This window comes from Notolepis coatsorum (genome assembly GCF_963971535.1).
Source record: "Notolepis coatsorum genome assembly, chromosome: 8".
Lineage (NCBI taxonomy): Eukaryota > Metazoa > Chordata > Actinopteri > Aulopiformes > Paralepididae > Notolepis > Notolepis coatsorum.
This window is the reverse complement of record NC_140172.1, coordinates 47,306,217-47,432,615: the sequence shown is the minus strand read 5'-3', so window position 1 is coordinate 47,432,615 and position 126,399 is coordinate 47,306,217. Positions and strand designations below refer to the sequence as shown.

At 42.5% G+C, this 126,399-nt stretch overlaps 1 protein-coding gene across 1 annotated transcript; it reads left to right on the top strand.

Moving 5' to 3' along the window:
• The first annotated feature begins 6,436 nt into the window (after positions 1-6,436).
• ubl3a (ubiquitin-like 3a) lies at positions 6,437-88,560 on the top strand. The gene is made up of 5 exons (XM_084320711.1): positions 6,437-7,112; positions 71,889-71,997; positions 78,575-78,661; positions 80,880-80,957; positions 86,619-88,560. The coding sequence occupies exons 1-5, from the start codon at positions 7,086-7,088 to the stop codon at positions 86,669-86,671; spliced, it is 354 nt and encodes a 117-aa protein (XP_084176837.1). The 5' UTR covers positions 6,437-7,085; the 3' UTR covers positions 86,672-88,560.
• Positions 88,561-126,399: the final 37,839 nt, after the last annotated feature.

Here is a 126,399-nt window from a genome sequence, read left to right as displayed (position 1 = left end):
AAACTCTGGATTGATCACCAGACCGACAGGTCAGACCTGCCATTGATAAACATATGGAGTCTAGACCTCTGGCTGTGACAATCCCCCCATACATAGAGAGTGAGAGAGAGAGAGAGAGAGAGAGAGAGAGAGAGAGAGAGTAGAGAGAGAGAGAGAGAGAGTGAGAGAGAGAGAGAGAGAGAGAGTGAGGTAGAGAGAGAGAGAGAGAGAGAGAGGAGAGAGAGAGAGAGAGAGAGAGAGAGAGAGATTGATTGAATACTTTATTTTGACACAATCGTATAGGACAAACATTTGGAAAACAAACAATAACAGTGTCAACACGTTGGTCAAAAATGCATAAAACACAATAAAGCCAAGGCTTGTTTCCATTGTGGTCCATACATGGAACATAAAAAGGCACAAAAACATGAATGCACATGTACAACACGAATGGACATGTACAGAGAGAGAAAGAGAGAGAGAGAGAGAGAGGGGGGGGGGGTGAAAGAGAAAGAAAGAGATATGAAAGCATTTATCTAATATTGTACAATATCACACACACACACACACACACACACACACACACACACACACACACACAAACACACACGCACGCACACACACATACTGTACACCTCTTTACTCCACTCTACTCGTATGACCTCAAAGAGCTCCTTTGCTCCCTAACATCAGCCAAGAATCACTCCATATTTTTTTTTACAAAAAAAAAACCATAGTCTTTGAGAATCAGGGAATGAGTGAATGAGGAATGAGAATGAGTGTAGCAACATTTATAAAAAAAAAAAAGAAAAAAAAGAAAAAAAAAAAAAACACCAACGCACATCTTGAATATTTCCTTCCTATTCTTTTGGCTGTCATGATTGAGGTCAACCACCAAAATAAAGTCACACAGTTTCAAATGATTGCTATAGATTCCTTAAATAAAAAAAATGCACATCTCCTCATCACAGTTTTCTAGACAGAGCTTGAAGAGGAACAAGGAAACACAGTGTAAATAAATTCAAAGCATTCTTGCATTATATTGAACTGGTTTTACACAAAGTCCTGTGCATGTGAGCATGTGAGCTAGGGGCGGAGTGGCGAAGTGAGTGACTGCATGAATGAATGAGCAAGCAGGTGAGGTAGTGACATTGACAGTCACAGAGGTTCTTGCAACTAGAAATGACCTAAATGACCACTTCACACAACACATGCTGATACATGTGACAGGATCATATAACCCCACAATGCTGAGAAACCATATACAGACAAGCCCCCCCTTCACACTGTTCTTGAATTACAGTGTACATGAGTCTAACTTGTTTTGTTTTGAGAAGAAAATATCATGTTTCTATATATGTATATCCTCTTCTCTCTCTACACACAAAATATCTGGGCGATACTATCAAATCCCATGTCTTCTCATACTTCTACTAAGCTGATGATACTCAACTCTTCCTCTCCTTTCCTCCCTCAGATGCCGAGTCTCTGAAGGGATCTCAGCTGCCTGTCTGACATCTCCACCTGGGTGATGATGAACAACCACCTCAAACTGAACCTGAGCTAAAATAAAGCTACTTCACCTACTGGCTGAATCCATCCCCAATGACGGTCCGTTCAATCACTGCCTGATCTCCAACCTACTGGAGCCAGACAATGTTACCCAATCCTTAAAAGAGCTGCACGGGCTACTCATTGCTCGAATCCAAGGCTCTAGGCCAGGCATTTCATGCACCAATGGGACCAGCACCCTCCTACCTCTAATCAATGAACTACACACCCTCCAGAATCCTACGCTCTGCCTCCTCTGAGCAGCCACACCACTTCACACCCTGCACTCCACTTCGGGCACCTGGGGGGTCATCACAACCAAGCAGGCCTTTCTGTCTTGGCTCTGCAGTGTTTAAACAAACTTTCCACCACAGTCACAGTGCTTAATCTTCTGCTGCAGACTAAACCACACATATTGAATTGATATCTCAGGTAAAGGCAGCGATGCAGTGGTGGGCATACGCGGTCAAACGACGTTTAGGCTACGGCACTGAGGCAGAAGTGCGCGCATCCTATTATTATGCGCGCATCCTATTATTATGTGTGTGTGTGTGTGTGTGAGTGCGTGTGTGTGTGTGCGTGTGTGTGGAGTGTTGGGTGTGTGTTATGTGACAAAAGACCGCCCGTCTCGTCCCCAGCTCCGACTCATGAAAGAGGAGAGACATGTATGCACGTGCGCGCGGGAGCGCGCGTGCACGTGGCGTTTGGCCTTGGCCCATATTACGACTGCACCACTGGGTAAAGGTCTACATTTTCTTATTGTCTATGCTGGCATATCCACTCCAAGTGAAGCACTTGAGTTTGGCACTTTTATATGAGTGTATCCCTTACTGAATGAATGAATGAATGTTTACAGACAAATCAAACACACCCGTGTGGACTTACAAAAAAAAATTATAATAAAATAAAATATTCAAGGCAAGCTCACACACAAAATCCAAAATCAATTACAGAAAAAAAGGAATAGGCTGAAGTACATGCTTATTTTTGCCTATCCTTTACAAATTCTTAAAAACTAAATATATTTTAACTTAAGAAAGAAAAACTTAAAATATGCTGCAAGATATAATTCTTTTAAAGAAAAAACGAATGTTTGATGTTTTTACTCAAAACTGTACTCCTGAAATTAGATGTTAATCTAATTTAATAGGTAATGGTATAGGAGACAAAGAGTTAGGCACTGAGGACACTATTGAGAACTAAATGGCTTCTCACATTATTGTCAAATTACACAAAGTGAAGAAATTAATTGTTTTTGAAATGTCAATCCAACAAATAAAAGTATTGGAATAGTTTGACTGTGTCATTTCTTAAAACAAATTTCTTAAAGAAAATATTGCATGCAGCATAGACTATTTAAATATTTCATAGTTACTGGGTTTAGTGTGTGTGTTTCACTGCAGTTGAGGTAGATATCTAAAGGATCTTGTGGGCAGGGACCCTGTAGTGTGCACCCCGTCTGCAACAAGTGTTGAAAGCCAGGCTCTACTAGTGTTAAGAGTGGCATTCCTTCCTTTTCTTAGATAATTTCAAGGCAGGGGTGGATTATACATGTTTTGGGTATTGTTAATTGCCTTGTCAACCTCATCTGAATTAATGAATTAATGAAAACTGTATTTAACAGATTGCAGAATGGGTACAATACAGTACGGCTCAATACATACAATTGTTAAGGGGATGCAGACCAGAGAAAGATGTTTGTCTTGTTTACATCAGGGTCCCCCATTTTCAATTCATAGTGACATTTATGACATACACAACATACATGACATCATGCCATTTATGGCATAGGGACATACATGACATACAGGTATATAGTACTGTTACATTTGTGACATATATGATATGCAAATATACAGTACTGTTACCCATAGATCCTGACAGAGAATATATACATACGGTGGGGAGGAGACTGTACATTAGGAGGGGGTGGGTGGGAGAGAAATATACATACGGTGGGGAGAGAATATATACATACGGTGGGGAGGAGACTGTCTATTAGGAGGCGGTGGGGGGGTTTGGACATTTACGGTGGCCAGTTTAGAATTGCAGCCTCCCGTAGGTGCTCTTTTAGACCGGTTTTGAATGTGGGTAGGGATTCACATTCCTTTACAGCTTTGGGTAGGGCGTTCCACATTGATGTGGCATAATTGCGAAACGTGTTTAGTCCCTTGTTTGAGCCGAATCTGGGTTTAACATGATTTGTGGAGCTCCCTCTGGTGTTGTGGTCGTGGTATTCACTGACCTTTGGGAAGTATTTTGACATGTACATGGGTACCTTAGTGGTGTAGTGTAACTTGTAGACCAGGCCCATTGCAAGTTGCTGTACTCTGTCGTCTACTCTAAGCCATCCTAGGTTGTCAAAGTGGGCAGGGGTGAGGTGGGTTCTAGGAGTAAGGTCAAGCAGTAGTCTGACCAGTTTGTTTTGTGATATTTGTAATCTTGTTTTTAGCGCCTTTGAGGTGATTTGGTACCATGAGGTGCAAGCATAGTCGTAGTACCCTTGAATGAGTGCTGCTGCCAGAGTCTTCAGGGTATTCTTGTTTACCAGAGAGGAGATCCGGTACAAGAATCTAGTTTCGGTGAAACTGATGACTCTGTTTTTCGTGATAGAACAGATTCTAGGTTGTGTGATTTCACAGGATGTCCTGCTTCGTTGCAACGTGAGTCCCAATTTCTATAGTCAGTCAGTATCCCAAAGGTCAGTGAATACCACATCCCACAACCACAACACCAGAGGGAGCTCCACAAATCATGTTAAACCCAGATTCGGCTCAAACACGGGACTAAACACGTTTCGCAATTATGCCACATCAATGTGGAACGCCCTACCCACAGCCGTAAAATAATGTGAATCCCTACCCACATTCAAAACCGCTCTTAAAGAGCACCTGCGGGAGGCTGCAATTCGAAACTGGCCACCGTAAATGTCCAAACCCCCACCACCTCCTAATAGACAGTCTCCTCCCCACCGCATGTATATATTCTCTCCCACCGCCGTATGTATATTTCTCTCCCAACCACCCACCCCCTCCTAATGTACAGTCCCCTCCCCATCATATGTATATACTCTCTGTCAGGATCTATGGGTAACAGTACTGTATATTTGAATATCGTATATGTCACAAATGTATCAGTCAGTACTAAATACCTGTATGTCCCTATGCCATAAATGTCATGTATGTTGAGTATGTATGGCATAAAGGTCAATATGAAATGAAAATGGGGGACCCTGATGTAAACAAGACAAACGTCTTTCTTGGGTCTGCATCCCCTTAACAATTGTGTGTATTGAGCCGTACTGTATTGTACCCATTCTGCAATCTGTTAAATAAAGTTTTCATTCATTCATTCATTCATTCATTCATTCATTCATTCATTCATTCATTCATTCATTCATTCATTCATTCATTCATTCATTCATGTTTTTTATCCTTAGCCCAGGGAAAGCCAATATCACCTCAACCCACCTTAGCTGTAGTTTACCCTTTTCTGTTCCATTAAAGGGGAACTATTTTACTATTTCTTTCACTATTTGGGCACTTTTACACAATTCCTGTGAGTCTATGAAACACCTCTGTAATTTTTTTTAATTCATTGTTTTGTATTTCTAATCAAGTCCTCAAAAACAGCATTTTTCTACCTCAAGATCTTAGGCCGTTTTGAGCCTGGGAGGCCACGGCGGGGCCTGATGATTATCATGCAGCGGAGTCTCTCTGACATCACAAATCAGAACATTTTCAGATGACTCAGTTCAGTGAGGGTGACTATTGTGAGAGGAGAATTGGAAGAATATGCCAATATGAGAATTAGAGACATAGATCCTATTAATATAAGTCCACATAGCTATGAAACAATGCTAAACACTGAAAAAGGCCATTTATAAGATAGTTCCCCTTTAATGGTGAGATTTCCATTGGTAGGCCCATATCCTCCTGTCTTTCTCCTAATCGCTCCTTTATTCTATTGCTTTGTTTTCTACAGTTTGTGCTACTAGTGAAAGTCTTGAATTGATTCATAAATAACTTTGTTATTCTCACTTTTATTGGCAACCACCCCACCCAGCACCCACACAGGCACAAACATTAATCTATGGGACAAACGTTGGGCTCAGCTTTAATCCGGTACTGGTTCCATTCCATTCTGTAGCAAACTATTATTTGTACTTACACCACAAACAATAATATTGAATCATCTTGGGTGTTGTTGACTGATTAACAGCCTACAGATGGATGAGTTGCCTAACTTGCCTGTATGTCACCAGCCTCTAGGACTGACTGAAAGACTAATCTCTTTGAGTGTGGTGTTGTAAACCACAACTATCCTCCATAACATCCAATGTACAGTTTCTTCCCCCTCAAATATACTCTCTTTTTAGACTCTTTTTTTGTACTCATAAACAGTACTGTATTTGTAGATCTGGTATGTCATAAATGTCTAGATGCAACAGTACTGTCTACATGTCATGTATGTCATATGATGATGAATTGAAAATGGGGGACCCTGATGTAAATAAGACTAAAGTCTTTCTCTGGTCTGCATTACCATTCTGCAATATGTTAATAAAATTTTCAATCAATCAAACGAATAGTTAAACAGTTAATTGCAATGATGAGGTCTGAAGTCCAAATTGTATGGATAGAGGCCATACTGAAGCCAAGGCATTGCATTTAAGGATAGGGGTCTGCCATTGATAATAACATTCCTGAAATGACTTCATTTTGCCCAGAGTAATCCGAAAGAGTATCATAATAACATACCCCCTCCTTCCCTCTGTCTCTCTGCATTCATAGGGCTAGGAAAGACCCCCCCCCTCCCTCCTCATTCTCTGTGGAGGCGTGTGCGGTCATCTCTCCACCGAACTACAAGCTCCCTAGTACGGTCTCCCCCTCACACTCCACCTCAGTCCGTCAGCTCAGCGCTATTCCTCCCTGTCTGTGTGGACTGTCTGCCGCCATGTTCCCACTGTGAGGCAGCAGGATGACAGTTGAACGGCTCGCAAAAGGACAGGGACACGATCTGTGACACACCGACGACTGGACTCCGGGTTAAAGAATATGACCGACGGATTGTAATAACGCCGCCGAACAAACCATTGGAGGGTTTTGCGTGTAAACAGAAGACATAATAACCTTGCGGATTTATTACCAAGAGAGATCCGTATCCGGATGTGCCAGCAATATTTGGTTTTCATATGGCGTAGGCACCCTTTCTGAGGAGGCAAATAGTATTTTTTATACTTGGAGGGTCAGGGGACCCTCCGGTCGATCGTGTTTTATTTTAAAAGACTGGTTCATATGGAATATAATCAACCAAATGATTGTGCAATAGAAAAGAAACACTATAACAGATCGCCTGACTACCTGGGTGTGTTGTGACTGTGGAAAGAGCCATACCAAATCTGGAAAAGTTCTGTTTTTTACAGCCTGTTATAATAAGGTGAACATCGACGTGTAATAAGAGATTATTGTGAGAACGATTATTATAAGGGAGACGAACAGGGGAATATTTCTGTCCTCTCTTGTGTGAAACCACACCGAAGACCTACCGACACAATGACGGGCAGCACCCCAGCGGACATGGTGAGAGAATGTGCCAATGTTTATTATTGTAACCAGTGCTGTTTTTCACAACAGCCAACATCAAGGCAACTACTTTAGGATATTATTTAATGATATATTATTATACAGTAGTTATCTCTACTGTTCACAATGTCGTAGCTTATTAATAGGCCGAATATTACAGTGACATAGACGTGGGCTGGATATTGAAAGGCTACCGTAATAAATAGACATACGAGCAAGAACATGTATTCAAATGGAAACGTGCATTAAAAAGGTAACTGCCACATAATTAGTGGCAGCTTTTGACGTTTTGCATTGGCCCTTTATAACCCCATTATGTCATATCAGGCTCAAATGCCATTTCAACCCCTGGTCATTCACTATCACGTAGTAGTATATGTGTCCCCTCTACCCAGGGAGATCCCAGCTGCCTCTGTATTTCAGTAGGCTGCTATATGGATGTCCAAGCTGAACGGATCCCCGGGACAGCAGGTCCATTATGCTGTTATGATATTGGGATAATGATGTGATGAGGAGGTTTGAGGTAAACCGTCCTCTCAGAGGTTCAGCCACCACAGGATCTTATAGGACATGGTGTGGAATCTCCTTGGATTATTGACATAGCCTACACATCATGCCATTTCCCATACTCTGGGCTTGAGATAGCTAAATCCTGAAGAGCCACCAGATACACGGAAATTAATAGAAATTCACTGACGTGAGTGGATGTGGGACTTCAGTTCAAGTGATAATAGTCAGTTATGAGTTATGACTCAGTTATGTCATGACCAAACTAAAGAGTGTGTGTTGGCCTGAAAATATACATTTTCCTCCTCCTTTTAATATGACATTTAAAGACAAAAGATTCATATCTCTCATAGTGGCACGGTATGTGAGGATAAGCTTTGTATTGCAGTAAGGTATGTGACTACACGTTTCATGGGCCTGTCACACACACAGAGAGCAAAACATGAACCCTTTCACTACCACACTACCAAAGGGTTAACCCTTTCACTGAGACAATACAGAAGGTTAACCCTTTCACTGCCACACAACAGAGGGTTAACCCTTTCACAACAACACCACATAATGTTAACCCTTTCACTACCACACTACAGACGGTTACCATCTGTAGTGTGGTAGTGAAAGGGGTAAGGATCATTAAATCACAGACAGTACATAAATCATGGTCCTAGAGTAAAACGTTCCTAGTAGTGGAAATCATAAAATGAGTGTAATTTCTTCATGCTCATGAAAGCAGCTCGGTGTGTTTTAATTTGAGTAGTTTATGAAGAAACAGTAGTTACCATGTATCTGTACTTGGCTCAAAATATGTGCTTGAGTTCCAGCAGTTGACACACACGCGCGGCGCACACACACACACACACACACACACACACACACACACACACACACACACACACACACACACACACACACACACACACACACACACACACACACACACACACACACACACACACACTCCTCTCACTTCCTCCCTCTCTTATTTCTCGGACTCTCGCCCTCTCTCTCTCCCTTAGCCTGTGGAAAGAGAGAAAGAGAGTGTGTGTGTTAAAGAGACAGAGATGTATGTGGACACTTATAAAGGCTGCATAGTGTGGGAGTGAGAGTAGGAGGAGGAGGGAGGAATAGTGAAGCCCAACACTACGTGGATGAATGAATCTGAGATAATAGGGGAGGAGGGAGGGGGGGGGGGCTCTAGATGCCTCTGAAGTAGGGCTGGGTGGTGATATGTTCAAATGATCATATCACAATATTTATCACAGTATAAATTACAGTCTCATGTGACATTTTTTCTTTTATGCAATATGGTGCTATTTCACTCAAAAAGGGCAATACTGTTATAATACTGCTGCAAGGTACAATTTTGAGATTCAATTCAAGAAATGTATTTAGCCTATTGTAACGACATGTAGGCCTTTATATCATTGATGATGGTTTTGTAAAAAGAAATCATGGATACAAGGCGTATACCTCAAAATGTGAATGGGCTACACTTCCCAGCCAACCCTACTCTAAGTGACTGGAGGGGGTGCATGGACAGGAAGAATGAAGGAGAGACAGGGGGACAGAGGAGGGAGGCATGGAAAGGGCAAATTACCTCCCTCCAGGCAGGAGGACTCAGAAACGCTGACAGGGTCAAAACTGGTCCCCATGGCAACACTGGGACGCTTGGCTTCTAGATATGCCTGTGTGTGTGAATTCATGTACGATGGGGGTGGGGTGTAGAAGTGTGTGTGTGTGTGTGTGTGTGTGTACAGGGCCGGCCCAAGCCTTTATGGGGACCTAAACATAATTTTATTTGGGGGCCCCTACTTGGCACCAGGCAAAATTCTGGGGAGACACACAAAATTACGGACAGCAAATTCTTTTTGGGTGTGTTTTGCTGTGCTGTCTGGCACTTTACCTCTTAATCAGCCCCTCTCTCCCTTACTCTCCGTTGCAATTTCTCATACATTCCTTTGCATACATTTGCATAAAAAGACTATCCACAATGAAAATGTATTTAGACTTTAGAGAACATAGATAATAAAGCCACAGATGAAAAGAACCTGCCAACATGGTAAAAGCTGTATCTTCAAACACAATGCACAGGAAGCATCATCCGCACACCTACAGCTCCTGAGCTCCTTTGTATTGTTTTGTGTGCCTTGTTTTGCTTATAATTGTATTGATTTTTATCGAATGAAAAAAATATATATTTGGGGCCCTCTGGTGGCTACAGGGAACCTAAGCAGGCTCTCAGTTCGCTTATAATGCGTCGGTCCGGCCCTGTGCGCGCACGCACATGTGTGTCAATATATATTAGAACTCTTTGATGTGTGTGTGTGTGATGACTGGTGAAATGGAGAGAGAGAGGCAGCGCAGAGGGAGGAGGAGTGAAGACTAAACATTGTAGAAGAATAAAGCGCCTCTGTTCAGATAAGCCCTGGTGAATAAACCCACTGCAGGAAAGACTGAGAGTCACATGGAACAGAGTGAGGATTTCAAACATCACCATTTTCAACACTACCTAGCACACTCACGCACGTATGTGCACACACACACACACACACACACACACAGTGCGCATGCACACACGCACACGTCACACACACACACACACACACACACACACACACACACACACACACACACACACACACACACACACACACACATGTTGTGTGTATGCGTGTGTGCACTTATTTGAGTGTGTACCTATTTGAGTGAACATTTTAGTTTCTGTTTTGATTTGTCTTTGCCTTATTTCTTAACATTTTGTATTTACTCCAAAACGTGCCTCGTATACAGTGCAAACACACAAAGACACACATCTCTGCTCACTTTTGATGGGCTGGACTCAGACCCTAATCGAGACAACTGTGCTGCTATTGATAATTTTGGAGGGACGCTTACACAGTTGTCTCTACGCCGCCGTTATTGTTTTGTGGAGAGCGTGCTAAACCGAATCTCATCTGCAGTCTTTCCCCCACTCCTTCCTCGCAATAGTGGCACTTGAAAGGCACCTCAACGTTTTTTTTGTTTTACACTGCGTTACCGTCTCCGTTGTCAGCTATATCTGCTAGCATTCAGAGCCTTGGACGTCATTCTCGTTTCAACTGGGAGGATTGAGAATAAGTTGCTGCAGATGCTAGCAGTTAGCTGGCAACAGAGATGGTAAAGCAGGGTAAAGCATTAACATTTTAAAACTGTTGGCATTTCTTACAATACAGAGTGGATTGTACAACAAGGAAGGAGCGCGGGAAAGACCGCTGATAACATTCGGTTTAGCACGCTCTCCACAAAACAATGATGGCGGCGTAGCGACAGCTGTGTAAGCATCCAAATCCAAATTCACCACCGTCTCACTGTGCAACCGATGCGAATGTCTCGACCTTTCAAGCAAACTCACAGGTGGTTATCTGTATGGTGTTATCTGGTTATCTGTATGGTGTTATCTGGTTATCTGTATGGTGTTATCTGGTTATCTGTATGGTGTTATCTGGTTATCTGTATGGTGTTATCTGTATGGTGTTATCTGTATGGTGTTATCTAGGGATGCACCGAATGGGAAATTCTTGGCCGAAACCGTTACCGAAAATAGGAAACAGTTGGCCGAAAACCGAATGCCGAAAGGCAGAAAATGATATAAATATATATATAATGTATTTCATTTTTTTTCTTCAGCTTCCTGATTATGGCAAAAGACATGATTATGGCAAAACTTTACTTAAATAATATTAATAATCACTATTATGGGCCCATAAAACATTTATTCAGCACTTTTGAATGCATACATTAATTCCAGACTGACTGCTGAAAGATTGTACAATTAAAAAATGTTCTCTTTGCATACAACAAAATGTGCATTAAAGTCAAGTGCATTTTCTTTTCTCTGTAGGATAACTACAACAAAGTGCATTCAGAACAAAGCCAAGGTGCTTTAAAACTGCATAAAGATCTGCATAAAGACACACACACGAGAGGGATAATAGCTTATAGCAGACGTAATGATGTTACTGTAGTGGCTACTGTCATAATTCATGGAATTATGGAAGGACTGTTGTATTTACTACATCTCCCGTGACTCTTAGCGGGGGATGACGTAGCTTACGAGAGACGAGTGAAAGAGGACCGGAAGCATTGTTAGCTAGCTTAACGCTAACGTTAGTTTAAAAGGTTTCAACCGCGACGGGCATATAGTAATGGCGAGGATATAAAGCATGTTAACACTTTGGCTGCCATGGGTTAAATTCATTATCAACCGTAGGTTGCCGGCTCTATTTGTCTATAGAGAAAGTCCCCTTCTTTGCACGGCTATAACTTTTTAAATTCTATTGCTACATTGCCATTATTAGGGCCCATTCAAAGTCCTATATGTATTGTTCATTGTGTAGCAACGTTAAACTTTTTCATTCACATATTCATAGTAAAGTATGGTCTAATGTATAAGTATGTTTTCATCGCTTTCTGCAGTTTTCTCCAGAACGTGATCTATAGCCCCAAATACATTATATTGATGATGCAATACAGTTTTATGGCAATCAGCGCGATATAAAAAATTCCAACTAGACGTACTTCTAGAAGTTACTACACGTCATCTGATGTTGACCGGATGGGCTAGGGGGTGTTTATAATTCCGTGGGCAGCGTTATACCAATCATCTAATGTGGGTCAAATGTTGATAATAGCAGTTAGTATCGAAGACGGTAATTTTACACGCTAAAACTCACCCCAGTCTCCGCGCGCCGTTGGGCGATCATCGTAGAGTAGAAATTTTACCATTATGGGATGTCGATTTACCCGGTCCATCTCCAGCTTGTATAATGGTATATAAGTCCAAATCATGTTGTTTATCGAGTTATTGGCAATCGATCGCTATGTAGTGTGTCGAGATCGAGTCCCGGGACCTATAGCCAGTGCCCGGAAGTAATACGGCCGACCAGCACAACCTCTACGGCACTTCCTGTTAAGCGATTGCGCCGACCGGCCACCAGATGGCGCTCCTGAACCGCCAGAGAGCTCAGTGGGTCCTCCTGGTGGATCTCAGGCCAGCGGAGGGGAAATATGAATCCGATCCCAGATTTTTGAAATATTGATATTAAAGACGCTGTAAAGCGTCTTCGGCAACTTGAGCATGGCCGGGAATGACGTGTTTAGGCGTTTTCCGGCAGCCAAAGTGTTAAAGACGCATTTATTGGATGCGTTGCTTGCGGAGTTTACATAGAAACAGCGCGACTCCCAAGAGGAGTTAGTTATGACAGAACGCTGCAGAACGCAGGAAGAGCTGCCAAGCTGCTCACGTTATACGTTGCGCAAAGTCTGTAGCCACGTTTTGATTACGTTATCACAACAACACTTTAGGTTACGAACGTTACGTAACCCTGTTCTTTGACATTCGGTGATATATTTTCGGTGCTAAAACCCTTTCGGCCGAAAGCCGAATTTTTTTTTAAACCATTTTCGGCCGATAATTTTCGGTGGCCGAATATTCGGTGCATCCCTAGTGTTATCTGTATGGTGTTATCTGGTTATCTGTATTGTTCGTGATGATAACCCTATTGGAGGAGAACCCAGTATTTAGCCTTCAGTGGTACCTGACTTCATCTTTCAGTTTGTCACTCAGCTCAGGCTGTGTTTCTCTCACTGCATCCTATTTGACTATCAAGTGAATTATTGCTAATTTATCATACCTGCTCTGAAATCAAAACAGGAAATTATTTATTTTGCGCAAGAGAAGTGAAAGCTGCGGTAGGGAGTGATGCTGAGATATGTTTTGTGTGTTGCATGCATGTGTGCGTGCGTGTGTATGGATCCTAGAATTTCTAATCTTACAAACTCCTGTGGGTGAATAATTAATTGAAACTTAATAATATATATTTATTTATAATTGCAAATCATTATTTGAATACATTTTTACATTAACACTTTCTCTGCCACGCTTATATCCATCAATGTTTGATCACTGCCAGCACTGTAAGTCTATGGAGATGTTTACCTTCTTTGCAGGGCTATAACTTTTTAAATTGTATTGCTAAATTGACATTACTATGGCCCATTCAACATCGATTATCTATCGTTCAGGATGTAGGAACGTTTGACTTTTTCATTCACACATTCATACGAAAATACCGTCTAAAAAATATGTTTTTATCGTTTTCTGCAGTAATTCCTAGAACGTGAGATATAGGGTCGTTTATAGGGTTGTTTATAATTCCGTGATCGTCGTTAAATGCTTCATGTAGTATGGGTGATATATAGATCAGAGCAGTTTGTATGGTTAATAATGAACAAAAATGGCAGCTTCCTCTTAGCGTTGGGCGATGATACTGGAGCAAACAGATCCCAGTTATGTGATGGGGATCGAGGTGATCCATTTCCGGTTTGTATAATACTAATATACGCCCAAATCATGTCGACTATTGAGTTATGGCAACGATCCATATCCACGGTGTGTGTCTTGAGTCCCGCGACGATAAACGAGTGGCCGGACGGATTTAGGGGATGGACCGAGCTCCAACGAGCATATCCGGTTTGGCAACTCGCCGATCAGCCACCAGGTGGCAGTATTGAAGCGTTGCAGAGTTGTTCTGGCTCAGACAGCATCAGACAAGGCTCCGTGAGTGAAATATGAATACCATGACGAAAATATGAAATATGATCAGAATAACGTCGTACGCCATGATCTGGCAGAATTCGCATGAACTTGAAACACGTCGTAAGCCGTTTCCGGCGGAGAAAGTGTTAAAAGAAACAGCCAGCACTCACGGAAATGTCCTTTAGGTACTTTTATTGAGCACGGGCAGCGATCCAACACAAAGTACGAGTTTCAGCAATAAACCTTCCTCAGTGTGGAAGCCTGAACGCTGAGGAAGGCTTATTGCTGAAACACGTACGTTGTGTTGGATCGCTGCCCACGCTCAATAAAAGTACCTAAAGGACATTTCCATCAGTGCCTTTTACTGTATAAGAGCCTGTTTGTACCATGCACCCGGTAGGAAACTTGAAGAAGTTTGAGTTGTGCTGCACCCTCTTTAAATTCATTTCACATACCTACTCTGAAATCAAAGCCGTGGAAATTATTGGTTTTGCGCAAGGCAAGTGAGAGATGTTTTGTGTGTGCTCCAGTAATCACCAATAATCTTGGACCAGTTTAGCCTAGAATTGCTAATCTTACAAACTCTTGGGTGAATAACTAATTGTAATCTAATATATGTCATTTAAAAAAGTGTAAAAGATTAATCCATAATCAACCAATATCCATAAATGATGCCTCCTTACCTAATTGTTCAATTGAAACAAATAGCCTTCTGTGTATTAATTGAAGCACCAGTTCATTTAAAATAACATATTGAACTGGTATGCATGAATTGAATAGATATTCAACAAACAACAAAACACAACAAAATGACCAGGAAAATGTACCTTTTTTAGCCCTTATTATGTCTGGCCCACGAGATCATCTGTATATAATTTCGGCCCCCTTGGTGAATGAGTGCACCACTGCCCTACTCAACTCAACTCACAACTCATTTTCGACTTGACGAGACCAGGAGTGGTGACAGAGACTCTTTAACCCTAAAAAGAATAGCAGGCAAACCTGAGAAATAGGGTTGGGCACCGAGAACCGGTTCTAATAGGAACCGGTTCCTAACTTCCGGTTCTGGAACCGGAAGTAACATTTTTGCATTTCGATTCTTAATTTCGATTCTAAGTACAGCAACCAAATTAAACTGTATCAAGTCAACTGACAATGTGAATAGTATGAAAAAAATTTAAGATTTTTCAAAAAAAAAGAAAAAATCTCTTGCGAAATAAGCTGTGACCTGTTTTGACCTGCACCTCAAAGAATCGGAAGCGAGAATCGTTTAGAACAGGAATCGAAATGGAGAATCGGAATCGGAACCGGAATTGTTCAAATCCAAACGATGCTCAACCCTACTGAGAAACCATGTGAATCTTAGCAAACAAAATTTACTTTTAATTTACCATGTTTGTCTAATGATGTAAATTGCTTGGTTAAAGCTGTTTCAACAAGCACATGTTCTCCATACTAATTAATTCTGAAAGGGACTATACTACCCCCTCTACCACACACACACACACACACACACACACACACACACACACACACACACACACACACACACACACACACACACACACACACACACACACACACACACACACACACACACACACACACACACACACACACACACACACACACAGGGGTGAACGTTCAGGGTCAGAGGTGAGGGGTGTGTGTGGACCAGGGGATGAAAGGGAGGGGATGCCTTGCTGTTGAAAAAGCCCACCCTGCCTGTCCTCCTACTCTAGCTTACTCCAGCAGTTATTATGCGGCTTAGTTACAGCAGAGGGGATTGCAGTCGTTCCTTAGCTGCAGGGGAGGGACATTAACAGGGGTTCCATTGACGCACGCAGAGAGAAAGAGGCAAACAGACAGAGCACTATTGAACATGGAGAGTCAGAGCAAGTGGCATTTGGATGGAGCACGTTAGTGACCGTGTGCATGTCACTAATGTGCTGGGCTGAGTCACAGAGTGAGGTCATAACGCCTGGCGACAGCCACGCATGTATCCACTCTGACATTGTCACATGGATGAGAACTTGGTGTGCCATGGAAACCTCTGATGCTTGTAGAGTTGCGGCTCAATTCACTTTGCTGAAGTTCAAACTTCAAATGTTGCATTTTCTGTTTGCCTTACAAAGGAGATACCTATTCTATAAGACGTGAGCTGACAATAATTGTGGAAGACTGATATACAGTATTTCTTGGTTCTAGACTAGAATCATAGAAAGGGGAGGGGACGTGGCCCCAGAACAGAATGAATAGCCTCATTGGCTGTAATGGGGTGTTCAGACTACAAATCGGCCAAGCGTGGCCAGCTACACTGCCGCTGAGTCGCCCTTCAGGTGTTGCTTGAGATTTGCCTGTGTGCATGACTCTAAAGTCAATATTGTCATGGGATTGTTTGCCATAAAATAATAGCCATAACATCAATTAGGCCTATGTTTAACGTTAAACATATATTTTAATTTTCTTTAATTTTCTTTATAGCATTTTCAGCTTTTTCTGGCCACGCAGGACCTTTTGGCCACGCAGGACCGACAGAGGAGAGAGGGTGAAATGGGAGGAGAAGAGGGGAAGACATGTGGCATATGGCCACCGGGTCTGGGCAACAAACCCGGGGCGACCGCTTCGCGACTCAGCGCGCTACGTGGTGTGCTACTGGAGCGCCCAACGTTAAACATATTTCTAACCTGAGATCCTTTTACAGTCAAATGTAACAATGACAGCCAGCTGTCAGTGATATTCAAATTGAGTTGTAGTTGAAAGGTACAGGAATCTGTCCGTTTCTTCTCTATTTCACAATGGAAACATTTCAGCAGAAACATCCTTTCTCTATGATTCGTTGATGTTTCACAGTGTCATTAGAGAGCGAGAGGAGCTCAGCTCAATTTCTAAATGAAGCTGAGCTCGTCCATCATGCTAGGATCTGTAGCCCTCTGTGGCCACCGCGGAGCAATGTGTGCACTGCTGGGTGGGCGTGTGCACGCTTGGCTTCACGCCGCAGACATCGATTGGAAATGAATGATTTCCTGTTGATTTGTAGCTTGTAGTGTGTACGTCCAGTAAGAGCACAATTCCTTTTTATTTACCATATGAAAGATTGTCAGTGTTATGTATTGGTGTGTTAGCTTAAATGTTGTTGATCTTACTATGTCTCTGTCTTTGATTGTGAGAATAATTATGTCCAGGCATGAAGCAATGAATGGTCAGCCAAGAACCTGCACTATTGAATACGTCTTTTAACTGGTCAAAGACCAGAGATCATGGTCAACGTTTGTTTCTTACTTTAGTACTATACCTTTTCAGGTAGATCTCATATGTGAGATAGAAGTTTACTGATGTTTACTGACGTTTACTGATGATGTAACAGTGGATGCTGGTTATTGAAAACTATGGAGTTGTAGCGTGGGTGTAGCACCTCTCTGAGTGAGGTATTGATACCATCGGAATGAGATAATAATTAAGAGTTATTGATACATTCCAGTGATGCATAGAGGCAGATGGTGAACCTTGAATCCATTGATTGATTGCTTATGTAACTTATGTTACTGTGTGTGTGTGTGTGTGTCTGTGTTGTCCACTAAATGTGTCATTGGCGTAATTGCCACATGTGGTTTCGATGTACCTCACTTCTCCTTTCTGAAAATGTATTTCCCACTTTTTAGGCATCTTTCTTTCTCAGTTCCTCTTTAGTGTTTTGGCCAGAATTTGGTGTGAATGTTCTAAATACAAATTGGGACACCACATATCTTGCTGTGATTGTTCCAAACCACCTTGTCCTTGAGTAATAAACCATTATGTGATACATACATGCATGATGCATCGTTGACAAACATACTGTTTTGTCCAATACTTCATGTTCACCATGTGCACCAAATTGTATAGACACGTTTAAGAGTACAAATGTTTGACTTGAACTCTTTGGTAGATACAAAAATACCCACATTCCCATCTGCCCAAATCTCCAACAACAGGAACAATCTAATTTGCTACGGAAACAAATCCTGAATCAGTTTAAAATTCAACATTACCATCCTATCTTATCTTCATTTCAGGACACCCTAACTGCTGCAGGGACATTTGCTCCACAATTTACAGTGTCTGTTGCCAGGGGTTACCAAACACACAAGTTGTTTCTGACCAAAGACTGAAGGGCAAAGTCCATGCTTTTTATGCTTCAGTAAAGTTAACAACCATGTTGACATGTCATCTCTTGACCCAATTCTAGTGTTGATTGAAATGATTTGTTGCTGTGGTGATTATTTATTTATAGTCCATGGTTAACACTTTGTATGCCACTCACGGCTTTTCTCGGGTTTACCCCCCGACCGTTGAATGCCACGTCACGAGTATTCTCGTTTTATTATCATATTTCATCAAGCGAGCCTACCGTTGGAGATCCAGGCACCGCCGGCGCTCAGATGTGAAAAAAGCGCCCCCTATCGTCTCCCAGATGGTAAATCACCCTTTTGGATTGGACTCAATGAAAGTGAATGGGAGAACGGATTTCTGACTCCACATTTTACTTCTCACTGATGTAACCAGGGTCTACCAGAGTTCATTCTGGAACCTTGGTGCCACAGCGAATATGTGTTCTACTGTACACACGGTGGATCAATACAATTATCGATTTTTCCGAATGGCGATCGGAAATTGGAATAAACCATTTGGATACCATCTGACCTCAGGTAAGGAATCTATGTTATCAGTCTTAGGATAATCAGACTCGTTTTCACGGAGATATACGCGTTTCCACTATATGTGATATAGCTGTTTTGACTGTAAAAGCCATCAGGAAATAAGAGCAGCGATTATCAGCGCGCGGCACGAGCGTGCGTGCGCACACATATACTATCGATCATCTAGCGTTTATTTGAAAACGATTCATAAATAGGCAGACAAATGACAACGTTCTGGAATATTCCAGTAAAAGACGATTATCATAGAATGTGTTGTTTTTTACGCGAAAACGAGTGATTTTCAAAATGCTATCAAACTGAAATGAAGCGATAAAAATACAATCTACTTCGACAATGTTGACTGGAAAATGAGTCTTTGATAAGCGACGGGCAGATTAGACACATAGCCATAATTTAAAACATAGATTAGGCGATATTAACGTTAACATTGGAGCGGATTGTGGCATTCAAGGGGGTAAAAAGGAAAACACGGCTGGCAATCAAAGTGTTAACCAGCTAGCTAAAATACAACTCTGAAATGAAATTAAAATAAACTTTTCTGTTGTGGTATCATGCTGGTGTTTAACTTTCTAAGTAAAATTGGCAACGTTTGCTAGTTCAGTAGTAGGTTTTTAGGTCAACTTTTATTTAATTGTGAAGTGTAGGTTATGATCAACCTGGTGCTATTAGAACTTTGAAAACGAAATATTCTAATGATGTCACAATGACTGCTGGTCATTGAAAGTGACAGAGTTCAGGGCAGATTAGTTGCAACAACGTTGCTAGCACATATCTGGGCCTCAGATAATGGAATACAATTTCCCTATGCACTTACGGGTTTGCCCATATCTGCTCAAACTCGCAACATATAATCACACACCAAGCACAGCTACTTGATTGTTTTGATATTATAGTCTGGTAAGAAACACGAAAAGGAAAACTCCATTTTAATAGGTGCATCTGTAGTTAAAACATTTACTTCCGTGTTCCTCTGCACATGTTCTATTTTTGTTGTATCAAGCTGCTGTGGAGAATTAGATTCCCTGACAGTGTTTTCTCTATCATCTTCTACTGATGAATCTTCATAAAATGTTGATGAAAATTCATCAGTAGAAGACGATAGAGAAAGTAAACCTTTTAACAACAGATGGAGCTATACAAGTGGATGTTTACAAAGCTGGGGTGAGTTTTCCTGTTCATGTTTCTTACCAGACTATATCTTTCTTTCTTAATTCTTTTTTTTATATATAAAATGTAAACATAAAGCAGGGCATTACAACTATAACACAACAATAACTCACAAGACAAGACCACAACGCCCTAGATATAATTAAAAAACAATCAAGTAGGTGTGTGCTTGATGTGTGATTATTACATGTTACGAGTTTAAGCTATGAGCAAACCCGTAAGTACAATGTCGTACAAAATTGTACGACATTATCTGATGTACATCAAGCTGGGACGTGGTTGCGCCTAAGGGTGGATGAACAAGACACATATGATGTACAGCCATTGACACAGACTCATATGTAAAGGAGCGTCACATGCTGAGTTAGCGTCACACAGGGGCATTGATGAAGCTGACACTCTCTGAACTAGCATATGCTGCCATTGATGAAGCTGACACTCTCTGAACTAGCATAGGCTGCCATTGATGAAGCAGACACTCTCTGAACTAGCATAAGCTGCCATTGATGAAGCAGACACTCTCTGAACTAGCATAGGCTGCCATTGATGAAGCAGACACTCTCTGAACTAGCATAGGCTGCCATTGATGAAGCAGACACTCTCTGAACTAGCATAGGCTGCCATTGATGAAGCAGACACTCTCTGAACTAGCATAGGCTGCCATTGATGAAGCAGACACTCTCTGAACTAGCATAGGCTGCCATTGATGAAGCAGACACTCTCTGAACTAGCATAGGCTGCCATTGATGAAGCAGACACTCTCTGAACTAGCAGAGGCTGCCATTGATGAAGCTGACACTATCTGAACTAGCATAGGCTGCCATTGATGAAGCAGACACTATCTGAACTAGCATAGGCTGCCATTGATGAAGCTGACACTATCTGAACTAGGGGTGGGAATCATCAGTTTCATCACGATACGATACGATATCGATTCTTTGGACAACGATACGATATTTGCCGATATCACAAAGTCTGCCACGATACGATACGATACGATTCAATGCAGGTGTCTGCGATCGATATGAGGCGATATTATGTGCCCATTTAACACAATCAGTCACATTTAGATCAACTAAAAAAAGGCTACGGAAATATCAATTGATGTATTTATTTTTGAGCTCTTCCAGACATTTAAATGAAAAACAATCTATTGTTTTTAATACAAATAGACCTCCTGTTCACTTTTGTTTTTATATATTGAGCTTTAACACACACACAGACACACACAGACACACACACACACAGTCCCCCACAGCCCCCACCCCTCCTCCTTCCAAGTCCCCTTTCCACTCTCCTGTTCTCTCTCACGGTTAGCTGCTTAGCTTTTAGCAGCCAACGCGACGTTCATTTAGATATTTAACGCGACGTTGGCATAAAGGAATGGCGACGATGCAACGCCTGTTATATGCATTTGACCCGTTGCGGGGAAAAAACTGCACAGACTTATATCGGCTCGCAAAATAGACGCTCTGTAGTGCTTTACAGCAGACGCAAACACTGCTGTAATTTCTACACGGAGTTTCACAATACTGGGCGCCGGCGGATATGACTCGCGGGGATTTTCAAAATAAGAGTATCGCAATATGAATCGATCTTTTTACGTTGCGTCGATCCTATTTGATTATTGATAATAGATCGATATATCGATCTGGATCGATGTATTGTCCCACCCCTAATCTGAACTAGCATAGGCTGCCATTGATGAAGCTGACACTATCTGAACTAGCATAGGCTGCCATTGATGAAGCAGACACTCTCTGAACTAGCATAGGCTGCCATTGATGAAGCAGACACTCTCTGAACTAGCATAGGCTGCCACTGGATAATCTCTGTTTTATTCATCAGTCAATTTAAGTCTGGGCGCTATTGGTATCATTCGTGACAGCTGTGTGTGTTTATACTTTTATATGTAAGTATGCGAAACGAAAGCTCAACCTGTTGTTCCTGTTAGCAGTTCTGTGTTGCTGACGACTTTGCCAGTGTCACAGAGTGACGCCCAGCTACTTGCTTCACAATCACCCTACTAGACAATGCAAACCTGAATCAAGGCAAAAGGTGATTGTCTGCATGATGGTATTAAGCAACTACTACAGCACTCCCTTTCCTTCCCTGTATGCACCCATTTAACAAAAAAGTTCCTGACCATGTTTGGCTGTATTGTCAGCTTCCTGATGTTGACTTTAGCTTGTTTTGGCCGGAAGTCTGTATTGTCCCATGGGGTGTGAGCAATCAGCTTCCCTGCAGCACTGCCTCCTCCTGATAACTTGATGAAAAAAGAAGCCACTAAACGCATAAATCATCATATAAATATCTGCTGGCTCTAAAGAAGAATCATGGTATAGAATTATGTATAAAAGCTGTCAAAATAGCTTAAAAAGGAATTTTTTATGTGAGGGGAAAGATAATGTGTATTATTCTCCATAACACCATGTGCACACTTTGTCCCCTATAGAGGTCACTATTGAGAGTATTTAAAGTATAAAATAGAGAGATGGCGTGCCGTGTAGGCTAATAAGCTACGAGACTAAAGACGGGAAGAGAAGCTTTGTTTGAAGCACTACAGAGTTCTGTAAGGAAGAGAAAGAGCCTGAATGTGAATGTTGTTTGGAGAAGCAGAGGTTCTTGTGTATTTCAAAGGGAGAGGCTGTTAATGAGGTATTTGTTCGACTCTATAATTTCCCCACTACTTCAGATACGTCTAGACTGTTGAAGATCTTTAATTCAAAGACACACTGTCTTCTTTTCATCGGATCTCATTCAGCTCCAAAGTAAAGTTACATTTAATAGTATCCCACTGGCGGGCATCCTTGTCAATCCGAAGCAAAGCCATCAAAACAATGTGGGCGGTTTTCAAGTTATTAGTGGAAGTAGCTTCCTTGTTACTGTCAGGCAATAACTTTAGAACTAGCTATGAGTACTCAGATAAGTAGCGTTTGATGAAATTGACGACTGTAAACTTTTATTTTGCACACGTCTGCCAGTGCCAACACTCCTATTTTCCTGGGTTTCTTTCTTCCTCGTGTTAACTATAACTGTGATAAACACAAGTCATCACCACCATGTGACCCACTAGAGAACATTTACTATGTCAATCATTGAGATGCCGGACTGTTTGAAAATGTGACAATTTTTCTCATTTCGCTCTCTCTGTTAGCATGTCTTACAGTTGGCAGTGGCACTAGACACTTCATTAATTTATTGATGCAAAGTCTAAACTACACACCAGAGAACCACCTTGAGAACTCAGTCGGGGCTTCAAAGATATCCAGCAGAGACATTTAAATTCTATTATGATCAAATATAAACAAGGCCAGTCCAGCCATGAAAGACACAGCAGGACCACAAACATTCCACTATTCTGTGAAGAGTATAACGTCGGTAGAGTAGGAAGTCCGACTCCTTGATGTGTATGCATGTGTTTGTGTGTGTGTGTGCGTGTATGTGTGAGTGTGTGTGTGTGTGTGGGGGGGGGGTTGACCTCACAATACTGGTAGGGATGTCCAGATCGAATTGGAGCCAATCACTGCATATTTTAATTGATTGGTATTGGATATATTAAGCCAAATTCCTATCCTTTTTTGTTAAAAATAAAAGGAAACCATTAAGGGAAAGCTCGGCTGCTGCACTGATGGCTCTGAGTGCAGGTGGGTCTAAAGCTCGCCCTGATCTCATTCAGGAAATAATGTTGGTTTTATATAGGATTGCGAAGGCAGGCTGGTCAGTGGAGTTTTGTTGGGTCCCGGGGCACGCTGGGATTGCGGGAAATGAGATAGCTGACTCCCTTGCCAAACAGAGCCTGGGAAGGGAGGAAGAGATAGGCATTTCAATGGGAAGAGTAGAACTCAGAGAGAAGATGAAGAAAGGAGTTGAGGCTGAGTGGCAGGCTGAGTGGGAAAGGGGGACCAAGGGAAGGCACTATTTCTCTCTGCAGCCTCGGGTCAAAATCAAGGTGGATGGATATGGGTCGAGGAGTGATAGGGTGAAGATGTGTAGATTGAGGCTGGGACACTGTGGGTTGAACAGTACCTTGTGCATTGTGGGAAATCATCCAGATGGGGGGTGTGAATGTGGAGAGACTGAAACTGTCGGGCATGTCTTCCTAAAATGTGAAAGGTATAGGAAAGAGAGGGAAATATTTTATAAAAGTCTGGTAGAGTTGGGAGTCTCTTCCTTCTCTCTTAAATCTTTCTTTGGCATGGATAATGAGAACCACCAGCTGATCACAGAGGCAGTGCTGACATTTCTGCATGCTTCAGAGTTGTACCAGAGGATATAGCGTTATTGTATTTATTAGTATTGGACAGGCAAGAGGAGCAGAGAAGAAGGAGATAGTGTGTTTTGAAGATGAGAAGAAGAAGAGGGTAAACAATCAAACGTTGGTTTACCAGAGGCCTAACTATGGCACACCACTAGCGTAGTATAAGAACTGAGGAGGGCAGTAATACGCCTGTGGGAAATTCAAAAGAAGAAAGAAGAAGAAGAAGAAGAAGAGCTCATCAAAATAATTGCGGAGGGCAGTAATATACGCCACGATGCGTCTACACTGCCGGAAATTCTAAAGAAGAAAAAGAAGAAGAAGCTAGCTGTGATTTTCTTTATGCAGAGCTATTCAATTTCCAAACATGTACTTATACTTACCTACATTGTATAGTTCTTTCTAACTTTAATGTACTTGATTGTGTGTACTGTGCAGTTGTATTATCTAGAAAATACAAATATCGGATTTGGCAGATACTAACTCAATATTAAATGACTGATTTGGGATCAAGTCAAAATACCATTCTACATTAAGTATCATGATGCTGTGGAAAAGCCCATTTCCTACAGAGTTCAGAAAACAACTTTGTTTGGTACAGATCCTGTAAAAACCACACCATGATCACTTTAAAGGAGCTGTAAGTGGTATTTATTCTGTTAAAATACGTTTTAAATAGATCTACATTCTGACAGCCATACATTTTCTGGTATCCCTTCCCACTTTATCCAATCAGGAGAGAGAACCCTAGATATGTTTTGCTTACGTATTTCAAGAAATCTTGCCAAGCCAAATTAGCTGGAAGATTATTTAACATTTTACATAAAAATAATTAGTATTTCTTATATTTCAGACCATTTTTGCAGTGTAGGGTTCTCTCTCCTGTTTGTATAAAGTGAGAATGGGATACCAGAAAAAATATTTTCTGTTTACTGCAGAGCAGAGGGACTGGGAGACCCACATTACTGACCAAAACACTCTGTATCAGTGATGGCTGTTGGAATGTAGAACAACACTTATTTTAACAAAGAAAAAAAGCACTTACAGCACATTTAATGGTTTTCAATGAAAAGTAGAATAAATGATGCAGAAGATCATTCCCTCTAAAATGGTATTTCATCTGATTTGAATATCCCGAATCCGAAATAAAATCGCAGTTATATATTTTTTACATGTCGTTCAGCCCTAGGTCTACTGTATATTACCTGTGCTTGTGTGTTCATGTGTGTGCATACTCTATAGCAGGTACTGACAGTCCCTACTGATCCTGTATGTTTGATCTGTTAGTCGATGTCCAAATCAATGTTCAATGTTCAATGTTCAAATCAAACCTGAAACTGCAGCAGCCTGCATCAGTGAAACCCCTCCTGAGCGAACTGTCAGATGGACAGGAAGTAACTGAAGGAATTAGAGCTCAGTGGAGTCTCCTGGGGTCACAGACAAGAGTGACAGTAGTAGCAACAGACTGTTCAGCCAGAGGTCAGGTCTGATCACCAGGCCTCCAATCCGTCTACACAACCCTGACCCCAAACTTTGACCCTGACTCCAACCATCGGGTATCAATCACATTGACAAGTGGGAGTGTGTAGCCTACTAGTTCCTATGGTTTCAGAGTGAAAACAGACGCTCTCAAACAACCTGGTTCAATTTAAGTCCAACATGCCCTACTTGGATTAGGCCAACTGTGGCAGCATAGTGACAGTTCCTAGGCACTGCAGGCTGCCTGACAGCCAGTGCTCCAGAGCAGATTGCCATGTGTTTTTAAAGCATCCAGTATGCCTCCTCACACTAACACTGCCTTCCTTAATCCTCAACGGAGCCACATTTACTATTTTAATATTGAGGATATATTTCAGAGGTAGTGAATGTCTCCATACCAGGAACCACACATTCAGTCAAAGTCTTTTTTCACTCTTTGGCTGAATGCCGAATGTGTTATTAATTGCTATTTTTGGTGACCTGACATGTTGGTGCATCTCTACTGTAAATGGAGATAGTAGAGGAGCAGGAAAGCACTTGGCCTAAAGAAGACGGTATGAAGAGATGTATGAAGAGATTCATTCGTTCAATCTTTATTTTCAACTTGAAAATTGGAGTTGAAGGAGAGATGAAGGGACATGAGAGGAAGAGAGGAGCTGAGGACACAGAGGAGGCCAAGATGGAGCACAAAGAGGAGACAGCCAGAGAGAAGACAAAGGGAGGGGAAAGGGTAGAGAGAGAGAATGTGTGTGTGTGAGAGGGAGAGAGAGAGAATGTGTGTGTGAGAGAGAGAGAGAGAGAGAGAGAGAGAGAGAGAGAGAGAGAGAGAGAGAGAGAGAGAGAGAGAGAGAGAGAGAGAGAGAGAGAGAGAGAGAGAGAGAGAGAGAGAGAGAGAGAGAGAGAGAGAGAGAGAGAGAGAGAGAGAGAGCTCTGTAGAACCCTACATGCAATGACAAATTAGTGCAAGACAGCATGAAGGCCAACTATACCCTCTCTGGCCATCTTTCTCTCTCTCTCTCAATTGAATTGAATTGAGAGAGAGAGACAGAGACAGAGAGAGACAGAGAGACAGAGAGAGAGAGACAGAGACAGAGAGAGACAGAGAGACAGAGAGAGAGAGAGAGAGGAGAGAGAGAGAGAGAGAGAGAGAGAGAGAGAGAGAGAGAGAGAGAGAGAGAGAGAGAGAGAAAGATGGTCAGAGAGGGTATAGTTGGCCTTCATGCTGTCTTGCACTAATTTGTCATTGCGTGTAGGGTTCTACAGAGCTCTCTTGACTGCATAACCCCTAATGGAGTCAACAGCCTGTGTGTGCGGGTGTGTTTAAGTGCATGTTGATGATGCATGTGTGTGTGTGTGTGTCTGTGTGAGTGAGTAGGAATGAAGAATTAGACCTTTGACTAGAATGACTGAGGGGTTCTATGTGATGAGGAAACATGTTTGGTGGTTTATCTCGGGGGAAACAGCATGGACCAGCCTATAGGCAGCAAGGACCAAACAAAGACATCCACTGATATTATTGACTTAGTTGTATTATAGTTGTATTTGACATTTTCTGAAGAGGCTGTTGGACTTTGGTAGAGATGAGTTGACTAAATTATAACAATTACAAGCAATGAACTATTGCCTAAAATAAATTTTGCAACCACAATGATCATAGTTTGCCCAAGTTATAGGTTCTTGTGGCTGATTATTCTATTATTACTATGAACTAATACTCGATTGTTCAGTGTTTAATGACTTTTATCAGTTAGCTTTGTACTATGGGTGTTATGTAGTGTTGTCTAATCTATATAGCAAAAGGTTGGCAACTAAAGTATTTTTTTGTATCCACTTTTTCTCCCATTTTCTATTTTTCTCCCATCCCAATTTTCGTATCATCCAATTCAACCCTCCCCTGTCTTTGAACGCTGTTTCATGCCTCCCACAAGCCGGCTGCAATGTGGACTAAGTCATACATAGCACGAGTCCCCTCCGATACTCGAGGTAACAGCAGTCGCATCTTTCCACCTGCGCAGCTCGATCTTTCAGCGTCAGGGGTCTGGGCTTTGGAGGGGCCCCGCCCCCGTTGCTTCCTGATTCTACTGCACAGGCGCACCAACCGACCTGTAGGAGTCGCTGTCCACAACGCCCGATCCCCACCCATCAGTTTCCCTCCCCCTAATACTGCCAATGTGTATTAGTGCGAACGACCAGCTAAACTGAAAGCAATGTGGAGCGCTGGGCTCGAACAGGGAGGCGTACCTGTTCGAGCCCAGTCTCCAGTATTCGTGGTGAGCGCCTTGCCCACTGCACCACGTAGCCGCCTGCAACTAAAGTTTTATTGAAAACCTTTTAGATTTCTTTACTGCAAACACAATTCTAAAGGTAAAAAGTGTGAATGTTTCAAAAATACAAATGTGAAAGTCAGTCATGAAATGCTATGAATCAAACATTATTCTGACACATTACTAGAGTTTAGGCAATTTTAATGCTCATGGACTAGATTTAGTCCATCTGAATGCTCATCATGGACTAGATTTGAGGCCATCGGAATGCTCATGGACTACATTTTAGGCCACCTGAATGATCATGGACTAGATTTTAGGCCATCTGAATGCTCATGGACTAGATTTTAGGCCACCTGAATGCTCATGGACTAGATTTTAGGCTACCTGAATGCTCATGGACTAGATTTTAGGCCACCTGAATGCTCATGGGAGTTTGGCATCATCTTAGTTCAGTATGCTTTAAAGATATCAAGAGGTAACGTTAGTAATCGCTCACAGGTGACCTACTGCTTCTTCGTGGCTCAGGGTAAAACTGATGTATTATGTCACCCAGGCATGTTTTCATACTGTGCTGGTAGGAACAAACTTGTTAAAGATCTTGATTGTGTCCCTAGCCAGCCTTTTACCCCCCCCCCCCTCATTCCTTCCCGTTGTTGGTTGTGTAACCAGTAGACCTTCTTCCTCTTGCCTCTTTCAAGACAATGCAGCACAAACACACCCTGTTGCACATATCTTCTGGACAACAAAAACACACACTGAGCTGCATGTGACCGTACGACAATTCACAAAACACAGCCTGATTTCCATAATAATTAATGGGGGTGTACTGTACTTTGGTAGAAAATAAATGCATTTAGACACACGCATGTAGGCGCGTGTAGCAGCAGGTAGACACAGGTAGCAGCAGGTAGACACAGGTAGCAGCAGGTAGCAGCAGGTAGACACAGGTAGCAGCAGGTAGACACAGGTAGCAGCAGGTAGCAGCAGGTAGACACATGTAGCAGCAGGTAGACACAAGTAGCAGCAGGTAGCAGCTAGAGATGTTCCGATACCATTTTTTCCTTTCCGATCCGATTCCGATACCTAAGCTTTGGGTATCGGCCGATACCGATACTTATCCGATACCAGTGCATACAAAAAAAAAAAAAAAAAACGATATTATATAATTTTTTTAACAAATACTGTTTTATATATACTGTTTTTTAGTCATAACTAGAAAGTAATGGTATTTATTCAACAACAGGTGATTGTATAGATTTGTATTAGTATCATTAATCAATGAGTATGGGGCTTCAGCACTGCAGATATACCCTACTCCAATGATCCACACGGACATTATACGTTGCTGCACTCGCTACCCACTGGCTCTGCAGATATACCCTACTCAGTCTGTCTACAAGGCTCCGTTCAGTAGCAGTCGTATCTGTTGTGATTTTTGCACAATAAATATTCAACATTCTCTTTGAGACTCCGCCTCAGACTCTTATCATTTGGCACTAAAAGCTAAACATTGTCGCCGATATGGCTGTCCGCAACATGTCATTAATTGTGTACGCGACGTGCAATTGTGCAATGACAACGTTACCGTTAGCTAGCATGAGCTACCGGTATATGGGAAGACCATAGAAGACTGTAACGTTACTGGTGACATTGTGATTTAACTTGGAATACTCCTTTGCCAACTTGCTGTACTTTGCTTGCAGGTCTGCAGCCATTATTGCTGGATTATATGAATAGCCCCAACTTTAGCCAAGGTAATGTTAAAGCTAGCTTTCGGTTAGCTGACGCTAATAACACCAGCCACCAAGCGAACCCATGAGCTCTCCGTCAACACCGCTCTGTCGGGACGATGACATTTAAGAAAGTATCTGCTGTTAAAATGACAAATGGCATTGACACTTTAATCGATTAAGCACACGTTTGTTTTATAATGCTTACTCAACAGACCACAGTGTTGTTGATAAATTACGTCATATGGTATCGGAGCGCAGCATTAGAGGGTACTCGCCGATACCGATACCAGCATTTTAGCCAGTATCGGCGGCTTTTCCGATACCAGTATCGGTATCGGAACAACTCTAGTAGCAGCAGGTAGACACAGGTAGCAGCAGGTAGCAGCAGGTAGACACATGTAGCAGCAGGTAGACACAGGTAGCAGCAGGTAGCAGCAGGTAGACACAGGTAGCAGCAGGTAGCAGCAGGTAGCAGCAGGTAGCAGCAGGTAGACACATGTAGCAGCAGGTAGACACAGGTAGCAGCAGGTAGACACAGGTAGCAGCAGGTAGACACATGTAGCAGCAGGTAGACACAGGTAGCAGCAGGTAGCAGCAGGTAGACACAGGTAGCAGCAGGTAGACACAGGTAGCAGCAGGTAGACACATGTAGCAGCAGGTAGCAGCAGGTAGACACAGGTAGCAGCAGGTAGACACAGGTAGCAGCAGGTAGACACATGTAGCAGCAGGTAGACACAGGTAGCAGCACGTAGCAGCAGGTAGCAGCAGGTAGCAGCAGGTAGCAGCAGGTAGACACATGTAGCAGCAGGTAGACACAGGTAGCAGCAGGTAGCAGCAGGTAGCAGCAGGTAGACACATGTAGCAGCAGGTAGCAGCAGGTAGACACAGGTAGACACAGGTAGCAGCAGGTAGCAGCAGGTAGACACATGTAGCAGCAGGTAGACACATGTAGCAGCAGGTAGACACATGTAGCAGCAGGTAGACACATGTAGCAGCAGGTAGACACAGGTAGCAGCAGGTAGTCACATGTAGCAGCAGGTAGACACATGTAGCAGCAGGTAGACACAGGTAGCAGCAGGTAGACACAGGTAGCAGCAGGTAGACAGAGGTAGCAGCAGGTAGACACAGGTAGCAGCAGGTAGACACAGGTAGCAGCAGGTAGACACAGGTAGCAGCAGGTAGACACAGGTAGCAGCAGGTAGCAGCAGGTAGACACATGTAGCAGCAGGTAGACACAGGTAGCAGCAGGTAGACACAGGTAGCAGCAGGTAGCAGCAGGTAGCAGCAGGTAGACACAGGTAGCAGCAGGTAGACACAGGTAGCAGCAGGTAGACACATGTAGCAGCAGGTAGACACAGGTAGCAGCAGGTAGCAGCAGGTAGCAGCAGGTAGACACAGGTATCAGCAGGTAGACACAGGTAGCAGCAGGTAGACACAGGTAGCAGCAGGTAGCAGCAGGTAGACGCAGGTAGATGTGTAGCAACAGGTAGATAGATGCATGTAGCAACATGTAGCAGCATGTAGCCTACTGTAGCAGCAGGTAGACGCATGTAGACGCAGGTAGCAGAAGGGTTTTTAATGGCTCTTGACCTTTGTTGCCTGCTTCCTGTTAGTCTCCACTGTGTAGTGTCTAATTAATTAATGCCATAAGAAATAATATGAAAAAAAAAGATGATTGGATTTCATTAGATTATCTGGGCCAATTCAATTGTGTAGGGCGACGACTTAACAAGGCTTGTGTGTGTGCGTGTGGGGTGGGGTGCCAGGCTGCCTAGGGCACAGAGGGTGTAGCAGTGACTGGAACCATCCAGGAAGTGTAACATGACTTATTTTAGGTGGATTTATATTTAAACATACAGTACCGCTCTGTTAAAGGTCTGGTCAGCCTGTGTCTAGGCTGAATTGGCATATAAAATGCAGTCTGTGTGTTAGTGTGTGTGTGTGTACACTGTACAGTATGTGTGTGAGTGTGTGTGTGTGACTGTGTGTGTGTCACACTGTGTGTGTGTGTGTGTGTGTGTGTGTGTGTGTGTGTGTGTGTGTGTGTGTGTGTGTGTGTGCGTGTGCGTGCGTGCGTGTGTGTGTGTGTGAGAGTTGTAGTCATGCCCCTGGTGATTTCTCTCCAATGCCATCTGGTAGATTCCAAAACAGAGGGCATTTCAGATTGAACAGCACCCCCCATCCCCACATACACACACCATCTCTATCTTCCTCCAACCCCCCTCCACCCTTCCACACAGAGAGAGCATCACGTGGGCTTTGCCTGCAGGGCAATGCTCTTGTTCTTTTGAAAGACAGAATATACAGTGTAATGAACATGTCTTGTGTTTAGTATTGAAGAATCAGAAAATACAGGAGTCTGCCAGTCTAGTTATGATAAAAAAAAGGTTGAGCTCATAGGAGAGAGCAAATATAAACCACTGTTCAGTGAAGCAGTCTCACTGACAGGCAGGTAGTTCTTCAATTCCCCACATAGTTTGATTTATATGAAAAAATAAGTGAAAATGAAATAGTTTATGTGAAGAACTGAAGAGACGGACTGAAATACATATTTATAAATATCTTTCATATAAATCAAACTCTGGGAGAAAAATAACCTGTGATATTGTGAATAAGTATGTAAGGCCAAAGAACAAGATTAGAATGGATTAGAATAATAGAAATGGTTAGAATAAGGATATAAGGGGTTAGAATAATGATATAAAGGGTTAGAATAAGAATATAATGGGTTAGAATAATGATAGAAAGGGTTAGAATAAGAATAGAATGGATTAAAATAAGGATAGAATGGGTTAGAATTAGGGATGCCCCGATCGATCGGCCACCGATCGTTATCGGCCGATAATCAGTATAAATATGCGATCGGGGAATTCCGATAATTAGTCATATTCGCCGATCGCGGAAACTGATCAAGTGGATATCTCACTCGCTTGTCTCAGACGCACAGGACCTGCAAACTGCTCCTCCTCCCTAGCCCCGCCCGTACCCGTGTAGAGTTTGTAAACACAGAGGAGGCGGACCTCCTCTGCTGAGTCTAGATAGTGCATTCGACCTGAGCTAACGTTAGCTACCTAGCTATCGTTACTGTTTAAACAAAATTACCCAGTCAACTATTCACTTTTAGTAGGCATTGTCTAACGGTATTTAGCCGGCTAGCTACTGATAGCTCCGGATATCAACAAATGCCCCAGGAAGTCTAGTAGCCCATGTTGATATCTCCGTTAGCTTGCGTTAGCTTGCGTTAGCTGACGTTAGTTCACGGTTCAAAACGAAATGTCCGATTGAACTAAATAGTTGTCTTAAAGGATAACTCCACTATTTTGGGAAATTAGCTTATTTAACATCTTCCCTGGAGTTAGACAAGAAGATGCATACCTTTTTTGTCTCTGTGCGTGCATTTTAGCTTTGGGAATAGATGCTCCGTTAGCATAGCTTAGCTTCATCACTGGAAGTGAGGCAGGACAGTAGCCTTACAGTGCCTTACAGTGTATTGCAAGGTCTGACATTGACCAAACTTGATATGCATGACCTTGGTGGGCTCTAGGTCAACTCCTGAAAAGGGGGTCAATGTCAGACTTTGCAATCAAAAGTTAGGGGGCTAATAACCCTTGCCATAATTTCAGTGCGCCCCTAACTTTTGATTGCAAGGTCTGACATTGACCCCCTTTTCAGGAGTTGACCTAGAGCCCACCAAGGTCATGCATATCAAGTTTGGTCAATGTCAGACCTTGCAATACACTGTAAGGCACTGTAAGGCTACTGTCCTGCCTCACTTCCAGTGATGAAGCTAAGCTATGCTAACGGAGCATCTATTCCCAAAGCTAAAATGCACGCACAGAGACAAAAAAGGTATGCATCTTCTTGTCTAACTCCAGGGAAGATGTTAAATAAGCTAATTTCCCAAAATAGTGGAGTTATCCTTTAACGTCATCTAGCCGGCTAGCAGTAGCTACAGATAGCTCCTGATATCAATGTCTTATAACATTGATTGAATGCGTATTCGAGCTGAGGGCTTGCTGAATGTGAAATGACCAAAGCATAACGTTACCAATAGGGTCCCGCTGCAGCGCCGGAGAATCCTTTTTGGAGCTAGGGCTATAGAGTACACACAGACAGTGGAGCTGTTTGCAGATAGCGAGCATTTTGACTTGTTGCGTGGTGGCGATGTCTTGCAGATAATACAAGTACAAGTCTAATTATATAATATATATATTTTATTAAAAAAAAAAAAAAAAAAATTATATAAAATACTTTTTAATTTTTTTTAATCAAAAACGATCGGTATCGGATCGGTATCGGCCGATATGGCTCACGACGATCGGTGATCGGTATCGGTGGCAAAAAACGTGATCGGGGCATCCCTAGTTAGAATAAGGATACATCAGAGAGAATAATAATGAGAAGAGCACTTGGAACACATTACATTATGGAGTATTAACACATTGGGTGCCAGCCATTAGCCTGGGCCTTGTGACTAACGTGCCAGGTTTGGTTTCCATAACATATTTTCACTGTGCGTCACTATGTTTGGAGAGCTATATCTATATTATATATTATAGCTATGGAGACAATACTATGGTAATTTGACAGTGTCTTTCTTCCGTCGAACATGCACAAAAGAAAAAAAATTCTTGCATACGTTTGCGCGTTATCCCGTGGTGAATATAAGTATAGTTTAGGAGTGATCCGAGATAATTCCTGAAAAGCTGAGTTATAGGGCGCTACGTATATTCTACTATAAGCGTTGGTGTTTCTTGCCTGGACATGCTACTATTTCAAAATCAAATGTATATAATAGATGTTATTTTTCATCATGAATGCATGAAAGGGGAATTTTTTTTATGCTTTGATGGCCAGTAACGGCATTCGTGTTGAACACTACACACGGATCGATATGAAAACATTGTTGGATCAAGCTGAAATTGATGTCAGATAGTCCTTACCTTTGATCGGGGTTATTCCAAAAAGAATATTCCAATTGTCTGATCGCGATTTCCAGTATTGGTGTCCATCTGGTCCCGGACATAATTTGGCACAACTTATGGATTGAGTGTGCCAGATGTGTTTCGGAAGTGGTCGGATGAAGCGATTTACTCGGCTCCGTCTAAATTTAGCGCCCGGAGGGATTTAAGTGTAACAGGGTGAGATATAAGGTTTCAAAGGGTGGGCGACACTGCCATCTAGCAGGATGCGGCTGGTATTGCACCTTGGCGATCTCAGAATCCTTTCCTATGGCAACACCGAGGTCAGTGGATGAATAATGAATAAAAATATCGAATAAAAAACCTACCAAAACCCGAGATATCTCGGGTCTGGCACCCAACGCATGGCGAGTTAACTAGCCAAATAATTAGTCTAGCTTAACCACAATGGTCCTCATTCTCGAATGTGTTCGTAAGTGCCTTTGTAAATATCTTGGTAAAAATTTCGTACCAACAGATTTACGGAAATCCTCCTCCGGATTCCTGAACATGTGAAAAAAGTATTCTGTATTTCTGTATGACAACTAATAAAGAAACTTGAAACTTTGTCTCTGTAACTCATCAAAATCTTCGCAACTGGGTTCCCATGAATGAAATACGTCACTCATTCTTAAACTGAAATGCGCATTCTCGTTCATTTAATTTGCATACAGACACGCCCCACCAGCTCCTTATAAGGCTAATGAGGCGTGGGCAAAACAGCAGAGGTTCGGCATTGCACTGCACCATGCTGATCCATTCAACAGGTAATGCGGAAGCGATTTGCGACTGATCTCAAAATGAGATTAAATTCAAATGTATTGTTATTATACAGCACAAGTACAATACACCATCCAACCAGAGTGGATAAATAAATGCTCCATAAATAAATACATGCATAAAGAAATGGCTTAGTGAGGTAGCCTCAGCACGCGAGCACACACACACACACACACACACACACACACACACACACACACACACACACACACACACACACACACACACACACACACACACACACACACACACACACACACACACACACACATACTGTATACGTGCAAAATTAATCGTTCCAGCAACTTATTCTAATTACTTGACTAAATGAGATGTCATGCTAATAGGTCATGTTCTCCAGTAGGATTTACTACTATAATACCTAAACTTTTCTGGAACGATTCATTTCACACATATACAGTACAGTGTGTGTGTGTGTGCCACCCCATGGATTCAAATGTAATTGCACATTTCAAGTGAGGTATTTAGTGTGAAAATATATGATTTTCTATTCAGTCTCAAACAATTAATCAATTTGCAAATTTAAAGTGACATTTCACTAGACGAGTAGGCTTCTCATAGAATTCTCAGGAGTACTTATGCCCATCCCTAATCAATATGCACAAAACAGCTTATAGCTACCCCATTCACCTTGTAACAAAGATATTTATAAAGAAAATGAGCAATGGCCCTGGCATTTTTCTTTCAGAATTGACAGACATTTAAGACTAATATTCCTTGTTGTGCACATAGGGGAAGTGGAAATACAATATCCACAAGCTGGCAGCGTCTAGGATTGGACCTTGTCATCATTATTATTAGGGATGCACCGAATGGGAAATTCTTGGCCGAAACTGATACCAAAAATAGAAAACAGTTGGCCGAAAACCGAAAGCCGAAAGGCCGAAAATGATTCATAGAATAGAATTCTTTTTTACCAATGTTGTGGAACATTATGATTATGGAAAAATATATGATTATGGCTAAACTTAACTTAAATAATAAATAATCACTATTATGGGTCCATAAAACATTTATTCAGCATACAGTACATTAATTCCATCTTTTCTCTGGCTGCGCAGCGGACATCTGTGCTCTACTGAGCGCACCTTTCTAGTCCCCAGCTGAATGTGCTCGCTTGACTCTGCACAGTAGACGCACGACAGCGTCAATGTGAGAAACACAACCCCCCCCCCCCTCTCGCTCTGAATAATATGCATATTAGATCATATAGTAAATAAGGATATAAAGCATGTTAAAGACGCATTTATTGGACGCGTTGCGCGCAGTTTACATAGAAACAGCGCGACTCCCGACAGCGCGACATCATCACAACAACACGCGAGGTTGTTAGGTTGTTTCTGTTTCGGTGACATATTTTCGGTGAAAAAACTCTTTCGGCCGAAAGCCGAAAGGCAATTTTTTGCCATTTTCGTCCGAAAACTTTCTGTGCCGAAATTTCGGTGCATCCCTAATTATTATCATGGCATCTCACCTACAGCATCAGCACTTCTCTGGTGCCGCCCCTTCTGACACTATTTGTCCCTCTCTATCTAACTGGTCTCCAGTGACGGTGACCAATTTCCAACCAAACAGTAACCCCCATTTCTGACAAACCACACTGAAATTGACAATCCACACACTACACACAGCAATGAGGTGAGACAACGTAAACCCTGTAAAATCACACAAACAAAAATATGTTCACGAAACAGATGAAAGGCAATTAACATTACCCAGAACGTCCTGTCCATCCTTATTTTTTTTGTGGCATTTTACTGCTTTATTTCGGACAGGCCTGAGAGGAAGACTTGGGGGAAGACATGCGGCAAAGGTCACAGGTCTGGGAGTTGAACCCGGGACGTCCGCGTTGCACTGCAGCACAGCTACGTGGTGCGCCACCCTGGCACGCATTTCCTGTCCATCCTTGCGTTCAAAGAGGAGGAATTGTGTGGCTCTTGGGTTCAATGTTAATCAACGCACATGGAATTGACTTATTCGATGTATCTGTAATATAGAAACCATGGTCCACTACTAGAGACTTGGGCGCACAGGCACGAGATTATAAGACAGCTGAAAAACTCACAAAATTACTATTCGATAGTCACTGGGAACTATTCGATTCGTTTTCGACCCCCCACGTTAACATAGATACAGCCGCCCCCCCCCCTGGTGAAGAGAGCAGGAGAAGAAGAAAATGTTTTATTTTGATTTTAGACCCCTAAAAATAAACTAAACATGTTTAAAATGAATAATATTTACTCATTTTAAGTATGTTTGTGTTTCAAATGCACAATAACGTTAATATATCAAATATAAATCATTGTTTTGTGATTCACATGACGTCACTGTCTCTCCTGATATAGAGAGTACCTCTAAAGCTGGGCGCATAGACGTAGCGCTGTATCATCGCAGCCAAGTAAATAGGTCAAGCAAATACATTTAGCCTATCAGTGCGTTCAAATATGATGTAATCAGGGCGCGTTTTTCTAGCGCTCGAAGCAAGCTCTGCGCCACTGTACTCCCCACGTCGTCAGACAGAAAAGAATGCGAGGAGGAGCCAGTCAGTCCTATTTTATTTATTCAGTTTATATTCAGTGCGTTAGCTTAGCTAGGCTCGTGGTTCGGTAATAAGATATAAGAAGTGTATTCTCAGGAGTTGGAGAGATCAGCACGAGATACTGTACATTACTGACAGTGTTGGATTTGGATTTATATGGAGTCTGGACAGTGGACACTTTATCAAGCCCTGCCGGACCACAAAAGCTTCTCGAAGGGTTAACGCGACGGCTCAAGGCTCGTTCCAACCTGATGCAACAAAACAACAAGTGAGTCTAACAATATGTACTGTTCTGTAGTTACTGAAACTGATTGAATATGGCAAGTCAAGATTCAAGAGGTTTATTTGTCACATACATGATACACATAAGTGCAGTGAGGTCTGATATGAGTATATATCTCTCTCTTTCTTTCTCTCTCTTTCTTTCTCTCTTTCTTTCTCTCTCTCCCTGTCTCTCATGCTCCCTCTCTCTCTTGCTCTCTCTCTCTCTCTCTCTCTCGCTCTCTCTCTCTCCCTGTCTATCTCTCTCTCTCTCTCTCTCTCTCTCTCTCTGCTCTCTCTCTTCTCTCTCTCTCTCTCTCTCTCTCTTCTTCTCTCTCTCTCTCTCTCTCTCTCTCTCTCTCTCTCTCTCTTTCTCACTGCCTCTCTCTCCCTCTCTCTCTCTCTCTCTCTCTCTCTTCTCTCTCTCTCTCTCTCTCTCTCTCTCACACGCAAGTACGCGTTGACTGGAATAAAAAAAAAAAACGTTACAATTTACATACTGTAGCTGTCCCTTTGTTCATTAATTGTTTAACCTAAATGTAGAACAACTCTCCAAAAGTGACCATTGCAAAAAGCATTTGAAAATCTAGGAAGGGGGTTCTTTTCTGTTCTCCCAGCTGTTAACAGACTGTGTGCTACCTGGCTAGCTAGCGAGTTATACCCAGCATGCCTTTCAGCAGTGTAACAGTTAATAGGGTCAATAGTAAGGGCTGGGCGATATGACCAAAACGTTATCGCGATAAAATTATAAAATTATTTTCATATAATTCGATATCGATAATTATCGTCGATATAATGTCTGTCAAGTTTAATTAACTTCTTATGCTGCTGCGAATGTCTCAAGTCGAGTTGATGTCGTCATCAGTCCGCGCACGTTAGCAGTTAGCCGACAAGCGGAATATCTCATGACAATGTAACAGGGCTCCAGACTAACTTTTTTCACCACCGTCCCAGAACCGTCCCGAAATACAATTTTAACCGTCCCAAAGTGAATGTAACCGTCCCAAAAATCAAATGTAGTTTCTTTACTTTGGTTTTGTTGTCTATAGTTGTTATTGCCATAAGAAACACCTTTCAGAGAAGGGGAGAAATAAATTGATTTAGTCAAAAGGCTCCCATGGTGGAAAGATTCACAAGAATAATTATGATTTAAAAATAAATATAAAAAAAGTGTTTAAACAAGAGTGCTAGTATAGGGATATTTGGTCACGGTGCTGTTATAGTCAACCAATTGGAGCCATGTTGATTATTCCTTCCATAGGAAAATTATATTTAAATGTAGATTATTCCTTCCATAGGAAAATATATTTAAATGTATTTTATTTCGTTTTATTTTTTTTGTTATTACAAATGAGTGTTTATGGTTGAAAATGTTAGAGATAAATAAAGATCAAATCAAGTTTAGCTTTAAACTACATAATGTCATTGCGTCCAGAGATTCCACCTTTGATAACTAAAGTAATGACACTTGACTAGTAATGAAACTGTGTAACGGTACACAAAATCCACGGTTCGGTACGTACCTCGGTTTTGAAGTCACGGTTCGGTATTTTTCCGGTACAGTGTGGGGGGGGGGGGGGGGGCGATACCAGTGCATACATTATTTTTTTTAATTAAATTATATAAATTATACTTTTTTTTTTTTTTTTTTTTTTTTATACAGCTACTGTTTTATATCTACTGTTTTTTAGTAATAACTAGAAAGTAATGGTATTTATTCAACAACAGGTGATTGATTATGATACTAATACAAATCTATACACTGAGTATGGGGCTGCAGCACTGCAGATATACCCTACTCCAACGATCCACACGGACATTACACGGTGTTGCACTCGTTACCAAGTGGCTCTGCAGATATACCCTACTCAGCTACAAGGCTCCGTTGGAGAGGATCTGTTGTGATTTTTGCACAATAAATATTCAACATTCTCTTTTGAGACTCCGCCTCAGACTCTTATCATTTGGCACTAAAAGCTAAACATTGTCACCGATATGGCTGTCCGCAACATGTCATTAATTGTGTACGCGAGGTGGTTCAGTGACGACGCTAACATGAGCTAGGTTAGCTAGCATGTAGCTGCAGATGGAAAGACTAACTTTACTGGTGAAAATGTGATTTACGTTGGAATACTCCTTTGCCAACTTGCTGTACTTTGCTTGCAGGTCTGCAGCCATTATTGCTGGATTATGAATAGTCCCAACTTTAGCCAAGGTAACAGCATTGACACTTTAATTCACGGTCGGTTAAACACATGTTTGTTTTATAATGCTCACAGCAGACCGCAGTGTTGATAAATTACGTGGGGATTTAAGTTCCGCAAAAAAAGGTTCCGCACCGTTGCAATCGTACGGTGCACAGCGCGTACTGTACCGGAGGAGAGGTGGGTAGGAACTTGATGCTGGATGAGCGTATTGCTGCATTGGGAGGCGGAGATAGTCATTGGATTTGGCAAATCACGCTACGTTTAGACTTCAGTGAACTTAGTCAGCACGAGACATTCACCATTTGACAGCAATATATGCTCGCACTGACAGTCGGCCAATTGACATTTCCTGTGAAAAAAAAATCCTCTCCGTCCGGATGCGTCCCAGCAAAGATTTCTGTTCGTCCCAAATCAATATTTGATCGTCCCCGGGACGACGGGACATCGTTAGTCTCGAGCCCTGCAATGTAATAAATATGACACTAAAATACTCTCTTCCACCACAATATATTGAAACGACGTCCACTGTATACCCACACTACTATAAACGTGGCCTCAGAATTCATGCCACACACATACTCGCCACGTAAATATATAAAACATCGCCGTGCAAGCTAGTTATCCTAGCCAGTATTCCATGACAATGTGCTAAATATGACACTAAAATACTCTCTTCCGCCACAATACATTGCAACGACGTCCACTGTATACCCACACTACTATAAACGTGGCCTCAGAATTCACGCCACACACATACTCGCCACGTAAATATATAAAACATCGCCGTGCAAGCTAGTTATCCTAGCCAGCCTGTTGCTTCTAAGCGGTGTATTCCATGACAATGTGCTAAATATGACACTAAAATACTCTCTTCCGCCACAATACATTGCAACGACGTCCACTGTATACCCACACTACTATAAACGTGGCCTCAGAATTCACGCCACACACATACTCGGCACGTAAATATATAAAACATCGCCGTGCAAGCTAGTTATCCTAGCCAGCCTGTTGCTTCTAAGCGGTGTATTCCATGACAATGTGCTAAATATGACACTAAAATACTCTCTTCCGCCACAATATATTGAAACGACGTCCACTGTATACCCACACTACTATAAACGTGGCCTCAGAATTCACGCCACACACATACTCGGCACGTAAATATAGAAAACATCGCCGTGCAAGCTAATTAGCCTAGCAAGCCTTGTTGTTGAGTGAGTCATACCTCTGGGTCTCCTTCCGGGTCTCCTTCGCTCTCGGCCATCTCCTTCACAGATTGGTTGTTAGTGCGTGCTCATATCCAAGCTTGGAAAATCGATATATCGAAACTTTGCGACCACGTTTCATGTTTATTTCGAGGAAATAATTTATCGCGATAGTTATCGTTATCGTTTTATCGCCCAGCCCTAGTCAATAGACAAAATTATATTTTTTAAGTAATCACACATCCATCTTTTACATTTTGAGCGACCCGTAGCTCAGCCCTTCTGGCATTTGCCAATCCTACCAGGTGGCCAGTCTGTCTCTGCTGGTCTCTCACTTTCCTGCTCTTCAATCACCCTTTCTGATGCACCAGTCTCTCCTGTCAGTCTCTTTCTTTCTTCTTCTTTCTTTCTTTCTTTCTTTCTTTCTTTCTTTCTTTCTTTCTTTCTTTCTTTCTTTCTTTCTTTCTTTCTTTCTTTCTTTCTTTCTTTCTTTCTTTCTTTCTTTCTTTCTTTCTTCTTTCTTTCTTTCTTTCTTTCTTTCTTTCTTTCTTTCTTTCTTTCTTTCTTTCTTTCTTTCTTTCTTTCTTTCTTTCTTTCTTTCTTTCTTTCTTTCTTTCTTTCTTTCTTTCTTTCTTTCTTTCTTTCTTTCTTTCTTTCTTTCTTTCTTTCTTTCTTTCTTTCTTTCTTTCTTTCCACCTCTTGTCTTGTCCGTCCATCCTCTTTATTTTATGTCTATTTCGTCTGTGTTCATTCCTCTTTTGACCACCTCTTTCACTTCTTTTGTGGTCCTTTTCTCACTCAGTGAACTACAGATTGTAATTCTATTCTAGTTGCAATTCGTCTTGTACATGCAGAGCCCCTGACCTGGTGAGACGCTGTGTGTATGTGATTGTCCTCAGTCCTTAAACTCTTACAGATGGCATGGTGCGTATGGACCTCAAAAGACTTTACAAGGCAAAGTCCTCTTTCATTTGACACACACTCACTCACACACACACACACACACACACACACACACACACACACACACACACACACACACACACACACACACACACACACACACACACACACACACACACACACACACACACACACACACACACACACACACACACACACACACACACCTCGCTCATTTCCTCCAGTCATTTGTAACGTGTCATCCTCTGGTACAGATCTCATGTCTCATAATGTCATCATTATCCTTCCTTCCTGGGTTCGACTATCTGTAATGATATGAAAAGCTCTGACGTACGTACATCCAACAGACTCCCTGACATGGAAGACCCAGGGTGCTCCCTGTACCGGAGACCATGATCATGGTGGATAGAAAGGCTGATCTGTGATCTGTGTCTCAAGGCGGCATGTGTCCTTCGCACCCCCCAACAACACCGTTGCGCAAACTAGGATTCTACTTTGTAATAACTTTATTAAGAGGATGAATCACGGGGAATTTATTTCTGAAGTATGAATGAGGCCATTGCATTCTTTCTTGAGGTTGAGCTCTGTGAAGTCAGCGAAGATGTGAGTGTCTGTGTGTGGGTGTGTGTGTGTGTGTGTTTGTGAACTGCTTTCTGAATATGACGTCTGTTCGATTTGTGTGGGGCGTGTTTGTTTAGCAGTTAACTGTTGCATGCTAAAGATAAAGAACACGTGATGTGTGATGGAAGTCTTTTTGTCCTCAGGAGTTAAGGGCCCTGCTTATGTTTATGACCTTCATGCTTGGCAACAACCAACATTCAAAGCTGTATAAACCTTTAGTCTACTGTCCCTTTTATAAGATCCCTGTCCCTGGTAGAGGTATACGCTGGTACATTATTAACATCTACCCTAGCCTAGGGCTGGGCGATATGGCCAAAAATGATATCGCGATAACGATATCGATAACAAAAAAAAAAATCGATACAAAAAAAATCGAATATAATTTTTTCTTTTTCTTTTTCTTTTTTTTAAACAACAGATGTATGTTTATTTTGCAGCAATTCTTTGTCGTTGCCGCCATCTTTAGTGTTACATCCCCTCACACTCCAGTTATCAGGCTGCAGCTGGTTTGAAAGCGAAAGTAAATCGGCTTCTCTGCTGGTTGTGGCTCCAGGGGAGTTGAACAGTTCTGGCTCTGCTAGTTTATTTTCTATCTTTTGGCGCTTTTTTGGTGGACAAACCAACAGACGGTTTCAAACTGTATTTTAAATTAGAAAGCAAACAAAATAAAAGAGAAAAATAAATCTCAATTTGGTCAGTATTGTCATTTGGACAAGCAAAGCCATTACTTTAAGTTGCAGGCAAGAAAGACAAGTATGTCCACTGTCTCTGGTTTTAAAACTGCCCTGTTGCAGGTAACAAAAAAATAATAATAATAATAAAAAAATATATATTTAGTTTTTTTTGTTGCAATTTCTTTCTTTCGATATCAATTATTAAAATATATCGCGATAATTATCGTTATCGTTATATCGCCCAGCCCTACCCTAGCCATCTATATATTCAGATGTAGGTTTATTTGCATAAAATGCAATAAAAGAGACACAGAAGACAAACAGCAATCCAATTATGCATAATATTTCAAAACATGAAAACTTCAGTGGTTGGAAACAATCTTGCTATATTTCCAATGATATATGAAACTCTTTTGGCACACGTTCTCTCCTTTAATATGAGTTGTAAGTATGTTAGCATTAGATCCTAGTGTTGTTTTGTTATGTTATAAATGGGTTCATTTTGGGATGCTCTTCTGCTTGTCTATACAGTACTATGACTGCTTCTTAGTTCACATGAAATGCAATTGATCAAAATAAGCCTTTTGCACATTGCACTTCCCTTCTTTACTTTGGTGTAATTATATTTAAGGTTCAGATTGACATGTCTGCTTTTTAGGGATGCCCCGATCACGTTTTTTGCCACCGATACCGATCACCGATCGTCGTGAGCCATATCGGCCGATACCGATCGTTTTTGATTAAAAGAAATTAAAATTTATTTTATATAATTTTTTTTTATAAAATATATATATTATATAATTAGACTTGTACTTGTATTATCTGCGAGACATCGCCACCACGCAACAAGCTCCACTGTCTGAGTGTACTCTAGTAGCCTCCAGCTACGGACAGGATTCTCCGGAGCTGCACCTGGACCCTATACTCGAGTAGCCTCGAGCTACGGCAAGGATTCTCCGGCGCTGCAGCTGGACCCTAGTATTGGTATAACGTTAAATCACATTCACAAGCCCTCAGCTCGAATATGCATCGAATCAGTGTTATAAGACATTGATATCAGGAGCTATCTGTAGCTACTGCTAGCCGGATATATAACGTTAATACAACGCCTCAGTGAATTATTTAGTTCAATGGGACATTTCGTTTTGAACAGTGAACTAGCTTGCGCTAACGTGAGCTAACAGCTAACAGGTATCATACACTCTACTAGACTTTGTGGAGCGTTTGTTTATGTCAGGAGCTATCGGTAGCTGGCCGGCTAGATACCGTTCGGTTAGACAATGCCTCATCATGTATTAAACTAAAAGTGAATAGTTGACTGGGTCATTTTGTAATGGTAGCTAAGCTAACGTTAGCTCATGGAGACGCCGTCCTCCCGTGTCCCGTCCCACTAGAGTAGACCACTACTAGACCCGTGTTTACATGCGTGCTGGAGGGATGAGCAGACGCCGCACCACCCGGTGTTGAGACAGAACTCAGCGACAGCGAGTGAAATCGGTTTTGACGATCGGTGAAAATAAAGCATTATCACCGATCACCGATCGCATATTTATACTGAGTATCGGCCGATAACGATCGGTGGCCGATCGATCGGGGCATCCCTACTGCTTTTCCAAGGGCTTGGATCTGTGCAGGGCACAGCATTCCGGTCAAAGCACATGGAGTATACTCAGGATGGAGGATGGATTATACCTACACACAATAAATGCACCACAAAATACATTATAAATCCAGGTTCATACACTGATGTACTGATGTACATTGAATAGCAGCCTGGTATTTCTCCCATTGATCAGCAATCTCCTTATTCCACCATTATTATTGCTATGAACGCATGTCAATGAGCAGATGACAAATCCACTTCAAAGCACGGGCACTACGTTGGTGACAAATAATCTCGGTCAGGAAAATGTTGTTTCGCCTGTATTTTGGTCCTTATATTGGTATTTCTGTGGTAACGTTTTTTTTTGCACTGAACAGGTGCTTCCACATCTTACCAGACCATTACATTACTCAACCAGTACGTCTGGCAATCTGAATAACATGAATGTTAGCAGTAACCTCTCAAACAGGCTGGACGGGGATGATGGTGCAGAACTCTGCATGCTGTTGGTACACATGTTTTCTATGTGTGCGGGATGCAAATTCACTGGCAGCTCCCACCAAGAATACATTTGAAATCCCTAGGTTACTTTTTTTCTGCCTATGGTGCATGGTGTTTTCCTTTCCTAATGGTGTTTTCCTTTCTTAACCCTTTCACTACCACACTACCAAAGGGTTAACCCTTTCACTGTGACAATACAGAAGGTTAACCCTTTCACTGCCACACGACAAAGGGTTAACCCTTTCAAAACCACACTACATAAGGTTAACCCTTTCACGTGTTTCCTGTTTATCAGTGATTTTGTCCTTCATACTGCATTTGGGGTTAATGAGGAAATAGCAGGTTTTTTTATCCACTTTTTCTCCTTATTTTTCAATTTTTCTCCCATTCCAATTTCGTGTTTCCAATTCTCCCCTCCCCTGTCTTGAACGTTGCTCGCATATGCCCCCCACTGGTCAGTTGTAGGGAGGATAGAAGCCTTGCATCACGTGTCCCCTCCGGTACACGAGGAGGCAGCCTGTCACATCTTTTCACCTGCCAGCGCGGACTCTCATTGGCAAGGTGTAACGTGTGGGAGGCTCACACTACCCACGCTATTTCCTGTCTCTGCTGTGCAGGCGTCCCCCAACCGACCTGTAGGAGTCGCTGTCCACAACGTCCAGATTACCACCCATCGACTTCCACCCCCTGACTTTGCCAATTGAGCCAGTATGACGGCCGGCCGAAGCCGGAGGCAACGCAGACACCCGGATAGGATTCGAGACCGGAGTCTCTTGCATTGGTGACAAGCGCAATCTCCGCTGCACCACCCAGCCGCCCATGCGTTTCACCAAAAGATTTAATGTTTTGTTAACGTTCCAATTTGTAAAAGCCAAATTGCTGACCCTAAATGACAGGATGTTGCAGAGAATGACGGCGGGTGACCTAATCTGCAATGCTAAGCCTACCTCCGGTCAATGGTCTCTAACTACACACCCTCAAGACCCCTACGCTCTGCTTCTTCTGGCCGCCTCAGACCTACTCCTATCCAAGCTCCGGGAGGGTCATCAAAGAGAAGTCGCCTATTCTCAGTCCTTGCCCCACAATGGTGGAATGAACTACCCACCCCAGTTAGGACAGCCGAAACACGTCCAATCTTTCGCCGTCGACTAAAGACGCACTTCTTCAACCATTATCTGAATATAAAAAAAAAAAAAAATTATCTAACCCTAACTAACCATACTGTCATGCACTTGTCCTAATAAACTAACCTACACTGTAGCACTCAACACTTTGACGAACATTGTTACTCAGCTGATAGAGTTGTGCCCTTCCTGATGGCTTGTCGTACAGGACTTGTAAGTCGCTTTGGATAAAAGCGTCAGCTAAATGACTAAATGTAAATGTAAATGTAAGTTTGTCGCTTCGAAACTATAAAGATGGTAACATGTGATACTATAAATATGGCAACATGTGATACTATACAGTATACAGATGGTAACATGTGATACTATAAAGATCGTAACATGTGATATAAAGATGGTAACACGGCTTGGCCGGCCGTCATACTGGCTCAATTGGCAGAGTCAGCGGGAGGGAAGCCGGTGGGGTGGTAATCTGGTCGTTGTAAACAGCGACTCCTACAGGTCGGTCAGGGCGCCTGCACAGCGAGGAAGGGAGATGGTGAGGGTAGTGTGAGCCTCCCACACGTTACACCTCACCAATGAGAGTCCGCGCTGGCAGGTGAAAAGAAGTGGCTGGCTGACTCTGCATGTATCGGAGGGGACATGTGATATTTATCAACCCTCCCTAGACCGACCAGTGGGGGGCACATGCGAGCAACAACCAGGAAGGGGAGGAGGGAATCGGCATGACTAAAATTGGGATGGGAGAAAAACACAGAAAAACAGGAGGAGAAAAAGTGGATACAAAAAAAAAAGATAGTAACATGTGATAGTGGGGCCCAGCCAATGCCTTTTCTCTCTCTTTCATTAATTTCATTAATACCCTGTCATAACACAAGTGCCCTCTTAGAACATCTTAATTGATGTGTTTTTGGGATGCAGATTTTTAGAGATGTTCCGATACCATTTTTTCCTTCCCGATCCGATTCCGATACTTAAGCTTTGGGTATCGGCCGATACCGATACTGATCCGATACCAGTGCATACATAAAAAAAAAAGTAAAAAAAAAAGGATATTATATAAATTATAAAACTTAAAAAAAAAAATGTATACAGCTACTGTTTTATATATACTGTTTTTTAGTAATAACTATGAAGTAATGGTATTTATTCAAGAACAGGTGATTGTATAGATTAGTATTAGTATCAGTAATTGAAAACTATCTCAATGAGTTCACCCACGGAAAGGTTGTTGGCACATTAGTTCCACACGGACATTATTCGTTGCTGCACTTGCTTCCACAAGGCTCAGTTTTTTTTGTGATTTTTGCACAATAAATATTCAACATTATCTTTTGAGACTCCGCCTCAGACTCTTATCATTTGGCACTAAAAGCTAAACATTGTCACCGATATGGTTGTCCGCAACATGTCATTAATTGTGTACGCGAGGTGGTCGATCAGTGACAATGTTAACGTGAGCTAACGTTAGCTTAGCTAGCATGAGCTACCGGTAGATGGAAAGACTGTAACGTTACTGGTGAAAATGTGATTTAACTTGGAATACACCTTTGCCAACTTGCTGTACTTTGCTTGCAGGTCTGCAGCCATTATTGCTGGATTATGAATAGCCCAAACTTTAGCCAAGGTAACGTTAAAGCTAAAACTTTAACGTTAGTTAACGCTAGCTTTCGGTTAGCTGTTCAATGCTAATAACTAGGGGTGCACGATATTGATTTTTTGAACCCGATACCCATAACTTTATGCTCCTCAAGCCGATAACCGATACCGACAACCGATATTTATTGTATTATAATTTTTTTTTAAATGTATATTCCTGTAGTTTTGACCTAACCAGATTTATCATGACATGAGCGTTACTACTATGAACAAAACAAAGCCAAGACAACAGTTTTGACTGATAAAGTGACCATATTTATTTTTCCAAATGAAAATTCACAATCCGTCAATAACTTATAATACATCCAACCTAACAAGTCACCTGCAACATCACCACCGCTACGATGGTGTGTTAAAAGCCTACGACGGCGCGAGCAGCTAAAGCTGCTGTGTATCCAAAGCCAGCTACAAAGGAACCCGCAGCGCTTGTACCTATTGACGAAGCGTTTGCTAAATTAAAGAAGTTTGACAGAAATGACCCAAGGGCTCAAGCCGCTAGCTTTTAAGCAGTGCTTGGTGGTGCAAATTAACCTGGCTACTACAGAGCAATAAGTGACTGCGTATTCAACCAAGGGTTGCATCACAGTCATGAAAGGGGCTAGATTTGCAGCAGCTTTAGCTGCTCGCGCGTCGTCGTAGGCTTTTAACACAATAACACACCATCGTAGCGGTGGTGATGTTGCAGGTGACTTGTTAGGTTGGATGTATTATAAGTTGTTGCCCTTTTCCCTCCTCGTGGAACTTCTGCATTGCATTTGTTACAAATAGCAAGCAAACTTTTTTCCTCTGAAACTATTCCCACACTACCGACGCCATCTTTGTTTACATACGCGCTGCTTCAGAAACTTACGTGGCTACGTCACAGCCAAGAAAGGGAGCGCTGGATTTGTGTAAAACTCCCTCTTCCTAAACCACACGCTATCAGTCGTACCACAGTACTGGCAAAACGGGAGGAGCCTACAGTAAAAACAAGCACCCTTCATCCCAATTCACCCACACCGCATTTTTTGTAACCAAAAAATATATTATATTATCGGAGCTATTAATAACGCTATCGGGTTTATCGGGATGACGTCATAATTGCTGATATCGGCCCGATAATTATCGGCCCGATAATTATCGTGCATCCCTACTAATAACACCACCAAGCGAACCCATCAGAACTCCCCGTCAAAAGTATCTGGAAAGTATCTGCTGTTAAAATGACAAATGGCATTGACACTTTAATTCACGGTCGGTTAAAACACGTTTGTTTTATAATGCTCACTCAGCAGACCGCAGTGTTGTTGATAAATTACGTCATATGGTATCGGAGCGCAGAATTAGAGGGTACCCACCCCAGTTAGGACAGCCGAAACACGTCCAATCTTTCGCCGTCGACTAAAGACGCACTTCTTCAAAAATCTAACCCTAACTAACCATACTGTCATGCACTTGTCCTAATAAACTAACCTACACTGTAGCACTCAACACTTTGATGAACATTGTTACTCAGCTGATAGAGTTGTGCTCTTCCTGATGGCTTGTCGTACAGAACTTGTAAGTCGCTTTGGATAAAAGCGTCAGCTAAATGACTAAATGTAAAATGTAAATGTACTCGCCGATACCGATACCAGCATTTTAGGCAGTATCGGCGGCATTTCCGATACTGGTATCGGTATCGGAACAACTCTATAGATTTTAGTTTACCACCATTCTCTGCACAAAATGCAGCAGACTATCCACTGAAAAAGAGGTATTCTGACATTCCTCTTCAAAACCTTGAGCTTTTGTAGCTTGACTCTCCTGCTCTTCAGTCACTGTACATGTATGTATTGTGGATGTGTTTTTCAGTTCAGTGATGATGTATGGCAGGGGTCGGCAATTAGGTTTGCCCACGGGCCAAATTTTCCCCAAGCCATTGTGTGGCGGGCCAATGATAGTGAAAAATGTTCAACTCTGTAAAAAAAAACGACATATACATGTTTGCACTGTCTTTTTTCTATTATAAAGTGCCTCTCACACAGTGCATAACACATGAACAGATCAGTCATTTGATTTTAATGCAGGTGCTCACATTATAAATCGAATGTATTATTATTAGTATAACACATGAACAGATCAGTAGGGTGCATTTGATTTGAAGCACCACGGCGGGTGTATTATACATCGAATGTATTATTATTATTATTATTATTAGTATAACACATGAACAGATCAGTAGGGTGCATTTGATTTGAAGCACCACGGCGGGTGTATTATACATCGAATGTATTATTATTATTAAAACACAACACTCACCATAATGCAGGCAGCCCTGCCTGTGGGCTTATTATTGTTTTTGCTTCGGTCCTCCAAAATCCATGCTAATGTTTGAAACATGTGTGTCAAATGTCCACTTGTGTTGAATGCCCACCCAATGTCCACCCAACTTGAACACAGTTGCTTGCTTCATTGCCTCGTGTTGCCATGTCAACACGCGAGAGTCACTGGTTGCTTATTATTGTTTCGGTCCTCCAAAAGCCAGTGTTTGAAACGTTCGCTGGCATCCCAAACGCGGAAGTGAAAGTGAAATTCCATTGGTTCTCCCAGTCCACGTGACCATTTCTAGCATTTCAATTGGCTATAGTGACAGCCATAGATATGATGAATAGATATATACAGCTTCACAAAGACACCCTGCGCGTAAAATAAACATCATATTCTCAAAATAACCTGATGGGCCAGAAATTATTGCTGGCGGGCCCATTTCGGCCCGCGGGCCGCCTATTGCCGATCCCTTTGCCCCTGGAGTATTGGACACTTGAAGTGGAAAACTCGTGTGAGAGAGAGAGAGAGAGAGAGAGAGAGAGAGAGAGAGAGAGAGAGAGAGAGAGAGAGAGAGAGAGAGAGAGAGAGAGTCATGTACAGGAAACCTGAGAGGAGAGAGGAAGGGAGAGCATGAACACATGATCAAAGACATCAACCTGGCACCTGTCTGGAGAGAGGAATGTGTGTGTGTGTGTGCGTGTGTGTGTGTGTGTGTGTGTGTGTGTGTGTGTGTGGGTGTGGGTGTGGGTCTGGAGAGAGGAATGTGTGTGTGTGTGTGCGTGTGTGTGTGTGTGTGTGTGTGTGTGTGTGTGTGTGGGTGTGGGTGTGGGTGTGCGTGTGTGTCTATTATAATAAGAGGAAGGTAAAGGGTGAGTTTCTCAGTAGGGAACTGAGAGGGAGATGACAGGATGAAAGGGAGGTGCTCTGCAGGGAAAATAGGAGCAAGAGGAGAGTGGGGAGCTGTCTGTGTGTAGAGGGAGAGGAAGAGTAATGAAGAAGTGAAGAGGAAGAGTAATGAATAAGTGAAAATGAAGAGGAAGAGTAAGGAAGAAATGAAGAGGAAGAGTAATGAAGAAGTGAAGAGGACGAGTAATGAAGAAGTGAAGAGGAAGAGGAATGAAGAAGTGAAGAGGACGAGTAATGAAGAAGTGAAGAGGAAGAGGAATGAAGAAGTGAAGAGGACGAGTAATGAAGAAGTGAAGAGGAAGAGGAATGAAGAAGTGAAGAGGACGAGTAATGAAGAAGTGAAGAGGAAGAGTAATGAAGAAGTGAAGAGGACGAGTAATGGAGAAGTGAAAATGAAGAGAAAGAGTAATGAAGAAGTGAAGAGGAAGAGTGTGGCAGTGCCTATGGCAAGTCAACACACGGTGTTATATATCAAAGTGTTACTTCTTTGCAGAGGTTAACAGGCTGTCAGGGGGACATGTCTCAGCAGCCGTGTTCTTCATCTTGGGACGATTAAAATGGGTTCATATTTTGAAGAATAGCCAAACCTTTCACTCTCTTGTGAAAATGTAGCATTGTGCAAATGAAGTGTGAGACTATTCTAAAATCAGAATGGTGTGTTGCCGTAGCCACTAGCCAGCACCTCTGCTTGGGGCCTGTGTTCTCTTTTTTTTGTCTTTTTACACTGAAAGATTCAAATAGGGTCAACCAACATTTCCTGTATGTATGCTACGTTCTTATATATCTGCTGAACTTCCGCATTGTCCATGTGGTCGCTTTGTCATCTTGTCTAGACATGACTTTCTAGAGACCTTGCTGAAACACAGGAAACAGTGGTCCTCCAAACGCCTGAAGAAGGAAGGAGAATGACAATGAAGGAATTGGTTCTTGCTGAAGAGGAAGCAAACAGATGAACAGACTTATTTTCTTCTGCCGGACCTGTAGGGCAGTGCAGTGCTAGTGCCCGAGGTTGGCCTAGCTATACTAGGAAACCCCATCTCATTTTAAAGGAGAGAGAGTTGGCGCCGGTGTTAACCGTGGCCACGTCACGGTTTCGAGGCAGGCTCACGATCTTCAGCAATAGTTTTGGCGTCTGGTATTATTTTCTCCCTGCGAGCCGCGAGCGCCTCTACATGTGATTGCAGAGGAGCAGAATCTCTTGTTGATTCAGCAACGGAGAAATGGCGCCTTCTGGTGTGAACAGCCAGGCTCCTGCTCGCTCCAGAATTTAAACTTCCGGGCGCTTCCAGCGTCCTGTGTGTTTCTGGCATCAGTCTCACTCCGTTGACGTCTTTCCTCTGACTTTGCATACATTTGCGCCGCCTTTAAATTTCGCTTTGTGTTGTACCTTGAACGGATGTCAAGGCCCGAGAGGGAGACAGAGTTGAGGAGAATCAGGGGAGAAGGTTTCGGGGTGGGATTGCAAACCGAGGCCAGGAATAACGTAGTTACGCGAGCTTGGGATTCAAATGTCAGAGAAGGTTGTGGAACCTTGTGAGGGTTGATGAGTCAGTGGAGTGATGACTGGTTGATGGATAGGGTGAACAGACAGATTATTAATGGTGACAAGAGGGAGGAGAAGAGGGAGGAGCTTTATCTGAGTTCTCTCCTTCTTCCAGTACAATTTAGTTAAATCACAGTGTGTAAAATAGATTTTGCATATCGTTAAATCAAATCAAATTTATCTGTAAGGCCCGACAACACATGTTAATGTCCCCATGGGCCGGACACGTCTTCTTTAAACAAGTCAAGAAGAAACATCACAATAAATCAAGAACAAAACAAGAACACCATAAAGTCCAATTCTTTTTAAATAAATGCAAAATAAATAAATGCAACACTCCCAGACATACCCCACGCAAAGGTAAGGAAAAACTCACAAAAACCTAGCAATAGGGGACCGTCGGATGAAAAACACTTATCTCCAGTTTTCAGAAGTGTGATGTAAAAAGGCTACCAGGCTAGTCTCTCTCGGTTTCATTGATGGTTATTAGAAAATGTAATGCATATGTAAACACACAAGAGTTAAAAAGAGGTCGTTTAGTTAATGATAAAGTGTTTCAGTGTATGTACTAAGCATTCAGAGTAAGCATAGTTTGATTATGTTTTTTTTGTCTGTTTTCATCAATAAACCTGTGGACAAACCTATAACTAGTAATAAGAGTCGTGAGGAATGAAAGGTGTTTAACTTACTGCCAAGTAATATTCAGTACATATATCGAGGGCGGCACAGGGTCATTCCTACTCACACAGTAGAAGCCTGATTAACAGAGCGGCTGCCTCCCCACTTTTCAAGAAAGAATCACACTTAAATTAGTGAACTTTCACCTGGAAATCTGTGAAACAAAAGCAGATTGCAATCTATGATAATTTCCGGGTATTGGTCGGGTCCACCGGTCAAGTCATCCAAATTCTGTTAATTATCATCTGCCCATTCGTTACATCTGACATATGCATCAGATATTATTACATATACAAAATCCAATGAGCAACAACCAGGGTCGTCTAATGTGAGACATGTCTGTTGGACGAGCAGTAGGCTCATGTAGCTGGTTCCAGTAGGTTATTGACTGGCCTCAGCGCGGGCTGAGTGGGATATTGTACTCTATCTATTCCATCTCTGCTGACTATGACTATGGACTAGCATGACTATGGAAAGGCTGCACAATTTTCCAGCAAGTCAAATCCATCGATTGGGGGGGGGGGGGTTTGCAACTGTGCAGACAGATGCCGATTTTATTAATAGCATCATACATCAGGACACTGTGATGCTGTGCCTAAAGAAGGTGCCAGATGGGGGAGCTCCAGTAGCTCACCACGTACCGCGAGTGCTATTTCAGCGCCGTGGACAACCGTGCTCGTCACGGATCTGGGGCTGAGCGCGTTCGAATCCCGGACGGCAGCCGTGCCTTTCCCAGAGTGTCTTCCCCCCCATCTGAACCCTTTCAGCCTGCTTCTGTCGGTCGAACTTGACCAAGTATGAATGCGATGAAAAAGCGATAAACGCTAAAAAGAACCAGCTGACTGGTCAAAGTTTTGAAGAAGGTGCCAGATGGACTGTCCTGACTCCTCGTCAATATCCCCCTCCCCCCTCTGTCTCACAGCCTTTATCAGGTGACCTGTCTTCATCACTGTACTCCATGGTGCATTTAAGTGCTTTTTGTAAGTGGGTCAAAAACACCATAACAAGCCATGGACACGAGGTTCAAGGTGGTTGAAGTTAATGATAGACTATGTCTTGTTAGGTCAAGGTCCTTCTGTGTGGCCTACAGCTACAGTAGGCTTTAACTATAGTGGGAATGATTGTCATATGACCACCGTCTGTTACTGCCAAGCAGCGCCCATGGAAAAGTACTGTACCAACATATTGACTATAAGGATATGGATTCTCTTTTCCCTTCTGCGTCTTACCAGACGAGTCTCCAATTATGTCATTCGGGATCAGAGCTCAAGATAGTAACACCTAGTCTATCACAGGTGACCAATTTTATTATTATTAAACATTTTGGCATTATTTCATTTGGTGCATATATCAGCATATTGTGCCATGTACCAGACCTCAAAGTGTGCTCACAGTACAAAAATTGCCAAAAATGTTGTTCAAATATTCCTTCTAAAAAAGGATGATATTCGACGACATTCGAATATCTATTGTTGGGCATATAATATATATATATATATATATTTCTTTTTATTGTAATATATTTTTTTATTATTGTTTGTTATTTCCGTTGTCTTTATTGTTGTTGTTACTATGTCCTGTGAAGTCCTGTTTATTGTTGTTATTACTGTATTGTGTTGTCTTGTTTAATGTAAATTAAAAAAAACACTTCGAATATCAACTTTTACAATCGAATGTATGTTTTTTTTTTAACAATTCGATTATAAATTTGAATATAGAATATTTGTTGACAGCCCTAGCTCACAGTAGCCTAATTATCGTTTTAAACTGAATATAGAAATTATTTATCAACAGCTATGTCCCTTTATAATATCTTTTAAATTCTTTAGAAAGAAAACAGAAGCAGCTCACAGTTTGCAATATGATGGAATAAAAATGTGACTATTCTCATTCACTCTGTTCTCGTTCACTCTGTTCTCATTCACTCTGTTCTCGTTCACTCTGTTCTCATTCTCTCTGTTATCATTCTCTCTGTTATCATTCACTCTGTTCTCATTCTCTCTGTTCTCATTCTCTCTGTTATCATTCACTCTGTTCTCATTCTCTCTGTTCTCATTCACTCTGTTCTCATTCACTCTGTTCTCATTCATTCGCTCTGTTCTCATTCACTCTGTTCTCATTCACTCTGTTTTCATTGTCTGTTCTCATTCGCTCTGTTCTCATTCACTCTGTTATCATTCACTCTGTTCTCATTCACTCTGTTTTCATTCTCTGTTCTCATTCGCTCTGTTCTCATTCACTCTGTTATCATTCACTCTGTTCTCATTCACTCTGTTTTCATTCTCTGTTCTCATTCACTCTGTTCTCATTCACTCTGTTTTCATTCTCTGTTCTCATTCGCTCTGTTCTCATTCACTCTGTTATCATTCACTCTGTTCTCATTCACTCTGTTCTAGGGGTGTAACGATGCGACCTCACAACGATTAAATTCGATTACGATTCTTCAGGCAACGATTCAATGCATCATGAAATCTCTTCATTTGACCACGATTCGATTAGATTGGATTCGATAAATTCTATTCTATCAGTTAATTCCCCCCCAAATTTTGAATACACAAATGTGGCTGGGGGAACTGATTCACTCAGCATGCTGCATGAATGGACTATAGGTCAATAAAAACAATAACAAATAAATTAAAAACATAATTATATATTTTTTCATTTAGATTATAATCGATTCTAATCGATTCTAACATTTTCAAATCGATGCAGTTGAATCGTCACATTAGGATCGATGCATTTCGATGCATCGTTACACCCCTACTCTGTTCTCATTCTCTGTTCTCATTCTCTCTGTTCTCATTCTCTCTGTTCTCATTCTCTCTGTTCTCATTCTCTCTGTTCTCATTATCTCTGTTCTCATTCTCTCTGTTCTCATTCACTCTGTTCTCATTCTCTCTGTTCTCATTCTCTCTGTTCTCATTCACTCTGTTATGATTTTCTCTGTTCTCATTCTCTGTTCTCATTCACCCTATTCTCATTCATTCTATTCTCATTCACTCTATTCTCATTCACTCTATTCTCATTCACCCTATTCTCATTATCTCTATTCTCATTCACCCTATTCTCATTCTCTCTATTCTCATTCACTCTATTCTCATTCACTCTATTCTCATTCACTCTGTTCTCATTCACTCTATTCTCATTCACTATATCAGTAGTTGAGTCTCTAATAGTGGTCCTGGCAGTCGTATCTAACGGTGGAGTCTGCCCTTGCTATAGGCATTTGGCTTGCAATTATATTACTTGTTGTACAACAAACATGCACTCAGTAGTCAGTGGGAGTTGCAGGAGCATTTCATCTCTCTCTCTCTCTCTCTCTCTCTCTCTCTCTCTCTCTCTCTCTCTCTCTCTCTCTCTCTCTCTCTCTCTCTCTCTCTCTCTCTCTCTCTCTCTCTCTCTCTCTCTCTCTCTCTCTCTCTCTCTCACACACACACACACACACAGGACAAACAAACACACCTATCTATGTGATTTCTGGCCAGTGTAGCCATCTTGTTTAGCCAAATAGTGAACATTATAGTGAAAGAATACTTCATCTATAAGCACAACCCTGCTTAGCTTACACAATGTTGTTGTAACTTAGAGATTTGCAGAAAATAAATATTGTTTTCGTGCATAGATCATTCACTCATCAATGACGCACTCTCCCGGCTTCTGCCTGGTGGAGATAATAATTCTCTACACAGTTAGCTAACATTTCTCCCCAGTTAAACTGATTAGCAAGCTCATGTTAGCTAATAGTTGCAGTAATACTGCATACTAGGCTATTACATTAATACTGTAATGGGTCTCTGTAATTTGTAAACAACATTTTACTTCAATTTAAAAGGAGTTTATCCATTCACATTCACATTCATTCACTTGCATTTTACAAAGTGTGCTCACAAGCTAGCAAGCTGCTGTTTGGCCATTGGTAGGTCACTATCGAATTTAAAAGCACCAGCAAATTTAGATGAAAACACCCACTGATAAATTATTCAAACATTTATTTAGAAAATCCAGCACTCACATTGCACTAATGTTGCTTTTGGACATTTTGAGTTTGCTCTGCGTTGGGTGGGCTTGTCAGAACCAGTGGGCTGCTTGCCGGATCCGGCCCGGTGCCTGGATCTTACCCAAGTGTGTCTTGGATACACTGCAGGCGTCTCTCTATTCACATCCTCTCCTCTCCTAATATTCATTCATAGAGTCAGGCCGCTGTATTCACAGCAGCAGCAGCAGCACATGTACTGTGTGGAGAGTAGACTAACTATGTATGAGGCTGCTCTAATGAATTCCTACAGGAGACTTTCCCACTCCATAGTGTTTACCGGTAAGGAGGGTCTTAACACTTTGAGTGCCACGGACGCGTTTTGTCGTTAGGCCTAACAAAAATAATGGTTGGTTTCAGGTTGCCGACCGACCCTGCAGATTTATGTGCGACCCAATTTATTTTATGGGAGTTTCTATTGGCGGAAAAAAATACGCATTTTGTAGAGCGCCCTTTGTTCCAGTAGAGAGCGCCAGACTCCAGCAAATGGCCGCAAGCTACAGTGACTGTCAACATGGATGTGTGCACGGTAACCATTGTTTGTTTGTGCGGTGTGCCTCCTAAAATAGTCAGACTGGGTGCAAAAACATTTGAAGACGTGCTCCTAGAGGTAAAACAGTGCACTTGTTGCTTTATATCAGCAGCTGGCAAAGTGGATAGAGCGGACAAATGGACAGACATTGCCAACGATGTATTGTCAACCACCACCACCCAGCTTGGGTCCCATGCCGGCGCCGTGTTAAACTTATTTCAATTCAAGTACTTGGCACTGAAGTGCAAGGCTCCAGCGCCAGAACCTGTACCCTCCACAAGCCAGTCTGCCTTCGACTTGCTGTTTCGTGCACAGCAACGTATACATTTGCCTCCGCTGAGAACTGAACAAAATAAAAAAGACGAGTTGATGAATTCCATCATCAAGAGCCTCCAAACCAGGCGAGTGGGGTTTTCTGTCCAGGCGAGCACAAACCAAGGCTCAGAATTGGTGACGGTGAGTTAACTATTTTACTCAAATGGAACGAGTCTGTCTGTATGTACTGTATCGTTCTGTCATACTAATTGTTATGAAGAATGAGGAGGGGTTTATGCTTCTTTGGGGTTGTTTAATTCCATTGATATCGGTTACATACAGGTGAATACCTCGCTCGTCATCACACACAGCTACATGCTTTACATAGATATAGATAGCCACTAGATAGCCCGCGCTGCCGGCCAATGGAGAGCGACGTCATCGTAGGGCGGCCATCTTGCTCCAGGCAGCTCAGCTACCGATAACCCTCACTCAAGGCTGACTGGAGCAAAATGGCGGCGGTTCAGCGACGCTGGTGACTCCGCCTTAAGCTATCTAGTGTTCTATATATCTATGCATGCTTACACGTGTATTCCACGACAACAAACTAACTTCCGGTGCCACCCCCTATCTCTCCCGGTCGGAAACACACACCCAGCTAACAGTGACACACACAACGGCAGAACATTATAGTACGTTTCATTTTCATGCAAGCACTGTTTCTGTAATAGTATGAATTTGAGATAATATTTTTTACAATCAAGTTTAATTAAATAGTAAAAAAGTGCAGTCCTGGCATGTCAAGAATGAGAATATATAAAAAGCAAGTATTTCACAATATTTGCACAGCTCTCTGACGTCGGGATATTTAGTGAGTATATTTAGGGGTGGCATTTTTAGTACTACCTTTGTACATTGTACTTTTGTAGTACAGTGTCTTTGTATTTGAACCTTTAGTACATGTGTGGTATTTAATATAATAAAAGCTTTTTGCTGGGAGCAAAGAAGCACGTTGTCATGTTCTGTTTTAACCCTGCTGCCCAGTTTGTATTGGAGCTGGCAGAAGAAGCACGTTGTCATGTTCTGTTTTAACCCTGCTGCCAAGTTTGTATTGGAGCTGGCAGAAGAAGCACGTTGTCAATGACTGCATTTGGTCTTTCATGCACTGTTTAACATTGAAGACTTCACTTTAAATAAATGTTCTGTTTTAAAAGGAGTTGTCCATGTCTTCAATACTATAAAAGCAACAATATATGGATATTAAACATCCTGGCAGAGTACATGCACCTGTGGTGTCAAAAAAATAAAAAATAAAATAAAATAAATTCCCTACCTACCCATGGCCAAACTGACAGCCAACCTGAAACCAACTATTATTTTTGTTAGGCCTTAGTTCATGCCGCCAGTTGAATGCCAGCAACGCTATATAGCGTTTGTTTGTCGTATCTTTTTTTATTAGCGATTTGAATTCATATTTCATCAATCGAGCCTCAAGCTAGTGCTGCAGACTCTCTCTGAGCTCCATTGGGAAAATACCGCCCCCTATCATCTCTCCCTGTGTAACTGCACCCCATTAGATTAGACTGATGGGGGGGGGGGGGGGGGGGGGGGTCCAGTTTCCTCATTTAACTTTTCCGGCGAGGCATCTGAAGAGACCCAAGTGATCGCCGAGCCGGAAAACGCGTGGAATACATATTTACAGTACCCAACGCTGAATCAATAAACGTGATCGATATTTGGAATGGCGATCAGGAATTGGAATAATCTTTTTGGAGAACATCTGATCTGAGGTAAGCAATTTATTTTACCAGTCTTGGGGTAATCGGATCTGTTTTGACCTATATATCAGCGTGTGCCCCATGTGTGTGTGTGTGTGTGTGTGTGTGTGTGTGTGTGTGTGTGTGTGTGTGTGTGTGTGTGTGCGCTGATCAGGAAATGAGAGAATATATTTTTTCAGATTGCTTCTATAGCGTGCATAAGTACACATATACTATCGATAATCTAGCGTTTATTTGAAAACGATTCATAAATAGGCAGAAAAATGACAACGTTTTTTGTGTATGCCAGAATATTCCAGTAAATGCCGTTTATCACGGAATCTATATATTTTCCTGAAAAACGAGGGCTTTTCAAAATGCTAAAAAACGGAAATGAACCGATTAAAAACAATCCGTTTCGACAATGTTGACTGCAAACAAGTCATTGATAAGCGACGGGCAGATTAGACACATAGCCATAATTTATGACAGAGATTATGCGTTCACAACGCTATCATTGAAGTGGGTGCTGGCATTCAACCACGTTTTACCATGTTAACAAGTGGCACCACTTTATGCACGCACACGCGCACACACACACACACACACACACACACACTAGGGATGCCCCGATCACGTTTTTTTGCCACCAATACCGATCACCGATCGTCTATGAGCCATATCAGCCGATACCGATACCGATCGTTTTTGGTTTTATAAATCTTCTTTTTTTAAATATATAATTTATTTTAATTTTTTATAAAATATATATATTATACAATTATACTTATAGTTGTATTATCTGCGAGACATCGCCACCACGCAACAAGTCAAAATGCTCGCTATCTGCAAACAGCTCCACTGTCTGTGTGTATACTCTGCTTTGGTCAAATCACATTCAGCATGCCCTCAGCTAGCCCCTTTCGTGACTGCGATGCAAGCCAGGGGCTCGAATACGCATCGAATCAATGTTATAAGACATTGATATCAGGAGCTATCTGTAGCTACTGCTAGCCGGCTAGATAACGTTAAGACAACGCCTCAGTGAACTATTTAGTTTACTTGGTCATTTCGTGTAAACAGTGAGCTAACGTGAGCTAACGTTAGCTACCTAGCTAACGGAGGTATCATGCACTACTAGACTATTGCTGGAGCATTTGTTGATATCAGGAGCTATCAGTAGCTAGCCGGCTAGATAACGTTAAGACAACGCCTCAGTGAACTATTTAGTTTACTGGGACATTTCATATAAACAGTGAGCTAACATGAGCTATTACTGGGACATTTCATATAAACAGTGAGCTAACATGAGCTAACGTTAGCTACCTAGCTAACGGAGGTATCATGCACTACTAGACTATTGCTGGAGCATTTGTTGATATCAGGAGCTATCAGTAGCTAGCCAGCTAGATACCGTTAGACAATGCCTCATGTATTAAACTAAAAGTGAATAGTTGACTGGGTCATTTTGTTTAAACAGTAACGTTAGCTAGGTAGCTAACGTTAGCTCACAGAGGTTGCATGCACTAGACTAGAGCAGACTATTGCCGGAGGCAATAGGAGCCTCTGTTGACACGGGTCTGGGAGGGGCAGGGGGAGGAGGAGGGGCAGTGCGCTGCAGCTCTGTGTGCCTGAGAGAGAAGTCAGCGAGTGAGAACTCCGCTAAGAATTGGATCATGTTTTTCGATCGGTTTTCACGATCGGCGAAAATAAAGCATTACGGAATTCACCGATCTCATATTTATACTGAATATCGGCCGATACCGATCGCTGGCCGATTGATCGGGGCATCCCTAACACACACACACACACACACACACACACACACACACACACACACACACACACACACACACACACACACACACACACACACACACACACACACACACACACACACTCCTCTTCACTTGCTATCAAAACATATTCATTAGGAACTACGTTTCAGTAGGACCTTCAATGTACCAAAACATTGTTCTTTATAATTAATGTTTTAATTGCAAGTGAATAAGAGGGGAGTCCTTTGTGTGTGAGAGAGAGATGATAATGCTCAAAGGTGACCCTTATGTTAGCAAGAAGAGATAAAGTAATGGAAAGCAACAGTTGTGATTGGAGGATCAGGAAAGGAGGGTGGGGTAAGGTTTGAGATAGGTCAATTGGAATTGACCTATCACTGTCGGCTCACAGCTGGAATAGAGAGAGAGAGAGAGAGAGAGAGAGAGAGAGAGAGAGAGAGAGAGAGAGAGAGAGAAATGGTAAATGGCTGCTTTTTTATATAGCGCTTTTATCCAAAACGCTTTACAATTTGTTACTCACATTTTACCCATTCACTCACACATTCACTCACACATTCACACACCGATGGCGGAGGCAACCATGCATTCATTGGGAGTAATTAGGGGTTAAGTGTCTTGCTCAAGGACACATCGACATGCTGCCCCGGGAGGAGCGGGAATCGAACCGGGAACCTGCCAGACGACTGCTCTACCTCCTGAGCCACTGTCGCCCCTAAGAGAGAGAGTGAGAGAGAGAGAGAGAGAGAGAGAGAGAGAGGAGAGAGGGAGAGGGAGGGAGAGGGAGAGAGGGAGAGAGGGAGAGAGAGAGAGAGAGAGAGAGAGAGAGAGAGAGAGAGAGAGAGAGAGAGAGAGAGATGAAAGGAAGGAAGGAAGGGTAGAGTGAAGTCTGTTCAGTTCCATACTGTTATCGGGTTAGTCACCAACCTCTGGCTGTTGTCATGGCGATACCATGGAAGAGAGAGAGCAACAATTTACTTTCAGATGTTTCTTTCTCCTTCTCTTGCTCCTTCCTCATGCTCGCACCTTCCTTTTGCTTCTCATTCTGTTTTTGTTTTTCTCTCTTATCACATTCTTTATGCACCTTTGTACAATTTAGACCAAGAAGAACACGAAGGTCTGCGGACGTGACCATTTAAATCTTCCAGTCAGTCAATAAGTTGCTAACGTTCCACAGTCATTCCGAGTCATTGACCCTTTCACTACCACACTACCAAAGGGTTAACCCTTTCACTGCAACAATACAAAAGGTTAACCCTTTCACTGTCACACGACAAAGGGTTAGCCCTTTCACTACCACACTACATAAGGTTAACCCTTTCACTACCACACTACAGACGGTTAACTCTTTCACTACCAGGTTAACCTTCTGTAGTGTGGTAGTGAAAGGGTTAAGTGCCTCGGGACACAGCGCTGACGGTTTGCTGATGTCACTGACTGAAGCACAGGTTGTGACGCTCGTACTACCAGCAGATGGCTCCAGTGATGAATGTTCAACAGTTACAGTTCAAGTAGGCTAATTATCATCACAGCCGGCATATGGCAGTGAGACCTCCAGGCAAGATTTCATGTCTTCTATCAGTTTAGAGAGAGAGAGAGAGAGATAGAGAGAGAGAGCTTAGTCCAGCTTAGTGATAGCTTGTTTGCCACAGAAAGTGAATAAAAGCCTTGCATGGAATGTTTGTGTAGTTCTCAGTCTTAAACAAAAGCACTGCCGTCTTCAGCGTGCCCACGGGTGCCGACCAAAAATCACAAAAAATTTGCAAATTAAGTTGTCATAATTGTGTAATACTTTTAATGATGCACAGCATCACATCAGCCCTAAGCTTTCCCCAGTGTTTCTCTTTGTTCTCTGTCTTCCAACATGGCTGCCTGTAACATAGGAAGTTATGAACCATTGTTTTGTACATGGAAATAGAAGAGGCAACGGTTGTTATGTGTAAAACAACGATTATATATATATATATCAACAAAAATATATCAACAAAAACTTAGTAATTTGGTTGTCTTATTACTGGTTCTTGTAAACAAGTCACAGTGGTTTACCTACTCTACCACTGCACAGAAGTTAGGCATTTTATTTTGCAAAAGGTTACCAATGGTTACAGGCAGCCATACTGGAAGAAAGAGAACTAAACAAACATCCTGTGCAAGGCCTCTATTGAGGCAAACTGGCTCTACTTTAATCATGTCATCTTCACTGCCAGTCACAACAACGTTCAACTTGCTTACACAGCTAAGTCTAATGACATAGAATCATTGGCTAGCGACTGGCTGGATTGAACTGGTTTCATACAAAGTGCCATGCCTGTGAAGCGCCACTAGGGTCAGACTGGCTGTGAGTGAGTGAGTGAGTGAGTGAGTGAGTGAGTGAGTGAGTGAGTGAGTGAGTGAGTGAGTGAGTGAGTGAGTGAGTGAGTGAGTGAGTGAGTGAGTGAGTGAGTGAGTGAGTGAGTGAGTGAGTGAGTGAGTGAGTGAGTGAGTGAGTGAGTGAGTGAGTGAGTGAGTGAGTGAGTGAGTGAGTGAGTGAGTGAGTGAGTGAGTGAGTGAGTGAGTGAGTGAGTGAGTGAGTGAGTGAGTGAGTGAGTGAGTGAGTGAGTGAGTGAGTGAAAGAAATCCTGGGTCCATGAGGTGCTTTGTAATAATACCGTACTTTAGATTCTAGAAAACGGCATCACATATTGCAACTGCAATATATCTGTCAATATAATTGTAATACGATATAGTGTCCAATGTCCATATTGTGCAGCACTTGTCTCCATCAATATCTCTCTCTCTCTCTCTCTCTCTCTCTCTCTCTCTCTCTCTCTCTCTCTCTCTCTCTCTCTCTCTCTCTCTCTCTATCTCTCTCTCTCTCTCTCTCTCTCTCTCTCTCTCTCTCTCTCTCTCTCTCTCTCTCTCTCTCTCTCTCTCTCTCTCTCTCTCTCTCTCTCTCTCTCTCTATATATATTTGTGTGCCTGACTATTTTACATGCCTGCATGCGTTGGCAGGTGTGTTCATGTCTGTATGAGGGGACTGCATAGTGTATGCAAGGTTCTAGTGAAAGTGAAAGGTCAATGCTTCAGAGTATATCTGATCTTTCATGATGTGCTTTGGGTCCATCTACTACGTGGGCTACTGTGAATGAGAGCGGTTGTGTTGTGAGGTAGATGTTGAGGTCAGGATCTGTTGGTTTCTCAATATCACCAGGTGTGTGCGTGTGCACTGGGTCTCTGTCTGTGTGTGTGTATGTGGCTCTCCCATGCTCAGAACTATAAGCTGATTTGATAAAGTGCTTAGAGTGATCTCTGTTTCAATCCGTTGGTGTTAGCTCTGTTACATCACAGCAGCCGTCCGTGTGTGTGTGTGTGTGTGTGTGTGTGTGTGTGTGTGTGTGTGTGTGTGTGTGTGTGTGTGTGTGTGTGTGTGTGTGTGTGTGTGTATGTGTGTGTGTATAGCTCCAGGGACTGGGGGTTGGGGGGGGCTTGGAAGGGAAGGGGGTGGATGTAGAAGGCTAACAGACGCTAGGCACATGAGAACGCACTAGGAACAGTGACACACATGCCTGTGCCTGGGCCAGACACACACATATTGCACACACAAAGCATAAACATAGAGACAGACCTGCGCTCTGGCTTTTAAAGGCGCACCACTGTTAAACCCATGTACCGACAGTTGAACGGATGAACTAAAAATAACTTGTGTTGCTATTGTGTATTGGTGTATTAGGGCTGCCATCTCTCAGTCAGCTTCCAGGGCATAAAAGAAAATATTGTTTGTTTCCTGTTGGTTGTCAGACAGTTAAGGCCATGGGTAGGTAGGGAATTTATTTTATTTCATTTTTTTATTTTATTCTTTCCCACGGCGACTATGGATAGGGAATTTCTTTATTTAATTAAAATGTTCACAACAACATGGATGCATGTACTCTACCAGCATGTTTAATATCCATAATACTAAAGGTTTGACTAAGATTTCTATGAAACTTTATTGTAATTTTATTTATTTATTTAAATATATATTTTTTTAAACGCATAAAATAAATTGGGTCGCACCTAAATCGGCATGGTCGGTCGGCAACCGGAAACAAACCATTTTTTCTTTTAGGCCCAGTCAGTGTGGTCACTGTGTCGACCAAGACTTAAAGGGCGGGATCCACAAAGAATGGATTGCACGGTGCTAATTGCACCCTTACTTACAATTCATTATGAATTGAAAATGGGGGACCCTGTAAACAAGACGAAAGTCTTTCTCTGGTCTGCATCCTCTTAACAATTGTGTGTATTGAGCCGTACTGTATTGTACCCCTTCTGCAATTTGTTAAAAAATAAAATAAAAATTATTTAAATAAATATTATCATTATTATTTATTTAGAACAATTTGTTAATATATAATATATAATATTGCAGCGAGAGTTGTCTGCATCTAGCTTTGTAAAGTGTAACCACACTTGCGACCATTTTCGGCTTGCCATTGCCCCGACTGCTTTGTTGTTGAATCAAGTAAAATCCAAGGTAAGCCTGTATTGGAGGTGAGGACAACAGCCTGCTCCTGAACATTGGTAAAACCAAGGAGCTGATCGTGGATTTTTAGGAGAACACAGCAGGGGACACACACACCACTGTGGATAAAACAGGGCTACCATGGACAGGGTGAGCAGCTTTAAGTACCTGGGGGTCCACATCTCAGAGGATCTGACATGGACAACACACATAGACTCAGTCGTAAAGAAGGCGAAGCAGCGCCTCTACCACCTGAGACAGTTAAGGAAGTTCAGAGTATCGGGGAAGATACTCCAGTCCTTCTACTCCGGAGCTGTAGAGAGCATCTTGACTGGAAACATCACTGCCTGGTATGGAAACAGCAAGGCACAGGACAAGAAGGCCCTACAGAGAGTGGTGCGCTCAGCTGAGCGTACTACGGGTATTGCACTACCACCCCTGCAGGACTTATATAACAAGAGGTGCAAATCCAGAGCCTGCAGAATAATAAAAGACCCTCACCACCCCAACAACAGCCTGTTCAAGCTGCTGCGGTCAGGCAAACGCCTGCGCACACCAGCAACTAGGACAGAGAGACTTCGGCTCAGCTTCTTCCCCCAGGCCATCAGAGTCTTGACTGAACACTGAAATCTCCACACACAAGCACACATGAGCACACACACAACACAGACACTGTATACGCTAGGGCTGGGCGATATGATGATATTATATAAATATCGGGTACAGTTCATTAACAATACACTTTTTCAACGTATCGTGGATATCGTGATGTTTTGCCCAATAGGATTGTGTCGCGTCAATCTGGTCCACACGTTACTCGTTCATATCTCAGCCCGTGTTGAGATATGCCCATTCCGCGGTCTGTTAATAAAGTTTTCAATCAGACAGATGTATGGAAAGGCTTTTATTATAACATTCGTTGAGGTAAAATCATTATGGCTCATTTAGTCATCCTGTGGTGCACTGGTCTCCTACTAGTCGGTCGCGGGGAGCTAATGTAAGTAGCTTTGTTGATGTCAGCACACCGGACATTCAGGAAGTCAAAAACTAATGGCGCTTGCCGATTGGTGCTAAGAACAGCAGGGCGGGTGCAAGCGGTGTGACGTAATTGGCAGACTCGACTGTCAATCAAAATTATTCAGTTGTCCGTCAGAATGAATGAAAACTTTATTAACATATTGCAGAATGGGTACAATACAGTACAGGAGGATGAAGACCAGAAAAAGACTTTCGGCTTTTTTACATAAGGGTCCTCCATTTTCAATTCATCAAAACATTTAGAGACATACAAATATACAGTAGTTTCATAAAAATGCTAAAATGCTATTGATTGATTGATTGATTTAAAACTTTATTAACATATTGCAGAATGGGTACAGTACAGCTCAATACATACAATTATTTTTTTTTTTATCCACTTTTTCTCCCATTTTTCTATATTTTCTCCCATCCCAATTTCGTATCATCCAATTTCAACCCTCCCCTGTCACGAACGCTGTTTCTTGCCTCCCACAAGCCGGCTGCAATGTGGACTAAGTCATACATAGCACAAGTCCCCTCCGGTACTTGAGGTAACAGCAGTCGCATCTTTTCACCTGCGCAGCTCGATCTCTCAGTGTCGAGGAGTAACGCGTGGGAGGCTCACGCTGCCCCCGACACTTCCTGATTCTACTGCGCAGGCGCACCAACCGACTTGTAGGAGTCGCTTGTTCACAACGCCCGATCCCCACCCTTCAGTTTCCCTCCCCGTAATACGGCCAATGTGTATTACTGCGGACGACCAGCTAAACTGAAAACAATGTGGAGAGCTGGATTCGAACACGCGAACCCAGCGTCTCCACATTGGTGGCGAGTGCCTTGCCCACTACACCACCTAGCCGCCCTTAATACATACAATTGTTAAGGGGATGCAGACCAGAGAAAGACTTTTGTCTTGTTTACATCAGGGTCCCCCATTTTCAATTCATCATATTTCATATCTAAATCATATAATATCTCATTGCTAAATATATGCAATATATTTATAATCAAATAATCCAATAATCTAAATCTAATATATAATATAAAAATGCTAAATGCATGGGTATTTTATTTTGTCTTTAATGTTAGCTTGCAAACTCAAATACTGTCTTGGTAAGCCTCATAATGAATCGTTTGGGGTAAAAAAGAAAAACATCGTGATGTGTATCGTGTATCGCCGAAAGGTCAGAAAATATCGTGATATCATATTTAGGCCATATCGCCCAGCCCTAGTATACGCTCACACACTAGCAGTCACTTTAACATCAGCACACACTCACCCATGCTGCACACGCTCACACTCAATGGTCACTTTACACAATGGAAAGGTCACTTTACTTTATAAAAAATAAAAATAAAAAAAGAACGGGAGTGGTTAGATGGATATAGCAAGATAGCATAAGGATATATAGTATAACTGTATATTGTATAGTATAGTATTGTATAGTAGTGTACATAAGACCCAGTGCCTCATCTGTAGCTTAACACTGTATTGCACTATCGCAGGACCTTAGCATGTCTTTTACCATGCTTTTTAAACTTTATGTACATTATACCTGTTATAATAATAATAATAATAATAATAATAATAATAATAATAATAATAATAATAATAATAATAATAATAATAACTTTATTTGTATATCACTTTTCATACAGAGGTTGCAGTTGAAAGTGCTTCACAACAGTAAAAAATACAGGCATAAGCGAGCATAAACATTTAAAATGTAAATACAAAGAGATAGAGAGGTAGCAAGGTTAGGCAAATCACAGTTCTTCAACAATACAAATAATAAAATAGAATAGATTAGATAGAGTAAAAAAGTGCGGTTTGATTCAGTTTAAAATAGGCTAAAAATAATAAGATAGAACGGACAGTAAAAAGTGTGATAAGATTGTTCAATAAAGAAAAAAAATATATAACAACAGAGCAGTTATTTATTCTTATTACTTGTATTATTGCACAATCACTGTGGGCATGACCACCCGCATTTCACTGTATGCCCTGTATGCCGTGACAAATAAAACTCTTGACATGACTTGATTGTGCACGTGAACGTTGGCGTGAACGTGCGGTACACTTCATAGGTCGGTACCCTTAAAAGGACCAGATTCAGTACCCATCCCTAGACAGAGCGTGTTCATACTGAGGGTGTTCATACTGAGGGTGTTCATACTGAGGGTGTTCATACTGAGGGTGTTCATACTGAGGGTGTTCATACTGAGGGTGTTCATACTGAGGGTGTTCATACTGAGGGTGTTCATACTGAGGGTGTTCATGCTGAGGGTGTTCATGCTGAGGGTGTTCATGCTGAGGGTGTTCATGCTGAGGGTGTTCATGCTGAGGGTGTTCATACTGAGGGTGTTCATGCTGAGGGTGTTCATGCTGAGGGTGTTCATGCTGAGGGTGTTCATGCTGAGGGTGTTCATACTGAGGGTGTTCATACCGAGGGTGTTCATGCTGAGGGTGTTCATACTGAGGGTGTTCATACTGAGGGTGTTCATGCTGAGGGTGTTCATACTGAGGGTGTTCATGCTGAGGGTGTTCATACTGAGGGTGTTCATACTGAGGGTGTTCATACTGAGGGTGTTCATGCTGAGGGTGTTCATACTGAGGGTGTTCATGCTGAGGGTGTTCATACTGGTGTTCATGCTGAGGGTGTTCATACTGAGGGTGTTCATGCTGAGGGTGTTCATACTGGTGTTCATACTGAGGGTGTTCATGCTGAGGGTGTTCATACTGAGGGTGTTCATACTGAGGGTGTTCATACTGAAAAAGTATAAGAAATGTCTCACTCCATTTAAAGTGGTCCTTCTACGTGATTCAATCAACTAATCGATTAGTCGACAAATTCATATGACGTTTCTTTAGTCGAGCACAACTCTCTAAACTAAAGATGATGTGTTTTTTTGTGTACTAGTATTATAATGGTAGGCAGGCAACGCTGTTGTGATGGACGACACAGATGCCCCCGTAAGCACAAGCTACATTTAGTTCAGTTCCATATGCAGCACCCGTTGTTTGGTTGATTTAAAAGCAATAAGGGATCAGAATGATTTTTTTTTTTACATATATTTGAAACAATATATAACAATGACATGTTCAAATGTATTGTCATTATACAGCACAAGTACAGTGCAACAAAAATATGTTTCGCATCCAGCCAAATGTGCAAATGTGACAGTAACAGGCACTCACACTGAATCAAATGTGTTTTGCACACCATATTATAAAAGCACTCCTGCAATGTCTTCGTACATGTGCATTGTTTCAATGTGCCATTTGATGTGTCCTTACATTATGTATAACATCTGTATTAGGATGAATGTCACATCTAATATATGCTAGTGCATATGTGATATTTCAATGTGATGGGTTCATTAGAACTGTGGTGGATACTGTAGGTTTTCTGAATTGTCTCATGCCTAAATGTCCTTGTCTGAGAATAATTCATTTTCAAAATTAATATTGCATTATTCTATCTTAGTGATAAAAAAATATATATGAAAAAGTGAAGCATTCGAATATTGAGTTTGATGTTGATTATCATGACAACGATTGAGGCTTTGAAGCTTAGAAGCATTTAGGTCAGCCCTATTGTGTCCCACCCTAACATCTCTCTCTCTCTCTCTCTCTCTCTCTCTCTCTCTCTCTCTCTCTCTCTCTCTCTCTCTCTCTCTCTCTCTCTCTCTTTCTCTCTCTCTGTGTATTGCAGATCAATCTACGGCTGATCTTGGTCAGCGGGAAGACGAAAGAATTCCTCTTCTCTCCGAATGAATCGGCGGCAGACATCGCCAAACATGTCTATGACAACTGGCCAATGGGTGAGCAGAACTACTACTAGAATATCAGCAGTAGTAATATCAGCAGTAGTAATATCAGCAGTAGTAATATCAGCAGTAGTAATATCAGCAGTAGTAATATCAGCAGTAGTAATATCAGCAATCAGCAGTAGTAATATCAGCAGTAGTAATATCAGCAGTAGTAATATCAGCAGTAGTAATTAGAGGTGTAACGATGCATCGATTAATCGGAATGCATCGATTCTAATGTGACGATTCAACTGCATCGATTTGAAAATGTTAGAATAGATTATAATCGAAATTAATCAAAATAATAAAAAGAAAATAATATATATTTTGTGTGTATTGTTTTTATTGACCTATAGTCCATTCATGCTGAGTGAATCAGTTCCCCCAGCCACATTTGTGTATTCAAAATATTTTGGGGAATTAACTGATCGAATTAATCTAATCGAATCGTGGTCAAATGAAGAGATTTCATGATGCATTGAATCGTTGCCTGAATAATCGTAATCGAAATTAATCGTTGTGAGGTTGCAATCGTTACACCCCTAGTAGCAGCAGTAGTAATAGCAGCAGTAGTAATATCAGTAATATCAGCAGTAGTAAGCAGCAGTAGTAATATCAGTAATATCAGCAGTAGTAATAGCTGCAGTAGTAATACTTTAAATAGAGTAAAAACTTAACACTCGCTTATACGTTTTTACTCTATTTAGAGTTAATTTAACTCTTACACAAGAGCAAGAGTCAATTTAACACCAATTCTGAGTTGGGACCAAATACACTCGGGAATAGTGTTAATTTGACACTGCAAGATTGACTGTGTAGTAATATCAGCAGTAGTAATAGCAGCAGCAGTAGTAATAGCAGCAGCAGTAGTAATAGCAGCGACAGTAGTATTTGTTTAGGATTTGAACAAATTGAATGTCGTTTTCCACTTTTCAAGAAATGCTCAGCTGTCGTGTAGCAACAAATGGCCTTAATATGATAACTCAATTTCATGATGAATACTTGGAATCACTGACGCTTTGTGTCCTCATTAATACATGCTACAGGCCAGGCACAGACAAGGAACAACATACATGCTATTGAAGCACATTAACTATATATCCTGCAACAAGTATCCTTCTGTGCGTAGTGCCGGTGTCATAGTCAATCCAGTAATTTTAGGAAGTAGACAGAAGATTTGAACTTTGGAACACCCACAGCCGGTACCAACCAATAACACTGTCTGCTAGTGTCTAGAGAAACACATCTGGTAGCCAGACGCCTGCCTTTCAACTTTTCTCTCTCTCTCTCTCTCTCTCTCTCTCTCTCTCTCTCTCTCTCTCTCTCTCTCTCTCTCTCTCTCTCTCTCTCTCTCTCTCTCTCTCTCTCTCTCTCTCTCTCTCTCTCGCCCTCTCTCTCTCGCCCTCTCTGTCTAATCCTTCTCTCTTAGCTCTAGTACCTGTGTCTCTTCACGCTCTTCAGATAATGATGACACTATTACTGTAGTGTGGCAAGAGAGCTTTTATACAAGATACAAGATACAAGAGTTTTATTTGTCACGGCATACAAGTATACAATGAAATGCGGGGGGTCTTGCCCGCAACGATGTGCATAATTACAATAGTAATATATAATAAGAATCCAATAGAACGACATTGTGCAATAACAAGTAACAAAGTAGGGCATATCGGTATCTGTACATGAGTTATTTACAGAGCATGGTAGGACATGCTAGGTCCTGTGGTAGTGGTAGTGCAATACACTGTTAGCTACGGATGAGGCACTGGGTCTTTATGTACACTGCTATACAATGCTATATTTTACAATCTCAAGCTATACTATACTATTCTTAAAGTGACCTTTCCTTCTGTAAAGTGACCATAAGTGTGAGCTTGTGCAGCACGAGTGTGTGTGTGCTCATGTTAAAGTGGTGCTAGTGTGTGAGCGTGTACAGTGTGTGTGTAGTGTGTGTGCTCAGTAGGGCTGGGCGATATAACGATAACGATAAATATCGCGATATATTTTAATAATCGATATCGAATATCGAAAAAAAATCAAAAAATGTTTTCTTTTTTTTAATATATATATATATTTTTTTGTGACCTGCAACAGGGCAGTTTTAAAACCAGAGACAGTGGACAGACTTGTCTTTCTTGCCTGCAACTTAAAGTAATGGCTTTGCTTGTCCAAATGACAATACTGACCAAATTGAGATTTCTTTTTCTCTTGTCCATTTATTTTGTTTGCTTTCTAATTTAAAATACAGTTTGAAACCGTCTGTACACAGTAGGCTATGTGTGCTAGCAGAGCTAGACTCCAGTCACGAGTCACGGTCCACCAAAAAAGCGCCAAAAGATCGAAAATAAACTAGCAGAGCCAGAACTGTTCAACTCCCCTGGAGCCACAGCCAGCAGAGAAGCCGGGTTACTTTCGCTTTTAAACCAGCTGCAGCCTGAGAACTGGTGTGAGGGGATGTAACACTAAAGATGGCGGGAACGACAAAGAATTGCTGCAAAATAAACATACATCTGTTGTTTTTATAATTTTTTTTTCTTCTTCTTTTTTTTTTATAACTTATAACAATTTCGATAATTATCGATATCGAGAAATATGATAACATTATCATATCGTTATCGCGATATGCTTTTTTGCCATATCGCCCAGCCCTATGCTCATGTGTGCTTGTGTGTGGAGAGTTCAGTGTTCAAGGCTCTGATGGCCTGGGGGAAGAAGCTGAGCCGAAGTCTCTCTGTCCTAGTTACTGGTGTTCGCAGGCGTTTGCCTGACCGCAGCAGCATGAACAGGCTGTTGGGGTGGTGAGGGTCTTTCATTATCCTGCAGGCTCTGGATTTGCACCTCTTATTGTATAGGACCTGCAGGGTTGGTAGTGCAATACCCGTGGTACGCTCGGCTGAGCGCACCACTCTCTGTAGGGCCTTCTTGTTCTGTGCCGTGCTGTTTCCATACCAGGCAGTGATGTTTCCAGTCAAGATGCTCTCTACAGCTCCAGAGTAGAAGGACTGGAGTATCTTCCCCGATACTCTGAACTTCCTTAACTGTCTCAGGTGGTAGAGGCGCTGCTTCGCCTTTTTTACGACTGAGTCTATGTGTGTTGTCCATGTCAGGTCCTCTGAGATGTGGACCCCCAGCAGGGGAGGAAACAAACTTTTTGGCTTACCAGCCAACTGGCGAGTATATGATTTTTTTACCAGCCAAACAGATTTTTTACCAGCCATAAATAAATCGCTAATTGTGATAATTACTTCTTTGTATGTCTTCGTCTAAATTGATTTTCAATCATAGTAATAATCACACGTGTCTCTACTCTTTAAAATATGTATTACCATAAAACATTAATAAGTGTCTCTACTCTTCACAATATTAGCATAAAACATATATTAATCACACTGTCTCTACTCTTAAAAATATTAGGATATCACATATTAACATGAAAGAGGGAACTATTCTGGACTGGGTTGGGCTGAACTGGGGAGTGAAATATGCTGGACTGGGTTGGGCAGGGAAAGTTGGGCTGGTCTAGGTTGGACTGGGTTGGGCTGGACTGTGCTGGGCAGTGAAAGAACCAAGCATTTCACTGTAATGTAATAGCTAAATAAAACAACTTGAACTTGACTTGTTACATTTGCACTCTGGTTGGATGCCAAACGTATTCTGGTTGTACTGTATTTGTGCTGTATGATGACAATACATTGGAATCGAATCTCATGTCAACGCTAGGGGTTCAGCAGGTGTATTCTGAATGACAATGACAACATCACCGTTGTGAAGGGCATATGGGCGAGTGGTGATATGGGGGGGAAACCCGGTAATAATTCGGTAATAATAAAATGTTACTCGGCTGCATTTAAGCAAAGCCGCTCAGTATAGTCCACTATGTTGAACGCGCGTTATGGTAGCTTGTTACATGCTACTAGCTACTAGCATGATGCTACTGTAGGTAGCTAGCTGGCTAATGCTGGTTGACTTGAGTGAGCCTCATGCCCACTTGTCATTCTCATCCGACTCGAAGGAGACACGTCACATGCTGTTGTTCGCCTCCATGTCAGACCGCACTTATATCCGAAAGCGACGACTCTACATGCAATTATTTTCATTCACTGATGTGTTTTTGTCTACGTTTGTCTACGTTGTCAAGCCTGGTGACAGGCGTCTGTAGGTCCGTGCACAGTGGTGTGTCCACTTCCCCTAGATGGGCGGCATCTTCTAGAAAACGAGTGTTCATTGGAGGAGCTTCGATGATGTTCATTGGTTAGGGATTATTATGAGGCGCAAATGGGAGGAATCATAAGGGGGGAGTCAGAGTTCGGCTTGTGCCAGTGAGCGAATCAGCAGATTGCAGAATGATTTTTTTGGTTTTATTTACTACTCGCCAGTGTGGCGAGTGCTCTTCATGAATCACTCGCCAAACATAAATAATACTCGCATTTGGCGAGTAAAAGGGCCTAATTTCCTCCCCTGACCTCCAGGTACTTGAAGCTGCTCACCCTGTCCACGGTAGCCCCGTTTATCCACAGTGGTGTGTGTGTCTCCTGCTGTCTCCTCCTAAAATCCACGATCAGCTCCTTGGTTTTACCAATGTTCAGGAGCAGGCTGTTGTCCTGGCACCAGCGTTCCAGTACCTCAACCTCCTCCTGGTAGGCCTTCTCGTCGTTGTCCGAGATCAGCCCCACCACCACTGTGTTGTCCGCAAACTTCACTATGGAGTTGGAGCTGAACTTGGCCACACAGTCATGTGTGTATAGTGAGTACAGCAGGGGGCTCAGAACACAGCCCTGGGGGGACCCGATGCTCAGGGTGATGGTGTTGGAGGTCTGGTCTGACCCCCCACCCTGACTGCCTGGGGCCTTTCGCTCAGAAAGTCCAGTATCCAGGCGCTCAGAGCGGAGCTCAGACCCAGCTCGATCAGCTTGTTCACCAGTCTGGTGGGGACTATGGTGTTGAACGCTGAGCTGTAGTCAATGAACAACAGTCTCACATAGCCCCCCTTCTGGTGGTCTAGGTGAGAGAGGGTGCTGTGCAGTACTTGGGAGACCGCATCATCAGTGGACCTGTTTGGCCTGTATGCAAATTGCATAGGGTCCATATCACTGGGGAGGGAGGCACAAATGTGATCCTTGACCAGCCTCTCGAAACATTTCATGGCCACAGAGGTGAGTGCCACCGGTCTGTAGTCATTGAGACCTGTTGGGGAGGGTTTCTTTGGTACCGGGATAATGGTAGACATCTTGAAGCAGGCAGGGACCACTGACTCCGCCAGGGATCGATTAAATATGGTGGTGAACACAGGGGCTAGCTGGTTAGCACAGGACTTAAGTATGCGTCCTGTTATTCCATCTGGGCCAGCAGCTTTTCTGGTGTTCACCTGCTCTTCTCACACTGTGTTCCGACAACGAGAGAGCATCCCCGCCCCCCGCGGATGCCCCCCCCCCCCTCCACAACAGCCGGCGCGCCAGTGACGTCACTAGCCGTTGAGCTAGCAGCGCCACTGTTTGCACCAAACCGCGCGTAGAAGGTGTTGAGCTGGTCCGCGAGGGAGGCGTCGTCGCTCCCCATTGAGGGGGCACTGACTTTGTAGTCAGTTATCGTCCTCAGTCCCCGCCATAAGCCCCTTGTGTCATTCTGTGCCATTTGTGCCTCCATTTTGTCAGCATACGTCCGTTTTGCAAGTTTAACAGCCTTGCGCAGAGTGTAGACTGTAGTTTTGTACTCTTCCATGTTTCCTGTCTCTCTGCCCAGGTTGTAGGCAGTGGTGCGAGTTTTCAGGGCTGCTCTGATAGTACTGTCCACCCACGGTTTCTGGTTCGGGAACACCCGCACCTTTTTTGTGGGGACAATACTATCAGCAAGTGTTGTTATGAAGCACACAACAGTGTCTGCGAACTCGCTGAAGTCACTGGCGCTTCCCTCAAACATTCCCCATTTTATACAATGGATGCATTATTATCTTTTTCTTTAACCTTTATTTACCCAGGGTAGGTTCTCTGAGCACAAATGCTCTTTTTCAGCAACGCCCTGCTTCACATTCACACAGTTCCATTCACACCTGGGAGCTGCCCAGTACAACCACAGTCTGACACCGTTGGCCACTGAGCAACTCCACTGGAGCAGTTTGGGGTTAAGTGCCTTGCTCAAGGGCACTTCAGTGGTTGGTATTGAGGGACAGGAGAAAGTTATTCATTCACTTCCCCGCCCAGATTTTTCCTGCCGGTCCAGGGGAATGAACCGCCGACCTTCCTGTCACAAACCAGCTTCTCTAATATTTAGGCCACCGCTGCCCCAAATTAACAAATATAAATATGACAATTCAGGAGAAAGAACTATTGCAACAATGATGATGATGATGATGATGATGATGATGATGATGATGATGATGATGATGATGATGACAGTGGTGATGATGATGACAGTGGTGATGATGATGATGATGACGACAGTGGCGATGATGATTATTATAATTATGACGATGCTGATGAGACTTATGATGCCAATGATGATGATTACAATGACGACAATCATAACGCTGATGATATTCTACTTTCTATCTCTCTCCCCCCTCCTCCTCTTTTCCTGCTCTGTGTTTGCATGTCAGACTGGGAGGAGGAAATGGTCAGCAGTCCTACCATCCTGAGGCTCATCTACCAGGGACGTTTTTTACACGGCAATGTAACGCTAGGAGGTAAAAATACACACTTGCAAGCACACACACACACACACACACACACACACACACACACACACACACACACACACACACACACACACACGCACGCACGCACGCACGCACGCACACACACACACACACAGCACCGTTTTGCTGGAAAGTTCTTTGCTGTTCTCCTGAGCTGTGGAACAGAGGTACCTTGGTGCTGTGGATAAGCCTGCTTTGACAGAAAGAGAGAGAGAGAGAGAGAGAGAGAGAGAGAGAGAGAGAGAGAGAGAGAGAGAGAGAGAGAGAGAGAGAGAGAGAGAGAGAGAGAGAGAGAGAGAGAGAGAGAGAGAGACTGGTGTTTGGGTAGACCTCAGGCACTGGGCACCGGGGAAAGGGAGGGAGGGAGGGAGGAGAGGGTAGAGTGAACATGGGTGCCACGGATGAAGATAAAAAGATGATGGTTCCTTTTGAAACCTTTCACTTCCCCTCTGGCTTTTCGCCTACTTAACCCAATTGCCATTTGCCTGGTGTTTGTTGTGGTTAATGGGGATATGGCCCCCTAACCCGTCCCATTACTTACCATCTATATCTGATCATTCCTTATCTTTGGTTTAACATGTTTACATGCAGACGCAGAATCCTCTTCCATTTGAGCCAAAACTCCCTTTGGAAAAGTTAATGTCCAGAAATGTTTCTGACAGATATTATAACTCCATTGGCCATTATCATTTAGTTAGTTAGTTTAATTTAATTTAGTTTAGGTTAGTTTATTAGAAAAAGCAGTACAATAACTTGAGCAGGACAAGTAAAAAAACGAAAAAACGAAAATAAAAAAGTTGGGCTTGTGAACTTAACTTCATACATATACATCAGTATTAAGACATCATTGTAGCATTGAAGTATAAGACAGAGAGGTGTATAACTTAAATACAATACAAGGTAGGGAGAGAGGTGTATAACTTAAATACAATACAAGGTAGGGAGAGAGATGTATAACTTAAATACAATACAAGGTAGGGAGAGAGAGAGATGTATAGCTTAAATACAATACAAGGTGGGGAGAGAGAGGGAGAGCCACCCATGACCACAATTCTCTAATCTTTAGATAATAAAGTTGAATAAAGTTCCTCTGAAAACGTCAAATGGACTTATATGGTTCTTCGTCTGAGGTACTCAATTGTCCAAGTATTTGTGTGTAAAATCACTACCATTTAATTTGATTGTTTGTGACCTGCTGAAAAAAACATTCCTTGATGCAGATTTGCTGTGTGATATATATATATATATATATACATATATATTATATACCATCAAGAAGCGGATCATGTGGGCAGTCTGGGCGGCCACCACCCTGGCGTTGTTGGCGGCCTGGGAGAACTGGGTCTTAACTCCTTTCTTCCACTCCACAACGATGCAGTTCACGCTCTCCGCCTTGACTATAGCCTGGGAACCAGAGAACATAAGAATTCATATGTTCTCCCTGTGCCCCAGGACAGTTCAGTGAATATGTTCTTCCTGTGTCCCAGGACAGTTCAGTCAGTATTTGTGAACAAACAACACTCTCTTCTAACGCCAAAAATCTGAGATTACTATGCAGAGAACCCGCCAATTGGTGACCCTAAAATGTTTGTGTGAGCTCTTACACCCAAATGAGGTTTTAATTCTGGTTCAGACCTTCTAGCAATGCCAGCATATAAACCGGCCCTAATGTTGGTGTAAGAGCTCACACAAACATTTTATGATCTCATTAATTCAGAGCTCGATTCATTATCTATGGAGCAGCCACACATTTTACACATACGTTATATCACTGATCGGAGGGTTCTCTCTCATTTCTAGGTTTAGGAGAAAGTTGTACATGTTCACAAAATACTGACTGAACTATCCTGGGCCCCAGGAAGAATATTATGTGAATTCTTAACATGGTTAATTGTGCCCCACACAATGATATTACAGTACCAATGATAATCAGATTCATAATGCTGACACACATACTATACACCCCCCCCCCCCACACACACACACACACACTCATGTGACACTCATGCGTATGTCCTTGTTATATGATTGATGAGTCAGATGATGCTAATGATGTGTGACTTTGTAACACGACTCATTGAGTAACCTTTGTGTCCTCCCTCTCTCTCTCTCTCTCTCTCTCTCTCTCTCTCTCTCTCTCTCTCTCTCTCTCTCTCTCTCTCTCTCTCTCTCTCTCTCTCTCTTTCTTTCTTTGTGTGCCCACCAGCTCTGAAACTGCCCCTGGGTAAAACCACAGTGATGCATTTAGTTGCCAGGGAGACGTTGCCTGAGCCAAATTCCCAAGGTAACCAGCTTTTCCGTCTCTCCCGTCAGGACTTTCACACGCTCAACAACTCTTAATTCACCCTGGTCCCAGCTATTATTTATCTCTACACATGGCCTTTTTTTCCTTTACAAAAAGCCTACTGTTTGCGAATAATGGGCTCCTTCGAATGTCAGAATCCACAGGATACAGTAGTATAGATGACGGCTCCCAACCAACCCACACAAAAGGGAAGTGTAGGCCGGAGACTGGATGTGCCGCCTCAGCGCTGTTTGACGCTGATGAAGACGTGTCGTGCGTGGAAACATTCGTTTATTGTCCCGCATCCATGTGCTCCAGTGTTCGACTTCAAGTCTACTTCAAGTTGGTCCTCTATCTACAGGATACAATACAGTATACCATTTAGTTGATGGAAGTCATATTATGTGTTAGGCCACAACATGGATTAGTAATGCTCGGTGACGGTGACAAACAAAAAGGGTCTATTCCCTGCACGCCTTATTACGTGCAGAGCACTTCCGTGGGTGTTCACGTGGGAAATGTGAACGCAGCCCTCTTTCTGCACTTGCTAATCGCGTGTCTCGGCGCGTGGACGTGCCAGATGTAGTCCACGCTTTGCCGTCGTATTGGTAATGCTCACCCTCTAAGGACCTTTTGAGGGTTGGGGGACTAACAAGGCCAGACCCCTGTCTCTCAATGGAAGTAATCCGTACGTCTGTCACGCATATCTTATCTATTTCTTGTGATGTCATTAGTGAATCCTTTACACAGAATCGGTAATTTGTTTGAAAAGGTTAATTTAATGATAGAACAATACTTTTCTTTCCAACTGAGACCAGCTTCTAAGCATGTGCCATCCAGAATCTTGTGGTTATCATGGCGACCTTGTGGTTATCATGGCAACCACTCACTGCTCGATTCCCAGCCTCCTGGCAGAGATTGATATTATTTTGGAACATATTTAAGACTCACACTTCTACCTCTCAAGCAGTGGTACATTATAGGTTTACATAAAATCATCACATTTAATTATTTTCATAATTCTTAGTTAGATTTACATTGGATCAAAACACATATTATTATAATATATTAAAGGGGAACTATCTTACTAGTTCTTTCACTATTTGGGCAATTTTACACAATTCCTGTGAGTCTATGGAACACATCTGTAAGTATTTTCTTTCCAAAAAATTCATTGTTTTGTATTTCTGATTTTTCTGTGCTTTTTCCTCCCATCCAAATGTTGTCATAATGCCAATTCCCCCCTCCCCTAGTCAAGTCAAGTCAAGTCAAGAGTTTTAATTGTCACGGCATACAGGTATACAATGAAATGCGGCTGGTCTTGCCCGCGACGATGTGCAATACAGTGATACAACATATAATAGAATCCAATAAAATACAGTGGTACAACATATTAATAGAATCCAATAAAACAACAGTGCAATAAACAGGTACATGGTGTGCCATCTCGGTATCTGTACATAGTATTTACAGAGCATATAGGACATGCTAGGTAGCTTTAGTAGTGCAATACACTGTTCCTGATGTTATACTAATTTAAAGTGGCCTTTCCTCTGGCCATAAGTGTGCGTGTGTGCCGCATGAGTGTTAAAGTGGCTGCTAGTGTGTGAGCGTGCTCAGCGTGCGTGTCGTGTATGTGCTTGTGTGTGCTTGTGTGTGGATAGTTCAGTTTCTGTGTCTCTCAATGTTCATTGTTCAAGGCTCTGATGGCCTGGGGGAAGAAGCTGAGCCTAAGCCTCTCTGTCCTAGTAGCTGGGGTTCGCAGGCGTCTGCCTGACCTCAGCAGCTGGAACAGGCTGTTATTGGGGTGGTGGGGGTCTTTCATTATCCTGCAGGCTCTGGATTTGCACCTCTTGTTGTATAGAGCCTGCAGGGGAGGTAGCGCAATACCCGTGGTACGCTCGGCTGAGCGCACCACTCTCTGTAGCTACCTGGTCGTTGTGCGCATGTGCCCCCTACTGGTCAGTCTAGGGAGCCCTGAGGTCTACCACATGCTTCCTCCGACACATGCGGAGACAGCCAGCGGCTCTCTTTTCACCTGACAACGCGGACTCTCATTGGTGAAGTGTAATGCGTGGGAGGTCACGCTGCCTTCACCACTTCCTCTCTTTTGCTGTGCAGGCGCCCAGACCTGACCTGTAGGAGTCACTGTCCACAATGCCAGATTACCACCCATCAACTTCCCTCCCGCTAACTCAGCCAAACGAGTTAGTATGACGGCTGGCCCAAGCCGGAGGCAATGCTGACACCCGGATTCGAGACCGGAGTCTCTCGCATTGGTGACGAGCGCAATCTCCGCTGTGCCACCCAGCCGTCTTTGTTTTGTATTTGTAATCAAGTACTCAAAAACAGCATTTTTCTACTTCAAGATTTTAAGCTGTTTTGAGGCTCGGCCCAGCCTCGGAATGCGATTTGAGTGACAGACCCCCACCTGTAGCTCCGCCCATACTACTCTACTAACGTCAAAGTGAACCTAATACACAAACAAATATGGCTCAAGCATACGTTTTCGAATACAATACAATCCACAAAGAGATGACACCGAAGCAGGTACCCATGCCATAGGATTTTGGGTATAATAATAATAATAATAATAATAATAATAATAATAATAATAATAATAATAATAATAATAATAATAATAATAATAATAATAATAATAATAATAATAATATAATAATAATAATAATAATAATAATAATAATAATAATAATAATAATAATAATAATAATAATAATAATAATAATAATAATAAACTTTATTTGTATAGCACCTTTCATACAGAAACTGCAGCTCAAAGTGCTTCACAACAGAAAAAAGACAGGCATAAAATGAGCACATAAAGTGCAGACATATAAAATCACAGTTTTTCACATTAGGATCTAACATCCCAACAGGCCACCTAGTTTATGGTTTGATTCAGTTTTAAATAGACAATAATAAAAGGAGCAAGATAAAATAGACAGAGTAAAATAGTGCAATAGTGCAGTGCAATAAAATTGTAGAATAGAATAGATTAAAAAAAAAATATATTTTACAGTGCAATAAAATAGTTCTGGATTACTGTTCAACAGTTCAAAGTCGTACAATGGTAAAACTGTTCTTTGTTCGGTATCCATAATTCAAAACATGACAGTCTTCTCTTCTGCCTGACACCACAATGCACATTTTAAGGCAAGCCATATCAGACAGTATTAAAGCTGACAGTCTCCCCTGCTCATGACAGTCTCCTGTTGCCTGACACCACAAATGCACATTTTAAGGCAAGCCGTATCAGACAGTAGTCTCCTGCTCATGACAGTCTATTCTGCTCGATACACACACAGTTCAATAACCGACAGTTTTGAACCTGTAATAAACAATAGACAGAAAACTGTAGCCCAGTGCAATAAAAACCTGACAGTTTTGAACCTGTAATAAAAAGCAATAGACAGAGTAAAATAATACAGTGCAATAATAGAATAGTAGAATAGAATAAATAGTAAAATTATGCAATAGAATGGACAGAGTAAAATAGTGCTAAGTACAGCAGAGTGTATTAGAAGGCTACGGTGAAGAGGTACGTTTTTAGCTTATTTTTGAAAATATTAAGAGATATAGCTTCCCTAATGTCCATAGGTAGTGTGTTCCATAACTTTGGTGCATAGTTTGCAAAGGCTGCATCCCCGATGTTCCTTAGACTGTGGCTTGGAACCTTCAATAGACCAGTAGTAGATGATCGCAATGTTCTAGGAGGCACATAGTTGACTAGAGAACTTGCAATGTAGCTTGGTCCTGTTCCATTTAGTGCTTTGTATATAAGGAGGAGGACCTTGAAATCAATTCTAAATGTTACCGGAAGCCAGTGTAGGTTAGCTAATACAGGACTGATGTGGTCTCTCCTCTTGGTTCTAGTTAGTAGCCTAGCTGCCGAGTTTTGAATGAGTTGGAGTCGTTCTGTGTTTTTTTTTGGGAGGCCAGTGAGGAGTGCATTACAGTAGTCAAGTCGGCTTGAGATAAAGGCATGGATCCGTTTTTCAGCGTCTTTTTGATTTATAAATGGCCGTACCTTAGCTATGTTTCTAAGGTGGAAAAATGATGTTTTTGTCACCTTGTTGATGTGTGATTTAAAGCTTAGGTCTGAGTCTATTATAACACCAAGACTTGTAACTTCGGGTTTGATCCAAGAGAGAATAGTATAGAGAAAACAAATGACAGGAAGAATAAGATTGCTCGCTCACTCCGTCTAACACACACACACACACACACACACACACACACACACACACACACACACACACAGCGCTTGTACTAACGACGTTAGTAACGTTAGATTTTCTTGGCGCAATAAACAGAGCTCACACGCACACACAGTGCCTGCACTAACGTTAGACTTTCTTGGCGCACACACGCGGAAGAGTACCGTAATACATAAAAGGATGAATGAACGAGGTCCTACTGTTAATTAACTAATTACGATGTACTGTATGTACTTACTGATTCAATGCTTTCTTTCTGTCCCGAATACTTGGTATAGGCTAGCTCCCTTCTTTAGCAACAGCCAGGAAATCAGCCAGCATTATCCTTCGTCTTTGCAAAAATCCAAAAACGAACTTGGCCCATTGCTTGTGGAGCACGATATCATTATCACCTTATGTTATGGATGGATCATCACTGTTTGTCCTCTTCCTCTTCATAATTAATAGTTCGCCATTGTAGGCGACTCCGAGTAGTTGGGAGAGCATTCGGCGGGTCGCCGAAAACAAACTTGGCCCATTGATGACGGATCACGACATCATCAGGGAATGAATGCAAGGACATATTCACTGCTTGGCAGTCAGGAACAGCACAACGTATCTTGCCCGTTTTGCTTATAACGTTTTTAAATGCTAACCCAATGCGAACTCACTGTTAAACTTCAATTCCACGCAAATAATGTTTGAGTATGTTCACCTGCGGTGGCTGGCAGCCGGCACAAAACATAGAGGGGGCGGGCGTTATTATGCAGATGAGAAAACTTTTGACGTCAAAGGTACGCTAAATTTCAGATGACTCACTTGAGTGAGGGACAATATTGTGAGATGAGAATTGGAAGAATGCGCCAAAATGAGAATTAGAGACATAGATCCTATTAATATAAGTCCACATAGCTAGAAAATAATGCTAAACACTGAAAAAGGCCATTTATAAGATAGTTCCCCTTTAACACATATTATAAATCCAACTTGTTCTGAATCCAACGGTACCAAGCATTTGATATAAATTCTCGTAGTTTTTGAAATACAGCAAACTTATAAACGTTGTCTACCAATTAAGGCGTGATTAATATGCAGAGTCTTGTGTTTCTACCTCTAACAGAAAAATATTTGTGGGGCTTTTTCTTGCTGTTTCTTAACATACTAAATACAGTCGTTAGTCATTAATGTATGAAACCCCATAGACAACCTGTACAAAAACATACAAAAATGGATGTTAATGTTGGCCAATTTGAAAAGTTTAGCTAGTACTTTGAAATGATGCCTAGGAAATGATCAAATTCCACTGTGGACATGAATGGGTCTCTGGATGCAGGCATATGAGTTAGTGCTCTGCTGCACTAGTGACCTATAACAGTTGACCTATCTCAAACCCAGCTGAGGCAACAGGTGACCTAGACTGAGTCCATGTGTTTGTCGTTCACAGGTCAGAGGAATAGAGAGAAGACTGGAGAAAGCAACTGCTGTGTTATTCTGTAAATACACACCTCTGCCAGTGCCCATCCATCCCCATCATCCTCTTCCTTCTATTCCTCGCCGTCCTGGACCTAAGGAGCTGCCCCCTGTCCTGCAGCCATCTACCGCACCTACGCACACACACACACACACACACACACACACACACACACACACACACACACACACACACACACACACACACACACACACACACACACACACACGCACACACTAATCTCATGCCCACAGACACACAAAACAAGCAAGCTGTTTCAGGCTAATCCAGGACACAGAGTTGGAAATAGCATATTGATTGATGATTGAATTGATTCATTTGTTGTACTTGATTTATTATTATTATAAAAGAAGACTAGAGGAAGGAACTGGAACAGCAAAGTTAGCATGGTTTGTTTTGTTTTTCCTCAAATGCACACCTTTTGGCCTTCTGTCCAGCCCCCCCCCCCCCCCTTTTCCAATTGGTTGTCATGGTAATGCTGTGCCCAAGTTTGTGTGTATGGCCTTCTTCTCTCACTTCTAGACTGCAGAGATAGTCTATTTTAACCACTAATTGCTCTCCCAACACACACACACACACACACACACACACACACACACACACACACACACACACACACACACACACACACACACACACACACACACACACACACACACACACACACACACACACACACACACACACACACACACCTACACACACACACACACACACACACACACACACACACACACACACACACACACACACACACACATACACATACATACATACACACAAAAGTACCCAACCACATGTGCTACACGATACAGTAATGACTGGTTTTCTCTGGGAAACTACTGCAGAGAACAAACAGATCCTTATGATTAATTTGTGACGGTCTCTAACCAATGCCTGACAAACAAGACACACAAACAGCCCGCGTTGTTGTTGTTTTTGTTGTTATTTGTTTGTTCACAACATTTGTGACTGTGTTTTGACAGTCCAAAAATTATTATATACCGAGCAGTGTTGTGATTAATAAAACCTCCTCAGTCCTCCCACCCCCCCCGACATCCCTCTGTGTCTCTCTCTCTCCATGATTCTCCAAATAAAAAGGGGAGGGAAAACTCATTGCTTTTATGTTTTTTTAAACACAGTATTGTGATGGATCTCACTGACATTTTTGCAATCCAAGCAGGCAAATTAACCTGGAATGAATGATGACGGTTTTATTTGTTCCCCCTAATTTACTCCTCATTCTAAATATATATATATATATCTTTAATTTTTTTTCTTTATGTGCGTTAATAAGTCTGTTTTGCACAACTGAAGCATGTGTTCCTTCATTAATAATAAAAAAAAAAAAAAGTAAAAAAAAAAAGTAAAATATTTAAAAAAAAAGTTTATTATTTGATTTTATATTTTTCCAATGCGAATAATGTTCCAAACTAAGGTAACATGTGTAGAATATATTTAATATGAATCTTATATAATAGATCTTGTTGATATACAGTATATGGTTGTGTATACGGTTCTTAGCTTCTAGCCAGTTCAAACTGTCACTTGCTGACAATGTCTTGTACTTACAGCAGCAAAACCTCCCTAATCACTGACAATAGTGTATTTCTATTTCATTTGATCGCTTCTTAGCTTTTTATTTCTTTCTCAACTGTTCATCATTTAATGTAATCCTTATCATTTCTGTCTGTTTTTTTTGTTGCTTTAAAGAATCACTTTGTAACAGCACTAGGTCTTAAGAATATTGTTTATATTGATCAGGGTTCAAAATCTGTACATAGATAAATGTTTTCAAACCAATTGTAAATAGCACTAATGCTCCCCTATCCCCTTCCAAAAAAAAACACTTCAAATGGATACATCTGTAAACTAAATAAAGATTATTGAAGTGCATTGCGTCTGTGATCATTAATTGTATAAAGCAGTTATCTTAGCCCTCTACCTCACCTGTAAACTGTTTGAGTGCAGCACATATACATATACACATACACATAGACACTAATCCATAATGCATCAGTATGAGTGTGGAAATCCTAGTGCATCGATGAGTAACACTGATCAAAGTTAATCGGAAATGAACATGTACATTTATTTAAATATAATCTTAAACAAAAGCCTTGCACATGGATTACACCTAAGAAAAATAATCCCCTGATAATAACACGTTTCTAGGTGCCAAATTTGCAGAAAAGCAAGTCACTTTGATTTCTAACTTGTAGCTCTTGGTACCGTATTTTATTATGAGGGAAATGCTTTGATACCGGCACCCCAGGACATACAGTATAAAGAGACATGTGTTTAGGCTGACATCACTGTCATTGAAATTCGGTCTGGTTCTCTCCTTTCTCCTCCCTGCGCTCACCCACTCTCCTCTCCTCCTCCTCCTCTTCCTCATCTTACTCTTTTCACACAGTGGCTGTAGTGTGAAATGGCCAGCCATGAATACCACTATTCTCTTTCTGTTCCACACACACGTACGCACACACACGCACGCACGCACGCACGCACGCACACACACACACACACACACACACACACACACACACACACACACACACACACACACACACACACACACACACACACACACACACACCCACACACACACACACACACACACACACACACACACAGAAAGAGAGAGAGAGAGAGTGAGTCTGTGAACTGACAGCGGAGCATGGTGTGTTACAGTACCACTCAAGTCACAGAACAACATGCTCTGTGTGTAACATTAAACCCTTGCTGCTGCATAGCTCCGGACAGTAGTACAGTCTCTCAGCACAGACAGAGTACTGTTTTAAATAATAATCTCAGACTCTGTCCAACATATATAAAAGGGGTACACTTTGCCACTTGAGGTTTTTTGTATGTATCATAATATTGACATTGAAGGATAACACATGGGCTATTCCCACAAGTGGATGATAAACCTCTTTGTTGGTGAATAGTCGATTCGGTCTTTGCTAGGCGATTAGTCGTTCTCTATGCTTTTGTCCACGTTTTAATGGTTTATTTCCTTAAAAAATTATCTCAGACTCTGTTTACGGTACGCATCACGTCTAAAGAGGTCGTTCTGCATGATTACATTATGTAAAACACCATTTTTCAGATTTGCCGGTGAAATGGACAAATCACTTAGTCAATTAAATCTTATGACTTTTAGTTGATGGATTTCTTTAGTTGGGGACACTAGGAGCCCTAGTATTGATATTACCATTTGAACAATGTTACACGAATACAATTACTGTAGAATTCATCACATGTGATGATACAGTAGGTAGATGATTACAAAAACACTGGTGAGGGAGATGGGATGTATTGTTTATCATCAACATGTTCATTTTCTGTAATCTGATTACTGTGGTTTTACTCAGTAACTGTAACTGATTACCAAAATGTTTTATAAAACAGTAATTCAATGACTCTAACCCAGTTACATGTAATCCATACTCAACCCTGTATGTGTGTGTGTGTGTGTGTGTAGGTGTGTGTGTGTGTGTGTGTGTGTGTGTGTGTGTGTGTGTGTGTGTGTGTGTGTGTGTGTGTGTTTGTGTGTAAGCCGTCCCTTTCCTGGTGTAATGTTATACCACTACTCATTATGGTGTTTAGGTGGATTATTCAGGCTAACACTTGATTATGGGTTGTCATTCAAAACAGTACAGTAGCTAGCAATGACTTAGCAAGATGGAAGGGTAAAGCCTAAGGGTAGATCAAAAACAGGAGTCTGTTCAAATATACATTAGTAGATGTCGCCATCTTCTGGCAAAACACCTCCATGACAATAATAGCGTCAAATACTGTTAATTTGTGTGTTGATACTGTATGGCATTTTGCAGATTGCAGAATGGGTACAGTACAGTACGGCTCAATACACACAATTGTTAAGGGGATGCAGACCAGAGAAAGACTTTCGTCTTGTTTACATCAGGGTCCCCCATTTTCAATTAATCATGACATTTATGACATACACAACATACAGATATACACATCCAGACATTTATGACATACAAGATATACAAATATACAGTACTGTTTAAGAGACAGTGAGAGACAGAGATTCTAAAATAGAATATATACATTTGAGGGGGAAGAAACTGTACATTGGAGGGGGTTGGGTGGGGGGGGATTTGGACAATTACCGGGCCAGTTTCGAATTGCAGCCTCCCGTAGGTGCTCTTTGACGCCTTACATTTACATTTAGTCATTTAGCTGACGCTTTTATCCAAAGCGACTTACAAGTTCTGTACGACAGGTAATCAGGAAGGGTACAACTCTATCAGCTGAGTGACAATGTTCATCAAAGTGTTGCGTGTTACAGTGTAGGTTAGTTTATTAGGACAAGTGCATGACAGTAAGGTTAGTTAGGGTTAGATATTTTTTCTTTTTTTTCATTATTTCAGATAATAGTTGAAGAAGTGAGTCTTTAGTCTACGGCGAAAGATTGGACCGGATTCGGCTGTCCTAACTGGGGTGGGTAGTTCATTCCACCATTGTGGGGCAAGGACTGAGAATAGGCGGCTTCTCTTTGATGACCCTCCCGGAGCTTGGATAGGAGTAGGTCTGAGGCGGCCAGAAGATGCAGAGCGTAAGGGTCTTGAGGGTGTGTAGTTAGAGACCATTGACCGGAGGTAGGCGGCGGGAGCGGTTCCCTTTGCCGTACGGTATGCTAGGTCGAGGGCCTTGAAGTGGATACGTGCAGCAATGGGGAGCCAGTGCAGGTCCCTAAGAAGTGGGGTGACATGGGACGACTTCGGTAGGTTTGAGATCAGGCGGGCCGCTGCGTTTTGAATAAGTTGAAGAGGCTTGGTGGCAGTGGCCGGGAGGCGTGTAGCCTTTTTCCAACGCGTCCGCGTTTCTGGGTTCCCGTTTTGCGCTCTGATTGGCCGCTGACCTACGCTAGTACGCCCCCCTCGCTATGAGCGTAGCAGGAGGACGGACGCTGAAATCGAACAGCTGTTAGCGCGATAGCCGCCGTTCTCGAAACCTAACAATGCCCGATCTAAAATGGTTCTCTCCTCTTTGTATACCTTTGTCCTCACAAGTATTCTGCCAGGGAACTTATGGACACAACAATAGTAATAAGTAATAACATTCTGCAATGTTAAATAACTCCATTCAACTAGCGGTACTAGGTAGCTAGCCTAGCCGCAATGCTATGGTCGATCCCATTCACGTTAGCATGTAAGCTAACAACAGCGTTAGTGCAGCTAAAGGGGCTATCGTATCAACATCAGCGTCCGTCCTGCTCAAACACCTTATAACTACTACTATTGTCGTGTCCAAAGTATTCTGCCAGGGAACTTATGGACACGACAATAGTAGTAGTTATAAGGTGTTTGAGCAGGACGGACGCTGATGGCGATACGATAGCCCTTTTAGCTGCACTAACGCTGTTGTTAGCTTACATGCTAACGTGAATGGGATCGACCATAGCATTGCGGCTAGGCTAGCTACCTAGTACCGCTAGTTGAATGGATAAACGTTATTTAACATTGCAGAATGTTATTACTTATTACTATTGTCGTGTCCATAAGTTCCCTGGCAGAATACTTGTGAGGACAAAGGTATACAAAGAGGAGAGAACCAGTTTAGATCGGGCATTGTTAGGTTTCGAAAACGGCGGCTATCGCGCTAACAGCTGTTCGATTTCAGCGTCCGTCCTCCTGCTACGCTCATAGCGAGGGGGGCGTACTAGCGTAGGTCAGCGGCCAATCAGAGCGCAAAACGGGAACCCGGAAACGCGGACGTGTTGGAAAAAGGCTACACGCGGCCGGGAGGCCAGCTAGCAGTGCGTTGCAGTAGTCGAGGCGGGAGATGACTGTTGATTGGACGAGGAGTTGGGTGGCTTCTTTTGTCAGGAAGGGGCGGATCCTTCTGACGTTGCTCAGGAGGAATCTGCAGGTTCTGGTTGTCGCTGGTTACACTAAAGGAAAACAACGTTTCATTTTCGAATTATTTCGTTTGCATGTCCAAGTTAAAAGGCAACGCCGTTTTAGCTGGCATTTTCGTTTTCCTAGCGGCAACGCTCAAAGGGGGTTTTCGTTTTCAAAACTCCCTTGGAACGGTGGCATGTAAACTGCGCGAGCCGGATACGGAGCCGTTCACGCCCAACGCCCATGCGCAGTAGACACCGACGCATGGTGATCGAGTGTTCGTTCGGACGTCTGAAGGCATGCTTTGCGAGGCTCCGGAGAGCTATGGACATAAACAACACAGAGGACCTTCCTACTGTGATCTACACTTGCTTTGTTCTGCACAATTACTGCGAAGTTCACAAAGAAACTGTGCGTCCATGCTGCTCGCAATTACGAGAGGGAGTTCCAGCCACTAAGCAGAGCAACTAACGGAGGGAAAGCGCATGAGGCGTGTGTTGACCTAATTTTTGACAGTGGGTAGTAGTCATGCTTATAGTTCAGCATGTTAGAGGCTAGTAACGTGGACAGTGTGTTTTGAGTAGAATAAAGTGAACATTTTGACTGCAAATCACTAGTGTATGTGCTCAGAATAAATATTTGTTTTCTGCCTGTCTGTCTATGAGTGGATTGTGTGAGAGAAAGATGTGATGCTACCAGGATATTTGCAGATTTTATGCATGGTTCAGGTTAGATCAACAAGAAAATGCATTATAGAATAATGAGACTGGCCTCTGATAAGGAGAACGTGCAGCCACCTGTTCATGCGCTACAGGAACATCAAGAGGAAGGAGCTGGTGTGAGATCTGCATTGGTCGACTATTTTAACCTGTGACCGATGTAATTGTACTGTACAGTGTTTATTTCTTATGTTTGTGTACCACAGCTGTGTTTTAAGCTTTGCATATATTTTCCCGTCCACTCCATGTGCATCCAGCTCATTCCGTATAGTTTGTTATTGTGCACTGTTTTCTTTGGATGTATACTGTTGAGAGAGAGAGAGAGAAGTGGCATGTTCCTGTTTGTAAATAATTTTATTAGCAATGCCTTCTTTCACAAGGGTAAATAAAAACTGACAGCAAAAGTCTGATTCAGGTAAAGTGCCATGTCGTTTACATGTCTTCGCTTATAAAAAAAACATAGGCCTTCACGTATAGAATGGGAACTGAAAATCTTTGTTTATAAAAAACATAGGCCTTCACGTATAGAATGGGAACTGAAAATCTTCGTTTATAAAAAACATAGGCCTTCACGTATAAAATGGAAACAAAGGAACATCACTGCAACAAACCAAAGGAGAAATAAAATGTAACAGTGATGTGTATGTTGAAAGGGCCTTCAGTGCTCTGTTCTGTCCCTGCGGTTGCTGCCATCCTCCTCTATGACAGAAACCACCCTCTCCGCCAGCCCCAGCAGACAAGTGGTGGACCGCTCCATCTGCTCCAGCATCCTCTCCTCTCTCGCCTCAGCCCTCTCATCCCTCTCATCCATCCTGGTGAGGAGGGCGAGAAGATCCTGGTCTGCGTCTCTGTTCCTCTTTCCTGGGTAACAGAAAACAGGTTATTTAGAAATACGGAAGTCATTCTCCCATTGTTTTGTGTCCTTTCTAGTTGCTGTCCCAGGCAGGGTGGGTGACTAACTATGCTCTTGTTGTGGTCTAGCAAAAGCTGTATGAATCCTGGGTTTGTCCACCATGCTTCTGGTATATGTAATGGGGTTATGGTTAAATGTACTGCAATACAGACTAGAGCAAGAAGTGTTTTGGGTGTACATGAACCTGCTCCAACACAGGTTGCCATCACTAGTTGGAACCCTGTGATATCAGGCATAAAGGAAAGTACGGTTGTGTAATAGACTAGTAAATGTCTAATGATCGACTATAAGACATATTTAATTGGCATATCACAATAACCAACCAGAGGTAGGGGGGGATACCAGATTTGGACCAGTGGCGTCTGTGTGCCCCCCCCCCCCCCCCCCCCCCGCAGCCCCTGAATGCGATTGACATAACTAATAGAATGTAGACACTCTGTACCCAAGATCCTCCACCACAACCTGACATATGTTAGTTTAAATTTAACCAGGGGTGATGTACATTTAAATAGACAGCAGTCTTCATAAACCATTATTGTAATCATCATAATCTTCAATAGAAGGGGGTCTAGCCTCAAATACTTACTTGTTCTTTTCTTTGCCTGCCTCTGGCCAGGGGTCTCCCTCTCCTCTGAAGCAGCACTGGTACCATGTCCGCTGGTGAAGGGCTGCTCACTGTCCATGGTCCTGACGGATGAGTCTGTAGGCAATATTAAATCACAACGACTGTAAGGCTATGTCACACATAGAATATTACGTTACCTACTTTACCCTCCAACACATAAACAGCTTGGAAATGTGGTCATGCACGTCGATGGTTAAGTCATCAGGCTTGGTTATTATCCTATGGTTTCCCACAATAAACATTATACAGAAGCCGGAGCACATTTATTAAGATGTCAATACGAGCTTAGAGAAATGTAGCTTACCGAAATGTACATTAGTTGTCACGGCAACGTAACAACGCGGCAACATTTAGGTTTTAGGCCATAATTATTCCTGTGTTTGGTCGACATAAGTTAGCCTATCTGAACTTTCAACGAGTGGTATGCAGCCAACCTACCGTCATTAGGTGTGGAAGGCTCCGGCGTGGCCGGTGGTGCGAGGTGGGCATCGAGTGTGGTGGCAGCTGTGGCTGAATTCAGCGCCCCTGTCACCTGGTTAGCCGGTCTCTGGCCCATCACGCTGTCGAGGAGCTGGAAGTTGGGACATGTGGTCAATTGCTGGTGAACACAAATCACCAGAAAAATAAAAGTTTACATACATGCTTGAATGAATGAATGACTTATTTATATAGCACCCTTCACAGCACGAATGCACAGGATGCTTTACACTACAGCTAGTATATAAAAACAAAAACCAGAAATAAATGACAACAACAGACTGTTAGGGCAGCGGTGGCGGAGCCCAATAGCAGAACACAGGGAGAGAGAGAATGGAGCGTTTTAGGTAGGTTTTAATTCCTTTGGGTACCAAGCAGACAAGGCAATAGAGAATATACAAGAATGTGCGACTTTGGACAAGTAGTGACTCTTGCTTGAGTTTCTCAGGAACGTCCGGGCGGGTGGTACGTCAGGAGACAGCGTCGGCCGAGAGTGGTGGTCCTGGGCACAGGGAGAACAGAGGTTAGGACATGGCAGGCAATACAGACAGAGCAGCAAGGTTGGGTACGTCCTCGTACCTAGGTTTGATAGGATAACACTGAGACGATCAGGAGCAGGATCCGTAGGGTTGATATCCGGGCCGGTGATGAGCTGTCGACTCTCAGCTGGGCTGATTGTTGCCAGATGACAGCGTGGGGATGATGGAGTCGGAAGCTGCCCATATAAGGGCGTGGAAGCAGGCGGAGAGATGGCTGCTCTCGCCGTGATTGTGACACAGACAGCAGTTAAAAACAGTGAAACCAAATAAAATAATAGAATAAAATCACTAATTAAAAAAACAAAACTATAGGACTATGTGAGCAGTGGCGATTCTAGGACTTTTTAAACAAGGGGGCACAGGGGGGCCGGGGGGCAAGAGTTAGTATGGGGGGGGGGGCACAAAAAAAACATGATTTTTTATTTTATATAGCTAAGTATGACCGGTAAGTATAAAGGAAGTTGGGTTTATCTAGACAGGTAGCCTAAGTGTAGCAGGTAAGGTATAAAGGTAAGTATATTAGGGTACATTATTTTACCAATAGCAGATCAGACAACTCTTCAGCCATTGGGGTTCATAGAAAATATTTTATTGGCACCACTGCTGTACAAGTCTCTTTTTTTCACATGAAAGACACAACACAATAATAATAATAATAATAATAATAATAATAATAATAATAATAATAATAATAATAATACATAAGACATCACAGGACAGAAACGTATTGCAATAATGACAAGACAATAGAGATAAAATAGAATAAATAAAATAAAAACAGAATATAAAAATTTTATTATATTGACAGACATTACAAAAGAGAGTCCTAATTACAACAATAATTGTTCACCCAAGGGCTGTCTACTATTAACAAACCTAAAACATGTTAGCCATTGTAGTGCTGTACAAGTATTTTAACGTGTTTTATCACTCAATAAATTCAATTAATAATAAACTCAATTAATTGTATCACTCTATCAAGTTGCCCAATGGGTCATGGCATGAAATTATTCATTCATATTAATTCAAGTATTTGCATGTGAGTGAAAGGTACATGCATCGTTTCAAATATTGTACTGCCACCAGTGCTGTGCTTATTTACATTTATACAACTGGTTACAAATCAAACAAAAAGTATTTTAAACAAGTGTTTTCTCACTCAATTATCAAGTTGCCCCATGACATGAAAGGGATTCAAGTATTTGCATGAATGCAAGGTACACATTGGTTCATACATAATATTGTATTGCCTCCACTGCTGTCAGACCAGAGTCGGCGCCAGAACCATCTAACGGGGGGCATATGGTAACAGCGGGGGGGGGGGGGGGGGGGGGAGCATACATTCCCATTCAAGAACTCAAACAGTGACATAAAATATAGGCTTCAGAAAACAAATTTCCCGCAAACCAACAGACATTTCAAAACATGAGTGTGCATAAGAGATAAGACAGTCTCTCTCTCTCTCACACAAACACACTCGCGCACACACACACACTGAGTAGCCTACTGTGCACCGTGTCAGAGCATCGGCAAAACGAAACCACAAGTGACAAGCCTACGCATATTTAAGTAGGTAGGCTACAGTACAACTATCACCATTGCCATCAATAAATATATGATAGCCATATAATAAATATACGAGGCTGGGCTTAACAAGTCAAAGTATTCTTAATAATAATAGCCAGAGGCTGGGCTTAAAGGAAAACGCCAACATTTTGGGAAATTAGCTTATTTGCCATCTTCCCTGGAGTTAGACAAGAAGATACATACCCTTTTCTTCTCTGTGCGTGCAGTAGGCTTAGGGAACGCCCGCACCGTTAGCTTAGCTTAGCTTCATCACTGGAAGTGGGGCAGTCCTTTACCCTGAAGTTCCCTACAGTCCCCTACAGTCACGAAATACACTCCAAATACAACTCCAAAATGTTCCTGTAAACATGTTGTGACCTGTGTATTTATCACGTGGAGAAATAAAAAATTATTGAATTCGACAATTACGTTTTCTAAGCAAATATACTCTGAACTATTTTTTGCCTAACCACTCCTCTCTGGGCTCAGTCAGTGATTTCACACAACGCAGTGATACTTTCTAACGTGATGCCAGTGTTTGTTTACATTCTCATTTCATTCAAAGGATCCGAACCGATTGAAGTTTATGGATACCATGCCTTCAAATCCTGTTGATATGCTGCTAGCTAACGGAAACCAACAAACACAGAACCGGACACTAAATCAGAAAACGAGGTATAATTTTTACTTCCGGTCAGGGCGTTTCAAAATAAAAGAGTGATGTCTAAAGCACCGGAAATACGTTTCTTTTGTACATTATCTAACGTTAACACGAACCTAAACTAACGTTACAACTAACCTAAAGTTACTTTAGGTTTGTGTTAACGTTAGATAATGTACAAAATAAACGTATTTCCGGTGCTTTAGACGTCGCTCTTTTATTTTGAAACCCCCCGACCGGAAGTATAGTAGATGCTTCGTTATCTGCTTTAGTGTCCGGTTCTGTGTTTGTTGGTTTCCGTTAGCTAGCAGCATATCAACACCAACCATGGGAATACTGTTTTCTAAATTGTGGAGGCTTTTAATCATCAAGGTAAGAGGATTTGAAAGCATGGTATCCATAAACTTCAATCGGTTCGGATCCTTTGAATGAAATGAAAACAAACACTGGCGTCACGTTAGAATGCTAATTTCCCAAAATGTTGGCATTTTCCTTTAACAAGTCAAAGTATTCTTAATAATAATAGCCCGAGGCTGGGCTTAACAAGTCAAAGTATTCTTAATAATAATAAGGGCCAAGGCTGGCTTAAATTAAACATTATGACTTACCATTAGAAGAGTTGGAGGCGGCGAGTGGCACTGAACCTCCTCAGGATGGATGGTGTCCTTCCACTCAGTTGTACATTTTCACGTGAGATCTTTCTCAAACACCAGCTGAACCAATTGGGCCTTTCGTTTGTGGAGCATTGTCCGTCTGTGGTCCGAAAAAACGTTCCATAGCGTTGAGAACGAGTTATCGCACATTGCGGAGGAGGCGCCGAAAGTTAATCCATCCTTGAACGCAGTCAGTACACTGGGCATTGCCACGAGAGATTTGTGGTAGTGTGATCAAATGTACTTTGTGGTCCAGATCCCCTCCTCGATTGGCTGTGATTCCTTTTCAGTCTTGAAAAACTCTTTTGCAACTTCAAACCATCCAGTCTCCGATTGGTGCTACTGGCACTGCTAGCATAAAAATTCCAGCAGCAGAAACAAAAAGCTGCATCAGCATTTTCACTGTACTCGAGCCAGTCTCTGTTATGGAACCAAGTAGCTACAAATGACCGTTTCCTACCGCTAAAAATGCTGGCAAAAATTGCTCAGTCCCGAGATCATTTAACGGTTGTGGATCATGATGGCTAACCACGTTAGCTTCTGCTGCATTAACAGATGCACCTGCACCGGGCGCTTCTTGGCAGACTTCATGGCGCCTTACCGAAAGCTCTTCAGAGGTGCTGGTTTCTCCAACATTAGATGTTGGAGGACCAGGAGGAGGCATTGGAGGAGGTCGTGAAGAAGGACGGTGCCCCTGCCCCACCATTTTCGTATGTAAATTTGTTATGTCCGTCTCCTTGTGTCTTATTTTACCATCCCTGGCGGTGACAGACGGACCCTCTATAAATTGTACTTTTCGCGCTCACTCACGCAGTCACGCTCTGACTACCCATCAACTATCAACTCAACGTGACCAATTACGTAATAACAAATTCAAACACACCAATCAGCGATCAAAAATACACTTCTTTTGAGACTTTTTTTTGTTTAATTTCATTTAATAATAGGCTAAATAGCCTATTTATGAAGGGAAACATCTGACTTTTACTATAATAAAAATGATGATAAAAAAATTATTAAAATTTTTATTAAAAGAAAACTGGGGTGGCACCTCAGGGGCACCTGAGATTTCAGGGGGGGGGCACGTGCCCCTGGTGCCCCAGTGGTAAAATCGCCCCTGTAAATGTGAGGAACAAATAACTGTAGCTACTAGCTAGTGCAATACATTAGCCTGTAGGCCTCTAACCAGGATGATAGGCCACAGCAAAAGAGCAAAATGCGGATGGTCTCAAATGAACTTACCCCCCCCCCCCCCACAGACAAAGGGTTGCTAACGTTAGGTTCAAGGTAATAATATTCATATTGCGAGCCAATCACAGAAGTTGCCAATTAAAATACCCACATAATCACGGTCTTCAATTTGCCTAACGTTACTTACGAACAGGATACACACACCGTGTGCTACACAGTGGCTAACGTTTCGTTAGGGCCCAGTCAGTCCCCGTTTTGTTGCTTTTTATCAACAAGCCCGAAGGCTCTGGCCCAAACATTCTAGCTAACGCTAGCTCTACAACATACCTTTTGTGATATCTTGTGGGTTGTGTGGGAACTCTTTCCTAAGCGTTGTAGCCTCTTCTGGAGACGGGTAATTGTTACGGTTGCGCTTTGGTGGCATGATGAAATGGAACCCAATTACAGATATAGCACACAGAGAACTTGGAGAAGGCAGGCAGGAAACGGCGGTGGGATAACAAAAGCTTTACTTGCAAGAATTGACAAAGGATAACATGAAACACAAAAACATGAACCAACACAAGGGTAACATTAAACAATGACCCAGCAAGTGAATGCTGGGCCCACAACACCTAAATACAAACACTAATTAGAGAAAGAGGGTGATTGCTAACAAGACACAGGTGTGGTAGACAGAACTAACAGAAGACAGAACACACAGGGGAATTACTATAGTGAATGTACAAACAGAGACATACAAGACTAAAACACATTTACAAAACACAGACAGTAGGGACACAAGTCTAACACAGTGGAAATAATACAGACAACAAAGACAAAACATAAGTGGAGGCAAATAATAAAAAAAATAAAAAGTGAGTGAGCTGATCCCAGATCTGCCACATCTGGATCAGCCCACCAGGTGAAGGTGTTGTAGTGTGTAGTGGTGAATTGTTATTGACAGGAGTTCTGAAGGGGAGTTGTGAAGGTCCAACAGGACCGGGGGAAGCGTTACAGGTAATGGTTGCAAAAGCGGTCGAGCAGATCAGCATACTTTGTCGTGATGGACTCCCAGTCGATATTTGAGGCTAAATTGCTCGTTTTGTACTCCAAAGTCACTTCAAGCAGCAGTATCACCTCATCATCGGTCCAAGTAAACAGATCTTGCTAGGGATGCACCGATATGAAAATTTGCCACCGATACCGATTGTTCAACTAACACAATCGGCCAATACCGATACCGATATTTGTGGCAAAAAAATATATATTTGTAATTTCTTATTTTAAATTTTTTATGTATATATTTTTTTATAATTTTTTTAATGAAACTACTGTATATTTGTATGTGTATGTTTGTATTTGTAGGCCTCTTTACTTACTTAAAAAAAGGAAACATCAAGAAATATGTTTATGGTATTAATTCCACCATACCATGTAGCACTATCCCTCTCCCAGTATGGTCTGGCGGCCTGCAGCTGGATACTATTGTCTCAACCAGAGCTCTCAACCAATGCAATAGAACAATTTTGATTGACAGTCGATTCGGCCAATTACGTCACACCTAGGGTGACCAGATGCAAAAAGTCCAAAAGTGGGACAACAGTAAGATTTTGGTGGGACAAAGTGGGACAACAGTAAGATTTTGGTGGGACAAAGTGGGACAAAGTGGGACAGATAGATAATGTAATTTTTTTTATTAGAATAACTGCCATGGTCTTCACTGAATAGATTTAAATCAAAGGTTAAATCAAAATAAATACAAATGAAATACCACCTAACATCTGTTTTAAATATTCAAACGTCATCACTTGACAGGAATGTCTTGTGTTTGATATTCCCTGTTAACACAGAACTAGGAAAAACCGTATGAATGGGAGTGTTGTACTGTGTGATAGACACTTGTTAACTCAGCTGCAGTGACCTTGTCCGTCTGGCTATCATTGTTTGGTTTAAAAAGAAACGTATCCATAGATCTGGATGTTTCTTTTTGGTGAGCCACTTTCAAGTGAGACTCACGTCCACTGTGGCGCTTCAAGTCGTATTCTCCTCCATGCGCAATTGAAAACGAACTATGACACAAAACACAGAAAGCCTGCTGCGGATTGAATGAATGAATGAATGAAAACTTTATTTAACAGATTGCAGAATGGGTACAATACAGTACGGCTCAATACATACAATTGTTAAGGGGATGCAGACCTGAGAAAGACATTTGTCTTGTTTCCATCAGGGTCCCCCATTTTAATTTCATATAGACATTTATGACATACACAACATACATGACATTTATGGCATAGGGACATATAGGTATTTAGTACTGATACATTTGTGACATAAACGGTATTCAAATATACAGTACTGTTACCCCTAGATCCTGACAGAGTATATACATATGATGGGGAGGGGACTGTACATTAGGAGGGGGTGGGTGGGTGGGAGAGAAATATACATACGGCGGGGAGGGAATATATACATACGGTGGGGAGGAGACTGTCTATTAGGAGGTGGTGGGGGTTTTGGGCATTTACGGTGGCCAGTTTCGAATTGCAGCCTCCCGTAGGTGCTCTTTAAGAGCGGTTTTGAATGTGGGCAGGGATTCACATTCCTTTACAGCTTTGGGTAGGGCATTCCACATTGTTGTGGCATAATTGCGAAACGTGTTTAGTCCCTTGTTTGAGCCGAATCTGGGTTTAACATGATTTGTTGAACTGCCATCTGCCTCACCCAGTCATGTGTCGTTTGCAGTGGTGCGTTATTGAAATCATCTGGGGTGACACGCACCACGTGCACGCGCGCTCCCTGCGCGTGCGCGCGCTCCCGCGAATGCGCATTTAATGTCCCCTCGCTTGGGCACAGACTAAAGACAGTGCCTAATTGCCTCTACGAATGGAATGTAACACGTCTTCACAACAAGGTTAGGTGTGAATGTGTCTGAGAACGTATTTAACACACCTGACGACCGGAGCTATTGATATGCAAATAGCGAGTGAGGTCCCACACCGTGGGACCCCGTCCCATGAACAACGCATGCCTGGTCGTTTGCCAGTCTTGGTTGTAACTGCAGGTCCGTTTCTTTTTACTGCTTTCCATCTTGAACTAGTTCGCTTGTAATGTTTTTTTTTTTTTTTTGACCAATCAGATTTGCGATATGAGGTAGCGTCACAAGTTCAACTCTCACAAGCAGAGCAGTGCGCTAAATTACTATAACCAATCAGATCTGCGATATGAGGTAGCGTCACGACTCAGTCTCAGTCACGTCACAAGCAGGCAAGCAGCGCGCTAAAGTACTATAACCAATCAGAGCAATGTGTGTGGACAAGAGGCGGGTTGCTACGTTTACTGTCTGTAGGGAGGGGCTTTTAGACGCATGTTTTTTTTTGGCTTCGAAAAGAGGGACATCCTCTCAATATGAGGGACGCGGGACATTTGGTCAAATGGTGGGACAGTACAACCAAAAGGGGGACACCTGGTCACCCTAGTTCACACCGCTAGCACCCACCTCCTGCTGTTCTTACCACCAATCGGCAAACGTTTATTCATTTTCTACTTCCGGGCATACCGCCATTGATCTGCTTGCGAGAACCACAACAAGCTTACCGTAGCTAATACGTTAGCTCCCCGGCCCCGCCGACCAGCGCTCCACAGGATGACCAAACGAGGCATAATGATTTTACTGCACAATGAATGTTATAATAAAACAAAGCCTTTCTATACATTTGTCTGATTGAAAACTTTATTAACAGATTGCAGAATGGATTGGGTACAACTCTCAGGGCTCTATGAGCAACGGAAGGAACTGAGCTAGTATGAACGAGTAATGCTGGCTACTTGCCATGTTCGGGTAAATACTATGCTGATGTTATTGAACGTGTAACACTAACTGTAACTGAGGGGTACAATTCCCTGGCTGTATTGAATAAGTATGGTATCATTAAACCACTACTGAGTTATGTACATTACTACTGGCCATACAGTACACATGTATATGTGATGAACACCCACACAATAACACGGCTTAACGAAGAAAGTCCTGTTTGTAATATTTATTAGAAGAGCATCAATATTATCTTACATCATTGATAATTAGAGTCGCGCTTATAAGGCGAAGAATGTACATGAATAGGTCAAGAGCGTAAGTCCATGAGCATATTACGAAGGGGATAATTAATACCACCTGTAGCATAAGAATTATATAAGGTACACTCGTAGGTCAGCTGGAGATACTAGGGGGGTTCCCTCCGGTTGTAAGCCAGCAGGGGAGAGGATTTGTCGGTAGCAAAAGTCTGGATCAACGAGGAATAAAGAGACTCCAGGTACAGGAGACAGTGCAATAATCCCTTGGTCCGTAGACAAAGCAACAGCTATTCTCCGGTATGCACTGCAGCATGGATGAAAGCCAGCCAGCCTCAGAGTCCTAGAGGCGGGCTCGACGGGGCTCCTCACAGGGTAAATCCCACACGGGAGTGGGGGTAGACGATTCTCTGCTCCAGCAGCCACAGGACCAAAGCAATATAATCCAGCCGAAAAGGGCTCTGTAGTCGTCGGTGTAGGTTATCCAGTGTACATATCCACACGGTTCTCGTCTAGGGCTCCTCGGATGGCGGCACAAGGTTAGGCCGCCCAGCCTGGATAAGCACACTAGCTCGGTACGATGAAACGGTGGTAATGCTGGTCACTGTAGAACGGTAGCCGCACGATACACTATACATAATAGACTATTACTTAATAATAGAATAGGTCGAACTCGACGATACAGCGTTAAACTCTGACACTTCAGCTATCAATTCGCACGCGGTCTCAAGGCTCTATTTCGGGGCAAAACGGGCCCACTTCACAGCACGTTGTATCGTGGTGAAGGCTTCAACTTGTTACTAAGATTACTGCTGTATCCACCTGCGCCGTATTTATACGTAAGGTGAATAATCTAGTACCAGCCTTATTTCTGTCTCGTATTACTGCGCAAACCTGGGCATGTTGAGACATGTCCTAGCGGTGACTTTGAACTAGACATTGGGGGTATGGCCGTGGCGCCTAGGGGGGTCGCTGTCCAATAGGATAACGAATATTATGGTCTGGCCTGTACTAGGTAAAGGGATATTCCGTGTATATGTACAAAGAATATACAAGGGATATCAGACGATATACAAATACTATACAATATATATCTCAAGTAATAAATATATATATTCGGTTTAATCTGACCCTTTGTAACACTAACTATATAACATTAATGCCACAAAACAAATGTTTGTGTCATTTTAACAGCAGATACTTTCTTAAATGCCATCTTCCAGAGAGAGGGGTGTTGACGGGGAGCTCTGATGGGTTCGCTTGGTTGTGTTATTAGCATTGAACAGCTAACCGAAAGCTAGCGTTAACTAACGTTAAAGGTTTAGCCATAACGTTACCTTGGCTAAAGTTGTGGCTATTCATAATCCAGCAATAATGGCTGCAGACCTGCAAGCAAAGTACAGCAAGTTGGCAAAGGAGTATTCCAACGTAAATCACATTTTCACCAGTAACGTTAGTGTTTCCATCTCCCGGTAGCTCATGCTAGCTAACCTAGCTCATGTTAGCGTCGTCACTGAGCGACCACCTCGCGTACACAATTAATGACATGTTGCGGACAGCCATATTGGTGACAATGTTTAGCTTTTAGTGCCAAATGATAAGAGTCTGAAGCGGACATGTTGCGGACAGCCATATCAGTGACAATGTTTAGCTTTTAGTGCCAAATGATAAGAGTCTGAAGCGGAGTCTCAAAAGAGAATGTTGAATATTTAGTAGTAACTTTGATGCAGTAGCTTGTGTGTGTGTGGGGGACTGGGGGCGGCGTTGTGCAGGACGCGAGAGAGGGGTGTTGACGGGGAGCTCTGATGGGTTCGCTTGGTTGTGTTATTAGCATTGAACAGCTAACCGAAAGCTAGCGTTAACTAACGTTAAAGGTTTAGTCATAACGTTACCTTGGCTAAAGTTGGGGCTATTCATAATCCAGCAATAATGGCTGCAGACCTGCAAGCAAAGTACAGCAAGTTGGCAAAGGAGTATTCCAACGTAAATCACATTTTCACCAGTAACGTTAGTGTTTCCATCTCCCGGTAGCTCATGCTAGCTAACTTAGCTCACGTTAGCGTCGTCACTGAGCGACCACCTCGCGTACACAATTAATGACATGTTGCGGACAGCCATATCGGTGACAATGTTTAGCTTTTAGTGCCAAATGATAAGAGTCTGAAGCAGACATGTTGCGGACAGCCATATCGGTGACAATGTTTAGCTTTTAGTGCCAAATGATAAGAGTCTGAAGCGGAGTCTCAAAAGAGAATGTTGAATATTTAGTAGTAACTTTGATGCAGTAGCTTGTGTGTGTGTGGGGGACTGGGGGCGGCGTTGTGCAGGACGCGAGAGAGGGGTGTTGACGGGGAGCTCTGATGGGTTCGCTTGGTTGTGTTATTAGCATTGAACAGCTAACCGAAAGCTAGCGTTAACTAACGTTAAAGGTTTAGTCATAACGTTACCTTGGCTAAAGTTGGGGCTATTCATAATCCAGCAATAATGGCTGCAGACCTGCAAGCAAAGTACAGCAAGTTGGCAAAGGAGTATTCCAACGTAAATCACATTTTCACCAGTAACGTTAGTGTTTCCATCTCCCGGTAGCTCATGCTAGCTAACTTAGCTCACGTTAGCGTCGTCACTGAGCGACCACCTCGCGTACACAATTAATGACATGTTGCGGACAGCCATATCGGTGACAATGTTTAGCTTTTAGTGCCAAATGATAAGAGTCTGAAGCAGACATGTTGCGGACAGCCATATCGGTGACAATGTTTAGCTTTTAGTGCCAAATGATAAGAGTCTGAAGCGGAGTCTCAAAAGAGAATGTTGAATATTTAGTAGTAACTTTGATGCAGTAGCTTGTGTGTGTGTGGGGGACTGGGGGCGGCGTTGTGCAGGACGCGAGAGAGGGGTGTTGACGGGGAGCTCTGATGGGTTCGCTTGGTTGTGTTATTAGCATTGAACAGCTAACCGAAAGCTAGCGTTAACTAACGTTAAAGGTTTAGCCATAACGTTACCTTGGCTAAAGTTGGGGCTATTCATAATCCAGCAATAATGGCTGCAGACCTGCAAGCAAAGTACAGCAAGTTGGCAAAGGAGTATTCCAACGTAAATCACATTTTCACCAGTAATGTTAGTGTTTCCATCTCCCGGTAGCTCATGCTAGCTAACTTAGCTCACGTTAGCGTCGTCACTGAGCGACCACCTCGCGTACACAATTAATGACATGTTGCGGACAGCCATATCGGTGACAATGTTTAGCTTTTAGTGCCAAATGATAAGAGTCTGAAGCGGAGTCTCAAAAGAGAATGTTGAATATTTAGTAGTAACTTTGATGCAGTAGCTTGTGTGTGTGTGGGGGACTGGGGGCGGCGTTGTGCAGGACACGACTGAACTTTTTTTTGCCTTTTGACGCGACACAAATTGATGGATATTTATCGGCTACTGCCATTGGCACACTCGAGCTTATCGGCCGATAGGCCGATTGCAGTCAACAAGGCACTTATTGGCCGATACCGATACCCGACCGATACATCGGTGCACCCCTAGATCTTGCCATAGCTACAAAATATTGTGGTCAATAGCTTTTTTGCTGTTTACCGGTCGACGTGTGAGCTCTCTGGATATGTGCACGCGACAAAATACCTCCCGCGCATGCTCAGTGTTGAATTCAGTGACGCGATCCGTTGCAGTCTGACCACGCCTGCTTCTGACAACAAAAAAAGAGGGCTTCTCCCTGGGCTGGGTCTGGGGCTGGAAAGTTGATTTAAAGGGGTTATGCACTGCTATTCCTAGCACTATTTGGGCAACTTTACACAATTCCTGTTAGTCTATTGAAGACATTTGTAAGGTTTTTTTCAAAAAAATTCATTGTTTTATATTTCTAATCAAGTACTCGAAACCATCATTTTTCAGCCTCAAGAAATCAGGCTGTTATGGCCTGGCTCCGCCCATAAGCACTTTGAGTGACAGTCAGACCACAGTCTGCACTGGTAGAGGGAGGGAGGGAGGGGGGGGGGAAGAGAGAGAGAGTTCAGTTCAGTTCAGAGTTTTTATTTGCCACATGGAATAATACAATCATAGTTTCTTCATTAAAAAATCATAAATAGTATTCCATGGACAAAAGGAGCAGGAAGAAGAATAAATCATATAGTTACCTGCCCCTTATTCCTAAACTAACATGTATTTTCTTAATGGTCGGCGTATAACCTTATTTACACAAATAATCATTTATACCATGAGAGAGAGAGAGAGAGAGAGAGAGAGAGAGAGAGGCTCTCTCTTCCTTTCTCTCCCTCCAAAGTGCACGGCCCCGCAGCTCCACTCGCTGATGAGACGGGGCAACTTTTTTCTTTTCTTTCTTTCAATCTCCTGTGTGGCGCGCGGCCGGCAGGTACCCCCCCCCCCCCCCAAGTGCCCCCTCTCTCTCCCTCCCTCCCTCTCTCTTCCTTTCTCTCCTTTCTCTCCCACTCGGCTCTCGCTGATGAGACGGGGCAACTTTTTTCTTTTCTTTCTTTCAATCTCCCGTGTGGCGCGCGGCCGGCAGGTACCCCCCCCCCCCCCCCCCCCCAAGTGCCCCCTCTCTCTCCCTCCCTCCCTCTCTCTTCCTTTCTCTCCTTTCTCTCCCTCTCGGCTCTCTCTTCCTTTCTCTAGAATGGGGGTGGGCATTAGCTCCAACCACAGAGCCAATCGCATCACTGTGCGCTATCCACAGCGCCCAGTGACGTGACTCGGGACTTCAAATCAAAATGACCCGATTTACTAGAGGAACAGAGGGGCTGGGCTGAAACGGAGCAATCCGCCAATATGGTATTTAGACCCTAAAACACATTGATACGAACTCCTATTACTATAATACAATGCTAGAGACTGAAAAATGACATTTATAATGCATGGGACCTTTAATAAAAGAAAAAAATACTAATTTAATCCGATTAATCACTTTATTCAAATTGAGGATTTAGTTTGAGGATATTAAAAAAGAATAATAATAAAGATTTATTAAAAAAATGTAATTGATCTTTTATTTAAATTTTTTTTAATTAAGGGGAGACACTGCAGGTGAATAGGGTAAAGAAATTAACTAATAGATATCACAATGAAACTTCCCCAGTTGATTACTTATATTAAGACAAGACTTTTTTGTATTACAAGTTTTCTGAAATTGTATGTTTAAATATGCAAATGAGGCATGATCTACTTAAATATGCACTAATTTGCATATAATTCCAGGACAGAAATCTGAACATTGGATAAAGCCATTTTCAAAAGTATAGTTTCATTTTGTTGACATATTTGAGCCAAAGGTTATTACAGAGGGGATTTTGGATATCTCTTTTTATCACTCCATAAATCAGAAAATACTCCATTCAGTCCATTTTTATGGTAAAATTCCATATTTCGCCATGTTTTTAGGAATAAAATGTGATATAAATCAGGGTATGAATGCGATATCAACAAACCCTTCTGTAAATACCTTCAGAACATAGATATGAATAGAACTGGAAGGTTTGGTGTATGTGTGTGCTACTGAAGTGGAGATTTCTGGCTCAGAGTATGAGGAAAAACTCTTAAAACTCATTTTTGGGAAAACGCCTTCAAAGTTCTGTATTGTAAAATGCCATACTTTTTTTTTAAACAGATATTTACAAACACAATACCTAATCAAACCATTAGTAATAGACAACCTAAACACATGCCTGATAACTGAATAATAATAATAATGATGTTATTGAACTGAACAGAACTACACACAGGCTACAAACAGTGTAGTACAGTGTAGTACCCCCTAATAGGCAAAAAATATTTGAATAGATATCACTATGAAACTTTCCCAATTTGTTATGTACATATAAACTAAGAAAAAATATATCGCAAGTTTTCTGAGATTTATGTTTATATATGCAAATGAGGCACTTCCCCATTAAATATGTGCACATTTATGGATGCAATAAGGCAAAATTATGTAAAATAAACAACTAAATGTGTGTTATTGACGTTTTATTGTCACTAGTTTCATAGAAGACATGTTTAGGAAGCAAAATATAACAAAATCTCAAAATCAACAAAAAAAGTATATTTGACTATTCACCTGCAGTGTCTCGCCTTAAAAACGAACCGTTCGAAAAACCCTGACGAAGTTCGAATCCTAAAAACAGGCTTCGGGGACAGCCTTACCAAACATATTATTTATATTATTCAAATGGAACTCAAACATGGTCCGTTGTGATGTCACAGTATGATGTCATAATCAAACATTCTAGAACATTTGTGTATCTTCAACAATTCTCTCAGAAGATCTTATTGCACATTTTGGAACAGGACTCAACAGATCAACTGTTAAACAACATAGATTGAAACCTGCATTTCTCAAACATGATGCCTTACCTACCGTTTAGCCGTGAAATGGTGAGTGTCCACAACTGCTACCTGTTCTACTGGCTACCTGTTCTACTGGCTACCGGGTCTACTGTTCTACTATTCTACTGTTCTACTGTTCTACTGTTCTACTGGCTACCTGTTCTACTGTTCTACTGGCTACCTGTTCTACTGTTCTACTGTTCTACTGGCTACCTGCTCTACTGTTCTACTGTTCTACTGTTCTACTGGCTACCTGCCCTATAATGTGAGCAGGCTGCTTTACCACATAGATCTATCGTGGATTTCGACTGGTCATCATTGGTTAATGAATAACACAATGAGCACATCTAAATGTACAGACCACGATGGTTCTCGCACTTTCAATGCCAACAACGAGATATCCCGTTTGTTCATGCCGACCGTTCATTGCCAACGACGATAGATCTAGTTTAAAAAAAAAAAAAAATTATTAGCGATTTGAATTCATATTTCATCAATCTAGTCTCGTTAGTGCTGCAAACTCGCTCTGAGCTCCATTGGGAAAATACCGCCCCCTATCGTCTCCCTGTGGTACTGCACCCATTTGTAATGGATTGAATGAAACACATGGGGGGGGGGGGGGGATCCAGCTTCCTCATTTTACTTCTCAGACAAGTCACCCGAGAGGATCGGATTCATTGCCGAGCCCCAAAACAGCGTGGAATACATATTTCCAGTACCCAGCGTTGGATCAATAAACGCGATCGATATTTGGAATGGCGATCAGGAATTGGAATAATCTTTTTTACCAGTCTTAGGATAATCAGATCTTTTTTCACAGAGATATCAACGTGTGCCCTATGTGTGTGTGTGCTGATCAGGAAATGAGAGAATCGATTTTCCAGCTTGCTTCTATAGCGTGCATAAGTACACATATACTATCGATAATCTAGCGTTTATTTGAAAACTATTCATAAATAGGCCGAAAAATGACAACGTTTTTTGTGTATTCCAGAATATTCCAGTAAAGGGCGATTATCACAGAATCTTTATATTTTCCTGAAACTTAAAAGAAACTAGCGTTTTTCAAAATGGTATAAAACGGAAATGAACCGATTAAAAAACAATCCGTTTCGACAATGTTGACTGCAAACAAGTCATTGATAAGCGACGGCCAGATTAGATACATAATTTAAGACATAGTTTATGCGTTTGCAAATATGAGAGCTCTATCATTGAAGTGGGTGGTGGGCAAGGAAGCACTAAATCGTGCATTGAGCTCCGGTATTGAAAGTGTTAAAAGCAAACAGCAACAAGGTCAGACAAGAATCAAGTAATCAAATGAAGCAAGGAGGTAAAGGTTCTGAATACTCACGTGTTGGTTTATTTGAAAAATGTGTACAGTACATCCATGGAGGGACTTTTAGTCTTTTTTTTAGACTTAGTCTGCCAGAGTGTATATCACAGGTTTGTCAGAGCAAAAGTAAAAACAAAAGCTAAGTGTATTAGTTTATAAACATATGGAATAGAGATGTATCAGATGTATCAGATGTATCAGATGTACCCTATCAGATGTATCATTGGTTTATTTAGTTTTGGGAGGATAGTTCTGATTGGGTCAAGTTTTATATGAATCGGGGCCCCTCTCCCAGGAACATGCTGACCTTGGATGTTGCAAACCTTATCACCCCTGCTCATGATTTTCTGAGTATAATGAATGGCTGCAGTGTTTTGTAGCAAGAGTCTTGTAGCAAGCATAAGCATGACTTTATGGGGAGAACTTATGAAATTACACTCACATTTCCCCCCTTTGAGCCATTCTTGGCACACACCTTGTTAATTTCAAACATCAACATCAAGTACTAGGTAGAACAATAAATCAATCATCAATACATCATAATTTCATACTTGGCAGAAAGTAGCATGATAATTCTAAGCATTAATATCACTAAACCACAGTCTTAAGACACCATGCACATATGCAGGTAGGCCCCAGTTGACAGGTGACTGTCTCTGGTGGTCGATGGATTCAGAATACAGTGTCCAGGTCTGGGTGGTCAAAGGTGGATTCATGCACAGTGTCCAGGTGGAAAACATATTTCTCCAAGCTCTTCACCAGGCTGGAAAGATAGAATCACAAAACAAAAAAAACAGTATCTTGCAGAAAAATCATGTCTTTATACAAACTTATTCAAAAACAAACACACTCTTTCAGTAGAGCGAGCATGAACAGATAACATGTGGCCTACATGTGACAAAACAAAACGTGAAGCTTGGTACATGTGACAAAACAAAACATGACGCTTGGCTGCTAGGCCTCCCCGACACCACATTCCAATCCATCATAGTGATCAACACAAAACAAAAACATCCCAATCGCTTTGACCCTTTCAACCTCCCTCCAGTTAGAGTACACCTCTCCCATTCGGATGCACTTCTTCCCTTACTTAGATACACCTCCCCCCAATGGTCGAGCTGAATATACGCCGGTATGCCTTGCATCCGGCCGCAGAACCCCCCGTCCACCAGAGATGCAGGTCTCCCATTCCAGGGCAAGGTCTCCTCTATGAACGAGAGGTCCCCTTGTACCTTCGGGTGCAGTTTTAGGCTGGGTCCCTTTCCACTTCTTAGGCCTTACCATCCAGATTCCTCTGAATCGACACACCTTAGCCTTCTGCTTCCCAGCATTTTCTTTTCAAAAACACTGATCACAGAAGCACAACTCGCCTACTAATGCATTCGGTTTCGGCTTATTGTGGCCTGACTGTACATTGAGCCGGACGCATTTATGGTCTCATGCCATATGCTATCCGACCGGCCAGCGACCCAGTCGATCGCGATCTCACAGTCCGTCTTCAAGTCAGGACCCCAAGTGGCTAACTGCCCGTAGTGCCTATCAGCCACTTAGTTTAGAAACCGACGGTCTGATCCCCATCCCACTTGCTTTGGGTATGGAAACTTTGACCGTTTTCGCTAGCCTTGCCTGTTCACAAAGGTGCATTGCCCCTCTGGCACATTGCCCCCTCTGCTAGGTGTGGATTGTCATCCACGTACCACACGGTGCCCACATTTACTTACATGCGACATCCGTGCAGACTAGACGGTTCACAGTAAGATGTGCTCATCTTTCATAGACACTGAGGCTATTTCAGCATCTCCTCAACGCTAGTAAATGTTTAACGTGCCATCGGAACCTCACGATTCCACTGCCACCTGTTGAGGGCTAAGGTTCGGGAAGCCTACCCCCTCCATAACCCTCAATACTCAATTTGCAAAACACATCTTCATTCTGACAGTAATAGACTCCAAACAAAGTTCAGTATATATATTACCCAATATATATATATATTTTTTAGATGATACTGTAATGTCTGTAGTGTGTGTTTCAACTTGCCTTATCATTTGTAGAATCTCAGGTGGCAGGTCCCCCTCCCCTCCGCCATCCAATACCCCCGGGCCGGTCCAGTCCGATGGTTCTCTCGGTCGTCCCAGTTGGTCTTCTTCTTTCGCATTGTCCTTGGTTCGTTTCACAACTGAAACAGGCTAACTGTCTTTTCCTCTGATGAAGGAGGTTTGGTTAAAGCCTGCTGGTGAATGGCAGCTTTGATTGCTAGAACTGTCTCTTAGATCTTTATCTTCTTTGGCTAGTGATAAGGTTGCTGTCCCATAGCTGGGTGGTGGTCAGTAGCTGCAGAGTGAAGCAGGCTGGTATGGTCTTTGCCTCCCAGTTCTGGAGCAGTACGGTCAGCTGGGGTATCTTCTTTGGCTAGTGATAAGGTTGCTGTCCCATAGCTGGGTGGTGGTCAGTAGCTGCAGAGTGAAGCAGGCTGGTATGGTCTTTGCCTCCCAGTTCTGGAGCAGTACGGTCAGCTGGGGTCAGCTGCATCTGCTTCCCTCTGGAGCAGTGAGTCAGCTGGGCTCAGCTTCCTCTCTCTGGAGCAGTAGGGCCAGCGGGCATTGGTTTGGCACAGAGATGGAGGACCCCCCCCTGAGAAACCTCAAAGGAGAGGGGTACAGGTGTACGTGGGGGAGAGAGAGAGAGATGTTGTAGTGAGTGCCAACTGGAAGACAGAAATCACAAAGCTCTGTATATGGCAGTTTTTAAATAAGTATTATTTTCAAACTCTGCATATGTAGGCCTACCCATATCTAAATCAGAAATTTGATATTTTTTGTTTTGTTTTTTGTTTCTTTTCTTTTTAGCATGTGTGTGTGTTGTTTAACTTCCCTTGTTGTCGAATAGAGTAGCAGTCGTCTTCTTGTAGTTGAATAGAGTAGCAGTCGTCTTCTTGTAGTTGAATAGAATAGCAGTCATCTTCTTGTAGTTGAATAGAGTAGCAGTCGTCTTCTTGTAGTTGAATAGAGTAGCAGTCGTCTTCTTGTAGTTGAATAGACTAGCAGTCGTCTTCTTGTTGTTGAATAGGGTAGCAGTCGTCTTCTTGTAGTTGAATAGTCTTCTTGTTGTCGAATAGTGTAGCAGTCGTCTTCTTGTAGTTGAATAGAGTAGCAGTCATCTTCTTATAGTTGAATAGAGTAGCAGTCATCTTGTTGTTGAATAGAGTAGCAGTCGTCTTCTTGTAGTTGAATAGTCTTCTTGTTGTCGAATAGAGTAGCAGTCGTCTTCTTGTAGTTGAATAGTCTTCTTGTTGTCGAATAGAGTAGCAGTCGTCTTCTTGTAGTTGAATAGTCTTCTTGTTGTCGAATAGAGTAGCAGTCGTCTTCTTGTAGTTGAATAGTCTTCTTGTTGTCGAATAGAGTAGCAGTCGTCTTCTTGTAGTTGAATAGAGTAGCAGTCGTCTTCTTGTAGTTGAATAGAGTAGCAGTGGTCTTCTTGTTGTTGAATAGAGTAGCAGTCGTCTTCTTGTAGTTGAATAGTCTTTTTGTTGTCGAACAGAGTAGCAGTCGTCTTCTTGTAGTTGAATAGAGTAGCAGTTGTCTTCTTGTAGTTGAATACAGTAGCAGTCGTCTTCTTGTAGTTGAATAGAGTAGCAGTCATCTTCTTGTAGTTGAATACAGTAGCAGTCGTCTTCTTGTTGTGGAATACAGTAGCAGTCGTCTTCTTGTAGTTGAATAGAATAGCAGTCGTCTTCTTGTTGTTGAATAGAGTAGCAGTCGTCTTCTTGTTGTTGAATAGAGTAGCAGTCATCTTCTTGTAGTTGAATACAGTAGCAGTCGTCTTCTTGTTGTTGAATAGAGTAGCAGTCATCTTCTTATAGTTGAATACAGTAGCAGTCGTCTTCTTGTTGTTGAATAGAGTAGCAGTCATCTTCTTGTAGTTGAATACAGTAGCAGTCGTCTTCTTGTTGTCGAATAGAGTAGCAGTCATCTTCTTGTAGTTGAATAGAGTAGCAATCATCTTCTCACTTCTTTGCACACAGAACGACATATCTGTTGCAAGGAGGCCGGAAGCCGTTGAATAGAGTCATGTCTACCAGGTGCAGGGAGTAGGGAGGTAGGATATTCGTAGCAGGTGTGGTTTGTACAGGCTGGGGGTCATTGTTGGTGTGGTGGGGTAGGTCCTACTTATGCATAAGGGTTTGGGTCATCGTCTATGGGTGGGCCCGAATCGTTGCTGGCGTTGAGGTGCAGAAATGGTATTTCCTCATTTAAGAGGATGTCATTGTTCCCGGCCCTCCTCCTTACCCGCTGCTCGTACTTGCGGGTCATGTCGCTCTTTGGGGCCTGGCACTCAGAGGCTATGTGGCCTGCTTTATTACAGTTGAAACATTCACCATCATTCATGTTTTCCTTTCGTCGGGTCCCAGAGTTGGAGTGTTCTGATCTTCGTGGCAGGGCGGGGCTATCGTACAGGGAGCTTAGGTGGAGTTCCTGTCCCAGTTGCTCTCCCAGGGCCTCCACTGATCCCTGGGCCCCGCTTCCGTAGCTCCGGCCCTGCTGTGGTGTTGCCATATCATGCGAGATGTTGAGCGGGCGGTTCCTGGACTGGGCCCGATTAGGTTGTCATGGATCATAGTCTGTCTAGCTGCGTCGTCCTCCGCGGGCTCATAATGGGTATGGTGTTGCAGCCCTGAATGCAGTGTGTGAACCATACCAGGATCTTCGGGGGGGGAGCACGGGGGGGAGCACGCCTGTTGCATAGAAATGAGAGAGAGAGAGAGACGCCCGCGGAGAGAGACGCCTGAGAGAGAGAGAGAGAGAGAGAGAGAGAGAGAGAGAGAGAGAAAGCGAGAGAGAGAGAGAGAGAGAGAGAGAGAGAGAGAGAGAAGAGAGAGAGAGAGAGAGAGAGAGAGAGAGAGAGAGAGACTCCAGCTCACATGTTTTCAGGGGAGCTGATGTCTGATCTAGGGGAGCCAATGGCTCACCCAGTTTACCCATGGTTCGCACCCTGCCTGTATGGCCGTATTCCCGTTGTGTCTGGGGTTGTTGCGGGGTATAGTGGCTGGTGGGCCGGTGGAAATGGGGCCCCTAGGTGAGGTGGGGCCCCAGGGAAGGCGTGGCCCTGCTGTGGGGATGGGGCCCCCAGGTGGGGTGGGGCCCAAGGGAAAGCGTGGCCCTGCTGTGGGGATGGGGCCCCCAGGTTTAAGTTTAAGTTTATTTGGATCCCCATTAGCCACAGCAGTGCTGGGGCTATTCTTCCTGGGGTCCATAAATACAGTTACAGATTTATACACTCACAACATTCACATGTCATACAGACAATTAAAACAACAATAAAAACCCTAATCAAATTCATAATACAATACAACAATATATACGCCTTATGAATTCATAATACAATACAATAATACCTACTCATAATTTATTCATAATACAATACAGCATAATATACTATTTAGCTTTTACATACATTATCTATGTTCATATCAGACACATGCCTTTTCATCTATATATACCTATCTCTTTATCAGACACATACATTTTCATTTACGTACACACTAACTATTAGGGAATGTCAATTTCTTTGGTTGAAAATGTTGTTTTACCACGATTTTGAAACAACATTTACTATTCTCCTGCTTAACATGTCTGGGAAGAGAGTTCCATTCCTGCATACCACGGAACATGACAGTTCGCTTCATTGCATTCGACCTCACTTTTGGAAGTGTAAAACCTCGTGCAGAAACATGTCTGGTGGAATGGTTGTCTGTCAAGACTTATAGATAAATTGTTATATAAGATTGAGCGGATCTTTGTAACAAGAATATTCCTAGTGAATACAAGGAGTGAGCAGAGTAATTTATGTTTAAACAACTGTGCATCGCTGCAACATTAGTTCTGTACTCACAGCGAAGCGCTATACGTGCTGCTTTGTTTTGTACCATTTGCAATTTTTTCAGTTTATTCGTCGTTACATTCGACCATACTGCAGGACAATAGTCAAGATTTGACAAAACCAGAGCTTGAATTACCTGTTTGATAGAATTTAGTGGTAACAAATGAGCACATCTTTTAACAACAGAAATCCCAGGTCGGGCCCAAGGGAAAGCGTGGCCCTGCTGTGGGGATGGGGCCCCCAGATGGGGTGGGGCCCCAGGGAAAGCGTGGCCCTGCTGTGGTGAGTACGGCTCTGGAGGTGTGTACTTGTTATCTTCCTTCTGTTGAGCTGAAAGAAACGTACCCTCCCCCATCGTTCTTTTACCCGCTTGCTCCCCCCGCTTGCTTCGCTCGCTCTCAACTTGCTACTCTCACATTTCTACTTTCCTAGCCTCGTCTTCTCATATCTATATTTCGCCTCTGTTAACCACACATTCAAACAATGAAGTACATTCTTATGCAATTGTACTCTGTGTTTGTTATTCTTCTCTGCTTTGAGGACAGCAGCGAGTATGCCCTCTATCTTACTTACTGACGAAGTGCCTCCTTCTGGCCAATTGAAATGTTGGAGCTTTGCCAGGGGCACAATGACATCATCTCCATGCTTCTCGTGCATTTCACGGTAAACCTGGCTTTGCGAGAGAGCGAGGGCCAATTCGGCCTGTTGAGCGCCCGTCGCGGTCCCCATTTCTCCCTTGTTACAGTCGAATTTTAGAAATATCCCATTAAAGTTATACCTTTGATATTTTAAATGTATTATTATTAAAGCCTGCTATAAATGCTTAAAGGGATTTAGTGACACTGCAAGAAGTTCAACCTGGTAGGATTTTGGTCACTGCTCTATCTGTGTTGAGACAAACTATAAATGCTTAAAGGGATTTAGTGACACTGCGAGAAGTTCAACCCGGTTGGATTTTGGTCACTGCTCTATCTGTGTTAAGACAAGCTATAAATGCTTAAAGGGATTTAGTGACACTGCGAGAAGTTCCACCCGGTTGGATTTTGGTCACTGCTCTATCTGTGTTGAGACAAGCTATTTATGCTTAAAGGGATTTAGTGACACTGTGAGAAGTTCAACCCGGTTGGATTTTGGTCTTTGCTCTATCTGTGAAAAGCTATAAATGCTTAAAGGGATTGAGTGACACTGCGAGAAGTTCAACCCGGTTGGATTTTGGTCACTGCTCTATCTGTGTTGAGACAAGCTATAAATGCTTAAAGGGATTTAGTGACACTGCGAGAAGTTCAACCCGGTTGGATTTTGGTCACTGCTCTATCTGTGTTAAGACAAGCTATAAATGCTTAAAGGGATTTAGTGACACTGCAAGAAGTTCAACCCGGTTGGATTTTGGTCACTGCTCTATCTGTGTTAAGACAAGCTATAAATGCTTAAAGGGATTTAGTGACACTGTGAGAAGTTCAACCCGGTTGGATTTTGGTCACTGCTCTATCTGTGTTAAGACAAGCTATAAATGCTTAAAGGGATTTAGTGACACTGCGAGAAGTTCCACCCGGTTGGATTTTGGTCACTGCTCTATCTGTGTTAAGACAAGCTATTTATGCTTAAAGGGATTTAGTGACACTGTGAGAAGTTCAACCCGGGTGGATTTTGGTCATTGCTCTATCTGTGTTAAGACAAGCTATAAATGCTTAAAGGGATTGAGTGACACTGCGAGAAGTTCAACCCGGTTGGATTTTGGTCATTGCTCTATCTGTGTTAAGACAAGCTATAAATGCTTAAAGGGATTGAGTGACACTGCGAGAAGTTCAACCCGGGTGGATTTTGGTCACTGCTCTATCTGTGTTAAGACAAGCTATAAATGCTTAAAGGGATTTAGTGACACTGTGAGAAGTTCCACCCGGTTGGATTTTGGTCACTGCTCTATCTGTGTTGAGACAAGCTATTTATGCTTAAAGGGATTTAGTGACACTGTGAGAAGTTCAACCCGGTTGGATTTTGGTCACTGCTCTATCTGTGTTGAGACAAGCTATTTATGCTTAAAGGGATTTAGTGACACTGAGAAGTTCAACCCGGTTGGATTTTGGTCATTGCTCTATCTGTGTTAAGACAAGCTATAAATGCTTAAAGGGATTGAGTGACACTGCGAGAAGTTCAACCCGGGTGGATTTTGGTCACTGCTCTATCTGTGTTAAGACAAGCTATAAATGCTTAAAGGGATTGAGTGACACTGCGAGAAGTTCAACCCGGGTGGATTTTGGTCACTGCTCTATCTGTGTTAAGACAAGCTATAAATGCTTAAAGGGATTTAGTGACACTGCGAGAAGTTTAACCCGGTTGGATTTTGGTCACTGCTCTGTTTACTGTGGTCCGTGGCAGGACAACAAAGCTGCCAAGACAGCACAAGTGTATTCGTGTATGAAATCTGCAAAAGAAAGATAAGCTAAGAGAAAAGGCTTTAATAATAATACATTTAAAATATCAAAGGTATAACTTTAATGGGATATTTCTCAAATTCTACTGTAACAAGGGAGATATGGAGACCGTGACGGGCAAACCGGTATGGCTTTCTAATTGTGATACCATTATGTTCAAACAACAAGCAAAATTATATCAATCATGTGAATGCAAATAAAGAGCTTGCTGGGCGTGAGCAGGCTGCTTTACCCACATAGATCACATCTTAATGTCTACTGTCTTGCCTTTAACAATTTCTCACATCAATGATGTAAATTGTGTGTATTGCTTTACTCCATGCAGAAGAAAAGACGTGTCGGTAACACTGAGGTGAAGGACATCAGGACTCAAGAGGACCATTCAACCCCAAGGCCACGTTGGCTGGCTTATCTGTCCAACCCTTGGAAAATGGTATGTGTCACACAATATGTTAAATGCATTCATTAGGATTAGTCCGGTTTTCAGTTATTAAACGGTAGATTTCAGATTGTATTAAAACCTCAGCATGTGGATCCATTTCATAATTGTATCAGTTTCAAAACATAACCGTGGCTTGGTTGCATTTCTTGTTTATAAAGAATAGGTAGTTGGTAAACAATGCTAAACATAAATGAACCAATGAACACAATTCAACTAAAGCAACTCATTTAAAAATCTGATTGGGATTCATTTTACAGGTGAATAGATACTTTAGGAAAAGGATCCTTGATGTCCAAAGACCAGGTGCAGCTGCTGTCAGAGGAGAGGAGGAGGAGGAGAAGAAGAAGAAGAAGGAGGAGGATGGTAGATACATACATACATGCATACATGCATACATACATACATACATACATACATACATACATACATACATACATACATACATACATACATACATACATACATACATACATACATACATACATACATACATACATACATACATATACATACATACATACATACATACATACATACATACATACATACATACATACATACATACATACATACATACATACATACATACATACATACATACACACACACACACACAGGGCCGCCTCAAGGGGTGTGCGAGCAGTGCGGTCGCACAGGGCCTCGTGGGGAGGGGGGCCTCGCAAAAAATAAATAAAAATACTTTTTTTTTTATTATTATTATTATTTTTTTTATATATTTTTTTTTATAAAAAAATAAAAAAATATAATGTTAACAATCACTTTCCATCACAGACCTAAAATCTAGTTTTGCTTACATGCTTATATATTTCACATTAGACACGTTTGTAGAATGTGTCTGACTTGTTCCGGGCTCTGCGGCTCTGCAGATATACTATTGGAGCTCTGCGGCTCTGCAGATATACTATTGGTTTCAACGAGGGGAGGGGTTACATAACTTACAGGTACGGGGTCTGACTCTGCGCTATCCACGGGAGCGCTGTGCAGCATTGGAGCAGAAGAAATAACGCTGCGTGCCGTAAGCTTATCAATACCAAGTATAGTGATTAGGTTATTCCAAGACGAAGAGGACGTTCGGCAGATGGACTAAAGATGAAAGTTGTTGCGTGTTAGAAAGTTCAGTCAGGCTAGCCATGTCGGCTTAGCTAAAGGCAGGGACAGCTAACTAGCGTTAGCTACGTTATCGAGTGCTAACGTGTGGCAGATAAACTAGGAACAGACTCCCAAGTTCATCCCAACAGGGGGGACAATATGGACTGGTGAACTTTATCATCTCCACGGTTGTCTCCATCCTCTTGGACGTTTGGTGAGTTTTTAATGCTATCTATTCTGTTCCCGCCGTGGATCTCTCTCTCTCTCTCTCTCTCTCTCTCTCTCTCTCTCTCTCTCTCTCTCACACTCTGTCTCTCTCTCTCTCTCTTTCTCTCTCTCTCTCTTGCTCTCTCTCTCTCTCTGTCTCTCTCTCGCGCTCTCTCTCTTGCTCTCTCTCCCGCTCTCTCTTGCTCTCTCTCTCGCTCTCTCTCTTGCTCTCTCTCGCTCTCTCTCTCTCTCTCACTCTGTGTGTTGCATCATGCAAGGGTCTGCTCACACTGTGCTCGTGCAGTTTGTGACGTGTGTACTCAGCTTATAGAGTTCGATTCAAATAAGGCAAAACTGCAAATCTGCATGTCGTGCTTGAAAAATGTACCTGGCTTTAAGCTTGTTTATCAGGTTCCAGGGGTGTTTTATGCATTTTCCCTGTTACTGCCAGGTGTACGACTGTACAGGTGCATTGCCACTAAGCCTCGGGCAGCTCTATTATTTAAGATTACGTTGACTTAATCATATGCCCAGCCTCGGGCAGCGCTATTATTTAAGAATATGTTGACTGTATGCCCAGCCTCGGGCAGCGCTATTATTTAAGAATATGTTGACTGTATGCCCAGCCTCGGGCAGCGCTATTATTTAAGAATACGTTGACTGTATCATATGCCCAGCCTCGGGCAGCGCTATTATTTAAGAATACGTTGACTGTATCATATGCCCAGCCTCGGGCAGCGCTATTATTTAAGAATATCTTGACCTCGGGCAGTGCTATTATTTAAGAATACGTTGACTGTGGGGGGGGGGTTAAATCTCACACAGGGCCTCACATTTCTCCCAGACGGCACTGCACACACATACATACATACATACATACATACATACATACATACATACATACATACATACATACATACATACATACATACATACATACATACATACATACATACATACATACATACATATGTACGTACATATGTACGTACGTACGTACATACATACATACATACATACATACATACATACATACATACATACATACATACATACATACATACATACATACATACATACATACATACATACATACATACATACATACATACATACATACGTATATACTAGGCGACTTTGATTAGCCAAAATTTGCCGATAGTAAAGAAAACAATTATGGGCTGTTGGGGGTGCTTAATGTCTGATTTAATGTCTTTCTTAAGTCAAATAAGACAGTAAGCACCCCCCACAGCCCAAATAGAATGATACAAAAGAAATATATATATATATTTTTTTGCATTTGACTGAGATTTGCAGTCGATTACGGCTCCTTTTGTTCGATTAGTTGACTATTCGACTAGTCGAGGTCAGCCCTAATACATACATACATACATACATACACATATACATAAATACATACGTACATAAATAAATACATACATAGATGTGGTTGCAGAAAGGATTAGATCATGTAGAATGACAAATTGTGTGTGTGTATTTCAGATGCTTTTGAGGCCAGGTGGAACTCGAACAACTTCCTGAACCACGTCCATTTCAACCCCGTGGTGAGGGTCTACCAGGACTGCAGGCCCGTCATCCTCAGCGCCCTGAAACCCCCTGGCTCCGACAGGCTCCCAAACCCCCTGACGTGCCCACACCTGCCCCAGGAGGTCCTATTGGAGAAGGAGGAGGATGAGGAGGAGGAGGAGGAGGAGAAGGAGGAAGAGGAGGAGGAATATGCTGGCATCCATCCAGCCTATGGTACATACATACATACATACATACATACATACATACATACATACATACATACATACATACATACATACATACATACATACATACATACATACATACATACATACATACATACATACATACATACATACATACATACATACATACATACATACATACATACATACATACATACATACATGCATGCATACATGCATACATTCCCAGACTAAGGATTTGTATAGTCGAGTTTGATTAGCCAAAATGTGCAGATAGTAAAAAAAAAAAAAAAAAAAAAAAAAAAGTAATTTATTTTACTTTTATTATATATTTTTTATGATTCCATTTGGGCTGTTGGGGGTGCTTAATGTCTGATTTAATGTCTGTCTTAAGTCAAATAAGACATTAAGCACCCCCCCACAGCCCAAATTCGACTGAGAGATTGGCAGTCGACTACGGCTCCTTTCGATCGATTAGTCGACTATTTGAGGTCAGACCTAATACATACATACATACATACATACATACATACATACATACATACATACATACATACATACATACATACATACATACATACATACATACATACATACATACATACATACATACATACATACATACATACATAAATACATACGTACATAAATAAATACATACATAGATGGCGTTGCAGAAATAATTAGATCATGTAGAATGAAATTGTGTGTGTGTGTTTCAGATGCTTTTGAGGCCAGGTGGAACTGGAAACACTTCCTGAACAACGTCCAGAACAACCTGCCCCAGGAGGTCCTATTGGCCATCGGAGGCTATAGTGACGAAGGCCCGACCAATGTCATGGAGGCTTACGATATTGGAGCCGGTGGATGGATGGACGTGAGCGTTGAGGCGGAGAGTCCCCGGGTCTACCATGACACCGCTTATCTCCAGGGTCTGGTCTACTGCGTCGGCGGCTTCGACGGCGTAGAGTTTCTCAGCAGTGTGCGCAGGTTCAACCCCGTCACTTGCAGCTGGCTGCAGGCGGCTCTCATGCACTCACGCCGCTGTGACGTCAGCGTGGTCGCGTTGGGCAGCTGTATCGACACCATGGGAGGGTACGACGGACACGTACATCTGAACACCGCTGAGTGCTACGAGCCTGAAACCAACCAGTGGACAGTGAGCTCACCCATGCTGGAGTACAGGAGCGACGCCGGGGCAGCAGCCCTCCACGGTTGGTGGAACAAGGTGGGTGGAACTGAGGAACACAGGGTGGGTGGAACTGAGGGACACAAGGTTGGTGGAACTGAGGGACACAAGGTGTGTGGAACTGAGGAACACAGGATGGTAGATGAACCCAAGGAACATTAGATCAGAAATGTCTTTATTGCCAAGTAAGCTTGCACATACAAAAAATCTGTCTGGGTCCTTTGGTGCATCAACATTAACAGACAATTAAACTAGAATGAAATTAAATGGAATATATAAACTAAATTAGAATATTATTTCTTATTACAGGTTTACATCTGTGGTGGCTTCAACGGGACAGAGTGTCTGCTCACAGCTGAGTGCTACAGCCCAGACACCAACCAGTGGACTCTGATCGCCCCCAGGCGTAGAGGAGTGAGAGTTTCTGCGTACAGAGGACAAGTCTATGTGGTAGGTGCACACGGAGACAAATGCTTTATACTAGGTATTTTTATGTACAGATCCAGCACTGAAAAATCAAACCTCTACTGTGCCTCTACCACTCCTCCACCACTCCACTCCAAACTGATTTTGTGACTCCTATTGTTCTGGACCGGGCCAGATTTCACACCTCCACTGCCTCCCACAGGCTGGGGAGATTTTCATCTTACATTTTTATTCGTACCAAATGCCCCAGCTCCATCCGATTCCTTAGCTTTTTTCACTGTTTAGGCCTACTTATGATGCATTGCAACACTAATATATGGGCAGTACCCCAAGTCAGACTGCCCATATACAAATTATCTTGGGGGTCTGAGGGCAGTAGCCCTCGACCCCCTCCCTGGGGCAGCAATTAAGTTAAGTACCCTCCCTTTGTTCACTTTGGGAGCTAGCCACCATCCCCTGAAATATAACACCTGAGTGCTAGTTCTATAGTGGCAGAGGAGCAGCAGACCAGCAGCAGAAGTGGTTTGAATTTTCAGTGCTGCATCTGTATCATTTGACTTGCAATGCTGCTGTGATGCCCTCATTTCCCTAAGTGGATTAATACAGTGTCTGCCTGCCTGCCTGCCTTAACCACATACTAAAACATTCCTCTCATGTGTCCTGTCATCAGGTGGGAGGGTTTGACGGTGAAAAATACCTGCGTAGCGCAAAGGCCTACAGCCCATTGACTGACTCCTGGCACGCCCTGCCCACCATGCTCACCCCCCACAGCGACTTTGGCATCGGGGTGTTGGACGGCCTGCTCTTCGTGGCCCGAGGCTACAATGGCTTCACCACCATCTCCAACGTGGAGCGCTACGACCAGAGAAGCAACAGGTGGACTGTAGCTGAGGACATGGAGATCCGCGCGTGGCCTAAGCTGCTGCATAGTGCATGGCCTGGGGTGAGGGACAGCCACGACTACAGCCCTGTGGTGAGGGACAGCCACGACTGCTTGCCTGCCTTAACCACATACTAAAACATTCCTCTCATGTGTCCTGTGACCTCAGGTGGGAGGGTTTGACAGAGTAAACCACCTGCGTAGAGCGGAGGCCTACAGCCCCTTGACTGATTCCTGGCGCGCCCTGCCCACCATGCTCACCCCCCGCAGTGACTTTGGCATCGGGGTGCTGGACAACCTGCTCTTCGTGGCTGGAGGCTTCAATGGCTTCACCTTCACCACCATCTCCAACGTGGAGCGCTACGACCAGAGCAGCAACAGGTGGACTGTAGCCGAGGACATGAAGATCCAGCGCAGTGGCCTAAGCTGCTGCATAATGCATGGCCTGCCTAATAGTATGCTCCCCGTGGCTCCCCATGG

Bases quoted from the DNA above. Each gene is read 5' to 3' on its own strand.
- ubl3a (XM_084320711.1), top strand. From the start codon at position 7,086: ATGACGGGCAGCACCCCAGCGGACATG. The intron at 7,113-71,888 runs GTGAGAGAATGT...TGTGTATTGCAG, and splicing joins GCAGCACCCCAGCGGACATG to ATCAATCTACGGCTGATCTT. The intron at 78,662-80,879 runs GTAAAAATACAC...TGTGCCCACCAG, and splicing joins CGGCAATGTAACGCTAGGAG to CTCTGAAACTGCCCCTGGGT.